This window comes from Rhinoderma darwinii, chromosome 1 (assembly GCF_050947455.1).
Source record: "Rhinoderma darwinii isolate aRhiDar2 chromosome 1, aRhiDar2.hap1, whole genome shotgun sequence".
NCBI classification, from domain to species: domain Eukaryota; kingdom Metazoa; phylum Chordata; class Amphibia; order Anura; family Rhinodermatidae; genus Rhinoderma; species Rhinoderma darwinii.
Genome location: NC_134687.1, coordinates 806231 through 950409, shown reverse-complemented (window position 1 = coordinate 950409; position 144179 = coordinate 806231). Strand labels below are relative to the sequence as shown.

Genomic DNA, 144179 nt, shown 5'->3' with positions numbered 1-144179 from the left:
CCACCTAGGGGATCTCCCGGGACTTGAATGGCAACCACCCGGACGAAGGAACGTGCAGACCACTGCTGCAGCAAGGTAAGAAGACTTAATTCTTACAAACTCTGCTCTGCACCTTCCTGTCTGGTAGGTCACCTTCCCGGTAGTACTCCTGAGGAATAGAGGGGCCACATGAGGGTATTTTTAGTGTAAAAATCTGGTCAAGTCTATATGTAATCCTACCCTCAGGATAAAGTGCCTGATCTCCATGACAGTATTTGTATGAATGTTGTAGAAACCCAGTTTTGTGTCACAAATGCATTTTAGAATAAGGAAATTGTTTTTGGAAAAAACTTCCGATAATCCGGCAAATTACCAGAAACATGTGTACATGCTTCAGGTGACTACGGGGATTATGATAGGCTAAATTTAAGCCCGGAAATCGAAAATTTTGTGCAATCTGATAATCCGGAAAAATGCCGAAAATGTGTGTACAGCATTGAGGTACTTGCGGAGATTATCATGCACTGATTTTCAGCTCAAAATTCCAGAATTTTGTGCAATCTGATAATCCGGCATGTCAAAAGAACAGCTTGATTTTACGTTTGCCTTGTTATTTGGATTAGGAATATTTGTCATGGTGCGGAGGGCACGTACTCGAGTGGTGTCTCAGACGATGAAAGTAAGATAGTTATAAAAGGACTGTGAAAGGGAAAGATTCTCTGGCCAGAGTAAGAGTAAGTACGGAAACTAGAACTGTCTAAAATAGATGAGAAAGAAATTCATCTGTCAGTAGCTAAAATCTGTAACAAAATAAGAAGTATCAAGTGGATAAGTAACTGTCGAAAATAGGCAAGAAAGAAATTTGCCTATCAGGAAACTTACCCCTTGAATTACTTAGGGTGTGCCAAAAAAGGCCACCACTTACAGTCACATGAGGAACTTGGTGTTCCTATTAAGAAGTTTCGAGGGGATAAGTAACTGTCTAAAATAGGTGAGAAAAAATTCACCTATCAGGAAAATTACCCCCTACGTAACTTAGGGTCTGCCCATAGGCGACCACTTATAACTAGTGAACAATGGGGAACTTGGTGTCCCTATTACGAGATGAGCACCCACAAGGACTGACAGCCAAACAGGCAGTAGCAGAAAGAGAAGGTAAAAAGGCAACACAAGGAACGAATCAGTTAATGAAGGCATGTGGAATGGGAAAAGCGGGAAGATTAGATCGGGAAAAATATAGATGATATAATGAGCAGATCCTTTGTGGGATTATTGTTTAGTTGGTTGTAATTTGGCTCTGTTGGATAGTGTATACAGAGTGTATGTAGGAGATACGTAGTGTGGGACTTTCCCTAACAGCCAATAGAGGTATGGCATATGGGTGAGCAAGCACCTGTTAAAATGGTGTAAATTTACTAGGGGATTGTAAATCCAGAACCACACAGAGTCAAATGACAAAGCAGATTGGAGTAGATGGATTGTAGCATCTTTTAGAAAGCAACAAAGAGCCTACAAATGTATGTAATGTTAATACACTGAAGTAAAAGTGCAGGAGGTTGTCAGAGGAAATTCATATTTTATAAAGTAAAGTTTAAAGCAAAGGGAGGTATAGAAGTAGTAGTTGTTTTAATGTTGCAAATGACCTTATAGTAAATTCCCATATGGTATAATTTAGAATCAACTAGTGTGACAAGAGAAGGGGGAGGTGGAGAACAGCTGCTAGTGAGATAAGAAATGTAATCTTGTTCTTGAAATGAATGGACACAACATTAAATGCTGATATAGATATTTTGTATGACTTTGTGTCATATTGTATGTATTAGAGAACAGGACCAGCAGACGCCCGGTAATGGCGTCCGTACCTCATGTTGAGTGTGTCCTCATTGTTGGTGGGAAACCCCCTGCGCACTGTTTCCAATGGGAGAGGCTGCCCCCCCTGCCCCTGATGTGGCCACGCCCGGCCCATCCAAATCAGTATGAAATAATCACCTTGTTAATTTTGTCATTTGTAGTGTTTTTTCTATTTACAGAAGTTCCAGTCTAGTTCACTGATGAAACAACACGTAATTATAAGATAGAGATGGTGGCCGACAGATTGTACGGTTAAACATTAACGTAGATAATTCCTATACAATGGTGTGATGAATGATTGCAGATACGTATGTTGTTTTGCCGGCATTGAAAGTGTTAAGTTGTGAGAAGTTGTGAGAAGTTGTGAGAAGCTTTGAGTGTGTGACCCCCCTCCCTCCCCTCTAAAGTGTGCTGTGTTTGGGAGGAGGAGGAGGGGGGCTGACTGGGTGCAGTCTGCAGGGCTGATGAGACAAAGGGATCTCAATATGCACTGCTGAGATATATATATATCAGTAATGTCTACAAACCGAAATACATTTCTTCTCTTTTGCGCATGCGCTGTTGGTTATAAAAGTTACGATATTTATGTGTTATGATGTGATCAGATTTCATGTGTTTTGATAATTCAGATGTATTAAACTACAGATACTGTGAGACACGGGGGTTTGAAAATGTATGTGCCCCCACCGTTATACTGTTTATTGGTTTGCAGTAATTAATGTTATCAGAGATAATATTTTCTGTTTAATTGAATAACTAACTACAATTGTTTTATTTTTGATTTCACACATGAGTTATGTCATTGTAAAGATCAAATGTTTGTCAGGAAAAAGTCATTTTTGTTTCAGGCTGTTGCACATTACAGGGGGTTAAATTAGTGTTATGTTGAGATGTAGTTTTGAACTCTGCTACATTACTCTCGCAGAGTCCACAAAGGGGGGAAGGGTGAAGGAACTGATCAGGTACAATTTTGGTTTATGTGTAAGAGACCATCCCCCTCCAGCAAAGTTACACAGGAGGCGATGTGACGTCACTCACACGAGTCTTTATGGATTTAGATGAGGGAGAAGGCAAAACAAAACTTGTATATTACTGCTATTCTAACTCAAGTACAACCTAAGCATTTGTCAACTGCAAGACATTTGAGATTAACCTGTGCTCTTCTTCTTCCTGAGCAGGTTACTTTACACCGCTGTACTACATTGAACCCAGCTACCTTACTGCCTTTGGAGCAAGGGGGAGAAGACGTAGGTAAAGTATGGTCACAATTTTTGCCTGAAACTGATGAACATGATTGTATGGCTCTTATGGCCCAGGAAACAGTGGGGTTCGCACATGTAAAAGATACCCCACTCCAAAACCCAGACCTAATACTCTTTGTGGATGGTTCAAGGTATTGTGTAGAAGGATCTTTTCTTACAGGATATGCAGTAACCACCGAAGATGTAGTCCTAGAAGCAGCCTCCTTACCAGCGTCCCGCTCAGCACAAGAAGCGGAGCTTAAGGCCCTGGCAGCAGCATGCCAACATGCAGAAGGAAAGACAGCAAATATATACACTGATTCTCTATATGCTTTTGGGATTGCACACGATTATGGCCCCATATGGAGGCTAGACAGTTTTTGACCTCTGCAGGTACACCTGTAAAGAATGCAGACTTTGTAAAATACTTGATGGAGACCCTGATGTTACCCACAGAAGTAGCAGTAGTAAACATTAAAGCTCACACTAAGGTGAGTTCACCAGAGACAAAAGGGGAAATGCCCGGCAGACGAAGCGGCAAAGCAAGCAGCACAGAAGCTACCCGTGTTAGCAGCCGTATGTCAGATAAACGATCCAGAGGAAACAAGACCAGCTGTAAGCCCGGAACTACTGCAAAAACTTCAAGGACAAGCAACAGAAGAAGAAAAAGACAAGTGGACGGCCCAAGGAGCAACGCTACGAAAAGATGGCCTCTGGCAGTGCCAGAATAAACTGTGCCTGCCTAAGACAATGTTCCCAATGATGGCCCAAATAACACATGGAGCGACTCACCAATCAAAAACGGCAATGATGGACTTGGTAAACAAGGTGTGGTATGCCCCAGGGTTTAGTGTGATGGCCAGCAGTTTTACACAAGGATGCATGATCTGTGCAACACATAATATTGGAAGAACTGTAAAAGTACCACAGAAGCACACACCCAGACCTATATATCCGTTCCAGAGACTACAGATAGACTATATTCAATTACCAAAAGTCGGTACCTATGAGTATGTGCTTGTTTGTATTGATCTCTTTTCAGGATGGCCAGAAGCTTTTCCAGTCACCAAAGCTACAGCCGTAGCCACAGCAAAGAAACTGATCAACGAGGTGGTGTGCAGATATGGAGTTCCAGAGGTGATCAAGAGCGACAGAGGAACTCATTTTACGGGTGAAATCATAAACTATGTGTTGTCAGCTCTAGGCATAAGTCAAGCCCTACATACACCATACCATCCACAAAGTAGTGGGAAGGTTGAGAGACTAAATGGGACTCTCAAATTGAAAATCCAAAAAGTAATGGTAGAAACCGGGAAACCATGGACCGAGTGTCTACCATTAGCCTTGTTCTCAGTAAGATACACGCCCACAAAAAGAACAGGTCTCAGCCCATATGAGATCTTATTTGGGTCGGTTCCCAGATTAGGATGTTATTTTCCACAGGTGCTCCAAATGCAGTATGGTAGACTAACAGATTATGTATAAACGCTGAACAAACAATTGACCAAGGTGCATGCACAAGTATTTGCTTCCATTCCAGGTCCTGATTCAGTTGACGTATAAGCTAGAACCAGGAGATTGGGTCGTTGTCAAAAGACACGTGAGGAAAAGTCTAGACCCAAGATTTGATGGTCCTTTTCAAGTCCTACTCGTTACAAGCACCTCAGTGAAGCTAGAAGGAAAGACAAGCTGGATTCACGCCAGTCATTGTAAAAAGGTTCTTCAGCCAGAAGAATGAAGATCTTTGCGGTTGTTGCGGCGGTTGTTGCGTGTGCTCTTATACAAAAAGGCAGAACTGCTACTCCTGTACACGTAATCAGTACAGAATCACTGGAACAGTTCAGGACAGTGTGGGCGAATGCCACAGTGGATAGAAAGCAGGGTAACTACACCTGTAAGGCCAATGACCCGTGTTATACTACAAATGTGACTACAACCGAAGGGACTTGGATAAAAGGACCACATGGAGGGACTGTGTACCTTCACATAGACAAAACAGCCAACATTAGCATACAAGAAGAGACGGCTGTTGTTTTGTTGTTATGAACCAGATTTACAGTATCTATAGAAATATACAACCAGTAAAAATAGAAATGAAATGATAAATAAGACTTATGAAAGATGCAACAAGGAGAGGCTCAACTCTACGATTGTAATAAAAGAGACTGATGGGATGATATTATGTATGAATAATAGCCAAATAAGAAATAGAATATATTTTGTATTCTTGATAACAATTTTAAGAGATAGTTTTAAGCCACATATAAGAGTACAAAGTCTGGAAAGAATCGCACACACTTGTAAGAGCGCTGTAACCCAACAGCAGAAAGAGAATGTACACTTCAATATTTCCTTCCCTGAATCCCCCAGCTGTCATAGACAAAAAAGAGAATGGTATGACCCGCTATTAGGAGGGGTAGGAACGGGATTAGGAGTATTGAATGGGATACAGTTAGAAACAGTTATGAACAAATTAAACTCAGTGGGAGACGACACATCTACTGCATTAAGGAGAGGTGCCTCATGGTTACCTACTACCTTTCACTTACAGCAAAAAGGGTTAACTATAGATGAACTGTTTCTAAATGTTTTTAATGAAAGTATGCTAACCGAATATAGAACATTACAGAATGTATCAACTTTTGTAAATTGGACAGTATGTACGCTTAAAACGATGTGGCAACAAGAACAGATGAATAATTTTAAGAATAAATTGTTTAGTAGTCATGTTAGGCAATGGACAGACATTCTGCCCATAGGAGAGAGAAATGATACGTGATTATTGTTCCAGCCCAAGTATACTGAGTGTACACCTAAATGGTGTGCAGGAAGACTAATAGCATTTCATGTGAAAAATCCTACTCTATTATGCAAATTTATTGTTATGCCAATGGTAATGATTGATCCGGTGACATTATTAGGACAATATTGGATGCCGGAAATAAAAGGAACACTCATAGATTCTCAAAATAAGACAAGGAATATAGATTTGTGCCAGTTAACAGAGCAAGGATATGTATGTAATGAACAGTCAGGGATATATGAACCCTGTCTAATGCAGCACCAGGATAATGTATGCGCACTCACTATAATCCCAGAAGCTAACCTACAGGTTTATATTGAAGTAGGTCCACAGCATGTATGTTTAATAACTAACGACAAGCAGACCCTTAGCCAGTTTAATCTCATAGGACCATTTTCAGGATGTCTATACAATGTGACGCATTTGACTTGGGGGAACCAAACTATAGTGTTCCTGCCTACTTTAGAAGAAATAATGTCCACTGTATGGGTACCTGAACCTTTGCCCTATGGAAATTTTAGTTTGCCACTGGAAGAGTTAAAACAAGTGTTACAAAAGTCTAAAGACGTAAAGAAATTGATAGCAGCCCATAATGTAACTCTAAGTAAAGTGAAAGTATTGGCTACAATAGCAGCTAAGGAAGTGATACATTTATCGTCAGCAATAAAAGATGCCAGTGCCCATCATTGGTATGACATATTTACAGGATTTTCCCCCACTGCCACTAAGATACTGCATGTGTTATTCCAACCCTTGATATGTTTCATAATATTGTTTATATTGCTTACATGTTTCAATTGTTATACATTTTGCAAAATAAGGGAAGCATTCAATCAGAGGCCTATACATTATGATGAAAGAGTGTTGTGAGATTACCCCACCTACATACCTGTGTGAATCAAGTGAAGAAATGGATCGAAGCCTTGCTATCAGGAGATAGAAGTAGCATTGGAATTTAGGTGTTGGTAAAATCACAAAAGGAGGGATTGTTATGGAATAAATATATGTATAATGTATCTGGGGCCCCAAGGAGTGAAATGTTATAGAGGAGAACATGTGTTACAATAGAATGGGTATTTTAGAAAGGTTAAGAGAGGAAATAGTTTACAGCTGCTTTGATGTCCATTGAAATTGCGAACAGATGGTGGACAATCAATTGACCAACCCCCCCCCCTAAGCATAAAGGAAGCCTAAGGGAATACCTTGAGTTCCACCAATGGGCTTTATGGGAAAAAAAGGATGTAAGGATTGAATATACAGATGACTTCTTTGTTCTTTGTTCTGACGCTATAAAAGCAACCACTACAGTTAAATAAAAGCAGAAGTATTTTTGCCTTGAGAAACGTCTCAGTGTATCTGTTGCTTCTCCGAGCTCGCCCCCCCCCCACCTGATTTGAACCTGCATGGAGATCAAGGCGTAACGTGACTCAAATTGCGATCACAGTACATATATGTAGTATCAGTATATAATATTGCAGTGTACATATATGTGGTATCAGTATATAATATTGGAGTGTACATATATGTAGTATCAGTATATAATATTGCAGTGTACATATATGTAGTATCAGTATATAATATTGCAGTGTACATATATGTGGTATCAGTATATAATATTGGAGTGTACATATATGTAGTATCAGTATATAATATTGCAGTGTACATATATGTAGTATCAATATATAATATTGCAGTGTACATGTATGTAGGATCAGTATATAATATTGGAGTGTACATGTATGTAGTATCAGTATATAATATTGGAGTGTACATATATGTAGTATCAGTATATAATATTGCAGTGTACATATATGTAGTATCAGTATATAATATTGGAGTGTACATATATGTAGTATCAGTATATAATATTGGAGTGTACATATATGTAGTATCAGTATATAATATTGCAGTGTACATATATGTAGTATCAGTATATAATATTGCAGTATACATATATGTAGTATCAGTATATAATATTGCAGTGTACATATATGTGGTATCAGTATATAATATTGCAGTGTACATATATGTAGTATCAGTATATAATATTGCAGTATACATATATGTAGTATCAGTATATAATATTGGAGTGTACATATATGTAGTATCAGTATATAATATTGCAGTGTACATATATGTAGTATCAGTATATAATATTGGAGTGTACATATATGTAGTATCAGTATATAATATTGCAGTGTACATATATGTAGTATCAGTATATAATATTGGAGTGTACATATATGTGGTATCAGTATATAATATTGCAGTGTACATATATGTAGTATCAGTATATAATATTGCAGTGTACATATATGTAGTATCAGTATATAATATTGCAGTGTACATATATGTAGTATCAGTATATAATATTGCAGTGTACATATATGTAGTATCAGTATATAATATTGCAGTATACATATATGTAGTATCGGTATATAATATTGCAGTGTACATATATGTAGTATCAGTATATAATATTGCAGTGTACATATATGTAGTATCAGTATATAATATTGCAGTGTACATATATGTAGTATCAGTATATAATATTGGAGTGTACATATATGTAGTATCAGTATATAATATTGCAGTGTACATATATGTGGTATCAGTATATAATATTGCAGTGTACATATATGTGGTATCAGTATATAATATTGCAGTGTACATATATGTGGTATCAGTATATAATATTGCAGTGTACATATATGTAGTATCAGTATATAATATTGCAGTGTACATATATGTGGTATCAGTATATAATATTGGAGTGTACATATATGTGGTATCAGTATATAATATTGCAGTGTACATATTTGTAGTATCAGTATATAATATTGGAGTGTACATATATGTAGTATCAGTATATAATATTGGAGTGTACATATATGTAGGATCAGTATATAATATTGCAGTGTACATATATGTAGTATCAGTATATAATATTGCAGTGTACATATATGTAGTATCAGTATATAATATTGCAGTGTACATATATGTAGTATCAGTATATAATATTGGAGTGTACATATATGTGGTATCAGTATATAATATTGCAGTGTACATATATGTAGTATCAGTATATAATATTGCAGTGTACATATATGTAGTATCAGTATATAATATTGCAGTGTACATATATGTGGTATCAGTATATAATATTGCAGTGTACATATATGTGGTATCAGTATATAATATTGGAGTGTACATATATGTGGTATCAGTATATAATATTGGAGTGTACATATATGTAGTATCAGTATATAATATTGCAGTGTACATATATGTAGTGTCAGTATATAATATTGGAGTGTACATATATGTAGTGTCAGTATATAATATTGGAGTGTACATATATGTAGTATCAGTATATAATATTGCAGTGTACATATATGTAGTATCAGTATATAATATTGCAGTGTACATATATGTGGTATCAGTATATAAAATTGCAGTGTACATATATGTGGTATCAGTATATAATATTGCAGTGTACATATATGTGGTATCAGTATATAATATTGCAGTGTACATATATGTAGTATCAGTATATAATATTGCAGTGTACATATATGTAGTATCAGTATATAATATTGCAGTGTACATATATGTAGTATCAGTATATAATATTGGAGTGTACATATATGTGGTATCAGTATATAATATTGCAGTGTACATATATGTAGTATCAGTATATAATATTGCAGTGTACATATATGTAGTATCAGTATATAATATTGCAGTGTACATATATGTGGTATCAGTATATAATATTGCAGTGTACATATATGTGGTATCAGTATATAATATTGGAGTGTACATATATGTGGTATCAGTATATAATATTGGAGTGTACATATATGTAGTATCAGTATATAATATTGCAGTGTACATATATGTGGTATCAGTATATAATATTGCAGTGTACATATATGTGGTATCAGTATATAATATTGCAGTGTACATATATGTAGTATCAGTATATAATATTGCAGTGTACATATATGTGGTATCAGTATATAATATTGGAGTGTACATATATGTAGTATCAGTATATAATATTGCAGTGTACATATATGTAGTATCAGTATATAATATTGCAGTGTACATATATGCGGTATCAGTATATAATATTGCAGTGTACATATATGCGGTATCAGTATATAATATTGCAGTGTACATATATGTGGTATCAGTATATAATATTGCAGTGTACATATATGTAGTATCAGTATAAAATATTGCAGTGTACATATATGTAGTATCAGTATAAAATATTGCAGTGTACATATATGTAGTATCAGTATATAATATTGGAGTGTACATATATGTAGTATCAGTATATAATATTGCAGTGTACATATATGTAGTATCAGTATATAATATTGCAGTGTACATATATGTAGTATCAGTATATAATATTGCAGTGTACATATATGTAGTGTCAGTATATAATATTGGAGTGTACATATATGTAGTATCAGTATATAATATTGCAGTGTACATATATGTAGTATCAGTATATAATATTGCAGTGTACATATATGTAGTATCAGTATATAATATTGCAGTGTACATATATGTAGTATCAGTATATAATATTGCAGTGTACATATATGTAGTATCAGTATATAATATTGGAGTGTACATGTATGTAGGATCAGTATATAATATTGGAGTGTACATATATGTAGTATCAGTATATAATATTGGAGTGTACATATATGTAGTATCAGTATATAATATTGGAGTGTACATATATGTAGTATCAGTATATAATATTGGAGTGTACATATATGTAGTATCAGTATATAATATTGGAGTGTACATATATGTAGTATCAGTATATAATATTGGAGTGTACATATATGTAGTATCAGTATATAATATTGCAGTGTACATATATGTAGTATCAGTATATAATATTGCAGTATACATATATGTAGTATCAGTATATAATATTGCAGTGTACATATATGTGGTATCAGTATATAATATTGCAGTGTACATATATGTAGTATCAGTATATAATATTGCAGTATACATATATGTGGTATCAGTATATAATATTGGAGTGTACATATATGTAGTATCAGTATATAATATTGGAGTGTACATATATGTGGTATCAGTATATAATATTGCAGTGTACATATATGTAGTATCAGTATATAATATTGGAGTGTACATATATGTGGTATCAGTATATAATATTGGAGTGTACATATATGTAGTATCAGTATATAATATTGGAGTGTACATATATGTAGTATCAGTATATAATATTGGAGTGTACATATATGTAGTATCAGTATATAATATTGCAGTGTACATATATGTAGTATCAGTATATAATATTGCAGTGTACATATATGTAGTATCAGTATATAATATTGAAGTGTACATATATGTAGTATCAGTATATAATATTGCAGTGTACATATATGTAGTATCGGTATATAATATTGCAGTATACATATATGTAGTATCGGTATATAATATTGCAGTGTACATATATGTAGTGTCAGTATATAATATTGCAGTGTACATATATGTAGTATCAGTATATAATATTGGAGTGTACATATATGTAGGATCAGTATATAATATTGCAGTATACATATATGTGGTATCAGTATATAATATTGGAGTGTACATATATGTAGTATCAGTATATAATATTGCAGTGTACATATATGTGGTATCAGTATATAATATTGGAGTGTACATATATGTGGTATCAGTATATAATATTGCAGTGTACATATATGTGGTATCAGTATATAATATTGCAGTATACATATATGTGGTATCAGTATATAATATTGGAGTGTACATATATGTGGTATCAGTATATAATATTGGAGTGTACATATATGTAGTATCAGTATATAATATTGCAGTGTACATATATGTGGTATCAGTATATAATATTGCAGTGTACATATATGTGGTATCAGTATATAATATTGCAGTGTACATATATGTAGTATCAGTATATAATATTGCAGTGTACATATATGTAGTATCAGTATATAATATTGCAGTGTACATATATGTAGTATCAGTATATAATATTGCAGTGTACATATATGTAGTATCAGTATATAATATTGGAGTGTACATATATGTAGTATCAGTATATAATATTGCAGTGTACATATATGTAGTATCAGTATATAATATTGCAGTGTACATATATGTAGTATCAGTATATAATATTGGAGTGTATATATATGTAGTATCAGTATATAATATTGGAGTGTACATATATGTGTATCAGTATATAATATTGCAGTGTACATATATGTAGTATCGGTATATAATATTGCAGTGTACATATATGTAGTATCAGTATATAATATTGCAGTGTACATATATGTAGTATCAGTATATAATATTGCAGTGTACATATATGTAGTATCAGTATATAATATTGCAGTGTACATATATGTAGTGTCAGTATATAATATTGCAGTGTACATATATGTAGTATCAGTATATAATATTGCAGTGTACATATATGTAGTATCAGTATATAATATTGCAGTGTACATATATGTAGTATCAGTATATAATATTGCAGTGTATATATATGTAGTATCAGTATATAATATTGGAGTGTACATATATGTAGTATCAGTATATAATATTGCAGTGTACATATATGTGGTATCAGTATATAATATTGCAGTGTACATATATGTAGTATCGGTATATAATATTGCAGTGTACATATATGTAGTATCGGTATATAATATTGCAGTGTACATATATGTAGTATCAGTATATAATATTGGAGTGTACATATATGTAGTATCGGTATATAATATTGCAGTGTACATATATGTAGTATCGGTATATAATATTGCAGTGTACATATATGTAGTATCAGTATATAATATTGCAGTGTACATATATGTAGTATCAGTATATAATATTGGAGTGTACATATATGTAGTATCAGTATATAATATTGGAGTGTACATATATGTGGTATCAGTATATAATATTGCAGTGTACATATATGTAGTATCAGTATATAATATTGCAGTGTACATATATGTAGTATCAGTATATAATATTGGAGTGTACATATATGTAGTATCAGTATATAATATTGGAGTGTACATATATGTGGTATCAGTATATAATATTGGAGTGTACATATATGTAGTATCAGTATATAATATTGGAGTGTACATATATGTAGTATCAGTATATAATATTGGAGTGTACATATATGTAGTATCAGTATATAATATTGGAGTGTACATATATGTAGTATCAGTATATAATATTGCAGTGTACATATATGTAGTATCAGTATATAATATTGGAGTGTACATATATGTAGTATCAGTATATAATATTGGAGTGTACATATATGTGGTATCAGTATATAATATTGGAGTGTACATATATGTAGTATCGGTATATAATATTGCAGTGTACATATATGTAGTATCAGTATATAATATTGCAGTGTACATATATGTAGTATCAGTATATAATATTGCAGTGTACATATATGTAGTATCAGTATATAATATTGCAGTGTACATATATGTGGTATCAGTATATAATATTGCAGTGTACATATATGTAGTATCAGTATATAATATTGCAGTGTACATATATGTGGTATCAGTATATAATATTGCAGTGTACATATATGTAGTATCAGTATATAATATTGCAGTGTACATATATGTAGTATCAGTATATAATATTGCAGTGTACATATATGTAGTATCAGTATATAATATTGCAGTGTACATATATGTGGTATCAGTATATAATATTGCAGTGTACATATATGTAGTATCAGTATATAATATTGCAGTGTACATATATGTAGTATCAGTATATAATATTGCAGTGTACATATATGTAGTATCAGTATATAATATTGCAGTCTACATATATGTAGTATCAGTATATAATATTGCAGTGTACATATATGTAGTATCAGTATATAATATTGCAGTGTACATATATGTGGTATCAGTATATAATATTGCAGTGTACATATATGTAGTATCGGTATATAATATTGCAGTGTACATATATGTAGTATCGGTATATAATATTGGAGTGTACATATATGTAGTATCGGTATATAATATTGGAGTGTACATATATGTAGTATCAGTATATAATATTGCAGTGTACATATATGTAGGATCAGTATATAATATTGCAGTGTACATATATGTAGGATCAGTATATAATATTGCAGTGTACATATATGTAGTATCAGTATATAATATTGCAGTGTACATATATGTGGTATCAGTATATAATATTGCAGTGTACATATATGTGGTATCAGTATATAATATTGCAGTGTACATATATGTAGTATCAGTATATAATATTGCAGTGTACATATATGTAGGATCAGTATATAATATTGCAGTGTACATATATGTAGGATCAGTATATAATATTGCAGTGTACATATATGTAGTATCAGTATATAATATTGCAGTGTACATATATGTGGTATCAGTATATAATATTGGAGTGTACATATATGTAGTATCAGTATATAATATTGGAGTGTACATATATGTAGTATCAGTATATAATATTGGAGTGTACATATATGTAGTATCAGTATATAATATTGGAGTGTACATATATGTGGTATCAGTATATAATATTGCAGTGTACATATATGTGGTATCAGTATATAATATTGCAGTGTACATATATGTGGTATCAGTATATAATATTGCAGTGTACATATATGTGGTATCAGTATATAATATTGCAGTGTACATATATGTGGTATCAGTATATAATATTGCAGTGTACATATATGTGGTATCAGTATATAATATTGGAGTGTACATATATGTAGTATCAGTATATAATATTGGAGTGTACATATATGTAGTATCAGTATATAATATTGGAGTGTACATATATGTAGTATCAGTATATAATATTGCAGTGTACATATATGTAGTATCAGTATATAATATTGCAGTGTACATATATGTAGTATCAGTATATAATATTGCAGTGTACATATATGTGGTATCAGTATATAATATTGGAGTGTACATATATGTGGTATCAGTATATAATATTGCAGTGTACATATATGTGGTATCAGTATATAATATTGCAGTGTATATATATGTAGTATCAGTATATAATATTGCAGTGTACATATATGTAGTATCAGTATATAATATTGGAGTGTACATATATGTGGTATCAGTATATAATATTGCAGTGTACATATATGTAGTATCAGTATATAATATTGCAGTGTACATATATGTGGTATCAGTATATAATATTGGAGTGTACATATATGTGGTATCAGTATATAATATTGCAGTGTACATATATGTAGTATCAGTATATAATATTGGAGTGTACATATATGTAGTATCAGTATATAATATTGGAGTGTACATATATGTAGTATCAGTATATAATATTGCAGTGTACATATATGTAGTATAAGTATATAATATTGGAGTGTACATATATGTAGTATCAGTATATAATATTGCAGTGTACATATATGTAGTATCAGTATATAATATTGCAGTGTACATATATGTAGTATCAGTATATAATATTGGAGTGTACATGTATGTGGTATCAGTATATAATATTGGAGTGTACATATATGTGGTATCAGTATATAATATTGGAGTGTACATATATGTGGTATCAGTATATAATATTGCAGTGTACATATATGTGGTATCAGTATATAATATTGGAGTGTACATATATGTAGTATCAGTATATAATATTGGAGTGTACATATATGTAGTATCAGTATATAATATTGGCGTGTACATATATGTGGTATCAGTATATAATATTGGAGTGTACATATATGTAGTATAAGTATATAATATTGCAGTGTACATATATGTAGTATCAGTATATAATATTGGAGTGTACATATATGTAGTATCAGTATATAATATTGGAGTGTACATATATGTAGTATCAGTATATAATATTGGAGTGTACATATATGTAGTATCAGTATATAATATTGCAGTGTACATATATGTAGTATCAGTATATAATATTGCAGTGTACATATATGTAGTATCAGTATATAATATTGCAGTGTACATATATGTAGTATCAGTATATAATATTGGAGTGTACATATATGTAGTATCAGTATATAATATTGGAGTGTACATATATGTAGTATCAGTATATAATATTGGAGTGTACATATATGTAGTATCAGTATATAATATTGCAGTGTACATATATGTAGTATCAGTATATAATATTGCAGTGTACATATATGTGGTATCAGTATATAATATTGCAGTGTATATATATGTAGTATCAGTATATATATATGTAGTATCAGTATATAATATTGCAGTGTACATATATGTAGTATCAGTATATATATATGTAGTATCAGTATATAATATTGCAGTGTACATATATGTAGTATCAGTATATATATATGTAGTATCAGTATATAATATTGCAGTGTACATATATGTAGTATCAGTATATATATATGTAGTATCAGTATATAATATTGCAGTGTACATATATGTAGTATCAGTATATAATATTGCAGTGTACATATATGTAGTATCAGTATATAATATTGGAGTGTACATATATGTAGTATCAGTATATAATATTGGAGTGTACATATATGTAGTATCAGTATATAATATTGGAGTGTACATATATGTAGTATCAGTATATAATATTGGAGTGTACATATATGTAGTATCAGTATATAATATTGGAGTGTACATATATGTAGTATCAGTATATAATATTGCAGTGTACATATATGTAGTATCAGTATATAATATTGCAGTGTACATATATGTGGTATCAGTATATAATATTGCAGTGTATATATATGTAGTATCAGTATATAATATTGGAGTGTACATATATGTAGTATCAGTATATAATATTGGAGTGTACATATATGTGGTATCAGTATATAATATTGGAGTGTACATATATGTAGTATCAGTATATAATATTGGAGTGTACATATATGTGGTATCAGTATATAATATTGGAGTGTACATATATGTAGTATCAGTATATAATATTGGAGTGTACATATATGTGGTATCAGTATATAATATTGGAGTGTACATATATGTGGTATCAGTATATAATATTGGAGTGTACATATATGTAGTATCAGTATATAATATTGCAGTGTACATATATGTAGTATCAGTATATAATATTGCAGTGTACATATATGTAGTATCAGTATATAATATTGCAGTGTACATATATGTAGTATCAGTATATAATATTGGAGTGTACATATATGTAGTATCAGTATATAATATTGCAGTGTACATATATGTAGTATCAGTATATAATATTGGAGTGTACATATATGTAGTATCAGTATATAATATTGCAGTGTACATATATGTAGTATCAGTATATAATATTGCAGTGTACATATATGTAGTATCAGTATATAATATTGCAGTGTACATATATGTGGTATCAGTATATAATATTGCAGTGTACATATATGTAGTATCAGTATATAATATTGCAGTGTACATATATGTGGTATCAGTATATAATATTGCAGTGTACATATATGTAGTATCAGTATATAATATTGCAGTGTACATATATGTAGTATCAGTATATAATATTGGAGTGTACATATATGTAGTATCAGTATATAATATTGCAGTGTACATATATGTAGTATCAGTATATAATATTGCAGTGTACATATATGTAGTATCAGTATATAATATTGGAGTGTACATATATGTAGTATCAGTATATAATATTGCAGTGTACATATATGTAGTATCAGTATATAATATTGCAGTGTACATATATGTGGTATCAGTATATAATATTGCAGTGTACATATATGTGGTATCAGTATATAATATTGCAGTGTACATATATGTAGTATCAGTATATAATATTGCAGTGTACATATATGTAGTATCAGTATATAATATTGGAGTGTACATATATGTAGTATCAGTATATAATATTGCAGTGTACATATATGTGGTATCAGTATATAATATTGCAGTGTACATATATGTAGTATCAGTATATAATATTGCAGTGTACATATATGTAGTATCAGTATATAATATTGGAGTGTACATATATGTAGTATCAGTATATAATATTGCAGTGTACATATATGTGGTATCAGTATATAATATTGGAGTGTACATATATGTAGTATCAGTATATAATATTGCAGTGTACATATATGTAGTATCAGTATATAATATTGCAGTGTACATATATGTAGTATCAGTATATAATATTGGAGTGTACATATATGTAGTATCAGTATATAATATTGCAGTGTACATGTATGTAGTATCAGTATATAATACTGCAGTGTACATATATGTAGTATCAGTATATAATATTGCAGTGTACATATATGTAGTATCAGTATATAATATTGCAGTGTACATATATGTGGTATCAGTATATAATATTGGAGTGTACATATATGTGGTATCAGTATATAATATTGGAGTGTACATATATGTAGTATCAGTATATAATATTGCAGTGTACATATATGTGGTATCAGTATATAATATTGCAGTGTACATATATGTGGTATCGGTATATAATATTGCAGTGTACATATATGTAGTATCGGTATATAATATTGCAGTGTACATATATGTAGTATCAGTATATAATATTGCAGTGTACATATATGTGGTATCAGTATATAATATTGGAGTGTACATATATGTGGTATCAGTATATAATATTGGAGTGTACATATATGTGGTATCAGTATATAATATTGGAGTGTACATATATGTAGTATCAGTATATAATATTGCAGTGTACATATATGTGGTATCAGTATATAATATTGCAGTGTACATATATGTAGTATCAGTATATAATATTGGAGTGTACATATATGTGGTATCAGTATATAATATTGCAGTGTACATATATGTAGTATCAGTATATAATATTGGAGTGTACATATATGTAGTATCAGTATATAATATTGGAGTGTACATATATGTGGTATCGGTATATAATATTGCAGTGTACATATATGTAGTATCAGTATATAATATTGCAGTGTACATATATGTAGTATCAGTATATAATTAGGAGTGTACATATATGTAGTATCGGTATATAATATTGCAGTGTACATATATGTAGTATCAGTATATAATATTGGAGTGTACATATATGTAGTATCAGTATATAATATTGGAGTGTACATATATGTGGTATCAGTATATAATATTGCAGTGTACATATATGTAGTATCAGTATATAATATTGCAGTGTACATATATGTGGTATCAGTATATAATATTGCAGTGTACATATATGTGGTATCAGTATATAATATTGCAGTGTACATATATGTAGTATCAGTATATAATATTGCAGTGTACATATATGTGGTATCAGTATATAATATTGGAGTGTACATATATGTAGTATCAGTATATAATATTGCAGTGTACATATATGTGGTATCAGTATATAATATTGCAGTGTACATATATGTAGTATCAGTATATAATATTGCAGTGTACATATATGTAGTATCAGTATATAATATTGGAGTGTACATATATGTAGTATCAGTATATAATATTGCAGTGTACATATATGTAGTATCAGTATATAATAATGGAGTGTACATATATGTAGTATCAGTATATAATATTGCAGTGTACATATATGTAGTATCAGTATATAATATTGCAGTGTACATATATGTAGTATCAGTATATAATATTGGAGTGTACATATATGTAGTATCAGTATATAATATTGCAGTGTACATATATGTAGTATCAGTATATAATATTGCAGTGTATATATATGTAGTATCAGTATATAATATTGCAGTGTACATATATGTAGTATCAGTATATAATATTGGAGTGTACATATATGTAGTATCAGTATATAATATTGGAGTGTACATATATGTGGTATCAGTATATAATATTGCAGTGTACATATATGTAGTATCAGTATATAATATTGCAGTGTACATATATGTGGTATCAGTATATAATATTGGAGTGTACATATATGTAGTATCAGTATATAATATTGCAGTGTACATATATGTAGTATCAGTATATAATATTGGAGTGTACATATATGTGGTATCAGTATATAATATTGCAGTGTACATATATGTAGTATCAGTATATAATATTGCAGTGTATATATATGTAGTATCAGTATATAATATTGCAGTGTACATATATGTAGTATCAGTATATAATATTGGAGTGTACATATATGTAGTATCAGTATATAATATTGGAGTGTACATATATGTGGTATCAGTATATAATATTGCAGTTTACATATATGTAGTATCAGTATATAATATTGCAGTGTACATATATGTGGTATCAGTATATAATATTGGAGTGTACATATATGTAGTATCAGTATATAATATTGCAGTGTACATATATGTAGTATCAGTATATAATATTGCAGTGTACATATATGTAGTATCAGTATATAATATTGCAGTGTACATATATGTAGTATCAGTATATAATATTGCAGTGTACATATATGTAGGATCAGTATATAATATTGGAGTGTACATATATGTAGTATCAGTATATAATATTGGAGTGTACATATATGTAGTATCAGTATATAATATTGCAGTGTACATATATGTAGTATCAGTATATAATATTGGAGTGTACATATATGTAGTATCGGTATATAATATTGGAGTGTACATATATGTAGTATCAGTATATAATATGGGAGTGTACATATATGTGGTATCAGTATATAATATTGCAGTGTACATATATGTAGTATCAGTATATAATATTGGAGTGTACATATATGTAGTATCAGTATATAATATTGCAGTGTACATATATGTAGTATCAGTATATAATATTGCAGTGTACATATATGTAGTATCAGTATATAATATTGGAGTGTACATATATGTAGTATCAGTATATAATATTGCAGTGTACATATATGTAGTATCAGTATATAATATTGCAGTGTACATATATGTAGTATCAGTATATAATATTGGAGTGTACATATATGTAGTATCAGTATATAATATTGCAGTGTACATATATGTAGTATCAGTATATAATATTGCAGTGTACATATATGTAGTATCAGTATATAATATTGGAGTGTACATATATGTAGTATCAGTATATAATATTGGAGTGTACATATATGTGGTATCAGTATATAATATTGCAGTGTACATATATGTAGTATCAGTATATAATATTGCAGTGTACATATATGTAGTATCAGTATATAATATTGCAGTGTACATATATGTAGTATCAGTATATAATATTGCAGTGTACATATATGTAGTATCAGTATATAATATTGCAGTGTACATATATGTAGTATCAGTATATAATATTGCAGTGTACATATATGTAGTATCAGTATATAATATTGCAGTGTACATATATGTAGTATCAGTATATAATATTGCAGTGTACATATATGTAGTATCAGTATATAATATTGCAGTGTACATATATGTGGTATCAGTATATAATATTGCAGTGTACATATATGTAGTATCAGTATATAATATTGCAGTGTACATATATGTAGTATCAGTATATAATATTGCAGTGTACATATATGTAGTATCAGTATATAATATTGCAGTGTACATATATGTAGTATCAGTATATAATATTGCAGTGTACATATATGTAGTATCAGTATATAATATTGCAGTGTACATATATGTAGTATCAGTATATAATATTGGAGTGTACATATATGTGGTATCAGTATATAATATTGCAGTGTACATATATGTAGTATCAGTATATAATATTGCAGTGTACATATATGTAGTATCAGTATATAATATTGGAGTGTACATATATGTAGTATCAGTATATAATATTGGAGTGTACATATATGTAGTATCAGTATATAATATTGCAGTGTACATATATGTAGTATCGGTATATAATATTGCAGTGTACATATATGTAGTATCAGTATATAATATTGCAGTGTACATATATGTAGTATCAGTATATAATATTGGAGTGTACATATATGTAGTATCAGTATATAATATTGCAGTGTACATATATGTAGTATCAGTATATAATATTGCAGTGTACATATATGTAGTATCAGTATATAATATTGCAGTGTACATATATGTAGTATCAGTATATAATATTGGAGTGTACATATATGTAGTATCAGTATATAATATTGGAGTGTACATATATGTAGTATCAGTATATAATATTGCAGTGTACATATATGTAGTATCGGTATATAATATTGCAGTACATATATGTAGTATCAGTATATAATATTGCAGTGTACATATATGTGGTATCAGTATATAATATTGGAGTGTACATATATGTGGTATCAGTATATAATATTGCAGTGTACATATATGTAGTATCAGTATATAATATTGGAGTGTACATATATGTAGTATCAGTATATAATATTGCAGTGTACATATATGTAGTATCAGTATATAATATTGCAGTGTACATATATGTAGTGTCAGTATATAATATTGCAGTGTACATATATGTGGTATCAGTATATAATATTGGAGTGTACATATATGTAGTATCAGTATATAATATTGCAGTGTACATATATGTAGTATCAGTATATAATATTGCAGTGTACATATATGTAGTATCAGTATATAATATTGCAGTGTACATATATGTGGTATCAGTATATAATATTGCAGTGTACATATATGTGGTATCAGTATATAATATTGGAGTGTACATATATGTGGTATCAGTATATAATATTGCAGTGTACATATATGTAGTATCAGTATATAATATTGGAGTGTACATATATGTGGTATCAGTATATAATATTGCAGTGTACATATATGTAGTGTCAGTATATAATATTGGAGTGTACATATATGTGGTATCAGTATATAATATTGCAGTGTACATATATGTAGTATCAGTATATAATATTGGAGTGTACATATATGTGGTATCAGTATATAATATTGCAGTGTACATATATGTAGTATCAGTATATAATATTGCAGTGTACATATATGTAGTATCAGTATATAATATTGCAGTGTACATATATGTAGTATCAGTATATAATATTGGAGTGTACATATATGTGGTATCAGTATATAATATTGCAGTGTACATATATGTAGTGTCAGTATATAATATTGCAGTGTACATATATGTAGTATCAGTATATAATATTGGAGTGTACATATATGTAGTATCAGTATATAATATTGCAGTGTACATATATGTAGTATCAGTATATAATATTGGAGTGTACATATATGTAGTATCGGTATATAATATTGGAGTGTACATATATGTAGTATCGGTATATAATATTGGAGTGTACATATATGTAGTATCAGTATATAATATTGGAGTGTACATATATGTGGTATCAGTATATAATATTGGAGTGTACATATATGTAGTATCAGTATATAATATTGCAGTGTACATATATGTAGTATCAGTATATAATATTGCAGTGTACATATATGTAGTATCAGTATATAATATTGCAGTGTACATATATGTGGTATCAGTATATAATATTGCAGTGTACATATATGTAGTATCGGTATATAATATTGGAGTGTACATATATGTAGTATCAGTATATAATATTGCAGTGTACATATATGTAGTATCAGTATATAATATTGGAGTGTACATATATGTAGTATCAGTATATAATATTGGAGTGTACATATATGTAGTATCAGTATATAATATTGGAGTGTACATATATGTGGTATCAGTATATAATATTGCAGTGTACATATATGTAGTATCAGTATATAATATTGGAGTGTACATATATGTAGTATCAGTATATAATATTGGAGTGTACATATATGTAGTATCAGTATATAATATTGCAGTGTACATATATGTAGTATCAGTATATAATATTGCAGTGTACATATATGTAGTATCAGTATATAATATTGCAGTGTACATATATGTAGGATCAGTATATAATATTGGAGTGTACATATATGTAGTATCAGTATATAATATTGCAGTGTATATATATGTGGTATCAGTATATAATATTGGAGTGTACATATATGTGGTATCAGTATATAATATTGCAGTGTACATATATGTAGTATCAGTATATAATATTGCAGTGTACATATATGTAGTATCAGTATATAATATTGGAGTGTACATATATGTGGTATCAGTATATAATATTGCAGTGTACATATATGTAGTATCAGTATATAATATTGGAGTGTACATATATGTAGTATCAGTATATAATATTGCAGTGTACATATATGTAGTATCAGTATATAATATTGCAGTGTACATATATGTAGTATCAGTATATAATATTGGAGTGTACATATATGTAGTATCAGTATATAATATTGCAGTGTACATATATGTAGTATCAGTATATAATATTGCAGTGTACATATATGTAGTATCAGTATATAATATTGGAGTGTACATATATGTAGTATCAGTATATAATATTGCAGTGTACATATATGTAGTATCAGTATATAATATTGCAGTGTACATATATGTAGTATCAGTATATAATATTGAAGTGTACATATATGTAGTATCAGTATATAATATTGGAGTGTACATATATGTAGTATCAGTATATAATATTGCAGTGTACATATATGTAGTATCAGTATATAATATTGCAGTGTACATATATGTAGTATCAGTATATAATATTGCAGTGTATATATATGTGGTATCAGTATATAATATTGGAGTGTACATATATGTAGTATCAGTATATAATATTGCAGTGTACATATATGTAGTATCAGTATATAATATTGGAGTGTACATATATGTAGTATTAGTATATAATATTGCAGTGTACATATATGTAGTATCAGTATATAATATTGCAGTGTACATATATGTAGTATCAGTATATAATATTGGAGTGTACATATATGTAGTATCAGTATATAATATTGGAGTGTACATATATGTAGTATCGGTATATAATATTGGAGTGTACATATATGTAGTATCAGTATATAATATTGCAGTGTACATATATGTGGTATCAGTATATAATATTGCAGTGTACATATATGTAGTGTCAGTATATAATATTGCAGTGTACATATATGTAGTATCAGTATATAATATTGCAGTGTACATATATGTGGTATCAGTATATAATATTGCAGTGTACATATATGTAGTGTCAGTATATAATATTGCAGTGTACATATATGTAGTATCAGTATATAATATTGCAGTGTACATATATGTGGTATCAGTATATAATATTGCAGTGTACATATATGTAGTGTCAGTATATAATATTGCAGTGTACATATATGTAGTATCAGTATATAATATTGGAGTGTACATATATGTAGTATCAGTATATAATATTGCAGTGTACATATATGTAGTATCAGTATATAATATTGGAGTGTACATATATGTGGTATCAGTATATAATATTGCAGTGTACATATATGTAGTATCAGTATATAATATTGGAGTGTACATATATGTGGTATCAGTATATAATATTGCAGTGTACATATATGTAGTATCAGTATATAATATTGGAGTGTACATATATGTGGTATCAGTATATAATATTGCAGTGTACATATATGTAGTATCAGTATATAATATTGCAGTGTACATATATGTAGTATCAGTATATAATATTGCAGTGTACATATATGTAGTATCAGTATATAATATTGCAGTGTACATATATGTAGTATCAGTATATAATATTGGAGTGTACATATATGTAGTATCAGTATATAATATTGCAGTGTACATATATGTAGTATCAGTATATAATATTGCAGTGTACATATATGTAGTATCAGTATATAATATTGCAGTGTATATATATGTGGTATCAGTATATAATATTGCAGTGTACATATATGTGGTATCAGTATATAATATTGGAGTGTACATATATGTAGTATCAGTATATAATATTGCAGTGTACATATATGTAGTATCAGTATATAATAATGGAGTGTACATATATGTAGTATCAGTATATAATATTGCAGTGTACATATATGTAGTATCAGTATATAATATTGCAGTGTACATATATGTAGTATCAGTATATAATATTGGAGTGTACATATATGTAGTATCAGTATATAATATTGCAGTGTACATATATGTAGTATCAGTATATAATATTGCAGTGTATATATATGTAGTATCAGTATATAATATTGCAGTGTACATATATGTAGTATCAGTATATAATATTGGAGTGTACATATATGTAGTATCAGTATATAATATTGGAGTGTACATATATGTGGTATCAGTATATAATATTGCAGTGTACATATATGTAGTATCAGTATATAATATTGCAGTGTACATATATGTGGTATCAGTATATAATATTGGAGTGTACATATATGTAGTATCAGTATATAATATTGCAGTGTACATATATGTAGTATCAGTATATAATATTGCAGTGTATATATATGTAGTATCAGTATATAATATTGCAGTGTACATATATGTAGTATCAGTATATAATATTGGAGTGTACATATATGTAGTATCAGTATATAATATTGGAGTGTACATATATGTGGTATCAGTATATAATATTGCAGTTTACATATATGTAGTATCAGTATATAATATTGCAGTGTACATATATGTGGTATCAGTATATAATATTGGAGTGTACATATATGTAGTATCAGTATATAATATTGCAGTGTACATATATGTAGTATCAGTATATAATATTGCAGTGTACATATATGTGGTATCAGTATATAATATTGGAGTGTACATATATGTGGTATCAGTATATAATATTGGAGTGTACATATATGTAGTATCAGTATATAATATTGCAGTGTACATATATGTGGTATCAGTATATAATATTGCAGTGTACATATATGTAGTATCGGTATATAATATTGGAGTGTACATATATGTAGTATCAGTATATAATATTGCAGTGTACATATATGTAGTATCAGTATATAATATTGGAGTGTACATATATGTAGTATCGGTATATAATATTGGAGTGTACATATATGTAGTATCAGTATATAATATTGGAGTGTACATATATGTGGTATCAGTATATAATATTGCAGTGTACATATATGTAGTATCAGTATATAATATTGGAGTGTACATATATGTAGTATCAGTATATAATATTGGAGTGTACATATATGTAGTATCAGTATATAATATTGCAGTGTACATATATGTAGTATCAGTATATAATATTGCAGTGTACATATATGTAGTATCAGTATATAATATTGCAGTGTACATATATGTAGGATCAGTATATAATATTGGAGTGTACATATATGTAGTATCAGTATATAATATTGCAGTGTATATATATGTGGTATCAGTATATAATATTGGAGTGTACATATATGTGGTATCAGTATATAATATTGCAGTGTACATATATGTAGTATCAGTATATAATATTGCAGTGTACATATATGTAGTATCAGTATATAATATTGGAGTGTACATATATGTGGTATCAGTATATAATATTGCAGTGTACATATATGTAGTATCAGTATATAATATTGCAGTGTACATATATGTGGTATCAGTATATAATATTGCAGTGTACATATATGTAGTATCAGTATATAATATTGCAGTGTACATATATGTAGTATCAGTATATAATATTGGAGTGTACATATATGTAGTATCAGTATATAATATTGCAGTGTACATATATGTAGTATCAGTATATAATATTGCAGTGTACATATATGTAGTATCAGTATATAATATTGGAGTGTACATATATGTAGTATCAGTATATAATATTGCAGTGTACATATATGTAGTATCAGTATATAATATTGGAGTGTACATATATGTGGTATCAGTATATAATATTGCAGTGTACATATATGTAGTATCAGTATATAATATTGGAGTGTACATATATGTAGTATCAGTATATAATATTGGAGTGTACATATATGTAGTATCAGTATATAATATTGCAGTGTACATATATGTAGTATCAGTATATAATATTGCAGTGTACATATATGTAGTATCAGTATATAATATTGCAGTGTACATATATGTAGGATCAGTATATAATATTGGAGTGTACATATATGTAGTATCAGTATATAATATTGGAGTGTACATATATGTAGTATCAGTATATAATATTGCAGTGTATATATATGTGGTATCAGTATATAATATTGGAGTGTACATATATGTAGTATCAGTATATAATATTGGAGTGTACATATATGTAGTATCAGTATATAATATTGCAGTGTACATATATGTAGTATCAGTATATAATATTGGAGTGTACATATATGTAGTATCAGTATATAATATTGGAGTGTACATATATGTAGTATCAGTATATAATATTGCAGTGTACATATATGTGGTATCAGTATATAATATTGGAGTGTACATATATGTGGTATCAGTATATAATATTGCAGTGTACATATATGTAGTATCAGTATATAATATTGCAGTGTACATATATGTAGTATCAGTATATAATATTGGAGTGTACATATATGTGGTATCAGTATATAATATTGCAGTGTACATATATGTAGTATCAGTATATAATATTGGAGTGTACATATATGTAGTATCAGTATATAATATTGCAGTGTACATATATGTAGTATCAGTATATAATATTGGAGTGTACATATATGTAGTATCAGTATATAATATTGCAGTGTACATATATGTAGTATCAGTATATAATATTGCAGTGTACATATATGTAGTATCAGTATATAATATTGCAGTGTACATATATGTAGTATCAGTATATAATATTGGAGTGTATATATATGTAGTATCAGTATATAATATTGCAGTGTACATATATGTAGTATCAGTATATAATATTGCAGTGTACATATATGTAGTATCAGTATATAATATTGGAGTGTACATATATGTAGTATCAGTATATAATATTGCAGTGTACATATATGTAGTATCAGTATATAATATTGCAGTGTACATATATGTAGTATCAGTATATAATATTGCAGTGTACATATATGTGGGATCAGTATATAATATTCACAATTAATAAGAGCAATAATACTTTTCTTTTGCCGTGCCCTGTGATAAAGAACTACAACTCTCAGCATGTCCTGGCTGTTATTTTGGGATAACATAGGACATTACAGAAACGAGGTAATAGAGGAGAACTACAACTCCCAGCATGTCCTGGCGTTCAGCTCTTATAAAAGAAACCGAGAAAACTCTGAAACCACAAACTCTGCTCCATGCAAAGCTCCGCCCTCCCGGGTACTGATCACATGATGGTGACGTCACCACAGGTCCTTCATCCACTACTTCTCTGCATTGTAGAGCTCCTCCCCCACAAATACTAATCACATGATGGTGACGTCACGCAGGTCCTTCATCCGCTACTCTCCACAGTTGAGCTCCTCCCTCTCAAGTACTGAGCACATGAAAGTGACGTCACCACAGGTCCTTTATCCACTACTTCTCTGCACTGTTGAGCTCCGCCCTCCCGGGTACTAATCACATGATGGTGACGTCATCACAGGTCCTTCAGATATAGTCATATTACGGATATATAGCAGGTCCTGGTCGGTGGAGGACTGGTCGTCACTTCTGTTGTGTTCTTCTCTCTGTGATCAGTCAGGAGAAGATTTCCCGTGATTCAGAGCGGTGTATACAGAGGATATATATATACACACACTTGTACAGTCTCTCCGGTTTTACATTATTTTCTGGGGATTTGCAGAAAACGCAGCGTGTGACTGCAGTGTAAGGTAAGAGGACATCACGTGGTTGTTGTGCCGCTTTGTATTTTTCTTTGGTGCAGTTTTTGTACTTTCAGACTGCGGGTGACGCGTTACATGTGAGGAGAGAGGCTGCGGGTGACGTGTTATATGTGAGGAGAGAGGTGAGGAGAGAGGCTGCCGGTGACGTGTTATATGTGAGGAGAGAGGTGAGGAGAGAGGCTGCCGGTGACGTGTTATATGTGAGGAGAGAGGCTGCCGGTGACGTGTTATATGTGAGGAGAGAGGTGAGGAGAGAGGCTGCCGGTGACGTGTTACATGTGAGGAGAGAGGCTGCCGGTGACGTGTTATATGTGAGGAGAGAGGCTGCCGGTGACGTGTTATATGTGAGGAGAGAGGCTGCCGGTGACGTGTTATATGTGAGGAGAGAGGCTGCCGGTGACGTGTTATATGTGAGGAGAGAGGCTGCCGGTGACGTGTTATATGTGAGGAGAGAGGCTGCCGGTGACGTGTTATATGTGAGGAGAGAGGCTGCCGGTGACGTGTTATATGTGAGGAGAGAGGCTGCCGGTGACGTGTTATATGTGAGGAGAGAGGCTGCCGGTGACGTGTTATATGTGAGGAGAGAGGCTGCCGGTGACATGACACGTGTTATATGTGAGGAGAGAGGCTGCCGGTGACGTGTTATATGTGAGGAGAGAGGCTGCCGGTGACATGTTATATGTGAGGAGAGCGGCTGCCGGTGACGTGTTATATGTGAGGAGAGCGGCTGCCGGTGACGTGTTATATGTGAGGAGAGAGGTTGCCGGTGACATGTTATATGTGAGGAGAGAGGCTGCCGGTGACGTGTTATATGTGAGGAGAGAGGCTGCCGGTGACGTGTTATATGTGAGGGGAGAGGCTGCCGGTGACGTGTTATATGTGAGGAGAGGCTGCCGGTGACGTGTTATATGTGAGGAGAGAGGCTGCCGGTGACGTGTTATATGTGAGGAGAGAGGCTGCCGGTGACGTGTTACATGTGAGGAGAGAGGCTGCCGGTGACGTGTTATATGTGAGGAGAGAGGCTGCCGGTGACGTGTTATATGTGAGGAGAGAGGCTGCCGGTGACGTGTTATATGTGAGGAGAGAGGCTGCCGGTGACGTGTTATATGTGAGGAGAGAGGCTGCCGGTGACGTGTTATATGTGAGGAGAGAGGCTGCCGGTGACGTGTTATATGTGAGGAGAGAGGCTGCCGGTGACGTGTTATATGTGAGGAGAGAGGCTGCCGGTGACACGTTATATGTCAGGAGAGAGGCTGCCGGTGACATGTTATATGTGAGGAGAGAGGCTGCCGGTGACGTGTTATATGTGAGGAGAGAGGCTGCCGGTGACGTGTGAGGAGAGAGGCTGCCGGTGACGTGTTATATGTGAGGAGAGAGGCTGCCGGTGACGTGTTATATGTGAGGAGAGAGGCTGCCGCTGACGCGTTATATGTGAGGAGAGAGGCTGCCGCTGACGCGTTATATGTGAGGAGAGAGGCTGCCGCTGACGCGTTATATGTGAGGAGAGAGGCTGCCGCTGACGCGTTATATGTGAGGAGAGAGGCTGCCGGTGACGTGTTATATGTGAGGAGAGAGGCTGCCGGTGACGTGTTATATGTGAGGAGAGAGGCTGCCGGTGACGTGTTATATGTGAGGAGAGAGGCTGCCGGTGACACGTGTTATATGTGAGGAGAGAGGCTGCGGGTGACGTGTTATATGTGAGGAGAGAGGCTGCCGCTGACGCGTTATATGTGAGGAGAGAGGCTGCCGGTGACGCGTTATATGTGAGGAGAGAGGCTGCCGGTGACGCGTTATATGTGAGGAGAGAGGCTGCCGGTGACGTGTTATATGTGAGGAGAGAGGCTGCCGGTGACGTGTTATATGTGAGGAGAGAGGCTGCCGGTGACGTGTTATATGTGAGGAGAGAGGCTGCCGGTGACGTGTTATATGTGAGGAGAGAGGCTGCCGGTGACGTGTTATATGTGAGGAGAGAGGCTGCCGGTGACGTGTTATATGTGAGGAGAGAGGCTGCCGGTGACGTGTTATATGTGAGGAGAGAGGCTGCCGGTGACGTGTTATATGTGAGGAGAGAGGCTGCCGGTGACGTGTTATATGTGAGGAGAGAGGCTGCCGGTGACGTGTTATATGTGAGGAGAGAGGCTGCCGGTGACGTGTTATATGTGAGGAGAGAGGCTGCCGGTGACGTGTTATATGTGAGGAGAGAGGCTGCCGGTGACGTGTTATATGTGAGGAGAGAGGCTGCCGGTGACGTGTTATATGTGAGGAGAGAGGCTGCCGGTGACGTGTTATATGTGAGGAGAGAGGCTGCCGGTGACGTGTTATATGTGAGGAGAGAGGCTGCCGGTGACGCGTTATATGTGAGGAGAGAGGCTGCCGGTGACGCGTTATATGTGAGGAGAGAGGCTGCCGGTGACGCGTTATATGTGAGGAGAGAGGCTGCCGGTGACGCGTTATATGTGAGGAGAGAGGCTGCCGGTGACGCGTTATATGTGAGGAGAGAGGCTGCCGGTGACGCGTTATATGTGAGGAGAGAGGCTGCCGGTGACGTGTTATATGTGAGGAGAGAGGCTGCCGGTGACGTGTTACATGTGAGGAGAGAGGCTGCCGGTGACGTGTTACATGTGAGGAGAGAGGCTGCCGGTGACGTGTTACATGTGAGGAGAGAGGCTGCCGGTGACGTGTTACATGTGAGGAGAGAGGCTGCCGGTGACGTGTTACATGTGAGGAGAGAGGCTGCCGGTGACGTGTTACATGTGAGGAGAGAGGCTGCCGGTGACGTGTTACATGTGAGGAGAGAGGCTGCCGGTGACGTGTTACATGTGAGGAGAGAGGCCGCCGGTGACGTGTTATATGTGAGGAGAGAGGCCGCCGGTGACGTGTTATATGTGAGGAGAGAGGCCGCCGGTGACGTGTTATATGTGAGGAGAGAGGCCTCCGGTGACGTGTTATATGTGAGGAGAGAGGCTGCCGGTGACGTGTTATATGTGAGGAGAGAGGCTGCCGGTGACGTGTTATATGTGAGGAGAGAGGCTGCCGGTGACGTGTTATATGTGAGGAGAGAGGCTGCCGGTGTCATGTTACCTATCCAAGCGATTCGGAGACTGTTTTCTCGTGACACTTTGTACTTCGTGTTAGTGAAAAAAATGGTCAACAAATTCAAATTCAGTGTTTGTGGAAAACACCAAAATTGAGAAATGTGCATTTTTGTAAATGTTTCTGCTTGTAAGACGGGCGGTTCTACCACACAGAATAGTCACCGGTTCACCTCCCCACGTGTCCACTTCATGTTTGCATCGTTTTTTGAACATCCTCTTGTTTTTCTCGGACGTTCCCCGGCTCAGAACTTTAGCAGCGATTTCTCACATATTCAAGAAGATTTCAAAATGCTGTTTTTGACAGGGACCAGGTCAGATGTGAAGTGGCCTTGAGGGGCCCAAACAATACAAACCGCCATAAATCACCCCGTTTTAAAAAACTGCTCCCCTCAAAGTATTCAAAACAGCGTTATCAAAGTTTATTAACCCTTTAGACGTTTCACAGGAATTAAATCAAAGATGGGATGAAATTCATATTTAATCCTTTTTTTCTGTAACAGAAAGTTTTACCAGAGAAAAGCGGCTCCATATTTATTGGCCGGATTTTGCAGTTTAGGAAATATCCCACGTGTGGCCCTAGCGTGCGACTGGACTGAAGCACCGGCCGCAGACACAAAGGAGCACCTGGAGGGTTTTGGCCTTTTTATTAGAATATATTTTTGGCACAACGTCCGGTTTGGAGAGGTTTTATGGGGCCAAAACAGTGGAAACCCCTCTATTTGTCTAACTACACCCCTCATTTATACAGGGTTATAGTGAGCATTTTGACCCCACAGGTCTTTTGCAGTATTTATTGTTATTAGGGCGTAAAAATTTATATCAACATTTTTTCCACTAAAAAGGTGAATTTTTTTTTCATTTTCACAAGTGATAAAGGAGAAAAAGCCGCCCCACGTTTGTAAAGAAATTTCTCCCAAGTACGGCAATACCCACATGTGGTCATAGCCTTCTACCTGGACACCCAGCAAAGCTTTAGGCCTTATTCACACTGACTTTTTTGTCGCAGAAACCGCAACAAAAAACTAAAGTTGACTCCCATTGATTTCAATGGGAGGTGGAGGTGGTTGTTTTTTTTACCGCGATCAGGAATAACCCTCGTGGTAAAAAGCGACATGCCCTATCTAAGGCCTCATTCACACGACAGGGTCCGAGTGTCGGCCAGGAAAATCGTCCGTTTCCGGACGATTTTCCAGGCCGGTTTGCATCCGTTCCGATTCCATTCCGGGCCGAGTTGCCGTTTTTACCGGCCGATTTGGACCCGATTTGCATCCGTTTTTTTCCCTGTCAGTTTTAAAATCGGATGAATTTCATTTAAATTTGTTGCCACACACAGCCCTTTGTAGATAATGCCACCCAGCCCCCTGCAGGCGATGCCACCCAGCCCCCTGCAGGCGATGCCACCCAGCCCCCTGCAGGTTGCACCCATACCCCCCCCCCCCCTTCCAGGAGAAGTCACTGACTTCAATGTCCATATATGGACAGTGTAGTCACTCACTTCTCCTGTAGCGGAATCCCCAATCCCCGGCCGGGGATTGGGGATTCCGACTCCTACAGCGAGCAATAAAAGACCCTCCTCCTCCTCCTCACATGCACTCTGCACTGTGAGGAGGAGGAGGAGAGAGAGTGCGCGAGCGACGGTAGACCCGGCCATCACTCGGGACACATTCCGGTGATGGCCGGGTATTACCCGGCCCCATAGACTTCTATGGGGGCCGGGCACCCGGCCGAAAATAGAGCATGTCCTACTTTTTGACGGCCGGTTTTCCCGGCCGTCAAAAAATCGGTCGTGTGAATAGCCCCATTAGGGGTCTATTATTCCTAATGCAGCCGGGTGCCGGTCGATTTATGAACGGCCGACACCCGGCCGGGAAACCCTGTCGTCTGAATCCCTCCTTAAGGCATTTTCCGGCTCAAAAACCTCATTGAAATCAATGGGAGAAGTTTTTTGATGCATTTTTCGGCAAAACCGCTCACGGTTATTCCATCTTTCTGTTGGAGAGATGGCTAAAAAAAAAAGAAAAAAAAACAAAAAAAACACGCCAACAAACACGTGTGGTAAAAAACTGCTTAAAAGAACCGGAGCTGATTTTTCCAGGCAAATTTTCTGCCTGCAAAAAACTGTGTGTGAACATGCCCTTAAAGGGAAGCCGTGCTTTTTGGAATAGAGATTTTACAAAATTAGTTTTCTGACACCATGTTGCATTAAGCTGAGGTACCAGTGTAGTGGAAAGCCCCAAAAAATTACCCCATTTTGGAAACTACATCCATGAAGAAATGTATCTAGAGGTATTGTGAGCGTTTTGACCCCACAAGTGTCTTGCCGAAGTTGGTGCACAGTGGATGTTGCAGATTGGAAATTGCCATTTTTCCACGGATATGCCATTTCAGTGACCAATATGTTGTGCCACTGGATACACACCCCATAAATTGTTAAGCGGGTTCTCCAGAATACAGTAATACTCCATATGTGGTCAAAAAACTGCTGTTTGGGCACACTGTCAGGCTCAGAAGGGAAGGAGCACCATTTGGCTTTTGGAGCGCAGATTTTACATGGTAGTAGTTTTGTTTGGGGTTTTACTGGTATTTCAGCTTCTAATGTTGGGGCATATGTGATCTGTGAGGGGTGTCACGCCGGGGGGACATGTGATCTGTGAGGGGTGTCACGTCGGGGGGGACATGTGATCTGTGAGGGGTGTCACGCCGGGGGGACATGTGATCTGTGAGGGGTGTCACGCCGGGGGGACATGTGATCTGTGAGGGGTGTCACGCCGGGGGGACATGTGATCTGTGATCTGTGAGGGGTGTCACGCCGGGGGGACATGTGATCTGAGAGGGGTGTCACGCCGGGGGGACATGAGAGGGGTGTCACGCCGGGGGGACATGTGAGGGGTGTCACGCCGGGGGGACATGTGAGGGGTGTCACGCCGGGGGGGACATGTGAGGGGTGTCACGCCGGGGGGGACATGTGAGGGGTGTCACGCCGGGGGGACATGTGATCTGAGAGGGGTGTCACGCCGGGGGGACATGAGAGGGGTGTCACGCCGGGGGGACATGAGAGGGGTGTCACGCCGGGGGGACATGTGAGGGGTGTCACGCCGGGGGGACATGTGAGGGGTGTCACGCCGGGGGGACATGTGAGGGGTGTCACGCCGGGGGGACATGTGAGGGGTGTCACGCCGGGGGTGGACATGTGAGGGGTGTCACGCCGGGGGGGGACATGTGAGGGGTGTCACGCCGGGGGGGGACATGTGAGGGGTGTCACGCCGGGGGGGGACATGTGAGGGGTGTCACGCCGGGGGGGGACATGTGAGGGGTGTCACGCCGGGGGGGGACATGTGAGGGGTGTCACGCCGGGGGGGGACATGTGAGGGGTGTCACGCCGGGGGGGGGACATGTGAGGGGTGTCACGCCGGGGGGGGACATGTGAGGGGTGTCACGCCGGGGGGGGGACATGTGAGGGGTGTCACGCCGGGGGGGGACATGTGAGGGGTGTCACGCCGGGGGGGGACATGTGAGGGGTGTCACGCCGGGGGGGGACATGTGAGGGGTGTCACGCCGGGGGGGGACATGTGAGGGGTGTCGCGCCGGGGGGGGGACATGTGAGGGGTGTCGCGCCGGGGGGGGGACATGTGAGGGGTGTCGCGCCGGGGGGGGGACATGTGAGGGGTGTCGCGCCGGGGGGGGGACATGTGAGGGGTGTCGCGCCGGGGGGGGGACATGTGAGGGGTGTCGCGCCGGGGGGGGGACATGTGAGGGGTGTCACGCCGGGGGGGGGACATGTGAGGGGTGTCACGCCGGGGGGGGGACATGTGAGGGGTGTCACGCCGGGGGGGGACATGTGAGGGGTGTCACGCCGGGGGGGGGACATGTGAGGGGTGTCACGCCGGGGGGGGGACATGTGAGGGGTGTCACGCCGGGGGGGGGACATGTGAGGGGTGTCACGCCGGGGGGGGGACATGTGAGGGGTGTCACGCCGGGGGGGGGACATGTGAGGGGTGTCACGCCGGGGGGGGGACATGTGAGGGGTGTCACGCCGGGGGGGGGACATGTGAGGGGTGTCACGCCGGGGGGGGACATGTGAGGGGTGTCACGCCGGGGGGGGGACATGTGAGGGGTGTCACGCCGGGGGGGGACATGTGAGGGGTGTCACGCCGGGGGGGGGGACATGTGAGGGGTGTCACGCCGGGGGGGGACATGTGAGGGGTGTCACGCCGGGGGGGGGACATGTGAGGGGTGTCACGCCGGGGGGGGGACATGTGAGGGGTGTCACGCCGGGGGGGGGACATGTGAGGGGTGTCACGCCGGGGGGGGACATGTGAGGGGTGTCACGCCGGGGGGGGGACATGTGAGGGGTGTCACGCCGGGGGGGGGACATGTGAGGGGTGTCACGCCGGGGGGGGACATGTGAGGGGTGTCACGCCGGGGGGGGGACATGTGAGGGGTGTCACGCCGGGGGGGGGACATGTGAGGGGTGTCACGCCGGGGGGGGGGGAGGACATGTGAGGGGTGTCACGCCGGGGGGGGGGGGGAGGACATGTGAGGGGTGTCACGCCGGGGGGGGGGGAGGACATGTGAGGGGTGTCACGCCGGGGGGGGGGGGGAGGACATGTGAGGGGTGTCACGCCGGGGGGGGGGGGGAGGACATGTGAGGGGTGTCACGCCGGGGGGGGGGGGGGAGGACATGTGAGGGGTGTCACGCCGGGGGGGGGGGGGACATGTGAGGGGTGTCACGCCGGGGGGGGGGGGGGACATGTGAGGGGTGTCACGCCGGGGGGGGGGGGGGACATGTGAGGGGTGTCACGCCGGGGGGGGACGGACATGTGAGGGGTGTCACGCCGGGGGGGGGACGGGACATGTGAGGGGTGTCACGCCGGGGGGGGGACGGGACATGTGAGGGGTGTCACGCCGGGGGGGGGACGGGACATGTGAGGGGTGTCACGCCGGGGGGGGGACGGGACATGATCTGTGAGGGGTGTCACGTCGGGGGGGGGGGGGACGACATGTGATCTGTGAGGGGTGTCACGTCGGGGGGGGTGGGGACGACATGTGATCTGTGAGGGGTGTCACGTAGGGTTCGTAGACCCACAAGGCCGTATGGCAGGTCAGAGTCTATAGTTCATATAGGGTACCTGTGGCAGCTCAGACAGTAGCAAGGCAGGCTTGGCTGGGACTAGGCAGCAGGTAGACGTCAGGCGTGGAGTAGCAGCAGGACAGGCGTGGTATACGGCACAGCAACAGCTCAACACGGCATTAGATCAGGGACCACTGGGAGCAGGAAACACTAGGGGACCATTTGCAAGACAAACTTAGGACATGACAACATCGCTCAGGTGTGGGTGGAAGGGGCTGAGACCTTCTTATAGCCCAGGGTGCTTCTGGGAACAATCAGCTAATTGTCCCACATGTGTGCGCTCTAGTTTCTTGAGTCTGGACTGCGCTCACGAGCGCACCCTGGTGGTCACTGTGGAACAGGACGGCTGTATGTGCAGACATCTCTGGAGAGAAGGGTGTCGACTGGATGGAAGGAGTTTGTGGTCAGCGACCACGGATGTTACAAGGAGCACATCAGGATATATGTGAGGAGTACATCAGGGAATATGTAATATGTGAGGAGTACATCAGGATATATGTAATATGTGAGGAGTACATCAGGATATATGTAATATGTGAGGAGTACATCAGGATATATGTAATATGTGAGGAGTACATCAGGGTATATGTAATATGTGAGGAGTACATCAGGATATATGTAATATGTGAGGAGTACATCAGGATACATGTAATATGTGAGGAGTACATCAGGATATATGTAATCTGTGAGGAGTACATCAGGATATATGTAATATGTGAGGAGTACATCAGGATATATGTAATATGTGAGGAATACATCAGGGTATATGTTATATGTGAGGAGTACATCAGGATATATGTAATATGTAAGGAGTACATCAGGATATATGTAATATGTGAGGAGTACATCAGGATATATGTAATATGTGAGGAGTACATCAGGATACATGTAATATGTGAGGAGTACATCAGGATATATGTAATCTGTGAGGAGTACATCAGGATATATGTAATATGTGAGGAGTACATCAGGATATATGTAATATGTGAGGAATACATCAGGGTATATGTAATGTGTGAGGAGTACATCAGGATATATGTAATATGTAAGGAGTACATCAGGATATATGTGATATGTGAGGAGTACATCAGGGTATATGTAATATGTGAGGAGTACATCAGGATATATGTAATATGTGAGGAGTACATCAGGATATATGTAATATGTGAGGAGTACATCAGGATATATGTAATATGTGAGGAATACATCAGGGTATATGTAATGTGTGAGGAGTACATCAGGATATATGTGATATGTGAGGAGTACATCAGGGTATATGTAATATGTGAGGAGTACATCAGGGTATATGTAATATGTGAGGAGTACATCAGGGTATATGTAATATGTGAGGAGTACATCAGGGTATATGTAATATGTGAGGAGTACATCAGGGTATATGTAATATGTGAGGAGTACATCAGGATATATGTAATATGTGAGGAGTACATCAGGATATATGTAATATGTGAGGAATACATCAGGGTATATGTGAGGAGTACATCAGGATATATGTAATATGTGAGGAGTACATCAGGATATATGTAATATGTGAGGAATACATCAGGGTATATGTAATGTGTGAGGAGTACATCAGGATATATGTAATATGTAAGGAGTACATCAGGATATATGTGATATGTGAGGAGTACATCAGGGTATATGTAATATGTGAGGAGTACATCAGGGTATATGTAATATGTGAGGAGTACATCAGGGTATATGTAATATGTGAGGAGTACATCAGGGTATATGTAATATGTGAGGAGTACATCAGGGTATATGTAATATGTGAGGAGAACATCAGGATATATGTAATATGTGAGGAGTACATCAGGGTATATGTAATATGTGAGGAGTACATCAGGATATATGTAATATGTGAGGAGTACATCAGGGTATATGTAATATGTGAGGAGTACATCAGGATATATGTGAGGAGTACATCAGGGTATATGTAATATGTGAGGAGTACATCAGGGTATATGTAATATGTGAGGAGTACATCAGGATATATGTAATATGTGAGGAGTACATCAGGATATATGTGAGGAGTACATCAGGGTATATGTAATATGTGAGGAGTACATCAGGGTATATGTAATATGTGAGGAGTACATCAGGATATATGTAATATGTGAGTACATCAGGGTATATGTAATATGTGAGGAGTACATCAGGATATATGTAATATGTGAGGAGTACATCAGGATATATGTAATATGTGAGGAGTACATCAGGATATATGTAATATGTGAGGAGCACATCAGGGTATATGTAATATGTGAGGAGTACATCAGGGTATATGTAATATGTGAGGAGTACATCAGGATATATGTAATATGTGAGGAGTACATCAGGATATATGTAATATGTGAGGAGTACATCAGGGTATATGTAATATGTGAGGAGTACATCAGGATATATGTAATATGTGAGTACATCAGGGTATATGTAATATGTGAGGAGTACATCAGGGTATATGTAATATGTGAGGAGTACATCAGGGTATATGTAATATGTGAGGAGTACATCAGGATATATGTAATATGTGAGGAGTACATCAGGGTATATGTAATATGTGAGGAGTACATCAGGGTATATGTAATATGTGAGGAGTACATCAGGGTATATGTAATATGTGAGGAGTACATCAGGGTATATGTAATATATGAGGAGTACATCAGGATATATGTAATATGTGAGGAGTACATCAGGGTATATGTAATATGTGAGGAGTACATCAGGATATATGTAATATGTGAGGAGTACATCAGGATATATGTAATATGTGAGGAGTACATCAGGGTATATGTAATATGTGAGGAGTACATCAGGGTATATGTAATATGTGAGGAGTACATCAGGGTATATGTAATATGTGAGGAGTACATCAGGATATATGTGAGGAGTACATCAGGGTATATGTAATATGTGAGGAGTACATCAGGATATATGTAATATGTGAGGAGTACATCAGGATATATGTAATATGTGAGGAGTACATCAGGATATATGTAATATGTGAGGAGTACATCAGGATATATGTAATATGTGAGGAGTACATCAGGGTATATGTAATATGTGAGGAGTACATCAGGATATATGTAATATGTAAGGAGTACATCAGGATATATGTAATATGTGAGGAGTACATCAGGATATATGTAATATGTGAGGAGTACATCAGGATATATGTAATATGTGAGGAGTACATCAGGGTGTATGTAATATGTGAGGAGTACATCAGGGTGTATGTAATATGTGAGGAGTACATCAGGATATATGTAATATGTGAGGAGCACATCAGGGTATATGTAATATGTGAGGAGTACATCAGGATATATGTAATATGTGAGGAGTACATCAGGATATATGTAATATGTGAGGAGTACATCAGGATATATGTAATATGTGAGGAGTACATCAGGATATATGTAATATGTGAGGAGTACATCAGGATATATGTAATATGTGAGGAGTACATCAGGATATATGTAATATGTGAGGAGTAAATCAGGGTATATGTAATATGTGAGGAGTACATCAGGGTGTATGTAATATGTGAGGAGTACATCAGGATATATGTAATATGTGAGGAGTACATCAGGATATCTGTAATATGTGAGGAGTACATCAGGGTATATGTAATATGTGAGGAGTACATCAGGGTATATGTAATATGTGAGGAGTACATCAGGGTATATGTGAGGAGTACATCAGGGTATATGTAATATGTGAGGAGTACATCAGGGTATATGTAATATGTGAGGAGAACATCAGGGTATATGTAATATGTGAGGAGAACATCAGGGTATATGTAATATGTGAGGAGTACATCAGGATATATGTAATATGTGAGGAGTACATCAGGATACATGTAATATGTGAGGAGTACATCAGGGTATATGTAATATGTGAGGAGTACATCAGGGTATATGTAATGTGTGAGGAGTACATCAGGGTATATGTAATGTGTGAGGAGTACATCAGGGTATATGTAATGTGTGAGGAGTACATCAGGATATATGTAATGTGTGAGGAGCACATCAGGATATATGTAATATGTGAGGAGTACATCAGGGTATATGTAATATGTGAGGAGTACATCAGGGTATATGTAATATGTGAGGAGTACATCAGGGTATATGTGAGGAGTACATCAGGGTATATGTAATATGTGAGGAGTACATCAGGGTATATGTAATATGTGTGGAGTACATCAGGGTATATGTAATATGTGAGGAGTACATCAGGGTATATGTAATATGTGAGGAGTACATCAGGGTATATGTAATCTGTGAGGAGTACATCAGGGTATATGTAATCTGTGAGGAGTACATCAGGGTATATGTAATCTGTGAGGAGTACATCAGGACATATGTAATATGTGAGGAGTACATCAGGGTATATGTAATATGTGAGGAGTACATCAGGGTATATGTAATATGTGAGGAGTACATCAGGATATATGTAATATGTGAGGAGTACATCAGGATATATGTAATATGTGAGGAGTACATCAGGGTATATGTAATATGTGAGGAGTACATCAGGGTATATGTAATATGTGAGGAGTACATCAGGGTATATGTAATATGTGAGGAGTACATCAGGGTATATGTAATATGTGAGGAGTACATCAGGGTATATGTAATATGTGAGGAGTACATCAGGGTATATGTAATATGTGAGGAGTACATCAGGGTATATGTAATATGTGAGGAGTACATCAGGGTATATGTAATATGTGAGGAGTACATCAGGGTATATGTAATATGTGAGGAGTACATCAGGGTATATGTAATATGTGAGGAGTACATCAGGATATATGTAATATGTGAGGAGTACATCAGGATATATGTAATATGTGAGGAGTACATCAGGATATATGTAATATGTGAGGAGTACATCAGGATATATGTAATATGTGAGGAGTACATCAGGATATATGTAATATGTGAGGAGTACATCAGGGCAGTGATCCCCAACCAACGGGCAGCGGATCATTTGGTATCGGGCCGCGGTATCTGGTATCCGCCCCAGTGGCTTCAGGGAATTTCGGGCAAAAAACTGCACCAAACTGTGTGTCTGCTGTGGATAACTGCTGAGCATTAGCCACCGGCCTCCTAGGATGACATTTCACATGGGCTGAAACGTCATCCCAAGAGGCCGGCCCTCTAACGTCACCCAGGCCGGCCTCCTGGGATGATGGTTTATCCCATGTGACCGCTGCTGGTCCCAGTTCCAACTGCATCTGCATCCTTCGGATGCAGATACAGTTGAATTTAATGCTTTAGCAAGGAGTGATGGCTCCTTCCTCCAGCATTCAATCTGCCGTAAGCATTGTCTGCCGTAAGTAGCTCGTCGCAGGCAGGCGTGATGTGGTGACGTTATCGCGCCAATCTGCGCGGAGTCACTCCTAGCACAGACCGGAGGAGAAGAATCCTCCACCCGTCGTGGGAACTGGGATAGGCAAGTAATTATGTTGTTGTTGTTTTTTATTAGGCATTATACTGGGTATGGGGGAGGGCTGATATGGTGGCAGCTATGGGAGCATTTTCCCGTATGGGGGCAGCTAAGGGACGCTTATACTGTATGGGGGCATTATACTATGGGGGAAGCTATGGGGAGCATTATATAGTATGGGGAGCATTATACTGTGTGGTGGAATTATACCGTGAAGGCAGCTATGGGGGCATTCTACTGTGGGGGCATCCATGCAGTGGCGTAACTACCACTGTAGCAGCCGTAGCGGCTGCTACAGGGCCCGCGGCTTGAGGAGGCCCGTGCCAACTTCCCTCTTTTCCCTCACTCACCCCTTTACGCTGCAGGAATTATCCACTGTAATCTCTTCTTACCTGGTGGCAAGAATCCATGGCTTCCCCATTTCTACCGAAGTTTTTTATTGTATGTAATGATCTCCTGAGTGGTTCTGGTTTACCACCACAGGCTCTAGAAGCACATACCTCCGTATTACCCAAAGATGGTAAAGACGGTACCTAATGTGGAAGTGATCGACCCATCTCTCTTCTCAAGACTGATCTTAAATGGAGGGCAAAAATTTTAGCCAATAGACTTAACCCTCTCCAGTCGCTCTGCCTGCGATTTATGTCGGGAGAGGGTTTTTAAATATGGTGCCTGTTCAGAAGCAGAGCGGGTGCCATAGTCGCCGGGTCTCTACTGTGTTACATGGCAGGGACCCAGCGGCAATGCTTTAGATCAGAAACCTCTCTGATCGCAAGCATTTAACCCCTCCGATGCCGGTGTCCGATGGGACCACCGGCATCTGAGGGGATTTTTACTTTCAGTTTTAGCTGGTCACCGGCTCCCGCGCGGCGAGATCACGGGAGACTTATTCTTATGGCAGCTGGGAGCCTTGTGAACACTCCCAGCCCTGCTATCGGAAGTTCGCTATTGAGACCTGCCTGTGGTAGGTCTCAATAACAATACATTGATTTTGCCATAGACTGCAATACTGTGATATTGCAGTCCATGACATAAGGAATCTAATGATCGCAGGTTCAAGCCCCCTAGGGGGGACTAAAAAATAGTAGTAAAAATTTAAAAAAAGTTTTAAGGAATATAAAAATTCGAATCAGCCCCCATTCCCTAGATCACATAAAAAGAAACAAACCAATTCGGTATCCCTGCGTCCGAAAATGCCCGAACTATAGAAATATTTATCCAGTACGGCGAACGCAGTAGTGGGAAAAAAGGTCAAAATGTCCGAATCACTGTTTTTTGCCACTTCACCCCGCCAAAAAAAATTGGTTGGTTTTGTCCATTTCATAGAAGGCAGACATAACACCACCAGACACAGAAATTTAATTCACTACGTCATGCGAAAGGAGATCCCGCTGGTGTTAATGGGAACTGATGCCGAGAAGGCTCTTGATAGTCAGATGGTCTTCTATGCATGCCACTCTTCAAAAGTGGGGATTCCCTGATATGTTTTTATCCGCTATCCTCTCACAATATGACGCACCAAGTGCCAGACTTCAAATCAATGGCAAACTTTCACCTCCCTTTTTATTATTAACCCCTTCCCGCCCAATCACGTAACGTTACGTACTAGGTGTTTGTGTCTTAGCGCTTTCCAACGTAACTGTACGTGATTGAGATGGAGCAGGCTCAGAAACTGAGCCAGCGCCATCACCAGCCACCCTGCTGTAAGGCCAGGACCGGAGGTAGTCTCTGATCCGTCCGATTAACCCCTTAGATGCAGTGATCAAAAGCGATCGCTGCACCTAGGTGGTTTCTGGCCTATCGCAATTGCCCCCTGGTCTGCCAAGTATGGAAGCCTTTTAGACCCCTAACAATGGCCTCCTGGTCTGCCAAGTACAAAAGCCTATTAGGCCCTGACCCAAACAGCCGTTTAGGGCCACATATGGGGTAGTGCCATACTCGGGAGAAATTGAGTAACAAATTGTGTGGTGTTTTTTCAACTTTTACCTCTTGTGAAAATTAAAAATTGGGAGCTAAAACATATATATATATTTTTTTCATTTTCACTGCCTAATTCTAATAAAATCTATGAAACACCTGTGGGGTCAAAATGCTCACTACACCCCTAGATGAATACCCTGAGAAGTGTAGTTTCCAAAATGGAGTCACTTTTAAGAGGTTTCCCCTTAAAATCATTGTCGTGGCCTGTAACAATTTAACGATTCTGAGAAATTCCAGAATCGTGCTAACTTGAAATGGCGAATTAATCTACTTTCCCCTGTGCTGGTATGTCAGGGGCTCTACAAATGCAACATGGGGCCCAAAAACCAATCAAGCAAAGTCTACATGCCAGTAGCGCTCCTGCCATTCTGAGCCCTACCATCTGTCCAAACAGCAGTTTATGGCCACACATGGGTATTGCCATACTCGGGAGAAATTGCTTTACAAATGTTGGGGTGCTTTCTCCTTTTTTCTTCCTTGTGAAAATGAAAAAAAATTCAACGTTTTATTGGAAAAAATGTTGATTTTCATATTCACGCCTAATTCTAAGCAATTCAGCAAAAAACCTTTTGGGGTCAAAATGCTCAATATACACCTAGATCAGGGCCGATTCTAACTTTTCTGCTGCCTGAGGCAAAAATGTAAATGGCGCCCCCCAGATTTTGATATCCACCTGGCTGTTCTACATCACTACCAGTCTCCTCAAACTTGCGGATTCGCCGTTGCCTTGTACTTCCCTGGAATGCGCGGTGCAGTGATGAAACCGGCCATAGTACACCTCGATGAACGTGCGTGCCCATGGAATACAAGGCAATGGCGCATCCGAGAAAGTTGTATCAGCCACGGGGATGTCAATCAAACATGGAAAGGTGGGTTTGGAGGCAGGACTACCCTTCAGGACCGCGGCACCGCCCCATGACCCATTAATGAGTCATTCGCATATAGTGTGCGCCGTTTTAAAAGTTGATTTTATAGATTTTGCTGCATCTGGAAAAAAAAATACAGGGAAATATTGTCAGCTCATGTATTACCGCATGGTGGCAGTTCAAGGGGTTAAAACTACCAGACAGGTTCCCATGAAATATACAAAGAGTTGAAAACAATTCCATCTGCCCTGCAATTCTGTTGTTATAGATATATCCTATATAATTACATCTCCAGAACCAAACTCTGACATATATAGGGCCCGAGAGCCAAGCTCAATACATATATACACAGCACTAGAACCAAGCTCAGTACCTATATACAGCACCAGAACCAAGCTCAGTACATATATACCGCCCTAGAACCAAGCTCAGTACATAAATACAGCACCAGAACCAAGCTCATACATATATACAGCACCAGAACAAAGCTCAATACATATGTACAATACCAGAACAAAGCTCCATACATATATACAACCCCAGAACAAAGCTCAGTACATATATACAGCCCTAGAACCAAGCTCAAAATATATATACTGCACTGGAACCAAGCTCCGTACATAAATACAGCACTAGAACCAAGCTCCGTAAATAAATAAATACAGCACCAGAACAAAGCTCAGTACATATATACAGCGCTAGAACCAAGCTCAGTACTTATTTACAGCCCCAGAACCCAGCTCCGTACATAAATCCAGCACCAGAACCCAGCTCCGTACATAAATACAGCACCAGAACCCAGATCCGTACATAAATACAGCACCAGAACGCAGCTCCGTACATAAATACAGCACCAGAACGCAGCTCCGTACATAAATACAGCACCAGAACGCAGCTCCGTACATAAATACAGCACCAGAACCCAGCTCCGTACATAAATACAGCACCAGAACCCAGCTCCGTACATAAATACAGCACCAGAACCCAGCTCCGTACATAAATACAGCACCAGAACCCAGCTCCGTACATAAATACAGCACCAGAACCCAGCTCCGTACATAAATACAGCACCAGAACCCAGCTCCGTACATAAATACAGCACCAGAACCCAGCTCCGTACATAAATACAGCACCAGAACCCAGCTCCGTACATAAATACAGCACCAGAACCCAGCTCCGTACATAAATACAGCACCAGAACCCAGCTCTGTACATAAATACAGCACCAGAACCCAGCTCTGTACATAAATACAGCACCAGAACCCAGCTCTGTACATAAATACAGCACCAGAACCCAGCTCTGTACATAAATACAGCACCAGAACCCAGCTCTGTACATAAATACAGCACCAGAACCCAGCTCTGTACATAAATACAGCACCAGAACCCAGCTCTGTACATAAATACAGCACCAGAACCCAGCTCTGTACATAAATACAGCACCAGAACCCAGCTCCGTACATAAATACAGCACCAGAACCCAGCTCTGTACATATATACAGCACCAGAACAAAGCTCAGTACATATATACAGTGCCAAATACTACAGCTCCCAGCATGGCCTGAACAATGGTAAGGATATGTTGGGAGATTCAGTTTCACAAAAACTACCAGACAGGTTCCCATTAAATATACAATGAATTAAAAACCATTCCATCTGCCCTGCAATTCTGTTATTATAAATATATTCTATATAATTACAGCTCCAGAGCCAAGCCCATACATATATACGGCCCAAGAGCCAATCTCAATACATATATACAGCACTAGAACCAACCTCAGTACATATATACAGCACCAGAACCAAGCTCAATAATAATCGTTATTTATATAGTGCCAACATATTACGCAGCACTTTACAATTTAGAGGGAACATGAAACAAACAATATCAAACATTACATGGTGACAAAGTTCATCTACAATTCAAACCAGAGGAGGGAGGACCCGGCTTGCAAGAGCTTACAATCTATGAGGAAATAAGGGAGACACAAAGTGTAACATTGTTTGTACTGTACAATAGTCCAGCCATTTTTATACACATGCGGTGGTAACATAAAGCTGCATGAGCCGGTTACCAGCCAGTATACGTGTATGACGGACATGAAGAGAAGGAGTGTGAGGGAATCTTATTCTGATGACTAATTGTCACGAAGCGGGTTAGTGGACCCACTAGGCCGTACCGCCATAGCGGAAACTCCAGAAATACAATGTCCCGCACAAGGGTACCTGAATAGTCCAGATAGTGGCCGCAGCTCTGGCACAGATGAGATGGGTACAGCGGATGGCGCCAAACGTGGCGGATGACACAGGAGCCGCAAGTTGCGCCAGACGTGGCGGATTCCTCCGGACGTGGCGGATGACACAGGACGTGGCGGATGACACAGGACGTGGCGGATGACACAGGACGTGGCACGACTTGATACTAAGGCAAAGCACGGAAACAGGAACAGTGAACAAGGCACGGGTAACAACAGGAACGGGAAACACTAAGGGACCATTTGCAAGACAGACTGGGAAAACTAACAACGCTCAGGCAAGGATTGGAAGGCCAGGGGCCTTCTTATATACCAGGAAATCGTGGCAGTTGATGGTGATGACTATTTTGCTCACCCTACGGGACACAGCCGAACGGAGCGGAAGTGAGCGCTGGCGTCTCCTAGGAGGGAGACTGGGACCAGCGCTCACAGATCCATGGGCGTCGAGAGGTAAGTGAACCCGATGGCCCGCGGCCATGGATGCTACAGTATACCCCCTCTTACGCCCCCTCTTCTTGGGGCCAGAGTGAGAGAGGAACTTTTTAATAAGAGCAGGGGCGCTGAGGTTCTCTTCTGGCTCCCAGGACCTCTCCTCAGGACCAAACCCTCTCCAGTCCACCAAATAGAAAGTCCTTCCTCCTACCCTTTTGCAGTCCAGGATCTCCTTTACCTCGAATATATCAGAGGGACCACAGGAAGCAACTGTGGAACTAGGAGTATTGCTGTAGCGGTTTCAGGACCACTGGTTTCAGGAGGGACACATGGAAGGAGTTAGGGATTCTGAGGGTAGGAGGCAGCCGCAGCTTATAGGAGACAGGGTTGATTTGTTGCAGGATCTCGAAAGGACCAAGGAACCTGGGAGCGAACTTGTATGAAGGCACCCTTAAGCGAATGTTCCGAGAGGACAGCCAGACTTTAGTCCCAGGAAGATACTGAGGCGGCACTCTTCTCCTAGTATCCGTCTTACGCTTCATGCGATCTACCGCCAGCAAAATAGAGGACCGGGTCTGTTGCCAGATTTGCAGGAAGTCCCCATATGCAGAGTCAGCAGCGGGTACCTGAGATGAAGTTGATACAGGAAGAGGGACTCTGGGATGTTGACTGTACACGATGTGAAACGGAGTGGAAGTGGTGGACTCGCTTGTGTGGCTGTTGTAAGAAAACTCGGCCCATGGAAGAAGCTGTAGCCAGTTATCGTGCTGTGAAGAGATGAAGTGGCGGAGATAATTTTCCATGATCTGGTTGATCCTCTCCACTTGCCCATTGGACTGGGGGGGGGGGGGGGATAGGCAGAGGAAAAGTCCAAACTCACATCCAGGAGTTTACAGAGGGCTCTCCAGAACTTAGAGGTAAACTGAACACCCCGATCAGACACGATGTGAAGAGGTAAGCCATGCAAGCGGAAGATGTGCTGAATGAAGAGACTCGCCAGACGAGGAGCAGAAGGTAGGCCGGTCAGTGGGATAAAATGAGCCATCTTAGAGAATCGGTCCACCACCACCCAGACAGTGTTACATCCTCCTGAGGGGGGAAGGTCTGTGACGAAGTCCATCGCAATGTGCTGCCAGGGGGCACTGGGTGCAGGCAGAGGTTGAAGCAGGCCGGCAGGCTTGCTGTGAGTCACTTTGTTAGAGGCACACACCGTGCAAGCAGAGACAAAGTCCAGAACATCCTTAGGTAGAAGTGACGAGCAATCAGGTCTTGGGTTTTACGGACACCGGCGTGCCCAGCCAGTTTAGAACTGTGTCCCCAGCAGAGAATTCTTTTTCTGTCTGCCAACCGAACAAAAGTCCTCCCAGGTGGGATGTCTCTAACCTGCAGAGGATTAGCAGTGACAATGCAGGACGGGTCTATGATGGTCTGAAGGGACTCCACCGAGTCTTCCGTCTCAAACGATCTGGACAGGGCATCGGCCCTCACATTCTTGTCCGCGGGACGGTATTGGAGCAGAAACTGAAAACGGGTGAAGAACAGCGACCACCTGGCTTGACGAGGATTCAGTCTTTGAGCGGACTGAAGGTAAGTTTGCTTCTTGTGGTTGGTGAAGATCAGGATGGGGTGAGCAGCGCCTTCCAGAAGATGTCTCCACTCCTCCAGAGCCAACTTGACGGCCAGCAGCTCCCGATCTCCAATGGAGTAATTGCGCTCAGCAGAGGAAAACAGTCTTGAGTAGAAGCCACATACTACTGCCTTTCCTTTGGAGCTCCTCTGGAACAGAAGTGCACCTGCACCAACAGAGGAAGCGTCCACTTCCAGTGAGAACCTCAGATACGTCAGGATGATGGAGGATCGAGGCTGAAGTGAAGGATTTCTTGAGGCTAATAAATGCGGACTCTGCCTCTGGAGTCCACACCTTTGGCGTCCACACCCTTCTTGGTAAGGGTCGAGATGGGAGCCGTCCGAGAAGAGAAGTTAGGAATAAACTGCCGGTAGAAATTGGCGAATCCCAGGAACCGCTGTATGGCCCTTAAGCCTTGGGGACGTGGCCACTCCAGGACAGCCTTCACTTTCTCAGGATCCATTTTGAGGCCTTGATCCGAGATGATGTAGCATAGGAAGGGCAGAGAACTCTTCTCAAAGACGCACTTCTCCAGCTTGGCGTATAAATGATTCTCCCTCAATCGTAGTAGAACCTGACGGACATGCCTCCGATGAGTCGTCGGATCTGGGGAGAAAATAAAAATATCATCGAGATAAACAACAACACAGAGTAGATCCTGGAAGATATCGTTAACGAACTCCTGAAACACTGCGGGAGCGTTACACAGTCCGAAGGGCATCACCAGGTATTCGTAGTGCCCGTCCCGGGTGTTAAATGCCGTCTTCCATTCATCACCCCGGCGAATCTGGACTAGATTGTAAGCCCCACACAGGTCTAGCTTAGAAAAAAATGTTGGCCCCTCGTATGTGATCAAACAGCTCAGAGATGAGAGGCAGCGGGTATTTGTTTTTGACTGTGATCATGTTGAGGCCCCTGTAGTCAATGCAGGGACGAAGGGATCCATCCTTCTTTTTAACGAAGAAGAATCCAGCCCCGGCCGGGGAGGAAGATTTTCGTATAAAACCCCTCTCCAGATTCTCCTTGATATAGGCCGACATGGATAGAGACTCAGGCAAGGAGAGAGGATATACCCGTCCACGGGGGAGAGAGGCATTAGGAACCAGTTCAATGGGGCAGTCATGGGTCCGATGTGGAGGCAGCGTCTCAGCCTCCCTTTTGCTGAAAACATTGCATACTGAGCAAATTGGGAAGGCAATCCCGCCAACGACTGAGGCAGAGGGGGCTTGACGGGATGGATTTGCAACAGACAACGACCATGGCACTTGGGGCCCCATTGGAGAACCTCTCCAGAATTCCAGTCCAGGACTGGGGCATGTAGTTGAAGCCAAGGCAGGCCCAGCAGAACAGGATTGATGGCCTTGGGCAAAACAAGGAAAGAAATATATTCAGAATGCAGGACTCCAACCTGGAGCTTCAGCGGCTTGGTTTTAGAGATAATGGGATCAGGCAGAGGCAGTCCATTAACTGAGGCAACAGCCAGAGATGTCTCCAGGGGAACTGTGGGCATCTGAAGATGATCCACCAGCTCTTTCTGGATGAAGTTAGCAGCAGAGCCAGAGTCAAGATAGGCAGAAACTTGATGTGTCCTCTCGCCGGATACCAGGGTCACAGGAATAGTCAATTTGGAAGCGAATGCTCTGTTAGGCTCCGTTCCAGCTAGGGTCGTCTCTCCAACCAATCCTAGGCAAGGGGGTCTCTCTGGCTTCTGGGGACACAGACGCACAATATGGCCTCCATGGCCGAAATACAGACAAAGTCCAGAAGTGCGTCTGCGTTGTTTCTCCTGGGTGGACAATTTGACATAATTGCCCTGCATCGGATCCACTGGTGGGATGACTGAGGGGGATTGCGGGACAGCAAAATCCAGCCTGGGGAGTTCTCTCCCCCGGAGAACCTCTTGGGAACGTTCCTGGATCCTCATGTCAACACGGGAGGCGAGTAGGATGAGATCGTCCAGAGTAGATGGCAGATCACGAGCAGCCAGCTCGTCCTTGATCCCTGAAGACAGTCCCTGCCAGAATGTAGCCACCAAAGCCTCGTTGTTCCAGGACAATTCAGCAGCCAGGATACAGAACTGGATGGCATACTCGCCCACGGAGAGGTCTACCTGGTGTAGGGTTAGCAGGGATGCAGCAGCCGAAGAAACTCTTCCAGGTTCCTCAAAGATCGAGCGGAAGGTCCGTAAGAAGCACTGCAAGTCCCGGGTCTCTGGTCCCTGATGTTCCCACAGAGGATTGGCCCATGCCAGGGCTTTGCCAGTAAGGAGAGAGATGATGAAGGTGATCCTGATGTCATCCGAACAGAAGGGCCTTGGATGAAGTCTGAAATGGATCAGGCACTGATTCAAAAATCCCCTGCAGGACCTCGGATCTCCGTCATAGCGTGGAGGTAGCGGCAAAAAACACAGGGGGTTGGTACCGGTACAGACAGGAAGGGTAGCAGGCGGAACCGCAGGAACGTGTGCGGTGACTACTGTGGTTGGAGCGAGCAACCGATGGGCTATGGCGTTCACCGACAGGAGGAGCTGGTCTTGTCGTGACTGGAGATCCTCCATCTCAGCCAGCATGGCTTGTGTCGTCAATGTCTCAGGTTGGCCAGCGGGGTCCATGGCCTGAGCGTACTGTCATGAAGCGTGTTAGTGGACTCACTAGGCCGTACCGCCGTAGCGGGAAGGCAGCTGGACAAACCGCAGGAAACCCCAGAAATACAATGTCCCGCACAAGGGTACCTGAACAGTCCAGATGGTGGCCGCAGCTCTGGTACAGATGAGATAGGTGCAGCGGATGGCACCAAACGCGGCGGATTCCGCAGGACGCGGCGGATTCCGCAGGACGCGGCGGATTCCGCAGGACGCGGCAGATGACGCAGGACGCGGCAGATGACGCAGGACGTGGCAGATGACGCAGGACGTGGCACGACTTGATACTAAGGCAAAGCACGGAAACAGGAACGGGGAACAAGGCACGGGTAACAACAGGAACGGGAAACACTAAGGGACCTTATGCAAGACAGACTGGGAAAACTAACAACGCTCAGGCAAGTATTAGAAGGCCAGGGGCCTTCCTATAGACCAGGAAATCGTGGCAGTTGATGGTGATGACTATTTCCTTATTGCGCGCATTGGCCCTTTAAGGCCGGGCGAGAGCGTGCGCGCGCACCCTACGGGACACAGCCGAACGGAGCGGAAGTGATCTCTGGCGTCTCCTAGGAGGGAGACGGGGACCAGCGCTCACAGATCCATGGCCGCGGGCGTCGGGAGGTGAGTGAACCCTACGGCCCGCGGCCATGGACGCTACACTAATCTAAAAGGAAGTGCCATGGAAAGGAGTCCGATCAGGGAATGTTATCAGCCTGTCTAAAAAGATGTGTTTTCAGGTCACGTTTAAACTGTGGATATTGGGCATTAATCTGATTGTCTGGGGTAGCGCATTACAGAGGACTGGTGCAGCACGAGAAAAATCTTGGAGACGGGAGTAGGAGATTCGGACTAGGGAGGATTTTAATCTAAGCTCGTTAGCAGAACGTAGAGCCCGAGTAGGGTGGTAGACAGAGACGAGGGAGGAGATGTAAGGAGGTGCAGCACCGTGGAGAGCTTTGTGGGTGAGAGTAATGTTTGCATTTTATTCTGAAGGGGATGGGCAACCAGTGCAGTGACTGGCACAGGGTAGAGGCGTTGGTGTAGTGACTGCCAAAGATTAGAGGCGTTGGTGTAGCGGTTTGTCATAAATATGAGCCTGGCTGCTGCATTGAGGATAGATTTGAGAGGGGAGAGTTTTGTGAGGGGAAGACCGACTAGTAATGAGTTACAGGAGTCAAGACGAGAGTGAATCAGAGCGACAATGAGAGTTTTGGCGGTTTCCTCCGTAAGAAAAGGGTGGATTCTGGAGATGTTTTTTTAGGTGAAAATGACAGGAGCGTGAAAGTGATTGTATGTGAGGAGTAAAGGAAAGATCTGAGTCAAAAATAACCCAGAGACAGCGGGCGTGCTGCTTAGGAGTTATGATAGAGCCACACACAGAGATAGAGACATCAGGTTTAGGGAGGTTAGTAGATGGTGGGAACACAAGGAACTCAGTTTTAGAAAGATTCAGTTTCAGATAGAGAGGACATGATGATAGAGACAGCAGACAGACAATCACTGGTGTTTTGTATTAGAGCAGGGGTGATGTCACGGGAAGAGACATATAATTGGGTGTCATCAGCGTAGAGATGTTACTGGAAGCCAAATCTGCTGATGGTTTGCGCCCCACTTCTGACCAAAAGTCAGTCAGCCTCGGGCATTCCCAAAAGGCATGGAGAATCGTTCCCACCTGGTCAACACATCTCCAGCACAGCGTGGAGACCGCTGGGATCATGGCAGGTAATCTGGAAGGCATCCTATACCATCGTGATAAAATTTTTAATCCCGCTTCTTGATACCTGCTGGCCATGGACGATTTATGTGTCATCATGTATACCCTGTCTTGTTGTTCAGTCGAGAGTGAAATTCCCTAATCCCTTCCCACCGTAGCAAATATGTGGGTGTGGATAGGGTAGATGGGGAGATCAGTAAGGAGTACAGACTGGATAGAGTGCTGCATCGAGCCCGTGCCTGCGCAGAGGAGTTCATACGGAGTTTTGGCCCGTGCATATTCCGCAGAGTTAGGTAAGGACACCAGGAAGTGTCTCAGCTGAGTGACCTGCCAGGGAGTGAGGGGGAGAGGGTCTGTCAAAGACGTCAGTTGCGGGCCAGTCATCCATGACTCCCCTTGCAGGTAATGGCAGGCAGGGCACCTACCTGCCTGCAACCAGCTCCGAAAAGGACCCCCCTCCCGCCCTGGAGGAAACGCCGGGTTACCTAAGACCGGGAACATGGGGGACGGAGATGGGGAGATCTCTTTCCGGGGAAAGACCTTTAACGCCACTGTCAGTGAGGGCCCTATCGTCGGATGTGTCTTTGCTGTCAGAGGGGTATCCCTGCCCAGCCATGGCAGAGCCTGTAGGGGGACAGCCATAGAAGACTGTTCCATCGATATCCATTGTTTGACCTCCGTGTGGCGGAACCAGTCCAGGATGCGCGTCAAGTGCGAGGCCTGGTGGTAGGAAATAAAGTCAGGGAGCCCCACGCCCCCTTCACTCATAGAGCGAAAAAGTGTGGAGCGGGCTATACGGGCCTGTTTCCCCATCCAAATGAAGCGGTGGAGCAAGGACATCAGAGTTCGGAAGAAAGTGTGGGGAATGTGGATCGGTAGGGCTTGGAAGAAGTACAATATCCGTGGGAGAATATTCATTTTGAAGATTGCACATCTGCCGAACCATGTGAAGGTGCCCTTCGTCCAGGAATCCAGATCGCTCTTTACCCGTTGCAGGAGTGGAGGATAGTTAACTGCGTAAAGGCGAGAGAGATCCCTGGAGAGCTGGACCCCCAAGTATTGAAGCGAATCTCTAGCCCACTTGAAGGAGAAGGACCCCGATAAGTCCTCAACTAGGGACTGTGGCAATGATATGTTTAGAGCCTTAGATTTCTGGTAATTAATTTTAAAATTTGACAGCTTCGAGTATCTACTCATCTCTGCCATGAGGTTGGGCAGAGAGATCCTGGGTGCAGTGAGGAAGAACAGAAGGTCATCCGCATACGCCGCCACTTTATGCGATCCTCCCCCCACTAAGGCTGGGTTCACACGACCACTTTAAAGTCCGTAATCGACGGACGTATTTCGGGCGGAAGTCCCGGACCGAACCCAGTGCAGGGAGCCGGGCTCCTAGCATCATAGTTATGTACGATGCTAAGAGTCCCTGCCTCTCTGCAGGACAACTGTCCCGTACTGTAATCATGTTTTCAGTACGGGACAGTAGTTCCACGGAGAGGCAGGGACTCCTAGCATCGTACATAACTATGATGCTAGGAGCCCAGCTCCCTGCACTGAGTTCGGTCCGGGACTTCCGCCCGAAATACGTCCGTCGATTACGGACGTTAAAGTGGTCGTGTGAACCCAGCCTAATACCCCCCCCCCCTATATCTGGATTGGAACGAACCCGACAGAGGAAGGGTTCCAGGCACAAAATAAAGATCAAGGGAGACAGGGGGCAACCCTGCCGCGTGCTATTGGAGATAGAGAGTGGTGAAGATAAGGTACCATTCACCTTAACCCTGGCAGATGGAGATGAGTAGAGGCTCGAGATCCATTGCATCATGTGGGAACAAAGTGGCCGACATGAAGCCCCAGTCTACTCTGTCAAATGCTTTCTCCGCGTCCGTGGACAGCAGCAGCGTGGGCAGAGACGAGACAGTTGCGTGATAAATCAGGTTAATTGCCCTAGTGGTATTATCCCTAGCTTCCCTCTGGGGCATGAAGCCCACCTGATCATAATGGATCACACTGTGGTGAAGGGGGGGGGGGGGGGTAAGTCTATGGGCCAGGATTTTTGCAAACAACTTGAGATCTACATTTAGCAGGGAGATGGGGCGGTAATTTTGGCAGCTGGTGGGGTCCTTCCCTTCCTTGGGTATGACAGTAATGTATGCCCGCAAGGCATCCTGGGGGGAGAGGACACCCGTCTGTGAGGGAGTTATAGGCCTGCAGGAAATGGGGCCCGGGAAGGTCTGAGCAAACCTTGTAGTACTGAATGGGAAGACCATCCGGACCCGGCGCCTTCCCCACCGGGGAATCCTTTAGGGCCCAGGACCACTCCTCTAGAGAAATCGGCTCTTCCAAGGCCGCTAGAGCTCCCTGTGGGATACTTTTCATCCCCGAAGAGCGGAGGTATGCCTCCATCTGCTCCTGTCTAGTTCCCCCCTCTGCGTAAGTGGAGGTCCGCGGGAGATTGTAAAGTGAGTGGCAGTACGCCTGGAAGGCTTCCAAGATGTCCGGAGGGCGATGTACACTCCTGGCTCCGGGTGTCTGCACTTGGGGGACATAGGTTCGTGACCTGGTTTTCCGCAGTGCCCATGCCAGAGTCCTGCCTGGTTTGTTACTGAATTCATAAAAGTGTCGCCCTACACTTTACTAGGGAGACCCTAGCCTTAGCAAGACAAAGAGATTGTACCTGAACACGCAACTGCCCCAGCTCCGCCCCACCACCTGGTCCAGGGAAGCCTTGTGGGTCTGCTCGAGGAGGTGTATACGGGATAACAGGTCGCCCAGGTGAGCCGTCCGTTCCCTTTTGAGTTTAGATCCGATCCGAATAAATGAACCTCGGATCACACACTTATGTGCCTCCCAGACACTAAGCAGACTTACATCTGGAGTTACATTCGTAGCAAAGTACTCCCGTAGGTCCCTGTGTATTTCTGAGATTACCGTCGGGTCCTGCAGAAGCGAGTCATTTAACTGCCACTGCCAGGAGCGAGGGTGGGCTGCAGGGAGACAGAGAGAGAGAGAGTGTAATGAGGGCGTGATCCGAGAAGGTTATGTTGTCTATAGCGACTGAGGAGAGAGTGGAGAGATGGGAGTGGCGCAGAAAGAAGTAGTCTAGTCTGGTGTATGTGTTGTGGGGGGCCGAGAAGAAGGTGTAGTCTTTAGTCGTCGGGTGCATAAGCCTCCACGCGTCTATCAGTTGGTGGTCATGTAGCAGCCGCCGCACCCGGCGATGTGCCGATCTGGGTAGCGACGAATGTCCACGTGAGGAGTCTATAGTCGGGTCCAGTGTAAGGTTCAGGTCCCCACCTAGTATGAGAGTGCCTTCCGAGAAACCATCCAACTCAAGACCCCTTCAAAGAAGGCGATCTGACCAGTGTTAGGGAGATGGCATGTGGCCAGTGTGAACAGTGTGTTAGCCAACCTACCCTTCACGAAGATATACCGTCCCGCTCCATCTGTACGAGTCTCCACGTGCTCCCAAGGTAGAGAGCGGGAAATCAGGATAGAGACCCCCTTGGTCTTAGAGTCTGGTGAGGTACTGTGATACCCCTCCGTGTAGCGAGAGTCCGTCAACCGTGGAACACTGTCCGCCCGGAAGTGAGTTTCCTGGAGGAACGCCACATGCGCTTTCTTTTTCCATAGGAGATGGAGGATCTCTTCTCTGGAACGTTCAGGCCCTGTGCATTCAGGGAAACAACCGTAATGTTAGACATATGGAGCCACAGAAGGGAAACGGAAAGGGGACAGAAAGGCGGGAAAAGAAATGGAGACCCCCGTATAGAAGAATGAGGGCCGAGAAGAGGGACACTAGTGTCCCACTAACAGCGGGGTACAGAACCCCTAATTAATACTTTGCGTGTAGTGCCGGACCAGAGAGAAAATACCCCCTAAGCACGACACTACAGCTTGGAACCTAATGGGGAACGTAGAAGGACAGCAGCGTGAAGAGGTGATCTCCCTGAGACTCACCACCAGAAGAGCCTGAGGTAGTAAGTGCCAAAAAGAGAGCTGCCCGTAGCCCCGGACTCATGCGCCCAACTGCAGCGGGTACATGAAGGTTCCCGGCCTCCCACCACGACGCAGTATGAGGGGGGGAACTGGTCCCTTAGACAATTCCCTGAACCACACTGACTAGACCCCCCTGGCCCATCTAAATTCCCCTTCGGCCTACCAACAATCCCTCCCGCCAAAACCTGAGAAGAAACCGGAGGAGAAAAAGAAGGGGGGTTAGACACTCATATCAAACAAAACAGACCACCACGGACTCCCTTATAGATACAATGGTCCATTAGCCTTCTGGTCGCATGTGGATCAGTTTCTTCGTGTCGACCGCCGTCCAGATGCCCGTTGCTCCCGAGGACCGTCTCTGGGATGTGGCAGAGGAGGGCGCGGAGTATCCGAATACAGACCCCCCTGGGGAAGAGCGACGGTGGCGGCTCCGTCCAGTCTGGAAGGCGTACAGGAGAGATGTCTAAGAAGCGGAAGGCTTCTTCCAAATCATCCGGTGAGCGGACGGCGAAGGATTGCCCCTGTCGGCGGAGACTGACGTGGAAGGGATGACCCCATCTATAGGAGGCGCCCGCTTCTTTGGTAGCCTCCAGCAAAGGGCGTATCACCCTGCGCATATGTAGGGTCAGCCGAGAAACATCTGTCAAGATGGACACCCGCTTCCAGGCTCGCCGTGCAATGTCCTCTTTTTGCTTAAAGAAGTGCACCCTGCAAATGGCGTCTCGCGGGTGGTTGCTGTCCCTGTTCCGTGGGCCCGCTAAGCGATGCACCCTGTCCATTTCAATGGCCGAGTCACAAGGTCTGTCCATAAGCTTATTAAAAATATGGGTGACAACTTCGTATAGATTCTCGGGCGGTACAGATTCTGAGATGCCCCTCAACTTTAGGTTGTTCCGCCTCCCCCTGTTCTCCACGTCGTCCAGGTGCAGGGAGAAGTCTCTCATTTGGCTAGCATGGGTGTCCATTGACTGAGAGAGAACCGAGATATCCGTGATGTGATCAGAATTCTGGAGCTCCAGGGCGTCTAACCGTGCAGTTAATGATCGTAAATCCTGGGACACCTCCCCTATGGCCCGGTCATGTTTCTCTTCCATACGGACGAGACAAGCGTCCAAATCTGATTTTGTGGGCAATGCCCTCACCATCTCCCATAACTCTGCCAGTGTCCGTTCCATGGAAGAAGGGAGGCCGGTAGAAGAAATTGGGTGGGGGTCCCCGCGGTCCGCGGAGGTGGTGAGCAGGGCCCCTTAATATGGCTGGTGTGCCCTGGCTCAGGGGTGTTGTAAAGGATCTGCCAGACACAGCTTCTGTGACGCCCGTGGGTAATCAGTCTGCACCTGCTCCTAAGTCTGAGAGAGTGACACGATCTTCTACCAGTCAGGCTGGGAGGCTGAGGAGTGGGAGAGCCTATCACAGCCTGGCCAGACAGAGCTAGCTCCCGCCCTCTGTCTATTTATACCTGCATTTCCTGCTCCTCCTTTGCCTGTGATTCTTTTCTGTTTCCTGGCTCTGCTGCTCCTGCTATGATTATTGGCCTTGCTTCATTTTTGACCCTGGCTTTACTGACTACGCTCCTGCTCTGCGATTTGTACCTCGTGCACTCCTGGTTTGACTCGGCTCGTTCACTACTCTTGTTGCTCACTGTGTTGCCGTGGGCAACTGCCCCATTTCCCTTAGCTTCTGTGTACCCTTGTCTGTTTGTCTGTCGTGCACTTATTGAGCGTAGGGACCGTCGCCCAGTTGTACGCCGTCACCTAGGACGGGCCGTTGCAAGTAGGCATTGACTGAGTGGTGGGTAGATTAGGGCTCACCTGTCTGTCTCCCTACCCAGTCATTACAGGTGTCATATCTTCCACGTGGGGTTGCGGGAGGGCGGCGGAGGAAAGTGGCGCCTTCTCAAACGCACCTTTTAGTGCCCGGCGGCCTTGTTCCTGTCTGGGCTCAGGAGGATTCTGCTGGGGGAGGGGAGCGGCAACTCTCCCCGGAGGCACCGACCCTGCCACGGTCCCTGTATCTGGACCTACTTCCGGGGATGAAGCAATGAAGGCACCATCCTGTTGACCCTTGGAGGATCCGGCGGGAGCTGCGGTGCCGGCGGGCGGAGAGTCCCCACGCGACGCCGGGGATCGGCTGCGGCCTACAGTTAGAATGGAGGAGGGTCGGGGTGAGGACCCGTCACGGCCGGACCGGAGGTAACGGTCCATCGAGGAGGGACCCGGAGTGATCGACTGGGATTTGCGCTGTCTCCCCTTGGTCATCGCATCAGCGAGGCAGGTGAGTGAGACCCGGGATACTGTGTGGTTAGTGGTGCGGGTCCGGAGCTCCGAGCTCACGCGTCCTCACTCCGCCATCGCCAAGCCACGCCCCCGCTCCTTCATTTCTGAGGCCTGTGTTTCAATGCATTAGGCCGCACGTGAGATATTTCTAAAAACTGCAGAATCTGGGCAATAAATATTGAAAACCTAATGAGGAACTTCACGACCTTGTGGCAGAGAGATTAAATATAAACTTTATTACAGAACATGATAAAAATACAACGAAGTACAGGAAAGTAAAAGGGAGCGTACAACCTTCAAAAAAAGGTAGAAAGAAAAAGCTTGGTGGGTAAAAAAGGCGATACAGACTTTATACCCATTTTTACCCACTGTGCTTTTTCTTTCTACCTTTTTTGTGAAGGTTGTACGCTACCTTTTACTTTCCTGTACTTTGTTGTATTTTTATTATGTTTTGTAATAAAGTTTATTTTTAATCTCTATGCCACAAGGTCGTGTAGTTCCTCATTCGATTTTCTTAGCTTTGTTTAGAAGATATAGCAATAAATATTGAGTTGCGTTTCTCTGTTAAAATCTGTGTTACAGAAAAAAATTAATTCAAAACATTTTGACAAAAAAAAATTACATTTGTCAATTTCACCTCCACTTTGCATTAATTCCTGTGAAACGCCTAAAGAGTTTTAAAAAAAATACTTTATAAATGCTGTTTTTAAATACTTTGAGGGGTTTAGTTTTTAATATGGGGCAATTTTATGGGGGGTTTGTATTTTCTAAGGCCCTCAAAGCAACTTCAGAACTGAACTGGTCCTTAAAAAAAAATTTGCAAAATGTGATAAATTGCTGCTAAAATTATATCAGCCTTGTAATGTCCGAGGGAAATAAAAGTACTTTAAAAAAAAACAATGCAAACATAAAGTAGACATATGGACAATGTGAACTAGGAAACTTTTTTGTGTGGTATCACTATCTTGTCTTAGGCCTTATTTACACGAGCGTGTAAAACGTCCGTGTGACGGCCGTTGAAACATCGCCCGTCCCACGGACCTTTTGTAATTCAATGTGACCGTTCACACATCCGTTGTTTCAACGGACCGTGTAAGGGGTCCGTGGGGAAATAGGACATGTCCTCTCTTTTCACGCATCACGCATCCCTCCATAGACTCTCTATGGGGGATGCGAGACATCGTGTCCTGCAGCGCTGAGCACGGATGCCCCTCGGATGTGAAAATCTGCTGTTTTTCACATCCAAGATGCGCCACGCTCGTGTAAATAAGGCCTTACAAGCAAATACATAAAAATTTAGAAAAATGATATATATATTTTTTAAAATTTTCTCAATTTTGTTTTTCATAGATAAATACTGAATGTATCGATCAAATTTTACCTCTGACATAAAGTACAATGTGTCACAAGAAAACAATCTTAGAATTGCTTGAATACATGAAAGCATTCCAGAGTTTTTACCGCATAAAGTGACGCATGTCCGATTTGAAAAAATTGGTCTTGTCCGTAAGGCCAAAACAGGCTGCGTCTTTGAGGGAATAAAAATGGCACAATGCAGGGATGCCCGCTCTCCTCATTCCCCTTAATCTTTACTTTAGAAACTCTCAATCAAATACTTATAAACATACAAACAGTTGACATTTAAAGGTTTGCAACTTGGGGCACACACTCCTAAAACCGCTGCCTTTGCAGATGACCTTTTACTATTCATCTCTAGACCGGCATCCCCCTGATCTTGAAGACCTTCACTTCCTTCGGATCTGCATCCAATTTTAAGGTTAAATACTCTAAGTTTGTAGTCCTTAGCATCTCAGCACCTTTGAAAGACTTCTTTGCATATTCCATATTTGTCTTGGGAAGGTATAAATAAAACGATTTGAAAACCTCCTTCCTTCAACAAATGTTGTATGTTCTCCAAACTATCACAATTTACTTCCCTACCACGTTTTTCAATTCTATTAAGAAAATTTTCTCTGGAACTCCAGAATGCCCAGTTCCACCTTTTTAGTGCTCATCTCATCCTCCTTTGGGCTCCATCACGTATTTTACGCCCCAAGTCCAATGACTTGATCACTCACATAATTACAGTAGCTAAATTGCTGATCTCGCTTGACTGGAGGTCTGAAGAACCCCCCACTCTATTCAAACTTGGCTGGATAGGATGATTCCATTTGTAGGATGGAGGAGCTACTGAGCTGGGAACGGAGAAATTCTGATAAATATTTGGATGTCTGGAAACCTTGGCCAGCTCTCCGCGCCACCTCTTCCATCCCCTAACAAACTCTCTTCCCTTGCTAGATTTGTCTACAAATCTTAAATCCCCCTCCCCACAGCCACTATTGAATATCTATGCTGGAAACTTATAGGGGTATTCCCATCTTGGACATTTATGTCATATCCACACGATATGCCATAAATGTTAGATAGATGCAGGGTCCACTTCAGAGACCCGCACCTATCTGTAGATCGGAGTCCTCTAAACCCCGTTTTACCTTTCTCAGCATTCACCGGCCACTTGCTGATTATATGGCCGGAAGTTAAGAAAGCAGCTTATCTCCCTATGCTACGCGGTTTGTGGAACTCCCATAGAAGTGAATGGCAGTTACGGAAGCCGTGTAGCACGAGTTACGCTGTTTTCGTAACTCCTGACCCTTTAATCAGGAAGTGGCCGGGAGGCGAGAAATGTAGAACGGAGTTTAGGGGGCCCGTATCTATCCTGTGGATATGCTGTAAATGTCCAAGATGGGCAAACCCCTTTAAAGGCAATGTGTCGCTAGAAAAATATAGATAGTCAGAAAATATTATAAATTAGATTCTAATTTATAACATTTCCATGTGCTGGGCACTAGAGGGAGAAGTTCCCAAAATTGCAGCATTGGCATGTGGTAAAGCAACCTCATTGCTTTATGCTGCAAAATTGGAGAAGACACACTCGCTCTAGTGTCCTCACACAATCCCCCCTCCCTTATCCTGGCTAGTGCCAGGAGAAAGGAGGGGGTTGAATGCTCAAACCTCCTACACCGTGTGCTGCCATTTTTTGAGTGAATGCACAGTGTAGGAGGATTAGATACAGTGGTAATCACACAGTATGAGGCTGGGTTCACACAACCTATTTTCAGGCGTAAACGAGGCGTATTATGCCTCGATTTACGCCTGAAAAGACGGCTCCAACACGTCGGCAAACATCTGCCCATTCATTTGAATGGGTTTGCCAACGTACTGTGCCGACAACCTGTAATTTACGCGTCGTCGTTTGACAGCTGTCAAAAGACGACGCATAAAATTACAGTCTCATCAAAAGAAGTGCAGGACACTTCTTGGGACGTTTTTGGAGCCGTTTTCTCATAGTCTCTATTGAAAACGGCTCCAAAAACGGCGCGAAAAACGTGAGTTGCTCAAAAACGTCTGAAAATCAGGTGCTGTTTTCCCTTGAAAACAGCTCCGTATTTTCAGACGTTTTTGGCTCAGCGTGAACATACACAAACATAACTTACCTGCTCCTGTTGCCTCCGCTCCATCCGCTCCTAGTCCTTGCTTCTGAACATATGGACGGAAGCCACGACCGGAAGTAGTCATCTTACTGTCCGGGCGCGGCTTCTGGTCCACATGAAAATGGCGCCGGATGTTGCTCGGCCGAAGACCTTCCTTTTGGACTGTGTGGTAGCGGTGCATGCGTCGTTCCCACACAGACGGCGTACACTATAGTGAATGGAACGGCTACCGTTCGCATTCACTATGGGGATGTATGTGCCGTATTCCATCTCCGTATGTGTCGTTAATCGACACATACAGAGATGAAAAAAAAAATGGCAGCCCCAAAGAGAAGTAAAAGAAATAAAAAATAAAAAAGTAAAACACAAAAACACAAATAAATACAATTTATTTTAATAACATACTAAAAGCAGTAACTTATAAAAACATTTTTTTTGGTGACACCTTCCCTTTAAGTTGTTATGTGTATTGGGATACACTGATATTATACTGTGATTATGTTCTGTGTTTGGTGTATTTGATCTAAGTGTGATTACGGTTTGTATTAATAAATATGACCTTTATTTACTTACAATCGTTTTTCCTTACTGAGTAGCAAAGCAAATAGACTAACGTTCATACAGGAAAAAGGTAGGGGAGCTAGGCATAACCCTGGTGGCACGAGCCAGGAAACCCCACTATTACTCCACACCCTTTTATAAACCCCCACAATTAAGATAATTACGCAGGTGTGTAACCCTCGCCCAATTAAGATATATACCGAGTGTGACGATCGCCGATCTCCGGTCACGTCACAGGGGTGAACTACAATACTGAGCTTATTAATTTACCGCATAAATCCCCGCCCACCCACTCTAGATGACAGGATTATGCTAAATTACTCACATAGGTTCCCAACAATCCCAATAATTGATACCACAGTATGCTACCACCACCTATACTTGTCTAGGCAATAGGGGCCGACGTCTCTATGTTCCCTTACACCAGTTACAATAACAGGAAATTCACTGTTCTCGGCTTCGATAGTTCTCACTGGATTTTTTTTATCATCACAAACTCTTTTATTGTTCAATGTTGTCATTTCATTTTGACGTTTTTGTGCATCCGCTGCTCCTGGCCGGCCTGCTGCATATTTCCCTTTTTGATCTCGCAAGATATATGTGGATCATTATTTGCTTCTTTTTCTTTCAATAAAAATAGATTTGATTAAAACAAATAATGATCAGTTACCTCCAATCCTGTCCTTTGCAACACAGTGTCCGGTGGCATGGGCACGGTTCTTCAGCTTGCACCATCCTCGTGCCGTACATTTACTTTGCAGAAACAAGATCCTGCCAGTGCCATAAAGATACAGTACGGGAAGGGGTTAAATGAGCAAAATGAAAATTAATCTTTTCACACACAATAATATCTCAATCCGCTCAGCTCCTCCGCTCTATAACATGCTGCTAACAGATCGGACTGCATGTTCCCTTTACATATACTGCAAAGCTAGGCTGCTGGAGAACCTCTTAAAGGGCAATGTTTACATCAAACACTGATTACATAATATGCACCATGTCTTCTGATATGCAATGGTGCCCCCCCCCCCCCCAATACCTCCCTAGTATCAGCTATGTCTCTGGTTGTCATTGTGATAGAGGTGTGACCCGCATGTATCAGACATTTCTGGCATGTCCTGTGGATAAATGTCGGTGTTGTTATTGCTCCTTTATTCCATGTGGTGGAGGCTCGGAGAACCGGTTTCTCTCAATAAGTGATGTTCTGTATTTCTCACATGACGTCGTCCCCTGTATGATTCTCTCCTCTTCCCATAAAGGCGCCTGCTGTACTACAACCACCAGTGGATCCAGTTTTCTCATGTTCTCATCCAGAACGTTCCTTCTCCTAAATGACCCACCAACGATGGACAAGGACAGCAATGAGGTGACCACAAGAATATTAAACTTCACCCTGGAGATCATCTACCTGCTGAGCGGAGAGGTAACCGTTTCTATATTTCTATGTGCCTTATTGTATTATGTAAAAAGTCACCCATAAGAGGAAGAAGCCAGAGTCCTGTATACCATTTACGAGACCTTCCAAGTGATCGGAAGAAGTGAAGACCAGCCAGCAATATGGTCAGTTATGTGTCATGGTAATAGTAATGTAGAGTAATGAGAATAGTAAGTAGTCACGTTGTAACCAGGGGGAGAAGGACCAGAGGAACCAGGAGAATCACACGGCTGGAGTCTGTCCTGGAGACGAGGATTTCTACCACTAGTCTGACATCTATATAGTAACATAGAAGATGACGACAGGAGGAGAATCACATGGCCGGAGTCTGTCCTGGAGGTGAGGATTTCTACCACTAGTCTGACATCTATATTGGAACATAGAAGATGGCGGCAGGAGGAGAATCACATGGCCGGAGTCTGTCCTGGAGATGAGGATTTCTACCACTAGTCTGACATCTATATTGGAACATAGAAGATGACGGCAGGAGGAGAATCACATGGCCGGAGTCTGTCCTGGAGACGAGGATTTCTACCACTAGTCTGACATCTATATTGGAACATAGAAGATGGCGGCAGGAGGAGAATCGCATGGCTGGAGATGAGGATTTCTACCACTAGTCTGACATCTATATTGGAACATAGAAGATGGCGGCAGGAGGAGAATCACATGGCCGGAGTCTGTCCTGGAGATGAGGATTTCTACCACTAGTCTGACATCTATGTAGAAACCTAGAAGATGACGGCAGGAGGAGAATCGCATGGCTGGAGATGAGGATTTCTACCACTAGTCTGACCTCTATGTAGAAACCTAGAAGATGACGGCAGGAGGAGAATCACATGGCTGGAGTCTGTTCTGGAGATGAGGATTTCTACCACTAGTCTGACATCTATATTGGAACATAGAAGATGACGGCAGGAGGAGAATCACATGGCCGGAGTCTGTCCTGGAGATGAGGATTTCTACCACTAGTCTGACATCTATATTGGAACATAGAAGATGACGGCAGGAGGAGAATCACATGGCCGGAGTCTGTCCTGGAGGCGAGGATTTCTACCACTAGTCTGACCTCTATATGGAAACATAGAAGATGACGGCAGGAGGAGAATCACATGGTCCGTCTGCTTGGCCCTTATATTATTTCCTTTTTATTTTTTTTCTTCGGATTGATAAAGGATTACACCAGGCAGGTTTACATTCACTTACTGCTGATTGTTCCAATCTGCTGGAAGGTGGTTCCAAGTATCTACTACTCTTTCAGTGCAATAATATTTTCTGTTTTTCCCCTACACTAATGTCGGATTGTGCCTTCGTGTTCTTGTGTTCCATTTCTTTCCTCCTGTAACATCTATAAAGGTTTCCATCATCTCCAACCTTTCCTCCTTGCTGTAAAAATGACATTGTTTAATTGTCTCTCTCCATACACAGGATTACACAATAGTGAAGAAGACATCGGGGGACTGTGTGGCCCCCAGCAGTCATGAGTCAGGAGGATGGAGCCGGAGCCCCATCACAGAGCCCCCTCCTCACTCCCGGATACATGAGAGGAACAATAAGCAAAAGATCCTAGAACTTCTCCACAAGATGACTGATCTGCTGACTGGAGAGGTGACACTGCTGGGAATGCTGGGAAATTATACAGTATCAGCACTGGAGGAGTCTGGGTAATGACTGTATCATTGTGTGTGTCAGGTTCCTATAAGGTGTCAGGACGTCGCTGTCTATTTCTCCATGGAGGAGTGGGAGTATGTAGAAGAACACAAGGATCTGTACAAGGAGGTCATGATGGAGGACCACCGGCCGCGCACATCGCAAGGTAAGAAGAGCTATCTATCTATCTTATATATTTCAAGTATTTGGTGTGACCACCCTTTGTCTTCAGAGCGGCATCAAAAACTGTGTTTAAGTTTACCTAGAAGAATTGAAGGTACTTGGCAGGGAGGTTGTTCCAAACATCTAGGAGAACTAATGTCTGATCTTCTGTGGATGTTGCTTCCTCAAATCCTTCTGTCTCTTCATGTGATCCCAGACAGACTCTATAATGTTGGGATCAGGTCTCTGTGGGTCTATATAACCAGGGCTCCTTATTCTTCTTTACGCTGAAGAAATTTCTTAGTGACATTGGCTGTATGTTTGTGGTCGTTGTCCTTCTACAGAATAAATCACATGCCTCCCTGATGGTATTACATGATGGATAAGTATCTGCCTGTTTTTCTCAGCATTGAGGACGCCATCTTCACTGCTGCTTGTAGCCCCTTGATATGGTCCCGCTCTCCAGGACCCTCCATCGTGCTTCACTGTGGTCTGCAGACCCTCATTATTGTACAGTACTCCAGGAACCTCCACCATGCTTCACTGCTGCCTGCAGACCCTCATTATTGTCCCACTCTCCAGGACCCTCCACCATTCTTCAATGTGGTCTGCAGACCCTCATTATTGTACCACTCTCTAGGACCCTCCACCATTCTTCAATGTGGTCTGCAGACACTCGTTATTGTCCCGCTCTCCAGGAGCCTCCATCGTGCATCACTGCTGCCTGTAGATCCTCATTATTGTCCCACTCTCCAGGACCCTTCGCCATTCTTCACTGCTGCCTGCAGACCCTCATTATTGTCCCACTCTCCATGACCCTCCACCATGCTTTACTGCTGCCTGCAGACCCTCATTATTGTACCACTCTCCAGGACCCTCCACCATTCTTCATTGTGGTCTGCAGACACTCGTTATTGTCCCGCTCTCCAGGAGCCTCCATCGTGCTTCACTGCTGCCTGCAGACCCTCATTATTGTCCCACTCTCCAGCACCCCCCACCATTCTTCACTGCTGCCTGCAGACCCTCATTATCGTACAGTACTTCAGGAACCTCCACCATGCTTCACTGCTGCCTGCAGACCCTCATTATTGTCCCACTCTCCAGGACCCTCCACCATTCTTCACTGCTGCCTGCAGACCCTCATTATTGTCTCGCTCTCCAGGAGCCTCCATCGTGCTTCACGGCTGCCTTCAGACCCTCATTATTGTACCACTCTCCAGGAACCTCCACCATTCTTCAATGTGATCTTCAGACCCTCATAATTGTACCACTCTCCAGGACCCTCCACCATTCTTCAATGTGGTCTGCAGACACTCGTTATTGTCCCGCTCTCCAGGAGCCTCCATCGTGCTTCACTGCTGCCTGCAGACACTCATTATTGTGCAGCTCCCCAGGACCCTCCACCATGCTTCACTGCTACCTGCAGACCCTCATTATTGTACCACTCTCCAGGACCCTTCACCATTCTTCAATGTGGTCTGCAGACACTCGTTGTTGTCCCGCTCTCCAGGAGCCTCCATCGTGCTTCACTGCTGCCTGCAGACACTCATTATTGTGCCGCTCTCCAGGAGCCTCCATCGTGCTTCACTGCTGCCTGCAGACCCTCATTATTGTCCCGCTCTCCAGCACCACCAACCATCTTCATTGCAGCCTGCAGACCCTCATTATTGTCCCGCCCTCCAGAACCCTCCACCATTTATAACTGCTGCCTGCAGACCCTCATTATTTGTACCATCCTCCAGCCCTTTTGCGAAACAACTGCCTTCTGTTCCAGCCAAATATTTCACATCGGTCCAGAGCACCTGCTGCCATTTTTATGTTCCTATGTTTTTGTGCGTAGTTGAATCACTTGGACTTATTTCCATGTCGAAAGTATGGATTTTTGCCCGCAATTCATCCATGAAGACCACTACTGGCCAGACTTCTCCAAACAGTAGATGGGTGTATACGAGTCACACTGGTTTCTGCCAGTTCCGAGCTGATGGCACTGCTGGGCATCTTCCAGTTTTGAAGGGAATTAAGGATGGCGTGTCTTATATGCTGCTTGAAGTTTCCTTGGCCGACCACTGCGACTACGACCCTCACTGTTGCCGGTTTCTTTGCACTTCAGTAGAGCTTGAGCAGCACAGCTTGAGACCTCGGTCTGCTGTGAAATCTTTGCTGGGAGAGACCTCGCTGATGTAGTATAACCACCTTGTGCCTTTTTGCTGTGCTCAGTCTTGCCATGGTGAACCTGTAACATGAAACGGTCTCTTTCACAACCTCACCTTTTCATTTTGAATATGGCCCCACAGTCCAAACCCAGTTTAACCCCTTCGCGCTCAGCGACGTAATAATCCGTTGCGCTAACTGTATCGTTAGCGCTCAGCGACGGATTATTACGTCCCGGGAATAACGGCCATTTCGGTCGTCCTCCCGACACATACAGGAGCTGTGACAGCTGCTGTCTCGTACAGCAGCTGCCGCAGCTCCTACAGCGGGGACCGATCGCGGTGTCCCCGCTGATTAACCCCTTAAAAGTCGTGTTCAATAGTGATCACGGCTTTTTAGGGGTTAAGCTACAATCGCCAGCCTGCTACGCGATAGCGGCTGGCGATGGTGTCTATGGCAACCGGATACCAAACAATGGCGTCCGGCTCTGCCATAGACGGAAGCCTAGTGGGTCCTGACCATGTCAAGACCCACTATGCTTGCTGTGAGTGAGTAGCTGACAGTTCTAATACACTGCACTACGCATGTAGTGCAGTGTATTAGAATAGCGATCAGGGCCTCCTGCCCTCATGTCCCCTAGTGGGACAAAGTAATAAAGTAAAAAAAAAGTTAAAAAAAGATGTGTAAAAATAAAAGTTTTAATAGTAAAAATCCCCCTTTTTCCCTTATCAGTCCTTTATTATTAATAAAAATATATAAACAAACAAACAAACTATACATAATTGGTATCGCCGCATCCGTAACGGCCTGAACTACAAAATTATTTCGTTATTTATCCCGCGCGGTGAACGCCATAAAATAATAATAAACCGTCCCAGAATCACAATTCTTTGGTCACTTCACCTCCCAAAAAATGGAATAAAAAGAGATCAAAAAGTCGCATGTACCTAAAAATGGTACTGATGGAAACTACAGTTCGTTACGCAAAAAATAAGTCCTCGCACGGCTTTATTGATGGAAAAATAAAAACGTTCTGGCTCTTAGAATAAAGTAACACAAAAAGTGAATGATTGTTTACAAAACGTATTTTATTGTGCAAACGCCATAAGACATAAAAAAACTATAAACATCTGGTGTCACCGTAATCGTATTGCCCCGCAGAATAACGTGAATATGTCATTTATAGCGCACGGTGAACGCTGCAAAAACTATAAACATCTGGTATCGCCGTAATCGTATCCCCTGCAGAATAACGTGACTGTCATTTATAGCGCACGGTGAACGCTGTAATAACTATAAACATCTGGTATCGCCGTAATCGTATCGCCCCGCAGAATAAAGTGAATGTGTCATTTATAGCGCACGGTGAACGCTGTAAAAAAAATAGAATAAAAAAAACAATAGTAGAATTTCTGTTTTTTAGTCACCGCGCCACCTAAAAATAGAATAAAAGCTGATCAAAAAGCCGCATGCACCCCAAGAAAACTACAATGAATTCCTCAAGGGGTCTAGTTTCCAAATTGGGGTCACTTTTGGGGGCTTTCCACTGTTTTGGCACCACAAGACCTCTTCAAACCGGACATGGTGCCTAATAAAAAGGAGGTCTCATAATCCTCCAGGTGCTCCTTTGCTTCGGAGGCCGGTGCTTCAGTCCATTACCGCCCGAGGGCCACATGTGGGATATTTCTCTAAACTGCAGAATCCGGCCAATAAGTATTAAGTTGCGTTTCTCTGGTAAAACCTTTTGTGTTATAAAAAAAATGGTATAAAGAGGATTTTCTGACCCAAAAATTTTTTTTATTTCACCTCTACTTTGCTCAAAATTCCTGTGAAACACCTAAAGGGTTCATAAACTTTTCTAAATGCTGTTGTGAATACTTTGAGGGGTCCAGTTTCTAAAATGGGGTGTTTGATAGGGGTTTCTAATATATAGGTCCATCAAAGCAACTTCAGAACTGAACTGGAACCTAAAAAAAGAAATAAATGAGGCAATACTTCGCTTCTTACATTATACTGATAATGAGCCGTGCCCACCCCGAGATGACCCCAGTTTTGACCGTTTGTATAAACGGAGACCCCTATTAGACCGTTTCAGAGCCCGGTTTTCCCAGCATTCACCCCTGAGAAGTGTATTTCTATTGATGAGTCCTTGATGGATTTTAAAGGGAGGGTTCAATTCCGCCAGTACCTGCTGAGTAAGAGGGCAAGGTATGGCGTGATGATGTATAAGCTGCGAGAGGGCATCAGGGTATACCTACAGGTTTAGGATATATGAAGGGAAGGACACCAGTATTCAGCCCCCAGAATGCCCCCCCCCCCCTTACTGGGAGTTAATGCAAAAATTGTGTGGGATTTGGTGCACCCACTGCCGGACCAGGGTTACCACCTCTACCTGGATAATTTTTATACCGGCGTCCCACTCTTCAACTGCCTCGCTTCCAGTCCTGTGGCATGCGGCACTGCTAGAAGAAACCTGAGAGGCCTCCCTAAGACTCTGCAGGGCAAACAAGAAGGGGTGAGCTCAGGGCACATTCTAGCAGCAACATATTGTGTGTCAAGTACAAGGACAAGAGAGATGTCACACCAGTACCCATGTACCTGTACGAGGTAGCAGTACAGAGACCCCTAAACCAGACTGCAGGGGGGTGGACTTGTCAGATCAAGTCCTGAAGCCCTATAGCGCCATGCGGTGTGGTATAAGAAGCCGGCCGGGCACCTCATACAGATGGCATTGTACAACGCGTACGTGCTACATCGATGTACAGGCCAGAGGGGAACATTCCTGGAATTTCAGGAGGTGGTTATCAAGAACCTAATCTTTAGGGACCAGGAAGGGGGGGGGGGCACGCAGTACTTCTGGAAGCGGGGCCACACGCATCGTACCAGGGCAACACTTTCCAGGAGAAGTTCCCCAAACTGGCAAGAAGGGAAAAAGTCAAAAGAGGTGCAAAGTCTGCTATAAGAAGGGGATAAGGGAGGACACAATATATCAATGTGACGCGTGTCCCGAAAAACCAGAGCTCTGTATGAAAGAGTGTTTTAAAATTTATCATACATCCCTTGATTTATAATTTACCCCAATTCTACTTACCCTGATGTACTCCGCACAGCTTATCCCCCTTATCTTTCCCTTCTGAGCCCTGCTGTGTGCCCAGGCAGCTGATATCAGCCACATTGAGGGTATTGCCATACCCGGGAGAACCCACATTACAGTTTATGGGGTGTAGGTCTCCGGTAAAAATGCTCACTACAACTCTAGATGAATGCCTTAAGGGTGTAGTTTTTAAAACGGGGTCACTTCTTGCGGGTTTCAACTGTACTGGTACCTCAGGGGCTTCTGCATACATGACTTCACACCAGAAAATCCCCAGTAGGCCAAATGGTGGTCCTTTCCTTCTGAGCCCTCCCATGGGCCCTCAACGGCAGTTTATCACCACAAATGGGGTATTGCGCCACTCAGGACAAATTGCGCACAAGAATGGGGTATTTTATTTCTTGTGAAAATAAGAAATTTTCAGCCAAAACTACATATTATTGGAAAAAATTAATTTTGTTTTAATTCCCAGCCCAATTCAAATAAGTTCTGTGAAAAAACTATGGGGTCAAAATGGTCACAACACCCATAAATGAATTCCTTGAGGGGTGTAGTTTCCAAAATGGGGTCATTTGTGGTTGGTTTCTATTGCTTTGATACCTCTGGGGCTCTGCAAATGCGACATGGCACCCAAAAACCGATCCAGCAAAATCTGGACTCCAAAGAACAAATAGCGCTCTTTTCCTTCTGAGCCCTCCCATGAGCCCAAACGGCAGTTTATCATCACAAATGGGGTATTGCTGCACTCGGGACAAATTGGGCAACAAAATGTAGTATTTTATTTCTTGTGAAAATAAGAATTTTTGAGCTAAAACGACATATTGGAAAAAATATAATTTTTTTTTAATTCCCAGCCCAATTCAAATAAGTTCTGTGAAGAAACTATGGTGTCTAAATGTTCACATTACCCATAAATGAATTCCTTGAGGGGTGTAGTTTCCAAAATGGGGTCACTTCTGGTGGGTTTCCATTGCTTTGATACCTCTGGGGCTCTGCAAATGCGACATGGCACCCGAAAACCAAACCAGCAAAATCTGCACTGCAAAGCACACAGCGCTCCTTCACTTCTGAGGCCTACCATGGGCCCAAACAGCAGTTTCTCGCCACAAATGGGGTATTGCTGCACTCAGGAGAAATTGGGCAACAAAATGGGGTATTTTGTTCCCTGTGAAAATAAGAAATTTTGATAAAAAATGACATCTTATTGGAAAAAATGTAATTTTTTTCATTTCACAGCCCAATTCAAATAGGTGCTGTGAAAAAACTGTGCGGTCAAAATGGTAACAACAACCATAAATGAATTCCTTGAGGGGTGTAATTTCCAAAATGGGGTCACTATTCGGGGATTCCTACTGTTTTGGCACCTCAACACCTTTCCAAACCTGGCATGCTGCCTAAAATATATTCTAATAAAAAAGAGGCCTCAAAATGCACTAGGTGCTTCTTTGCTTCTGGGGCTTGTGTTTTAGTCCACGAGCGCAGTAGGGCCACATGTGGGACATTTCTAAAAACTGCAGACAATACATATTTAGTAGTATTTCTCTGGTATAACCTTCAGTGTTACAGAAAAAAAATGAATAAAATTGAAATTCAGCAAGAAAAATGAAATTTGCAAATTTCACCTCCACTTTGCTTTAATTCTTGTGAAATGCCTGAAGGGTTAAAAAACTTTCTAAATGCTGTTTTGAATACTTTGAGGGGTCTAGTTTTTAAAATGGGGTGTTTTATCAGGGTTTCTAATACATAGGCCCCTCAAAGCCTCTTCAGAACTGAAGAAGTACCTTAAAAAAAAGGCTTTTGAAATTTTCTTAAAAATAGGAGAAATTGCTGTTTAGGTTCTAAGCCTCGTAACGTCCAAGAAAAATAAAATAATGTTCAAAAAACGCTGCCAATCTAAAGTAGACATATGGGAAATGTGAACTAGTAACTATTTTGGGTGGTATAACCGTCTGTTTTACAAGCAGATGCATTTAAATTCTGAAAAATGCTATTTTTTCCAAACTTTCTCTAAATTTTGCAATTTTTCACCAATAAACACTGAATATATCGACCAAATTTTACCACGAACATGAAGCCCCATTTCCTGCTCCTCCTTTGCCTGTGATTCTTTTCTGTTTCCTGGCTCTGCTGCTCCTGCTATGATTATTGGCCTTGCTTCATTTTTGACCCTGGCTTTACTGACTACGCTCCTGCTCTGCGATTTGTACCTCGCACACTCCTGGTTTGACTCGGCTTGTTCACTACTCTTGTTGCTCACTGTGTTGCCGTGGGCAACTGCCCCATTTCCCTTAGCTTCTGTGTACCCTTGTCTGTTTGTCTGTCGTGCACTTATTGAGCGTAGGGACCGTCGCCCAGTTGTACGCCGTCACCTAGGACGGGCCGTTGCAAGTAGGCATTGACTGAGTGGTGGGTAGATTAGGGCTCACCTGTCTGTCTCCCTACCCCGTCATTACAGGTGTCATATCTTCCACGTGGGGTTGCGGGAGGGCGGCGGAGGAAAGTGGCGCCTTCTCAAACGCACCTTTTAGTGCCCGGCGGCCTTGTTCCTGTCTGGGCTCAGGAGGATTCTGCTGGGGGAGGGGAGCGGCAACTCTCCCCGGAGGCACCGACCCTGCCACGGTCCCTGTATCTGGACCTACCTCCGGGGATGAAGCAACGAAGGCACCATCCTGTTGACCCCTGGAGGATCCGGCGGGAGCTGCGGTGCCGGCGGGCGGAGAGTCCCCACGCGACGCCGGGGATCGGCTGCGGCCTACAGTTGGAATGGAGGAGGGCCGCGGTGAGGACCCGTCACGGCCGGACCGGAGGTAACGGTCCATCGAGGAGGGACCCGGAGTGATCGACTGGGATTTGCGCTGTCTCCCCTTGGTCATCGCATCAGCGAGGCAGGTGAGTGAGATCTGGGATACTGTGTGGTTAGTGGTGCGGGTCCGGAGCTCCGAGCTCACGCGTCCTCACTCCGCCATCGCCAAGCCACGCCCCCGCTCCTTCATTTCTGAGGCCTGTGTTTCAATGCATTAGGCCGCACGTGAGATATTTCTAAAAACTGCAGAATCTGGGCAATAAATATTGAAAACCTAATGAGGAACTACACGACCTTGTGGCAGAGAGATTAAATATAAACTTTATTACAAAACATGATAAAAATACAACAAAGTACAGGAAAGTAAAAGGGAGCGTACAACCTTCAAAAAAAGAAAGAAAAAGCTTGGTGGGTAAAAAAGGCGATACAGACTTTATACCCATTTTTACCCACTGTGCTTTTTCTTTCTACCTTTTTTGTGAAGGTTGTACGCTACCTTTTACTTTCCTGTACTTTGTTGTATTTTTATTATGTTTTGTAATAAAGTTTATTTTTAATCTCTATGCCACAAGGTCGTGTAGTTCCTCATTCGATTTTCTTAGCTTTGTTTAGAAGATATAGCAATAAATATTGAGTTGCGTTTCTCTGTTAAAATCTGTGTTACAGAAAAAAATTAATTCAAAACATTTTGACAAAAAAAAATTACATTTGTCAATTTCACCTCCACTTTGCATTAATTCCTGTGAAACGCCTAAAGAGTTTTAAAAAAAATACTTTATAAATGCTGTTTTTAAATACTTTGAGGGGTTTAGTTTTTAATATGGGGCAATTTTATGGGGGGGTTTGTATTTTCTAAGGCCCTCAAAGCAACTTCAGAACTGAACTGGTCCTTAAAAAAAAATTTGGAAAATGTGATAAATTGCTGCTAAAATTATATCAGCCTTGTAATGTCCGAGGGAAATAAAAGTACTTTAAAAAAAAACAAAAAAAACAATGCAAACATAAAGTAGACATATGGACAATGTGAACTAGGAAACTTTTTTGTGTGGTATCACTATCTTGTCTTAAGCCTTATTTACACGAGCGTGTAAAACGTCCGTGTGACGGCCGTTGAAACATCGCCCGTCCCACGGACCTTTGTAATTCAATGTGACCGTTCACACATCCGTTGTTTCAACGGACCGTGTAAGGGGTCCGTGGGGAAATAGGACATGTCCTCTCTTTTCACGCATCACGCATCCCTCCATAGACTCTCTATGGGGGATGCGAGACATCGCGTCCTGCAGCGCTGAGCACGGATGCCCCTCGGATGTGAAAATCTGCTGTTTTTCACATCCAAGATGTGCCACGCTCGTGTAAATAAGGCCTTACAAGCAAATACATAAAAATTTAGAAAAATGATATATATTTTTTTACATTTTCTCAAAATTTTGTTTTTCCTAAATAAATACTGAATGTATCGATCAAATTTTACCTCTGACATAAAGTACAATGTGTCACAAGAAAACAATCTTAAAATTGCTTGAATACATGAAAGCATTCCAGAGTTTTTACCGCATAAAGTGACGCATGTCCGATTTGAAAAAATTGGTCTGGTCCGTAAGGCCAAAACAGGCTGCGTCTTTGAGGGAATAAAAATGGCACAATGCAGGGATGCCCGCTCTCCTCATTCCCCTTAATCTTTACTTTAGAAACTCTCAATCAAATACTTATAAACATACAAACAGTTGACATTTAAAGGTTTGCAACTTGGGGCACACACTCCTAAAACCGCTGCCTTTGCAGATGACCTTTTACTATTCATCTCTAGACCGGCATCCCCCTGATCTTGAAGACCTTCACTTCCTTCGGATCTGCATCCAATTTTAAGGTTAAATACTCTAAGTTTGTAGTCCTTAGCATCTCAGCACCTTTGAAAGACTTCTTTGCATATTCCATATTTGTCTTGGGAAGGTATAAATAAAACGATTTGAAAACCTCCTTCCTTCAACAAATCTTGTATGTTCTCCAAACTACCACAATTTACTTCCCTACCACGTTTTTCAATTCTATTAAGAAAATTTTCTCTGGAACTCCAGAATGCCCAGTTCCACCTTTTTAGTGCTCATCTCATCCTCCTTTGGGCTCCATCACGTATTTTACGCCCCAAGTCCAATGACTTGATCACTCACATAATTACAGTAGCTAAATTGCTGATCTCGCTTGACTGGAGGTCTGAAGAACCCCCCACTCTATTCAAACTTGGCTGGATAGGATGATTCCATTTGTAGGATGGAGGAGCTACTGAGCTGGGAACGGAGAAATTCTGATAAATATTTGGATGTCTGGAAACCTTGGCCAGCTCTCCGCGCCACCTCTTCCATCCCCTAACAAACTCTCTTCCCTTGCTAGATTTGTCTACAAATCTTAAATCCCCCTCCCCACAGCCACTATTGAATATCTATGCTGGAAACTTATAGGGGTATTCCCATCTTGGACATTTATGTCATATCCACACGATATGCCATAAATGTTAGATAGATGCAGGGTCCACTTCAGAGACCCGCACCTATCTGTAGATCGGAGCCCTCTAAACCCCGTTTTACCTTTCTCAGCATTCACCGGCCACTTCCTGATTATATGGCCGGAAGTTAAGAAAGCAGCTTATCTCCCTATGCTACGCAGTTTGTGGAACTCCCATAGAAGTGAATGGCAGTTACGGAAGCCGTGTAGCACGAGTTACGCTGTTTTCGTAACTCCTGACCCTTTAATCAGGAAGTGGCCGGGAGGCGAGAAATGTAGAACGGAGTTTAGGGGGCCCGTATCTATCCTGTGGATATGCTGTAAATGTCCAAGATGGGCAAACCCCTTTAAAGGCAATGTGTCGCTAGAAAAATATAGATAGTCAGAAAATATTATAAATTAGATTCTAATTTATAACATTTCCATGTGCTGGGCACTAGAGGGAGAAGTTCCCAAAATTGCAGCATTGGCATGTGGTAAAGCAACCTCATTGCTTTATGCTGCAAAATTGGAGAAGACACACTCGCTCTAGTGTCCTCACACAATCCCCCCTCCCTTATCCTGGCTAGTGCCAGGAGAAAGGAGGGGGTTGAATGCTCAAACCTCCTACACCGTGTGCTGCCATTTTTTGAGTGAATGCACAGTGTAGGAGGATTAGATACAGTGGTAATCACACAGTATGAGGCTGGGTTCACACAACCTATTTTCAGGCGTAAACGAGGCGTATTATGCCTCGATTTACGCCTGAAAAGACGGCTCCAATACGTCGGCAAACATCTGCCCATTCATTTGAATGGGTTTGCCAACGTACTGTGCCGACAACCTGTAATTTACGCGTCGTCGTTTGACAGCTGTCAAAAGACGACGCGTAAAATTACAGTCTCATCAAAAGAAGTGCAGGACACTACTTGGGACGTTTTTGGAGCCGTTTTCTCATAGACTCTATTGAAAACGGCTCCAAAAACGGCGCGAAAAACGTGAGTTGCTCAAAAAAGTCTCAAAATCAGGTACTGTTTTCCCTTGAAAACAGCTCCGTATTTTCAGCCGTTTTTGGCTCAGCGTGAACATACACAAACATAACTTACCTGCTCCTGTTGCCTCCGCTCCATCCGCTCCTAGTCCTTGCTTCTGAACATATGGACGGAAGCCACGACCGGAAGTAGTCATCTTACTGTCCGGGCGCGGCTTCTGGTCCACATGAAAATGGCGCCGGATGTTGCTCGGCCGAAGACCTTCCTTTTGGACTGTGTGGTAGCGGTGCATGCGTCGTTCCCACACAGACGGCGTACACTATAGTGAATGGAACGGCTACCGTTCGCATTCACTATGGGGATGTATGTGCCGTATTCCATCTCCGTATGTGTCGTTAATCGACACATACAGAGATGAAAAAAAAAATGGCAGCCCCAAAGAGAAGTAAAAGAAATAAAAAATAAAAAAGTAAAACACAAAAACACAAATAAATACAATTTATTTTAATAACCTACTAAAAGCAGTAACTTATAAAAACATTTTTTTTTGGTGACACCTTCCCTTTAAGTTGTTATGTGTATTGGGATACACTGATATTATACTGTGATTATGTTCTGTGTTTGGTGTATTTGATCTAAGTGTGATTACGGTTTGTATTAATAAATATGACCTTTATTTACTTACAATCGTTTTTCCTTACTGAGTAGCAAAGCAAATAGACTAACGTTCATACAGGAAAAAGGTAGGGGAGCTAGGCATAACCCTGGTGGCACGAGCCAGGAAACCCCACTATTACTCCACACCCTTTTATAAACCCCCACAATTAAGATAATTACGCAGGTGTGTAACCCTCGCCCAATTAAGATATATACCGAGTGTGACGATCGCCGATCTCCGGTCACGTCACAGGAGTGAACTACAATACTGAGCTTATTAATTTACCGCATAAATCCCCGCCCACCCACTCTAGATGACAGGATTATGCTAAATTACTCACATAGGTTCCCAACAATCCCAATAATTGATACCACAGTATGCTACCACCACCTATACTTGTCTAGGCAATAGGGGCCGACGTCTCTATGTTCCCTTACACCAGTTACAATAACAGGAAATTCACTTTTCTCGGCTTCGATAGTTCTCACTGGATTTTTTTTTATCATCACAAACTCTTTTATTGTTCAATGTTGTCGTTTCATTTTGACGTTTTTGTGCATCCGCTGCTCCTGGCCGGCCTGCTGCATATTTCCCTTTTTGATCTCGCAAGATATATGTGGATGATTATTTGTTTCTTTTTCTTTCAATAAAAATAGATTTGATTAAAACAAATAATGATCAGTTACCTCCAATCCTGTCCTTTGCAACACAGTGTCCGGTGGCATGGGCACGGTTCTTCAGCTTGCACCATCCTCGTGCCGTACATTTACTTTGCAGAAACAAGATCCTGCCAGTGCCATAAAGATACAGTACGGGAAGGGGTTAAATGAGCAAAATGAAAATTAATCTTTTCACACACAATAATATCTCAATCCGCTCAGCTCCTCCGCTCTATAACATGCTGCTAACAGATCGGACTGCATGTTCCCTTTATATATACTGCAAAGCTAGGCTGCTGGAGAACCTCTTAAAGGGCAATGTTTACATCAAACACTGATTACATAATATGCACCATGTCTTCTGAGATGCAATGGTGCCCCCCCCCCCCAATACCTCCCTAGTATCCGCTATGTCTCTGGGTGTCATTGTGATAGAGGTGTGACCCGCATGTATCAGACATTTCTGGCATGTCCTGTGGATAAATGTCGGTGTTGTTATTGCTCCTTTATTCCATGTGGTGGAGGCTCGGAGAACCGGTTTCTCTCAATAAGTGATGTTCTGTATTTCTCACATGACGTCGTCCCCTGTATGATTCTCTCCTCTTCCCATAAAGGCGCCTGCTGTACTACAACCACCAGTGGATCCAGTTTTCTCATGTTCTCATCCAGAACGTTCCTTCTCCTGAATGACCCACCAACGATGGACAAGGACAGCAATGAGATGACCACAAGAATATTAAACTTCACCCTGCAGATCATCTACCTGCTGAGCGGAGAGGTAACCGTTTCTATATTTCTATGTGCCTTATTGTATTATGTAAAAAGTCACCCATAAGAGGAAGAAGCCAGAGTCCTGTATACCATTTACGAGACCTTCCAAGTGATGGGAAGAAGTGAAGACCAGCCAGCAATATGGTCAGTTATGTGTCATGGTAATAGTAATGTAGAGTAATGAGAATAGTAAGTAGTCACGTTATAACCAGGGGGAGAAGGAACACAGGGACCAGGAGAATCACACGGCTGGAGTCTGTCCTGGAGACGAGGGTTTCTACCACTAGTCTGACATCTATATAGTAACATAGAAGATGACGACAGGAGGAGAATCACATGGCCGGAGTCTGTCCTGGAGGTGAGGATTTCTACCACTAGTCTGACCTCTATATAGAAACATAGAAGATGGCGGCAGCAGGAGAATCACATGGCCGGAGTCTGTCCTGGAGATGAGGATTTCTACCACTAGTCTGACCTCTATATAGAAACATAGAAGATGGCAGCAGGAGGAGAATCACATGGCTGGAGACGAGGATTTCTACCACTAGTCTGACCTCTATATAGTAACATAGAAGATGACGACAGGAGGAGAATCACATGGCCGGAGGTTGTCCTGGAGATGTGGATTTCTACCACTAGTCTGACCTCTATATAGAAACATAGAAGATGACGACAGGAGGAGAATCACATGGCCGGAGTCTGTCCTGGAGATGAGGATTTCTACCACTAGTCTGACCTCTATATAGAAACAGAAGATGACGGCAGGAGGAGAATCACATGGCTGGAGACATGGATTTCTACCACTAGTCTGACCTCTATATAGAAACATAGAAGATGACGGCAGGACGGGAATCACATGGCCGGAGTCTGTCCTGGAGATGAGGATTTCTACCACTAGTCTGATATCTATATAGAAACATAGAAGATGACGGCAGGAGGGGAATCACATGGCCGGAGTCTGTCCTGGAGATGAGGATTTCTACCACTAGTCTGACATCTATATAGACACATAGAAGATGACGGCAGGAGGAGAATCACATGGCTGGAGACGAGGATTTCTACCACTAGTCTGACATCTATATAGGCACATAGAAGAGAACGGCAGGAGGAGAATCACATGGCCGGAGTCTGTCCTGGAGATGAGGATTTCTACCACTATTCTGACATCTATATAGACACATAGAAGATGACGGCAGGAACCAGGAGAATCACATGGTCGGAGTCTTTCCTGGAGGTGAGGATTTCTACCACTATTCTGACATCTATATAGACACATAGAAGATGACGGCAGGAACCAGGAGAATCACATGGCTGGAGATGAGGATTTCTACCACTAGTCTGACATCTATATAGAAACATAGAAGATGATGGCAGGAGGAGAATCACATGGCTGGAGTCTGTCCTAGAGATGTGGATTTCTATCACTAGTCTGATATCTATATTGAAACATAGAAGATGACGGCAGGAGAATCACATGGTCGGAGTCTGTCCTGGAGATGAGGATTTCTACCACTAGTCTGTCCTCTATATAGAAACATAGAAGATGCCGGCAGGAGAATCACATGGCCGGAGTCTGTCCTGGAGGCGAGGATTTCTACCACTAGTCCGACATCTATATAGAAACATAGAAGATGACGGCAGGAGGAGAATCACATGGCCGGAGTCTGTCCTGGAGGTGAGGATTTTTACCACTAGTCTGACCTCTATATAGAAACATAGAAGATGACGGCAGTTGGAGAATCCCATGGCTGGAGTCTGTCCTGGAGATGAGGATTTCTACCACTAGTCGGACATCTATATAGTAACATAGAAGATGACGGCAGGCAGAAAATCACATGGCCGGAGTCTGTCCTGGAGATGTGGATTTCTACCACTAGTCTGACATCTATATAGAAACATAGATGATGGTTGCAGGAGGAGAATCACATGGCCGGAGTCTGTCCTGGAGATGAGGATTTCTACCACTAGTCTGACCTCTATATAGAAACAGAAGATGACGGCAGGAGAATCACATGGCCGGAGTATGTCCTGGAGACGAGGATTTCTACCACTAGTCTGATATCTATATACAAACATAGAAGATGACGGCAGGAGGGGAATCACATGGCCGGAGTCTGTCCTGGAGGTGAGGATTTCTACCACTAGTCTGACATCTACATAGACACATAGAAGATGACGGCAGGAGGAGAATCACATGTCCGGAGTCTGTCCTGGAGATGAGGATTTCTACCACTAGTCTGACATCTATATAGAAACATAGAAGATGACGGCAGGAGGAGAATCACATGGCTGGAGTCTGTCCTGGAGACGAGGATTTCTACCACTAGTCTGACCTCTATATAGAAACATAGAAGATGACGGCAGGAGGAGAATCACATGGCTGGAGTCTGTCCTGGAGACGAGGATTTCTACCACTAGTCTGACATCTATATAGACACATAGAAGATGACGGCAGGAACCAGGAGAATCACATGGCCGGAGTCTGTCCTGGAGGTGAGGATTTCTACCACTAGTCTGACATCTATATAGAAACATAGAAGATGGCGGCAGCAGGAGAATTACATGGCCGGAGTCTGTCCTGGAGGCGAGGATTTCTACCACTAGTCTGACATCTATATAGAAACATAGAAGATGACGGCAGGAACCAGGAGAATCACATGGCTGGAGTCTGTCCTGGAGATGAGGATTTCTACCACTAGTCTGACATCTATATAGAAACATAGAAGATGGCGGCAGCAGGAGAATTACATGGCCGGAGTCTGTCCTGGAGACGAGGATTTCTACCACTAGTCTGACATCTATATAGACACATAGAAGATGACGGCAGGAACCAGGAGAATCACATGGCTGGAGTCTGTCCTGGAGATGAGGATTTCTACCACTAGTCTGACATCTATATAGAAACATAGAAGATGGCGGCAGCAGGAGAATTACATGGCCGGAGTCTGTCCTGGAGGCGAGGATTTCTACCACTAGTCTGACATCTATATTGGAACATAGAAGATGGCGGCAGGAGGAGAATCACATGGTCCATCTGCTTGGCCCTTATATTATTTCCTTTTTATTTTTTTTCTTCAGATTGATAAAGGATTACACCAGGCAGGTTTACATTCACTTACTGCTGATTGTTCCAATCTGCTGGAAGGTGGTTCCAAGTATCTACTACTCTTTCAGTGCAATAATATTTTCTGTTTTTCCCCTACACTAATGTCTGATTGTGCCTTCGTGTTCTTGTGTTCCATTTCTTTCCTCCTGTAAAATCTATAAAGGTTTCCATCATCTCCAACCTTTCCTCCTTGCTGTAAAAATGACATTGTTTAATTGTCTCTCTCCATACACAGGATTACACAATAGTGAAGAAGACATTGGGTGACTGTGTGGCCCCCAGCAGTCATGAGTCAGGAGGATGGAGCCGGAGCCCCATCACAGAGCCCCCTCCTCACTCCCGGATACATGAAAAGAACAATAAGCAAAAGATCCTAGAACTTCTCCACAAGATGACTGATCTGCTGACTGGAGAGGTGACACTGCTGGGAATGCTGGGAAATTATACAGTATCCGCACTGGAGTAGTCTGGGTAATGACTGTATCATTGTGTGTGTCAGGTTCCTATAAGGTGTCAGGACGTCGCTGTCTATTTCTCCATGGAGGAGTGGGAGTATGTAGAAGAACACAAGGATCTGTACGAGGAGGTCATGATGGAGGACCACCGGCACCTCACATCACCGGGAAAGAGGGATCTGTACAAGGAGGTCATGATGGAGGACCACCGGCCGCGCACATCGCAAGGTAAGAAGAGCTATCTATCTATCTTATATATTTCAAGTATTTGGTGTGACCACCCTTTGTCTTCAGAGCGGCATCAAAAACTGTGTTTGTTTACCTAGAAAAATTGAAGGTACTTGGCAGGGAGGTTGTTCCAAACATCTAGGAGAACTAATGTCTGATCTTCTGTGGATGTTGCTTCCTCAAATCCTTCTGTCTCTTCATGTGATCCCAGACAGACTCTATAATGTTGGGATCAGGTCTCTGTGGGTCTATATAACCAGGGCTCCTTATTCTTCTTTACGCTGAAGAAATTTCTTAGTGACATTGGCTGTATGTTTGTGGTCGTTGTCCTTCTACAGAATAAATCACATGCCTCCCTGATGGTATTACATGATGGATAAGTATCTGCCTGTTTTTCTCAGCATTGAGGATGCCATCTTCACTGCTGCCTGTAGCCCCTTGATATGGTCCCGCTCTCCAGGACCCTCCATCGTGCTTCACTGTGGTCTGCAGACCCTCATTATTTTACAGTACTCCAGGAACCTCCACCATGCTTCACTGCTGCCTGCAGACCCTCATTATTGTCCCACTCTCCAGGACCCTCCACCATTCTTCAATGTGGTCTGCAGACCCTCATTATTGTACCACTCTCTAGGACCCTCCACCATTCTTCAATGTGGTCTGCAGACACTCGTTATTGTCCCGCTCTCCAGGAGCCTCCATCGTGCTTCACTGCTGCCTATAGACCCTCATTATTGTCCCACTCTCCAGGACCCCCCACCATTCTTCACTGCTGCCTGCAGACCCTCATTATTGTACAGTACTCTAGGAACCTCCACCATGCATCACTGCTGCCTGCAGACCCTCATTATTGTCTCGCTCTCCAGGAGCCTCCATCGTGCTTCATGGCTGCCTTCAGACCCTCATTATTGTACCACTCTCCAGGAACCTCCACCATTCTTCAATGTGGTCTGCAGACCCTCATTATTGTACCACTCTCTAGGACCCTCCACCATTCTTCAATGTGGTCTGCAGACCCTCATTATTGTCCCGCTCTCCAGCACCACCAACCATCTTCATTGCAGCCTGCAGACCCTCATTATTGTCCCGCCCTCCAGAACCCTCCACCATTTATCACTGCTGCCTGCAGACCCTCATTATTTGTACCATCCTCCAGCCCTTTTGCGAAACAACTGCCTTCTGTTCCAGCCAAATATTTCACATCGGTCCAGAGCACCTGCTGCCATTTTTATGTTCCTATGTTTTTGTGCGTAGTTGAATCACTTGGACTTGTTTCCATGTCGAAAGTATGGATTTTTGCCCGCAATTCATCCATGAAGACCACTACTGGCCAGACTTCTCCAAACAGTAGATGGGTGTATACGAGTCACACTGGTTTCTGCCAGTTCCGAGCTGATGGCACTGCTGGGCATCTTCCAGTTTTGAAGGGAATTAAGGATGGCGTGTCTTATATGCTGCTTGAAGTTTCCTTGGCCGACCACTGCGACTACGACCCTCACTGTTGCCGGTTTCTTTGCACTTCAGTAGAGCTTGAGCAGCACAGCTTGAGACCTCGGTCTGCTGTGAAATCTTTGCTGGGAGAGACCTCGCTGATGTAGTATAACCACCTTGTGCCTTTTTGCTGTGCTCAGTCTTGCCATGGTGAACCTGTAACATGAAACGGTCTCTTCCACAACCTCACCTTTTCATTTTGAATATGGCCCCACAGTCCAAACCCAGTTTAATACTCTTGCCAAGATTTGGTCCATGGCAGTCATGTGAGCAGACTCAATCGCTTGTAATAGAGGATTGAATTTCAGAAATGGCAAATAGCACAACATTTATAGTCTGTAGTAAACGAAGGCTGAGGGTATCGCTTTTTCTGTCTGGCGCTAACTCCGCATTGTAGGCATTTAGCATTAAAGGCCATCCGAGAAAAAGGAGTGAAATAATTTGGGGGGTAGAATCATTATTTCTTTTTAACAGACTTTTAAAGAGGCTTGTGGTCTGTGCTAATACTGAACGTAGTGGATAAAGCTTCCTAATATATTTCTGCGTGGTTTCCCTGTAGTATTCATAGTTTTTGAATGGTAAGAAATTGGGGCTCTACTAATTGACTGAAAACTGCCCCTCTGTCATAAGGGGGTTCCTGGCAGGTATAGCGCTTCATGTACTAAGACACTCTCTCCCATGAAAATCGTGTCTTGCAATCATTGACACCCTTGTCATGAATTTGTCTTCCACTTCCGGGCTGCTTCGTGTCTAACAATCCGTGAAGAGGTTCAGCGAGCGTCACTCTCTTCTGTAGGAAGGAATAATAAAAGTTTGAGACACAAGAATGCTTTATTTCTTGGAACTGGAACTCCATGAATTGCTTTGAGTGTTTCATCAGTTGAATAAATCTGGAGGGATTTCAACACTGGGCAATAAAAAAAGAAAACATTTTTCTGTCTTAATCCAAGATCTCTGAATTTCTGCTGTTCTGTCCATAGCCGGTTAGCTAATACCTGCAGAGTCTTCTCCAACAAGGACATCATCAAACTGGGAGTCCAGCAAGCAAATCATCCATGAAACATTGAAAAAGTCCTGGAGCAAATCAACCTCCAAGCGGCGGCCGCCGGTGCTCCTTGGTGGGTAATAACGGCAGCTGCAGGGGCGTGGCTAGGCGCGCAGCGGGAGCAGTCGCGTGGTTCGATAGCTCTTCACTGAACCCATGTCCTAATCATCCTGCAGATATTATACCTGGGCTAAACTTACCTCATAGCGGCACTGAAGTACCTGGCGATACGAGGAGGACGGTATGGGACCTACGCGTGGGCAATCGGCGGCTGAAAAGCTCCAGGAAAATGCTAGGGGAGAGGGTCAAGATGGCGGCCGCTCCCCTCTGCCTCCGCGTGCTTGTGGATCTGATGGTGCGGCTAAGTCTGCAGCTGCAGGCGCTTAAACAGCGGGAGAGGCTGCACCCACCCTACAGGAAGTCTCTGAGACGTTGCTCCAAGCCATCTCGTCCTGCAAAACTTTGTTGACAGGCAAGCTGGAAGAGGTCAGAACTGATATAGGCCTGCTTAGTCAGGATATGCATAATTTGCGTGAGAGATTGACACATGCTGAGGAACGTATATCGGGTTTGGAAGATAGAGTGTACCGGAGGCTATTGCGGCATTAGAGACTGCGGCTTAACTCTGGAAGCAAAAATCAGACGATTTAGAAAAGCGGCTGCGCCGGAATAACCTCAGAATCCTAGGCTTACCTGAGAAGGTGGAGGGTCAGAACCCGATAGAATTCATCTTATAATGGCTGCGTGATTTATTTCCGGATGCGTTTTTTTCTGCTGCGTTTGCTGTGGAGCGGGCGCACAGAGTTCCGGCGAGACCGTTACCACCGGGTGCGCCTCCCAGGCCCATGCTGACGCGTCTATTAAACAGCAATGACCGGGACTTGATCCTGAGATTGGCTAGCAAGTTGCCGGAAATCCGCTTCAATGGCTCAGCGGTCTCCATTTTTCCAGATTTTAGTGTGGATCTACAGAAACGGAGGGCTACCTTTATGTCATTTAAACGACGACTGCGGGATCTGAACATCTCGTATTCCATGGCATACACGGCCAGGCTTCGGGTTGTGGATGGAGATCGCTCTATATTCTTCACGACGCCAAAGGATTCTGATGACTGTGTGAACCGCCAACGTCGATCAACCACACCGCTAAGTCGCTTCCCCCAGACTTTCTGGAATATTCTGTGTCAAGGAAGCCGAAAATTGCTATTGTATGATTATCTGCTAGCAAGAATTGTATTGTCATTGCTTTTCAATTTTTGCCTTTCCATATCCTTTTATCTTATTGGGTAGATGTGATATTGCCGCTACTTTAGTATACTTTTCTCTGTACTTCTATGCTTTACTGCAGGTATTAATTAACATAGAGACACATGGGTTCTCCCCCCGTACATGCCCGACCACAGTGATGAGAGGGATGTATTGACATTTTTGATGTCACGTCATGTTGACGATATAGCTTATGCTGTATTCTACTGTTCCTTCCCTGCTATACTACAGGTTGGACCTATGAGACGTCTGTTAGTTATGTATTTTACCATGCACACGTTTTACGCCTATATTCTGTCTACTAAGGCTTGTACTGATGTTGAGACCCATATCCCCAATACTTTTCATTCTCTCCTGAATGGCTAGGATTACTGTTATGTCCGGGGATGGGCTCCGCAAAGAAAAGAGCTATGATTTTTTCACAAATAAGCAAATATACTCCGCAAATTCTTTGTCTACAAGAGACCCACTTAACACCCTGCACATCACGGGTATTGAATAGACCATGGGTTCAGTGGTCACGCCACTCATGTTGCTCCTCCTATTCCAGAGGGGTTTCTATCCTTATACATAGGTCACTATTATGGGAGGTAGACACTGTTAAGGTGGATGCTGAGGGGCGTTATGTTTTTATTCACGCTTTTATTAATAATAGTCCCTATGTGATTATAGGATTATACATTCCGCCGCCGGCATCATTAACTGTAATTTACAAGGCGGCAACTTTTGCGGCCTCCTACCCTAATGCTACATTTCTCTGTATGGGGGACCTAAATATGGTAATGGATGTAGTGCTTGATAGATTTCGAGCTTCCCAGATTTCCGGTTCCAGGTCGTCGATTAGTTCATTTCTCAAAATATTGATGGCGGAGCTGGGCTGGATAGACTTATATCGGTTTGCACACCCTCCACAAAGATATACTCATGCTCTTCGTTAGATCATAACTCCCTATCCCGCATTTATTAGGTCTTTGGCAATGCCTTATTAATGTCCCTAATGCCACAGGTTGTATATAAGCCCAGGGGTGTATCGGATCACTCACCTGTCTTGACGTATCTTCACGTGCCTACTCCACCTAGACCTAGGGGTTGGAAAATTCACCCTTTTTGATTAAAGGCTATTGGCCTGCAAGATCGGATCCCTGATCAACTGTCAATGTTCCTACAGGATCATAGTCTGTTTGAACATATTGGTATTAAGTGGGACACCCCTAAGCCATATCTGAGAGGGTGCCTTAAATCTACTATTTCATACTTAAAACGTAATGCCACAAAAATGGAGGAAGATCTGGCTGCGCAATGAACAGAGCTTGAAAGAGTGTACGTAGCAGATCCATCTGACCTTAATAGGCAGAACTGGCTTAAAGTTGGTCGACAATATTTGATGTATTTACAGGACCGAGCGAACAGGAATTTTTTTTTCATGAAACAGACCCACTTTGAATTAGGAAATCAGTCTAGTAAATTGTTGGCGCATATTGTAAAACAGAATACTCAATCCCCCTCTATTCTTAAAATACGTTCTGTAGATGGGAATGCTCTGATAGATACCTTTGATATTGCTGACAGATTTGCACAGTATTACAGAGATTTATATTCCTCATGGGCTAACTATACTTCTCCCGACCTGCACTCCTTCTTGAATAATATTGTATTTCCCACTCTGTCTGACTCGGATAGAACGCTCATGGATGCTGATATTACTTTGGAGGAGGTTTCGAGAGCCATCCATGATCTTGCAAAGGGTAAATCGCCGGGACCCAATGGTAATCCTATAGAAGTACATTGTAAATACGCAGAGCATGTTGTCCCTGGTATGCATTCAATGTTCACACATTCGCTGGAGATGGCATCGTTACCTGAATCCCTGAATGATGCGACTATTGTTGTATTATTAAAATCGGATAAGGATCCGTTAGACTGTGGGTCATATAGACCTATATCGCTTTTAAACAGTGACTATAAGGTTCTCACCAAGATATTGGCAACTAGGCTGAACTCAGTCATACATACTATTATTCATCCGGACCAGACGGGCTTTATGCCCGGGAAATCTACATCAGATAACATTAGGAGAATACAGGTGGTGACACAAGTGGGTATAGCTCTGAACAAGGATTGGGCGGTGGCCTCACTGAACGCTGCCAAAGCGTTCGATTCAATTGAATGGCCATATTTGTTAGAGGTATTACGCCGATTTGGTTTTGGGCCTCAGTTTATAAAGTGGGTTTCCATATTGTATAAATCCCCTAGGGCCCAAATTTTGATTAATGGTGTCTTATCCCCGTATTTTTCACTTGCTAGAGGCACACGGCAGGGCTGCCCGTTATCCCCATTACTCTTCAATATGTCCATAGAACCATTGGCCTTACTTATACGTCAGGACGCCTCGTACCAAGAGGTTCAATTTGGGGGGAAAATAGACAAAATAGGCCTTTATGCTGATGACATGATCCTCTTTATGCAGCAACCTAAGGAATCTTTACCCATAGCGATCACTTTAATTGACGAATTTGGTGGATATTCTGGCCTACGGATAAATTGGGACAAATCGTACTTTATGCCATTGCAGGGCCAGGGCTGGGAGCCTACAGTGTGTGGGCTTAGGGTGACTGATGGCTTTAAATATCTTGGGATCATGATTTGCAGACACCATGGCTCAGATTTAGATAATAATATACGACCCCTGCTGGATTATATCAAGGCTAAATTTAAACTGTGGAGCTCATTGCCCCTGGCTGTCTCTGGTCGTATTAATCTCATAAAAATGATTATACTCCCTAAATGTTTGTACATGCTGGAACATGCTGCACTGCCTGTACCAATGTCTATTTTTAAAAGTGTTCATGCTCTGTTTCCGTCCTTTATATGGGGAACCAGTAGATCAAAGCTTAAACTCCGTACACTACAGAGACCCAAGTCTATGGGTGGAGCTTCTCTCCCTGATATTTATTTGTATTATCTGTCGGGACAGCTTCGCTATCTTACTTCTTGGACTGAGCTGGGAGTCCTCCCTAATCGCGATCACTATCTAGCATCTTATTTGGCTGTTCCACATCTGTGGCCTGTGTTGGAGGGTTCAACGTCAATGTTCAGGAGCTTACTTCCCCTACGTAGAGTGGCGGCGCAGGTGTGGTTGGCTGCCAAGAAATTGCTTAATTTTGTGGATATTATAGCTGAAACTCCCTTGTGGCACAATCCGTCTTTGCCTCATGTCTCAGATGCCCTGGACCCTCAGTTTTGGACGCTGCGGGGGGTTGAGCGGGTTGGGGATTTGTATGTGGATGGAAATATGAAGTTTTTTGTGCAGCTGCAGTCCGATTTTGATATACCTAGAGAGTCCTTTTTCAAATTCCGTCAGCTTTGCCACGCTTTGCAGACTCAATACCCGCCTGGAACTAGGAATATCTCAGATTTTCCTCTCATTGGAATCTTTAGGTCCCAGGGACCTAGGGGCCTGATCTCGGTGATCTACTCTTTCCTCATTCAGGCTAGGTTAAGAGCGACTGCTGGTTGTAGAGACGAGATGGAGGGATTTAATTCCTGAGATATCCTCCGAAATATGGATTGACATGTTAAACTCACATACACTGGTTTCACCAGCCGCCAATAATAAGATGACACCACTATTCATTACTCATCAGAGCTATCTGACTCCTGTACGACTACACAAGATGGGTAGATGTCCGACTGCTGAGTGCCATAGGTGTAGCGTCTCCAGAGCAGACTTTTGGCATATGACCTGGACATGCCCTTGGAGTTCTTCTTTTTGGGCGGACGTGATAGCATTGATATCTGACGTACTGCAGTTGCCGGTACCCTTTTACGCCCTTGGTTTGTTTATTTGGAATTGTATCTGAAGAGCATTGGACACATCACACTAGAATATTTTTGAGCGAGGTATTATTCCTAGCACGTAAAGCAATAGCTCTTAGATGGATGGGCCCGAGACCACCTTCCATTTCACAATGGAAAGCTCTGTAAACTCCATGTTACCATATGCCAAAATCGTGTACAAAAATAGAGGGTGTGAAAATAAGTTCTCTAAGGTTTTGGGGTCCCTGGTGTGACTCCCCACATACACTATATGATTCACAACGGTTTATAGACATTAGAAATATAATGTTAACGCATGATGCTGTTTAAATTGTATTGGATTTAATTGAATGTTTGTATGGTTAGCATTGTATGCTGCATGTGATATGTAACCCAAGTCTTTTGATATATATCCTCTTGTACATTTGTATTTGAACTGTGCATGGTTTGTATATTGTTCAATAAAACGAGTTTAAAAAAATAAATACCGGCGGCTGCCTCATTGACGGCTTAGATAAAGGCTTTGACCGCTTCCAGTCTGATCTGGACGTTCTTGTAGGGCTTTGTTAATTGTGGATTTATAATCCCGACTTCAGCATTTGGTTTTAAAGCAGAAATAATAGTTGTGGCCCAAGTAAGGAGCGTGACTGCAACCAATGAGCCTTGTCCTAATAAACCATCAATTTCTGCAGGGGGAGTAAATGCAGCGGGTCGTGGTTTCATGCGGTTGGTGCTACTTTGGCATCTGATATAAAATATATTGCTGGTCCCTTGAATTTTCCAAGACTTTCTTCATGCTGCATATAATCTGGCTTTACATGGTGTATTCCCGTTACCTGAACACCCAGAGGATCAAACCCTCCTGCACCGGGGCCCTTCGTGATGATACGGCACAATTTGTATAATTTCACCATACCCGCACCGATTACCTCCTGAGTGTTCTCATCTACACGTCTATGGTACTATGGCTGGACTCTTTATTGGATCAGGGAATATTCCCACCTGGAATCCAGCTCCGTTTGACTGCACTCCGTGTTTCTTCAGTATGCTGCTCCGTTTGACTCCACTTCGTGTTTCTTCAGTATGCTGCTCCGTTTTATTCCACTCCGTGATTCTTCAGTATGCTGCTCCGTTTGACTCCACTCCGTGTTTCTTCAGTATGCTGCTCCGTTTGACTCCACTTCGTGTTTCTTCAGTATGCTGCTCCGTTTTATTCCACTCCGTGATTCTTCAGTATGCTGCTCCGTTTGACTCCACTCCGTGTTTCTTCAGTATGCTGCTCCGTTTGACTCCACTCCGTGTTACTTCAGTATGCTGCTCCGTTTGATTCCACTCCGTGATTCTTCAGTATGCTGCTCCGTTTGATTCCACTCCGTGATTCTTCAGTATGCTGCTCCGTTTGATTCCACTCCGTGATTCTTCAGTATGCTGCTTCGTTTTATTCCACTCCGTGTTTCTTCAGTATGCTGCTCCGTTTGACTACACTCCGTGTTTCTTCAGTATGCTGCTCCGTTTGACTACACTCCGTGTTTCTTCAGTATGCTGCTCCGTTTGATTCCACTCCGTGTTTCTTCAGTATGCTGCTCCGTTTGACTCCACTCCGTGTCTCTTCAGTATGCTGCTCCGTTTGACTACACTCCGTGTTTCTTCAGTATGCTGCTCCGTTTTATTCCACTCCGTGTTTCTTCGGTATGCTGCTCCGTTTGATTCCACTCCGTGTTTCTTCAGTATGCTGCTCCGTTTGACTCCACTCCGTGTTTCTTCAGTATGCTGCTCCGTTTTATTCCACTCCGTGTTTCTTCAGTATGCTGCTCCGTTTTATTCCACTCCGTGTTTCTTCAGTATGCTGCTCCGTTTGACTCCACTCCGTGTTTCTTCAGTATGCTGCTCCGTTTTATTCCACTCCGTTTTTCTTCAGTATGCTGCTCCGTTTTATTCCACTCCGTGTTTCTTCAGTATGCTGCTCCGTTTTATTCCACTCCGTGTTTCTTCAGTATGCTGCTCCGTTTGATTCCACTCCGTGTTTCTTCAGTATGCTGCTCCGTTTGACTCCACTCCGTGTTTCTTCAGTATGCTGCTCCGTTTTATTCCACTCCGTGTTTCTTCAGTATGCTGCTCCGTTTTATTCCACTCCGTGTTTCTTCAGTATGCTGCTCCGTTTGACTCCACTCCGTGTTTCTTCAGTATGCTGCTCCGTTTTATTCCACTCCGTTTTTCTTCAGTATGCTGCTCCGTTTTATTCCACTCCGTGTTTCTTCGGTATGCTGCTCCGTTTGACTCCACTCCGTGTTTCTTCGGTATGCTGCTCCGTTTGACTCCACTCCGTGTTTCTTCAGTATGCTGCTCCGTTTGATTCCACTCCGTGTTTCTTCAGTATGCTGCTCCGTTTTATTCCACTCCGTGTTTCTTCGGTATGCTGCTCCGTTTTATTCCACTCCGTGTTACTTTGGTATGCTGCTCCGTTTGACTCCACTCCGTGTTTCTTCAGTATGCTGCTCCGTTTGACTCCACTCCGTGTTTCTTCGGTATGCTGCTCCGTTTTATTCCACTCCGTGTTTCTTCAGTATGCTGCTCCGTCTGATTCCACTCCGTGTTTCTTCAGTATGCTGCTCCGTTTTATTCCACTCCGTGTTTCTTCGGTATGCTGCTCCGTTTTATTCCACTCCGTGTTTCTTCAGTATGCTGCTCCGTTTGACTCCACTCCGTGTTTCTTCAGTATGCTGCTCCGTTTGATTCCACTCCGTGTTTCTTCAGTATGCTGCTCCGTTTGACTACACTCCGTGTTTCTTCAGTATGCTGCTCCGTTTGATTCCACTCCGTGTTTCTTCAGTATGCTGCTCCGTTTTATTCCACTCCGTGTTTCTTCGGTATGCTGCTCCGTTTTATTCCACTCCGTGTTTCTTCAGTATGCTGCTCCGTTTTATTCCACTCCGTGTTTCTTCAGTATGCTGCTCCGTTTTATTCCACTCCGTGTTTCTTCAGTATGCTGCTCCGTTTTATTCCACTCCGTGTTTCTTCAGTATGCTGATGCTGCTTCTTTTGGCTTCTCATGCGTTTCTACGATGGTTACACATTCTGAGGCAGAAATAGTTCCATCTACCGTACTTTTCGGACTATGACGCACCTGACTGTAAGACGCACCCAGGTTTTAGACAACAGAAAATAGGAAATAATTTCATGTTTTACAACTTTTACAAAGAAAAAAACTATTTGTTAAAAAAAAAAATCGTCCCTTTTCACCACATTCTGAGAGTCATAACTTCTTTATTTTTTACCAATTTCAGCGGTCTGGGGGCTTATTTTTTGCAGGACGAGCTGTAGTTTTTTTGGCAACATTTTTTGGTACATACGATTTTTTTTTATCACTTTTTTTATTTAATTTTTGTTAACGCTAAGAAGACCAAAAAATGATTGGTGTTTATTTTAATTTTTTACGGCGTTCACCGTGCGAGTTAAATGGTATATTGTAATAGTTCGGATTTTTACGGACGCAGCAATACCAATTTTTTTTTTTATTTATTTATTTTTACATTGTGCTTGGGGAAAAATGAGAAACTTTTTTTTTTTTTTTTGGGCTAGTTTTTTTTTAACTTATAATGTTGTTTCTGTGTTTTTTTTACACTCCTGAAAATGTATTTAACTTTTTTTACACGTTTTATAAGTACGGTTGCTTTCCAAATGTCTGAGGTAATAGTTGATCCTAATGGCAGATATATTTTTTTGCTGTGTTCTATTAACAATGTCCAATATACCATAGTTACATTATATGCCCCCAACCGACATCAATTGACGTTCCTACGCAAGATGATACGCTTAGTCTCCAAGCACAAACAGGGTAAATTCATCTTGTGTGGGGACTTTAATTCAATAGATGCAGAGTTGGATTCGACGTCGCGATCCCGTCATTCACACTCTGTTATTGGTGACTTATTCTGGAGGGAAGAAATCCATGATATCTGGCGCATGCAGCAAAGCTCAGGAAGGGATTTCACTCATCATTCTCATGTACATAACAGCTATGCCAGACTGGATGGGATTCTCTCTTCCTAGTTGAGTCCACGATTATAGGGGATGTCTGCTGGTCGGACCATGCGCCTATCACACGGACTCTTATGGAAACTTATAACGCCCCTCCTACATACTTGTGGAGATCCAGCCCCTTTCTCCTCTCCCATCCCACACATAGATTTACCTTAGGAACAGATATTGCGGACTACTGCACAAATAATGACACACCAGATGTCAGAATTACATCCCTATGGAACGCTCATGAAGCCTGTATCAGAGGTACCTTTATCAGACTAGGTCATATGGTTAAAAAACAGAGGTTGGCGGAAGTTTCGTCTCTGATGGATGCAATTCGCCGTCTAGATAATAAGAACAAATCTACTCCTACAGAATCCCAGGCCTCACAGCTGCTGCTTCTCAGACAACTTCTTAGGATGTGCCTTCTTTCAGACTATGAAAAATCTCTTAGGAAAACTAAGGAAAAGTTTTACTCCCAAAATAATAAAGCAGGAAAGCTATTGGCTGCACACCTCAAGCTCCAACATCAAAGGTCTAGAATACCAGATCTACTAAATCCTCATTCTCCAAATAAGATTTTAGATCCTAGAGACATAGCTGAACAGTTCCGTAAATATTACTCCTCCTTGTATAATATTAAAGATGACCCTTTTGTAGAGCGACCAATTCCCTCTGACATACATGACTTCCTCCAGTCTGCCTCATTACCCAGCCTCTCCCCAGAACAACTACAGACACTGAACACCCCGATCACAGAACCGGAAATTTTGAAAATTATACAATCCCTTCCGCAGGGAAAGGCTCTTTGTTCCGACGGACTTATAACTTATATTATAAAACCTTTGCTTCCCAACTGGTTCCTTATTTGAGTAGATTTTTTCAACAAGCCATGTCCCTTGGCTCTTTCCCTAGGGAGAATCAATCGGCATTGATTGTTACGATACCCAAACCGGGGAAATCCACTGACGCCCCTCAAAATTTTCGGCCCATTTCGCTGCTTAACTCCGATCTCAAACTCTACGCTAAGTTGATAGTTGTAACGTCTATGGCCACGGCCCATCGTTCGATTGTTAACCCCGACGGCCGTGACCATGGACAGCTTACCTCCCTGCAGCGTCGTCCCCCAGGCAGGCGCCGTCACTCACGTCCGGATTCTGTGTGTCTCCGGCGGGGGCGCGCACCCGCGCGTGCACGGTCTTAAAGGGCCAGTGCGCGCGTTTTTGCAGAAAACCTGCAATCTGGCCCAGGATGCCCTGGGCTATAAAAAGGGCTCTGCCCTCTTGCCCTTTGCCAGAGCGTTGTTAGTTTTCCCATTGTTCGTCTTGCTTATGGTCTCCCAGTGTCTTCCAGCCTCCCAGTGTACCTTGCTCCTGTATCCGGTATTCCGTATCCTGCTTCCATGCTTCCTAGTGCTATTGCCGTGCTGTGCTACTTGCCGTGCTGTGCTACAGCCTACGCTGCCCTGCTACGCCTCACCGGATGACTTCCCGCCGCCTGGTCCTGAACGTGCCCGTCTCGCCACTGCCTACGATTGCCTCAGGTACTCTCGCTGAACTATCGAACTGTGTACTTACCGGTTTGGCCAGCTGCCATCCCGCTACGCGGTACGGCCCAGTGGGTTCACACCTCGTACCGTGACAATAGTCAATAGACTTACTCCTATATTAGCTTTAATAAGCAGTGATCAAGTAGGTTTCATTAAGGGCCGACAAGTGTCTGACAATACCCGCCGTGTCTTGAATTTACTACACGATATCGAAACATCTAAAGGGCCAGCGACACTGTTAGCACTAGACGCAGAAAAAGCGTTTGACCGCATTAATTGGTCGTATGCTTTTTCGACCCTCCAAAAAATGGGGTTTGATGGTAACATCCTAACCGCCATTCAGGCTCTTTACTCTGCCCCCTTCAGCTAGAGTGTACACCAATGGTGTCCTCTCTCAGGACTTTATATCCAATAGTACTCGTCAGGGCTGTCCCTTGTCCCCAATAATATTTATCCTTTCTATGGAACCCCTGGCCCAACATATCAAACTGCATAGCTTAATTCATGGCATAAAAATTGGACACAGAACACCTACCATCTCATTGTACGCGGATGATATTATTCTTTCCCTCTCCCAGCCAGTCATTTCGCTTGCCTCACTTTTGGATGTTATTAACTCCTTTGGTAAACTCTCTTATTACAAGCTGAACACTCAGAAATCCCAGATGTTACCTCTACATTTAGACTCTGATACATTATATTTCCTAAAAACAAAATACCCCTTTGACTGGAGATTGGATGGTATTCAATACTTAGGCATCACCATTACATCTTCCTTCCGTGACCTATACAAAGTTAATTATGAACCTGTTCTTCAATCCATTCATGCCGAATCTTCTTTTACCAAGGCTATTGTACTTATTTCATACCCTCCCAATTAGATTGCCCTCCAAATTTTTCGTGGTGGCCCAAAAAAACCTTTCCCGCTTTATTTGCTCTGAATGCAAGCCCAGTATCTCCCGACACATACTGTCTCGTGACAAAAAGTTGGGTGGATTGAGTGTCCCAAACATTCATAGTTACTATACTGCCACCCTTGTGGCGCAAATTACAGATTGGTGGCATGATGATCAAAATATCCACTGGCTTCAAATAGAATCCTCATACATGTCTCCGATAAGCCTAAAAACCGCCTTGTTTTTGACCTTTTGGGACCTTCCGTCTCTCCACTCATTATCCCCGTTAACTCAGGCGACTCTGCAGTGTTGGTCTTTCTTGCAACGCACGTCTACTGAACATCGCCCACTATTAAAGTTCTACATTCCCATTGATATTTTTTCGATGATTGTCCCCAATTTATCGTTATCGTTGTGGTCTCTGAAAGGCATTGCTAATGCCTCACATTTTTTTAAGGATAATCGCTTAGTGAGTTTTGAACATCTCACATCTCAATACTCTGTTTCAGATTTCTTCAAATATCTCCAGATCAGAGACCGTGTTACGACTTACAATAACTTTGATGCTGTATGTCTTTTTAAAGTGTTTGGATATCTCTCTAAATGTAGCAGGGGCTGGAGACTCGTGTATAATATGCTACATTCACACTCCCTTTTTTCTAAATCACATCCCCTCCGGTCCTGGGAGAGAGACTTGGGGCGCTCCTTTTCAGAGGAGGCGTGGGTGGATGCATTTAAATTAATTTATATAGCCTCACCTTGTGTTCAACATATAGAAGCTGCTGTGAAAACTTCTCTGCGTTGGTACTACACTCCAGATAGACTTCATAAAATGTTCCCTGAGTCGTCCCCATTATGTTGGAGGAGCTGTGGCCATACTGGCGCTCTCTATCATAAGTTATGGGCATGTTCCAAACTTATCACATACTGGTCTCAGGTTTTTGACCTCGTGTCCACAGTCTCCAAATGTCATATCTCCCAGTCCCCTCAATTGGCCCTGCTGTTTCTAGATATGCGTTCATTTCCTGTAACACTACGGTGTTTAATTTGTAAAATTCTGGTCATTGCTAAACTGGTGGTGACTCGCCACTGGAAGGAGATCGCTGCTCCGTTATTGGGAGAACTGATTACACTAATTAACACGACCTATGTATATGAAAAAATCATATCTTTGAGCAACTCCTCATTTCACAAATTCTCACTAGTATGGAATCCATGGTCCCGTAGTGTGTATTATGCTACGTGACGCGCTTGCTCACTACGGTCTTGATGTCACTATTACTCCCCGGTATGGGGAATGACAGTCTGCTATGATGATATGGATGATAAAGATGTTTTCTTTTTGTTTATTCCTTTTCTTTGTTGTGATACCGTGACGTCTCTTCAACCGCGACTGCCTTAACACTTACTCTTTGTGTAGAGATGGTTTTACTGTTCTGATGACATTGCAATGTCTGGATGCAATACTGTTCTTTTGTTTTCTTACAAATACCAATAAAAACGATTGAAACGAGAACTAGTCTTCTAATTGATACTACAAAACGAAAAGTTTCCACAGCACTGGACTGCAGGTGGGTGCACGCCCCAATTGGACCTGGTCCACGGTCCTTGGTGTCAAGCAGACATGAAATGGACAGAGGCAGCACTTCCAAAAAAGCATCAGCTGTTTATTCACCGGTGCAACGTTTCAGTTCAACAGGACCTTTTTCAAGCATAAAAACACACATCAGGTCATAGGTATATGAAGGCTTGCAAAGCCCAATTGAAATCAAGCAGTGATTGAGACATAATACAATATAAAATGGATTGCACAAAGACAAAGTGCACTGTTAAAATACAGACATCATCACATGGATACATCATTGACCCTACACGAAGTGTTCCCGGCTGGTAAATGCCCCTGGATAAAAAAAAACCTTTTTTGGACTATTTCTCCTATTGGATCTTGTTCCTGTAAGATAGATTCTCTTCCAGGTAGTAAAATGGCCTCTACATAGTGGAATACACACTGCGCATGCGTGAAATTAAGATAGTAATTTTTTGCCAAGATGGCCGCCGCACTATATGTGATCTAGTACGCATGCGCGGGAATAGCTGCTTGTGATCTCGTGGGATTTTGCAGTTCTATTACACATGTGGGTTATACGTTGTATACACACATGGACAGCTGAGACCAAGAGGAAGGAGCCCTTCCGGTTTCTGCTATTGACATTTTTAAATGATTTTCATTATACACAACTGGGTGAGTTATCCTCTCATTAACACTCTATTGAATCTAGGACTGTCTTTTTTCTGTACCAGTCCCTTAACCCCTTAACCCCTTAACGCCGAAGGACGGATATATCCGTCCTCTGCATCTGCTAGTTCGCACAGGGGGACGGATATATCCGTCCTGTGATGGCGCGGGTACGGTCACTGTACCCACGTGATCAGCCGCAGGAGCACGGCTGTTATACACAGCCTGGCTCCTGCTGCAACTGCCGGAATCGAAGAGCGCTCTGATTCCGGCAGTTTAACCCATTAAATGCTGCTGTCAATAGTGACAGCGACATCTAATGTGTTTGCCAAAGGGAGGGAGCTCCCTCTGTCACCCGATCGGCGCCCCCGCAAAGAAATCGCGAGTCGCCGTCGGGTTTCCATGGCAGCTGGGGGCCTAACAAAGACCCCCAGGTCTGTCTTCAGCATCTGCCTGTTAGGCGATGCCATGAGTTTTACACTGACAGGCAATACTAAGTATACCAAAGCATTATATATGCGATCAGCAGATCGCATAGTGAAGTCCCCTGGTGGGACTAAAAAAAAAATGTAAATCCATTAAATAAAGTTTGAAAAAAAATAATTTACAGTCAAAATCAAATAAAACAAATCACACATACACATATATGGTATCCCCGCGATCGTAACAACTTGACCAATAAAATGAACACATTAATTAAACCACCGGATGAACAGCGTCCAAAAAAACCGCGAAAAACAACGGCAAAATTATCTCTTTCCTCCCATTCTCCCCATAAAAAATAAAATAAAAGTTAATCTATAAGTCCTATGCACCCCAAAATAGTACTAATGAAAACTACACATTGGTCTGCAAAAATCAAGCCCACATACGGTCACATCGACGGAAAAATAAAAAATCTACGTCTCTTGGAATGCGGCGATGCAAAAACAAGAATTTTTTTTCTAAAAGGCTTTTTATTGTGCAAACGTAGGAAAACATATAAAACCTTTACATATTTGGTATCCCCGTAATCGTGCCGACCCATAGAATAAAGGTAACATCTTATTTACGCTGCATAGTAAACGGCGTAAATTTATAACGTGAAAATTAATGCTGGAATAGCTGCTTATTTTCAATTCTCTCCTAAAATAGTTAATAAAAGTTAATCAATATGTTATAAGCATCTAAAAATGGTACAATTACAAAATACATCTCGTCCCGCAAAAAACAAGCCCTTATACGGCTATGTCGACAGAATAAAAAAAAAGTTACGACTCTTGGAATGCGACCGTGAAAAAACAAAAAATATAATCCTTGGTCATTAACGTGCAAAATGGCCCGGTCATTAAGGGGTTAAACACCATTATGTATATTTACATGTGCGCTGGCATTCATGTCTGTATTTTAACAGTGCACTTTGTCTTTGTGCAATCCATTTTATATTGTATTATGTCTCAATCACTGCTTGATTTCAATTGGGCTTTGCAAGCCTTCATATACCTATGACCTGATGTGTGTTTTTATGCTTGAAAAAGGTCCTGTTGGACTGAAACGTCGCACGGGTGAATAAACAGCTGAAGCTTTCTAATTAATACTGACTGAAAAGGAGAGTCCGGACAGCCCCCTCCCATATAGCTCATACACAATCCATTTAAAATGTAAGGGCCTATTCATATCAGTGTTGGCTTTCCGTTCCGGGGTTCCGTCGGAGGTTTCTGTTGGGTGAACTCCCGTAACGGAAAGTCAAACTGAAACCACAGCTTCCGTTTCTGTCACTATTGGTATCAATGGTGACGGAAGCATTGCTAATGGTTTCCGTTCGTCACCCTTCCGGCAGGTTTCCGTTTTTCCGACAGAGTGAATAGCGCAGTCGACTCCTTGTGATCGAAGTGTCGCTCCCTCCTCGTGATCACAGCGTCACTGGCATCTTAGCCAATGATATTGCGGCTGTATAATTGCACAGTTATCAATTCCTTTCCCAGGCCATTGTATATTTTCCCCCATCTTTCTTGTACTCTATCACATTAACCTTTTGGGCTGAATCGGGTGATGAGTTCACATTTACTTAATGAAGAAAAAATAGGAGGAATCCTCCAGCTCACCTTGGTGCAGACCTATGCTGTTTGCAGCGCTCGGATCCTCGTGTCGGCACACGGTATGAATGCAGAGAGAAAAACAGAAGTTGGATCCAGCGCTGATGGGTATAAAAAGGAAACTTTTTCCAAGTTTTATTGAAAGTTGTAAAAGTAGAAAACAGCAGGGTATTTTCCTCCATACAAGGGGGTGATCAGAAAATCATGCCAAAATCATGCCTACGCGTTTCAGACGCTTCCTGCGTCCTTACTCATGGCTGGTAATGAAGATCTGACATGTGTGGCTGGAGCTTTATATGCGGATAAGCATGAAGTGTTGATTGCGTTCCAGAAGGGTAATCCCCTGGAGCGCACAACAAAACACTGTATTACGATGTTACATGTTGTTGAAAATCACCGTGGTCCGCAAGTGAGTATCAGATTATGTATAACATTCCTTGGTTAGATGTATTATCCTAAATAATTTCGTTTGTGCTTGGCTGACTTAGTACACCACACTGACGTGATGAATCATCATAGTCAGTCCGCTGCGTTCCAGGGAAACATCCCTGTGGAGCGCAAGGTGAAACTGGACGTGCGGACCTTTGTGTCTCGTTGCAGCTTATCATAGCTGCTGGGGCACAAAAGGGATAAAGGTGGGTGACCTTGAAAGAGTTATTATGTAGTACGTAAATACAAATAGACACTTTAGCTTAATTATATATTGGTACGAATATGTTACCACGAGTTTAACACTTCAGACACGTATTGTGATAATGTTGTAATAAATTGGCCGCATTTTAACCACTCCAGCCGTCAGTACTTCAGAACCACAATGTAAATAAAACAATTAAAAACATACATAGAAGGGTATATATGTGGAGAGAACAAGTGCTTGTTGATAAAAGGATCCTAATGTATCTAGCCCTGATTGGACAGTTTTCATGCATGTTTTATGTTGGTATTAACATCAATATTGGAATTAGCATCTAGTTTACTGTTTTATTAAAGAAACTTTTTATCACATTTTATTTGAATGCAGAGGAGAGAAGAGGAGGAACAAGGGCACGACAAGTAGAGGATACCTGGAGATGGTTATAATCTGTCGTTTTTTTGTGTGACTGATAGGGAATTAATTTGAGTGACTAATAACAGCTATTTGTCTTGTATTAGGGCCCCATATATATCCCAAAGATTATCGGAATGAATTTTGTTGATAAAATACCAATGCTTTACGTTGAGCGTTAATAGTGAAACATCATTTCTTTTTTAAAATTTAGACCCTTTGGGGCTCTTGTTTTGAGGAGATTCACTGAAGTGATATATAAGTAAAATGTAACTTTAACTCTCTAAAAACAGGGGTACAATCACCACTGTGAAAAAGCCCCACCGTGTGTATTAAAAACGTATTAAACAATAAATACCGAGTACTGATTCAATTTGTGAACCCTCTATAACTCGGTATTTTATACAGATATCAATCCGGAATCAGCATTTGTACATGGGCATAACAATAGTTTTGACCCTAAACCACACTAGAGTCCGTGATAACCGCACCGGAAACTCCTAATGCTAAAGTATACAACAATGCTATTGTTCCCTATGCTAAAATTCCTCCTAACAACCGACCCTACGCGTTTCAATACTTATCCTCAGGGGTCTGTAACTTGGTCACTCTGGCCAGGATGCCAGCGATATTATTTCAGCAGCAGATATTCTGCTGTACACCACGGAAGCATGCTCGCATAGATGTCAGCGGCATGCTTCATTTCGGGACTATGAGTTAATATAAGCACCTAACTCCTCCCCCTGTTCTCGGCAGCGCTAATCGAACCAGCCAATCAAACTCACCACCCGAATTCGTGACGCCTGTCCATGTGACTCCCGGCCATCAGCTGACAACCCGGAACCAACATCGACCGCATCAAAAACGAACGCGCAGGCGCAGTAGAGGCCACAGACGCATCGCCCATGCTGCCAGAAACTATTCATTATTAGGAAGGAGTATGACGATATTAGGAATTGGATAGATATTGCGGATCAGCTCCAACCCGCAACTGGACTGCCATTGATAAAACAACTTCCATGTAAGTACATATTGTGTGGATGAATGCAATGTCTACCACACTACGAAATATTGTTGAAACACCTGCTGGAAAAGACTTTGCACGTTAGCCCAATCAATACATGCAAATAGCTGGAAAAACACCTGTCATACCAGCCATATGTATATCTGGCTGCATTGAAAGGATAATAGACAATAAAAATGCATGTTTAAATAAAACACGCATAATTTGTCTGCTCGTTTAAACCATCTGGTTGTACGCACGCCAATCTATAAATCCACTGGGCTTCTTTGCGCAGAATGAGGTTATCCCAGTCACCTCCTCGTTTGGGAGGCCTAATAAGTTCAATTGCCTGAAATTTTAAGCATTCTGTACGACCCTGATGTTTCGCATGTACGTGTTTGGATATAGGAGTATCTCTAGAATGAACAATATCTCCAACATGCTCTCTGATCCGGCGCCGAAACTGCCGCACCGTTTTGCCCACATAATTCAGTGGACATGGACATGTAATCAGGTAGACCACCCCTGCTGTTTTGCAATTAACAAAATCACGACTGTCGTATTCCACTTTCGTAGCGACACTCTTGAATTTGTTTCCTATTTGGATGAACTCACAGGTAAAGAAAGAAGGGGAAAGAAGACTGCCAAGCGAAGGTGCCTTCCGGGCCACTACTCTGCATCCGTCCTTCAGGATGTCCCTTAGACGGTCATCCTTCATTAGAATGGGTAAGTGGTTGGTTACAATTTTTTTGATTTCAGAGAATTGACTGCTCTGTTGAAGAACCAGAGTTGGTTTATTGGGGTTTAATTTTAAAAAAGAAATGATGTTTCACTATTAACGCTCAACGTAAAGCATTGGTATCTTATCAACAAAATTCATTCCGATAATCTTTGGGATATATATGGGGCCCTAATACAAGACAAATAGCTGTTATTAGTCACTCAAATTAATTCCCTATCAGTCACACGAAAAAAACTACAGATTATAACCATCTCCAGGTATCCTCTACTTGTCGTGCCCTTGTTCCTCCTCTTCTCTCCTCTGCATTCAAATAAAATGTGATAAAAAGTTCTTTAATAAAACAGTAAACTAGATGCTAATTCCAATATTGATGTTAATACCAACATAAGCCATGCATGAAAACTGTCCAATCAGGGCTAGATACATTAGGATCCTTTTATCAACAAGCACTTGTTCTCTCCACATATATACCCTTCTATGTATGTTTTTAATTGTTTTATTTACATTGTGGTTCTGAAGTACTGACGGCTGGAGTGGTTAAAATGCGGCCAATTTATTACAACATTATCACAATACGTGTCTGAAGTGTTAAACAAACTCGTGGTAACATATTCGTACCAATATATAATTAAGCTAAAGTGTCTATTTGTATTTACGTACTACATAATAACTCTTTCAAGGTCACCCACCTTTATCCCTTTTGTGCCCCAGCAGCTATGATAAGCTGCAACGAGACACAAAGGTCCGCACGTCCAGTTTCACCTTGCGCTCCACAGGGATGTTTCCCTGGAACGCAGCGGACTGACTATGATGATTCATCACGTCAGTGTGGTGTACTAAGTCAGCCAAGCACAAACGAAATTATTTAGGATAATACATCTAACCAAGGAATGTTATACATAATCTGATACTCACTTGCGGACCACGGTGATTTTCAACAACATGTAACATCGTAATACAGTGTTTTGTTGTGCGCTCCAGGGGATTACCCTTCTGGAACGCAATCAACACTTCATGCTTATCCGCATATAAAGCTCCAGCCACACATGTCAGATCTTCATTACCAGCCATGAGTAAGGACGCAGGAAGCGTCTGAAACGCGTAGGCATGATTTTGGCATGATTTTCTGATCACCCCCTTGTATGGAGGAAAATACCCTGCTGTTTTCTACTTTTACAACTTTCAATAAAACTTGGAAAATGTTTCCTTTTTATACCCATCAGCGCTGGATCCAAGTTCTGTTTTTCACATTTACTTGTTTGAGTCTTCTCGGTTTGTGTCCGTGGCGTTTACATTGGCGGCAGATCTGATTGCGTTTTTGCTTTGGCTGGACTTTAATGTAACATTGGACTCTTTCATTTGCTGCAGATTCATGTTTGGAGTCTGTACACTGCTAGAAGTAGGGCTGGGGAAATGGCCTAAAAACCATCTAAATATTTATCAAACACATTTTGGGCCATTTATAGTCTATTCTCCTTCTTCTTTTTTTTTTTTTAATCTTTTTGTTTTTTGCTAAAAGAAACTAAAAACGACATTGGAGTCGGATCTTGTTACCGTAAGTAACAGTAGGGCAGCATTTCATAGGTGACGTGTCAGACCTGCTTTTAGGAACAGCTGCATTTATGTAATACGATAAAGTAATATACACATGAATCACGAGTGTATTACTTTATTAAAGGGAAACTAAAGTTTTGATTGGTGGGGGTCCGAACACTGAGACCCCCACATATTTATAAAACAAAGCTACAGAAGCGTTCTGGTGAGTTCTGTGCTGCTTCATTTCTCATCGACTTTCCTCGGATTCCGAGCAGGCGGTGAACGGACTCATAGACTTTCTGCTCTAAGGAAAGGCAAACGGAAACAAAGCGGCACATCAATCCCCAGCGCGCTACTGACACTTTGCCTCAGTGATTGGTGGGGGTCCCAGTGCTTGATTCTCCCCCCCCCCCTTTAAGTTAAACCCCATTATTTTATATAAAGAGTGGCACGCACCACAATTACTAAAAGAAAATCTCTCGCCAATCAATGGTGCCCTGCTTATATTGTGGCCGCATCGGATGCCGTTGCTCCCTGGTGTCTGCACAGTCCAGTAAGCGGTCACTGGGAGAAGTTTTCTATATCAACACATGATTCCTCCTCCCGCCGCGTGGCTATGACGGTCTGTAGTGAAGAAAGGAGGAATTACATTTACCTGATAGGGCTGCATCAGATGGATAGAGCACGCACATTTATGGACTTATTTCCCCTATAGAAACTGATGGTTCTCCAATCTATTCTGATCTCTATTGACAAAGTAAAATAGTAAGTTCCCCCATTTTACTTTAGAGGTCAGCCCATAAACCAGCACTATCTGTTTCTATAGGGGCTAGTCTGTGCAGAAAAAATGTGTTGCCCAAAGAGTCCCATAAATCACTAAATAGCCCCTATATAAGTGGATAGCGATGAACGCTGGGACAGGAGTTGGCCACTTTATATTCAATTATGCTGAAATCCCATACAGTTGGAAACCGCAAATGGCATAGTGACTTGCACAAACAGCCATATGCTTCGTCAGTAGAACGCACAATCTGAGATACAGGAGAGTGAGGCAGGGTCGGCTCAGGGACTCCGGCGCTTCTTCTCCCAACCACTCATGCCCATCAGATGACCAAAGTGATGTGGCCATGGAGGATGGGAAAAAATAGAGAATAGGAGTAAACTTGCAGCGCGGATGCCGGGCTCAGAGAGGCTAAAATAACTGCGGCCTCCTATGGTGAAACAGCACGCCCGGGCCACTGGCGTAAACATGTAAGAGGCGCTGGGGCTTTTCTTTTGGAGATAAAAATTCATTCAATGATTCTGCATGAAAACAAAATGGTGAAGTATTTGATTAATGGTTCAGATGTAAGTAGAAGATGGCAGCCTCTTGTTGCCTCCTCCTTGTTGCCTCCTCCTTGTTGCCTCCTCCTTGTTGCCCCCTCTGGTTGCCTCCTCCTTGTTGCCTCCTCGTGTTGCCTCCTCAGTGTTGCCTCCTCAGTGTTGCCTCCTCCGTGTTGCCTCCTCCGTGTTGCCTCCCCTTGTTGCCTCCCCCTTGTTGCCTCCCCCTTGTTGCCTCCTCGTGTTGCCTCCTCGTGTTGCCTCCTCCGTGTTGCCTCCTCCTTGTTGCCCCCTCTTGTTGCCTCCCCCGTGTTGCCTCCTCGTGTTGCCTCCTCCGTGTTGCCTCCTCGTGTTGCCTCCTCCTGACGTATAGCAGAGTTTACATTTTGTTCAGCTGACGACTTTCTCCAAAGTTCCTCATCTCTGACATCACACACGAGTCGGTCTTTTAATAGTGACTCTAAACTGTTGAGAAAATTGCAGTTTCCTGATAATCTGCGCACTTCAGTGTGCAAATCATCAGGTCTTTTGTGGTGGTTTTGTACTGCGCGCATTTTTTGACACGTTCTATTGACACTTTCTTTGACGCTTTTTTTTTTTATATATATTTTAAAGATGGCGGTCTAGAGGTTGTACTACCCACTGTACTACTATGGAAACTCCAACCGTCCTTTTCCTAGGTGCAATTTTATGCACAGTACTAGAGAGTAGTTTGTAGGAGTAGCCTCTAGAGAATCTAGTAAAAAGCAAAATGGATATAAATCCTCCACAGGACAAATCTGGGACCCCACAAGAGGATTAAGGTGGGAAATGCGCCTGCTCGTGAAGGTTGATGTCAATGCGGTCCATCGGCGTAGGTTTCATGAGGTAAGTTTTGACCAACACTTTTTATACCCTCTATTATTAGCCATATATTGTAAATTCAATAATTTCTTTAATGTTTAACACTTCTCGTTCACAGGAGGAAGAGTCACGTCGATAAAGCCGCCGCTACTGGGCCACTCTATAAACCCATTGCAGCCACAGAGGGGACACCCTGGAAAGCTCTACACAGATCTACGATGGGTGGAGAGTCGTTTTTTTCTGGCTCCAAGTTTTCCACGCTGCAACCGTACAAAATGGTGATGTGTTTTTTTAATTTAGCGCTCAACAAATGCAGGAATAGCGCGCTCCTGGCTATAGAAGCTAATGTCAATAATGTCCGCACGCTCCTGGCTATAGAAGCTAATGTCCGTAATGTCCGCACGCTCCAGGCTATAGAAGCCAATGTCAATAATGTCCGCACGCTCCTGGCTATAGAAGCTAATGTCAATAATGTCCGCACGCTCCAGGCTATAGAAGCTAATGTCAATAATGTCCGCACGCTCCTGGCTATAGAAGCTAATGTCAATAATGTCTGCACGCTCCTGGCTATAGAAGCTAATGTCAATAATGTCCGCACGCTCCAGGCTATAGAAGCCAATGTCAATAATGTCCGCACGCTCCTGGCTATAGAAGCTAATGTCAATAATGTCCGCACGCTCCTGGCTATAGAAGCTAATGTCAATAATGTCTGCACGCTCCTGGCTATAGAAGCTAATGTCAATAATGTCCGCACGCTCCTGGCTATAGAAGCTAATGTCCGTAATGTCCGCACGCTCCAGGCTATAGAAGCCAATGTCAATAATGTCCGCACGCTCCTGGCTATAGAAGCTAATGTCAATAATGTCCGCACGCTCCTGGCTATAGAAGCTAATGTCAATAATGTCTGCACGCTCCTGGCTATAGAAGCTAATGTCAATAATGTCCGCACGCTCCTGGCTATAGAAGCTAATGTCCGTAATGTCCGCACACTCCTGGCTATAGAAGCTAATGTCAATAATGTCTGCACGCTCCTGGCTATAGAAGCTAATGTCAATAATGTCTGCACGCTCCTGGCTATAGAAGCTAATGTCAATAATGTCCGCACGCTCCTGGCTATAGAAGCTAATGTCCATAATGTCCGCACGCTCCAGGCTATAGAAGCTAATGTCCATAATGTCCGCACGCTCCTGGCTATAGAAGCTAATGCCCATAATGTCCGCACGCTCCTGGCTATAGAAGCTAATGTCAATAATGTCCGCACGCTCCTGACTAGAATCTAATGTCCATAATGTCCGCACGCTCCTGGCTATAGAAGCTGATGTCCATAATATCCGCACGCTCCAGGCTATAGAAGCTAATGTCAATAATGTCCGCACGCTCCTGGCTATAGAAGCTAATGTCCATAATGTCCGCACGCTCCTGGCTATAGAAGCTGATGTCCATAATGTCCGCACGCTCCTGGCTATAGAAGCTAATGTCCATAATGTCCGCACGCTCCTGGCTATAGAAGCTAATGTCCATAATGTCCGCACGCTCCAGGCTATAGAAGCTAATGTCCGTAATGTCCGCACGCTCCTGGCTATAGAAGCTAATGTCAATAATGTCCGCACGCTCCAGGCTATAGAAGCTAATGTCCATAATGTCCGCACGCTCCAGGCTATAGAAGCTAATGTCCATAATGTCCGCACGCTCCAGGCTATAGAAGCTAATGTCCGTAATGTCCGCACGCTCCTGGCTATAGAAGCTAATGTCAATAATGTCCGCACGCTCCTGGCTATAGAAGCTAATGTCAATAATGTCCGCACGCTCCAGGCTATAGAAGCTAATGTCCATAATGTCCGCACGCTCCAGGCTATAGAAGCTAATGTCCGTAATGTCCGCACGCTCCTGGCTATAGAAGCTAATGTCCATAATGTCTGCACGCTCCAGGCTATAGAAGCTAATGTCCGTAATGTCCGCACGCTCCTGGCTATAGAAGCTAATGTCCGTAATGTCCGCACGCTCCTGGCTATAGAAGCTAATGTCAATAATGTCAGCACGCTCCTGGCTATAGAAGCTAATGTCAATAATGTCCGCACGCTCCTGGCTATAGAAGCTAATGTCAATAATGTCCGCACGCTCCTGTCTATAGAAGATAATGTCAATAATGTCCGCACGCTCCTGGCTATAGAAGCTAATGTCAATAATGTCCGCACGCTCCTGACTAGAATCTAATGTCCATAATGTCCGCACGCTCCTGGCTATAGAAGCCAATAAAGAGCCCCCCCCCCCCCCCTATTGGCACCTCACAGGCTACATTGTGGTTGCCAAAGGCTTGAAATATCAGCCGTCCTGATCTGAATAAAAATGACTTGTCCCAGCAAAAATGTCATTATTTTTTTAGCATTATTTTGGTGACTAAACCCTTGACGCACCATGACACAGCTGTATGGGTGCAGTTGTGAAACTATTGCGGATGTCCGCTGTGTAATATGTCTGACACTTCGCACGAACGGCCAGGAACAGAGAGAGCTCTTATCCTGGAGGGTTAACCACTTAGATGGCGCCATCAATCGCGACGGCGGCATCTAAACCGTTAGAAAGAGGGGGCGACCCTCCTCTGACCGCTCATGCCTCCACCCACTCACCTGCAATGCAATCGTGGGGTGCCAATGGTTGTCCTGGCATCCTGGGGGCCCAATGGAGGCATCCTGGGGGCCCAAAGGAGGCCCCCAGGTCTGCCTTTTTCTGCTCCTGTTTAACCCGTGCCTCTCAGAATTTGCTGATGCAAAACAATTTTTTTTTAACAAATAGTTATTTATTTGTTTTTGTAGAAGTAGTAAAACACAAAAAAACTAAATAAATTTGATATCGCCGTAATCGTATCGAGAATCAGAATGCAATTAAGGTGACGTTTTGACTGCATGGTGAAAGACGTTTTCCAACTAAACACCACACATATTTTTTTTTCCGTTTGCCGGTACATTATATGGTACTTTAAATGGTGCCAATGAAAACTACAAATCCTCTTACCAAAAATAAAAAATCCTTTACACCACTACGACAGAAAAATAAAAAACTAAAACACAAAAAATGGCTTGGGCTTTAAAGGGGTTAATTCATTTTTATGTTTCTTTACAGCTATTGACTTTTGCATATTGACTACCCATGCATTGATAGGTTGGATGGGATCCTGGCAGAAAATCTCATTCATCAGGACGCCACCATGAGGAGGTCCATCAGTCCTCCGGAGAGGCTGCTACTCACATTGCGGTGAGATTTTTTTGTAATTTATTATTATTTTTATTTGTTTTTTGCCATCTTTACTAATTTTTATTCTAAATATTGGTGGGTATAGTCAAGATAGGCATGTATATATATGTTATTACTCATTGTACTAATTGGTTTTTGTTTTCTCTCTCAGATTTTTGGCAACTGGGGGAGTTACGCATCTCTGCACCCTCAATTCCAGTTTGGTAAATCTACCATCTCTGGATATGTGAGGAGTACATGCCAAATGACCTGGCAGCACTCGCCCGCCATTGCGATGCCCAGTCTGACCCAGGAGACCTGGTTGCAGCGGCAGGAGGCTTTGTCTGCATAGGCGCCGTCAACGAGAAGCACATCCGTGTGCCGCAGCCACCGCACTCAGGATCGCATTACTTCAATTACAAGAAGTACTTTTCTGTGGTCCTGATGGCAGTGGCTGATGCTTCGTAATAGTTTGTTCATAGTCGGCACCTATGGCAGTACTGGGGCCCCGTGCACTGATGTGCTAGTCATTTGGACGGTGAGTGCTGTTAGATCTGGTAACTCTGCCCCACCCAAGACCACGTATCCACTGCCTTTCGTCATGGTAAGGGAGGAGGCCTATCGCTGATGACTAATCCGATGCGCCCATGCCCACGGAGGGGACTGGATGCCTGGAGAAGAGTCTTCAACATGAGGCTGAGCCGGACATGACTCTTCGTGGAGTGCACCTTCGGGTTCATGAGTAGTAAGTGGAGGGTGTGTGCAATGTAGTTGGATGAGGACACAGTTGACATGGTCCCTAAAGCTGCCTGTATGCTCCACAACTATGTTCGCGACAATGACAGTTCGGACATGGAAGCGGAGCCACAGGCAACTTTTAGTGACCTACCAGTAAACTGTTTCTTTGGTAGTGCATCCAACCATGCTGTACAGGTGAGAGATGCCTTTGCGGACTACTTCATGAGTCCTGAAGGTGCCGGGACCCGGTAATTTTCATGCCTCTGTGATGTGCAGCCTGAGCAGGACTGATGGTTCTCATGGGTCACTTTGCAAATCTGACTATGTCCCACCAGTGAATCGCATCTTCTGCCATTTTGTTTACATTTTTATTTTATTATGTTTATTATTGGCCTTTTATTTTCGTTTTCAAGGTCTTAACTTGAATTCCCCCATTCAACCATAAAAATAGATTTTACTCTAAATATGTATCGTGTATTTTTTTGGAAATTTATGTGAACGTGTAAAAAGAAGATTGTGCTTCCAGCGTCGCTTCGTCAGTTGGAATCTAGTGACCAAAAATTATGTGATGTACTTGATTTAAATCCGCTGGAGTGTCCTTGTTTTATTTTTTTTTAAGAAAAACGCACATTGACGTTTTTTTTTTCTAAAGAAATTTTCATTTTTGGCTCCGTTATAAAGTCACGCTGCGTCTTTCTTAAAAAGTGTCTTATTTTACAATAGAAAAAAACGAACTTGTGACATGTCAGTAGTTTTGATTGCTGGGTGTCCGGATGCCGAGACCTCCTCTGATATTGTTAAACAAACAGGCAAAAGCGCTCACCCGAGCATTTTTACTATTTGGCTCTGATTCACAATACTAGTATGCATGGAGAGGGGTTCACATAGAAAGTCTATATGAGTGCGTCTCCATGATGAAGACGTGTTTTTAAATGTGCGAGGCTGTTTTCAAAAATACTATGTTTGCCGATTACAACCAAAAAGGCAAAGTGCTCGGATGAGCACTTCTACCCATTAGTTTCAAACATCTCGGCAAACGGACACCCACAAATCCAAACTTGGGTTAAAAAACACTTGGAAAACGATCACTCCTTGATGAAGGCGCTCCTGCGCTCACGTTTGGAGTCGGTCAATGTCCCCAGTAATGGAGAACGCCTCTTGGTCAGTGAAGTATAAAAAAATACTTTATTTCATAAAAAAACACTTGTATGGGTCAACAGCATATGTGTCTATATATGGTCCAGGAAGCTACGCGTCTCGACCACTAACCACTTCTGGGTCAAATGTGCAGGTGATAGTTCACAGTGGGAGTGGTGGACTCCTGTTCCTCTGCCGGTGCACATACACTATAAAACCAGGCTAAAATGATATTAAAACTGTACTAAAATGATTAAAAACCATTATTACAAATAAGACATCCGAACCAGATCGTTGGTGTTCTTTTCTGTATACTCCTATTTAATAGCTGGCACTTTTACTGATATGGATCTGTATTTCCTATCCAAACATTGTAAAGGATCTGCCAGACACAGCTTCTGTGTCGCCGCCCGTGGGTAATCAGGCTGCACCTGCTCCTATGTCTGTGAGACTGACTCCATCTTCCACCACTCAGGATGGCAGGCTTAGGAGTGGGAGAGCCTATCACAGCCTGGCCAGACGGAGCTAGCTCCCGCCCACTTTCTATTTATACCTGCCTTTCCTGTTCCTCCTTTGCCTGTGAATCTGCTCTGCTTGTTTCCTGGCTCTGCTGCTGCTTGAACTACTCATCCTCTGCTTGTTGTTGACCTTGGCTTTACTGACCACTCTTCTGCTCTGCTTGTTTCCTGGCTCTGCTGCTGCTTGAACTACTGATCCTCTGCTTGTTATTGACCTTGGCTTTACTGACCACTCTTCTGCTCTGCGTTTTGTACCCCGTACACTCCTGGTTTGACTCAGCTCGTTCACTACTCTCGTTGCTCTTGGTGTCTCCGTGGGCAACTGCCCCATTTCCCTAGCTTCTGTGTACCCTTGTCTGTTGTGCACTTACTGAGCGTAGGGACCGTTGCCCAGTTGTACCCCGTCGCCTAGGACGGGTCGTTGCAAGTAGGCAGGGACTGAGTGGCGGGTAGATTAGGGCTCACCTGTCTGTATCCCTACCCCGTCATTACAAACATAACTGGACTTTTAAGTTTCTCAAAAACCTACAGTATAGAGCTGTAGAATGTGTGGTACGTAATCTATAAAATGAGCGTCTGTGTTGTCATAGTGACGCCGCTCTAAAGTGCTGGACAGCTCTGTCCGCTATGAACCGGCATGTACGGAGGGACCGACGCTGCGAGTTGCTGAAATGCTGGACAGCTCCCTGCTTGGCCGGTCAAAGAAACTCCACAAGGGGGTGCTGTTGGCTCAATATTATTGATCGAATGTTTTCTATTCTGGTTAGGGTAACGTCCTAGACCCAAACTACCACTATTGGTGGGATAACAACGCTATATTTGTATTCTTATCTGGGAAGAAAGATCGATCTAGTTCTCAATTGTTATTAGCAGGGCATGAAATGAAATAATTATTATTTTTGTGTTTTATTGTCATTGTTGGGGGATTAGGATGTTGAATGTCCATAAGGCGGGCTAACACTCGTTTAGAGCAGTGACCCTTAGGGCGATGGACAGCTTAATAAATATTCCCTAACACAGAGAAGTTGGTTTTCCTCTCTGTTGTTTTCTGGATTGAATAGTGGTTTCTATATTGTATTTTACTCCATAGGGCAATAAGTTATGTATTGTGCGGCTTTCCGAAGAAAGCGGATCTGTAATGAAGCGGCACAACCCTCACCCAAGCGCTTTAGCTGCTTCATTTTAATTATCGATCGATGGATGAGTCAAGTGTTCACTCACCTGCAACATTTCTGATTGGGAAACCGCGTAGCTCAGCGAGTTACACTGTTAACATAACACCCGACCATATAATCAGGAAATGGCCGGGAGCACAAAAAGCTAGAAGGGGGATTAGGGGGCCCTGTTCTAGAGAGAGGTTGGGGTGCTCCGAGGTGGGACTTGCATCTATCTGACATTTATGACATATTATGTGGATATGTCATAAATGTCCCTCATGGGAAAACCCCTTTTAAATAAAATCTAAAAAAAAAACTGGAACAAAAACAATTACGTTAAAAAAAACCTTTCTTGAGACCTATTCACCAGTTAGTTTTCCTCCGCATTTGAAAAGCAACTCCAGGCCGGTTACACTACCTCGCACCCTGCTAACCACGAATCCTCACGTAGGTTCCGGTCACTGTACCTGGCCACACCTTTATCCCATAGATGGACCTGTAAAGGATGAAAATAGAAAGGTCTGTTTATTACTTCACCCAACATTGTTTTATTTAACACAGATATTCGGCCTGTGCCATGCATCATATGCTTAAAAAAAATTTGGGTTAGCAATGATCCTAATAATTCACACGCAATTATGATCCGCCCCACTAACAAAAATAAACCTAGGTTGTGCATGTGCCTAATGGACTCATTTGACTAAAATCATGAGTAAGGCTATATTCACACCAAACTACCACCAAGCAAAATCCATGCTCCAAAAGCCAACTATTGCTCCCTCCCATCTGAGCCCTACACTGTGCCCAAGCAGGATTTTTTGGGGGCTGTCTTAAGTGGCACAAGCTGGGCACAACATATTTGGCACTGAAATGGCATATCTGTGGGAAAATGGCAATTTTCACTTTGCACCATCCGCAGTGCATTTATTTCTGAAAAACACCTGTGGGGTCTAAATGTTCACTACATCCTTTGATAAATGCCTTGAGGGGTGTGGTTTCCAAAATGGGGTCACTTCTGGGGGGTACCACTGGACTGGTACCTTAGGGGCATTGCAAATGTGACATTGTGCCTAGAAAACAATCCAGCAAAATCTGCACTCCAAAAGCCAAATGGCGCTCTTTACTTTCTGAGCCCCGCCGTGTGCCCAAACAGCAGTTTATTACCACACATGTGGTATTTCTCTACTCTGTTTACAAATGTTGGGGTGCTTTCTCTCCTTTTATTCCTTGTGAAAATGAAAAAGCTTAAACGACGTATTATTGGAGAAATTCTTTTTTTCTTCCCACTGTCCGATTCTAATAATTTCACCCCTAGTGGGGTGTAGTTTCCCAAATGGAGTCACTTCTCCAGAATTCCCCCTGTATCGGTACCTCAGGGGCTTTGCAAATATGACATAGCACCCAGAAACCAATCCAGCATAATCTGCACTCCAAAAGCCAAATGGCCTGGGTTTCCGGCAAGGAGAGAGGATAAACCTGTCCGTGAGGGGTAGAGGCTTCGGGAAGCAGCAGAATAGGACAGTCATAATGGCGATGAGGAGGAAGAACCTCTGCCTTTTCTTTTGCTGAAAACATCTGCGTAACTAGCATATTGTGGAGGCAGTCCAGAGAGAGAGGCAGAGGAGAAATAACAGGTCGAACCCGAGGCAGACAGTGGTGAATACATCGGGGTCCCCATTGGAGGACCTCTCCAGAATTCCAACCAAGGACTGAAGCGTGCTGGCAAAGCCATGGCAATCCCAGCAGGAGGGGGTTTATAGCTTTTGATAGGACATAGAATGTGTTAGATTCAGAATGAAGGACTCCTATCTGTAATCTCAGAGGTTTGTTGATAGACAGGATAGGAGTTAGCAGAGGTTTTCCATCAACAGAAGCGACCGCCAGAGGTACAGTGGCCAAATGGAGACGATCTACTAAATCCTGGTGGATGAAGTTGGCAGCTGCTCCAGAATCCAAGTAAGCAGGAACAGTGTGAGATCCTTAATATAAATAGAACGTTTTGGAGAGAATTTAGTGGTCGAGGCAGATTCACCTAGGATTGTTTCTTCAATCAAGCCTAGGTGCTGGAGTTTCCCCGCTTTTATTGGCATTGGCGCACGAAATATCCCTTGTGGCCACAGTACTAACCTAGTCTATCGCCTGCATTGCCGTTACTGGTCGGACAGTCGGAGTCTGTCTATCTGCATAGGTTCCTCCATAGGTGCAGCAGAACAGGGCAGTAGAGGCCTTTGAAATGTTGGTGCCAGTCGACACGGCTTTTTCTCCCGACGAACTTCCAGAGTGCGCTCCTGGATCCTCATATCGATTCAGGTTTCCAGATGTATTAGGGCATCCATGATAGCCGGAAGCTCTCGAGCTGCCAGTTCATCCTTAATATGAGAGGCAAGACCCTGCCAGAAAGTTGCCACTAAAGCCTCATTATTACAAGCCAGCTCCTCTGCCAGTGTATGGAAGGAGATGGCGTATCTCCTACAGTGCAGAAGATGTTCGACCCGTTTCCTCGAACGCTGTACGAAAAGTCTCTAGAAATAGTGGCAGATCATAGAGTTCTGGGCCCTCTCATTCCAAGATAGGGTTCGCCCATGCGAGGGCTTTGCCAGAGAGGAGAGAAATAATAAAAGCGACCTTGGCCTCATCTGAGGGGAAGAGAGGGGCACGTAACTTGAAGTGGATCGTACAATGGTTGATGAAGCCTCTATAGGTCTTAGAATCCCCGTCATAGCGAGGAGGTAGAGGCAACGAATTTGCAGACCCAGGACAGGCAGGAGGGATAGCCGGTGATGGAGCAGCGGAATCAGTCAGAAGAAAGATCCAAATGGGTAATTATGGAGCTTACAGTGTGCAGGAGCTGATCCTTGTGTGCCCGGAGGTCACGCATGTCCGCTTGCATCGTCTGGACCACGCTTTTAGGTTGACCAGCGGGATCCATGGCCTGAGTGTACTGTCACGGCTGTGGTGTATGTGGACCCACTAGGCCGCTCCACTGTAGCGGAGTAGCAGCTAGTCATACAAAATTATAGTCTTTAGAACAAGTGTTCCTGGATAGAAGGTTTGCCAGAGACTCGGCACAGATGATACTCCACTCCAACACTAGACTTTGCACTAGAACAAACACAATTACTGGATACAGGATACGGGAGCACGGGATACAGGATACAACTAAGGGACCATTTGTAATAACGAACATTGACAGACACAACAACGCTCAGGCAAGGAATAAGATCGCAGAGTCCTTTTATATTGTCCAGGGTGCATAGGGATTGGTAGGAAACTTTTTTTCATTGGTGCTACAGGAAGGAGTCTGGAGCTGCAGCTGCGTGTGCTGGAGTCTCCGGGAAGAGAGACGCCGGCAAGAAGAGAGTCCTGTGGTCTCGGCTGCCAGTGGTAAGTAGGACATGCAGGCGTTCAGCAACCGCGGACACATTCTCATCAATATCAAATCAGTGGGGATCCAACTCCCAGCACCCTGCTGATCAGCTGATCTGAAGTGGCTGTGGCACTCCAACAAGCATTGTGTCCGTCCCCTGCATTGTTTACCTTTAACAGGTCTGCACATTCTGTAGTGGCTTTGCCCGGTATTGCAGCTCTGTCCTATTCACTGTAGTAAACATTCCTTCTTCCTTCCCCAGCCAAAAGAACCGTAAGTGACGGAGAAAGAAGACTCATTGAGAGTTTCCAAGGTGGTCACCCTCAGGCATTTTATGTCTGCTTTTGGAGTCATGACCTCATGTATCCAAGTAGTGCGGCGAGCTCAGTTGCACTCGAGCCCTCCAGGCAGAGATCCTAAGAACTTGGGAAGAAGCACTTTTTCTTTTTAGACCTTTCTCGATCCCTGTCCTTTTTGGTTGTAGCTTCTCTGGGTTGGTGGACAGATTCTCTCAACTTGTCATTACCACAGATTTAAACCTGTCAGGGTGGGAAGCGTTTTATCCGCCCATTGATTCAATTTCAACAGACAAGCAGGAGATCAGCTTCTGAGGCTAGCAGAGATTCACATCTTATACCTATCTCCTGTCCATTTGTAGGGTTCAGACAATGTAAATACAGATTATCTAAGCCAATATATGATAAATTAGGAGGAAAGGTCTCTTAACCAAGAGGTCTTAAACCAGATGTCTCACTTTTGACAAGGGTTTGAATATATCAGCCAGCGAACAGTCCATTTTTGAAGTTGATTTTGGAAGCAGGAAAATGGAGAAGTGTAAGGATCTAAGTGACTTTGATGAGTACCATATTATGATGCTAGAAAACTGGGTCCGAGCATCTCCAAAACAGCCGGTATTGTGGGGTGCTCCTGCTATGCAATGGTTAGTACCTACCAAAAGTGCTCGAAGGAAGGAGAACCGATGACAGGGCCATAGGCGCCCAAAGCTCATTGATGTGTGGGGAGCAAAGTCTAGCCCATCTGGTCTGATCCCAACGAAGAGCTACTGCAGCACAAATTAATGAAAAAGTTACTGCTGTCTATGACATAAAGGAGTCTTAACACAGAGTATCACAACTTTGAGAGCAAAATTACCACTAAATTTTATATATATTTCTTTTGGTTTTTTTTCATTATTCACCTTAGGAGAGAAAACTTGCCTTCCGAGGGAAAGGAAACTCGAGGTTATATAAATGTAGAGCATTCTCCAACGCCTCGGTGGTCTCCCATCCCTGGTGGAGAGGAAACTTTGAGTAGTTCTCCTTACTGCAAGTACTTCATTGTACTGATAAAAGATGAGGGTCTTCATCGTGGGTTCCCTCTCTTGACATGTAGAATTCCCTAACACGGTATTTGACAATAGATACAACCCATGTAAATACCTAAATGAGTGAAAGCAGAGTCTTTGTATAGAACAGCAGCTCCCTCCTGGTATTTCACTGTGGGTCTGACATATTAACTGGGTGTTTTAGCAGAAAGTTTGTGAGGAACACAACATTGTAATTTAGGCCCTAATAAATAAACCTAGAATTGATGAGCGAAGCATATGATATGTAGACAGATATACAGTAGTAATGTATTCTGTCGCTGTGTGTTTCCTACAGATGGATCCAGTAGGAGAAATCCAGCAGAAAGATGTCCCAGTCCTCCGTATTCCCAGGACTGTCCAGAGGAAAATCACAATGTCCCCGAGAATCATCAGGTAGATGGCGCTGAAGTCCTATACCAAATCTATATAGGGGTTTTCTTTTCTGGTCCTGGGGTCATAGATGTTGTCATGGATTTTGGATGGTTTCTTGATGAGTGAAATGTTTGCGACTTTCTGCTGTATTGTACTGAATTGTTACATATGACCAATCAGGGTGAAGATCTGACTAAAAATGAAGCAGAAGAAGAGCGGAGGAGGGGTGATCCACCATGTATGAGTGAAGTGAAGGAGGAAATTCCAGGAGATGTTTCCACAGGTGAGTAATAATAGTGACATAGTGTGATAGACTGCGTTATACATAGTGCAGGACCGGAGGGAGTTGTGAACGCACGTAGAAATTCTCTCCCAGGTGGTCTATGAATCCTGTCATGCACTTGGCTTAACACTAGGATTAGCATCAGTTTTTTAGACACGCTGGCGGCTATTTAACGGCTGCACAGGTTCTGAGAAAACGTATTATTGCTTATGAACGGCTCCTGTGACACATGTTTTCCATCCTTGACACTGTAAATACCAGGCTGAGGGTTTTATACTGGCACCCCAAGTAATCCCTGTTATACCTTATGTATGCTTGTAAAATGCATATGACATTACTTTTAAACTAAAAATGTCCTTTACTGCCGCAAAATAAGTGGTAAAAATTAACATTTAATCTCTTAATGACCACCGATACGCCTCTTCACGGCGGTCATTAGTGGGCTTCATTCTACAGCTTCGCCTCTTCACGGCTTTAGGACGAGATTGCGCTGCAAGCAGAGCGGATATCTCCATACCCCAGCTGTTTGGTTACAGCTGGGGGCTTGGGGACAATGTTAGGGGACCCTCTGATAGGGTGTTCACAGCAATCACCTCCTCCTATCACAGCGATCGCCACCCACTGAATGTAAACAGTGGGCTCTCCCTGCCTCTTCTCTCCGCCTCTCTCCGCTCTCCTCTCAGTTGTGGTTTTGTGAGATGAGAGACAGAGACCTGTGGAGAGAATAGTTACAAACTGGAAAACACATAGAATACATTATATTACATTACATTGTAGTAACCCCCCCCCCCCCTTTTTTTAGTTAGTGGTTATTTCCATTTTTCTAATAAAATCTCATTTAAAAAAATTAATAAAACAAAAAATGTTTATAAAAACCGTTTTTTAGAGGATACATATTAGAAGGGCGCACAAATTTTACAGCGCAGAGCAAGCTTATGCTATTTTGTGCCCTGATTCAGGCAGTGACACCGCTTCAGAAGCGGAAGTATTTTATGATGACGCTACCAGTATTGCTTCTGACGCTTCCGCAACAACTCCCCTATGGAAGATGCCGCTGTTCCCGAGCCACAGGTGCACATGTGGGAACTCGAAATCCTATAGTACCGCCAATTTTGTTGGGATCCTGCAGAAAACGTTATCCCTCAGGTGCCCCAATTTATGTAAACTACGGGCGTAAGCATTTGCCCCACGAATTTTGCCCCACATAATTTTTTTCATATTTTTTTTACAGAGGGGCTCTTGCAATTAATTGTGGACCAGACGAATCTCTATGTGAGGCAGTTTTTTATGGAAAAGCCTGCATGTGGTTATGCGAGGGTCTGGGTTCCTACCAATGTCCACGTGATAAAAAAATAATTTAGGACTCATTCTGAATATGGGCATTGTAAAAAAAAAAAGTCCACCCGTTCTTACTGGGCAGCAAGTCCTATTCATGTTTTTTCGTCAATAATGTCCTGGAGCAGGTATGAGGTATTAATCCATTTTAGTAATAATTTAGAAGCCTGCCAAGAAGTGATCCCCGACACGATCGCCTTCACAAGCTGAGGCCCTTTATTACTGCGCTAAATGATTCATTTCTAAAATCCTACACTCCTGACATGAACTGAAGTGTAGATGAATCCCTTGTAAATTTTAAGGGCGAATGTGTTTTGGGCAGTACATACCTTCAAAGAGAGTGAGCTATGGCATAAAGCTATATAAAATATGTGAGAGTAAGACCGGTTACACATGCGGCTTCAATATATATGAGGGCAGAGACCGTGAAATCCCCCAGGATGCCCACAAAACCTTGTGCCAGTGGAAGAATCATCTATGACCTTATGCAGCCGTTCCTTCAAAAAGGCTAGAGTGTACACTGACAATTTTTAATCTAGCGCGCCACTTTTCAAAAGTCTTCACACTGACAAAACAGGGGCCTGTGGGACGGGTCGCAGAAACCGCAAAGGAGTGTCACCAGGACTTCTCTCAATGCGCCTGGCAAGGGGAATCGTTTGCTTTCGCAAGTGATGAACTTCTTGCACTTAAGTGCAAATATCAGAGAGGTTTTTATGCTGAGCACTAGACACGCTGACACCAAGGTCACTGTCAGAGAGAGAGGCGCTACTGCGGACAGTCAGAGACCGCTCTGTATTACAGAGTACAACAGGTTCATGGGTGGCGTCAACCTTTCAGACCAGGCTCTCCAACCTTATTTGATCGAAAGGAAAACTAGAGCCTGGTACAAGAAGGTGGCAATATATCTGATGCAGGTTTCTACTTTTAATTCCTATATAATATACAAATAGACCCAGGGAACCTTGACATATCTGGAATTCCAAGAAAAAATTACGTCTTTTATTTGAAGGGGGTGAAGTAGGATGCCATGAGTTAGAAGATGTCAAGCGGCTCACGGAGCGTCACTTTTTACATCGTGTTCCTGCCACTGAGACGCAAAGGTATCCGCAGAAAAGATGCAGAGTTTGTAGAAAAAATGGCCGAAGAAGCGATTCACGTTTTTTTTGCCCCTTTTGCCCTTCAAAACCAGGACTGTGTAATTACCCATGCTTTGAGACCTACCATACAGTAGAAAATTACTTAAGCCAGAAGTCTGTGTTTCTTCGTCCAGGCCGGCCTCCTGAGATGACGCGTGACGGCTGAAGCCAATCACAGGCTGCAGCGATCACATGGGATGAAACGTCATCCCAAGGCTGCAGGGCGTCAGAGGGACGCATCGCCATAGTAAGCATCCTTTTTTTTTTTTTCTGTTCAGTTTTCACACAGCGGACATTTCGTACGGAAAACTGCACCACAATTTGGTGTTTTTTTTCACCCAGAATTCCCTGCGGCACACAGGGCGTGTACGCGGTTTGCCTTTACGCAGCGTATCCACCCTGTGTGAACATACCCTAAATATACACATTTTTGCATAGTGTTGAAAATGTTGTTAAACTTCCTTTTACATTTTTGTTTTAGCCCCACTTGGGGACTTGAACATGTGGTAGTTCGATCAGTTGAATTGTCACTGCAATACAGTCTACTATTAAACCTTTAATAGGAGGACTATCATGGCAGACCTAAATTCCCTCAGTAGGCCCTTTGCTGCCATGACAATGCATCGGCACCCCGCAATCATGTCACAGAGAGTTGATTGGATGACATAGGAGGGCCCGCCCACTCTGTCTAACTGCTTAGAAAATTTACAGAGTACACATCATAAATGAATCTCTAAATTTGTTGTGCAGGTTATTACGGTCGTGACCATACCGAATATGTGTATATTTTATGTATTGAGACTTCTATTTTAATGTTAATTGTAAAAAATGGGTATGTGTATTTTATTTTTATTTTTTTTTCAATTTAACTTTACTTTACTTTAATTTTTTACTTTTCTATTTTTAAATTCTTTAATGTAATGGCATATATCTATATACTTCTAGTACACAGGCAGTTGTTACCTAAGTACCCCTAACAACAGGAAATGTGGTCAGACAGTCCTGGGGTCCTCCAATGGACCCTGGACCGTCTGCCCATATATGGTATGGGAAGAAAAAACGGGATACACGGCGCTGCTTGATGTAATTGATGTAATGGCGATAAATGCTACGCGTTTCGATACCGGACCGGCATCTTCATCAGGCATATCAAGAGGATAGTACAAAAACACACATATATATACACAAAAGTAAAAAATGAAAAGCAAGTTCATTGGGCCAGTTCAGACCAGCCTCCTGGCCAAAAAACTGCCAAAACCAGCAGGTCAAAGTTCAGCAATGTCAAAAAATTCAAAACACAGTAAACAGTAAAAATGGGGTGAATAAAAGTCACAAATAGGTTGCTAACAGATAATAATTGATATAAAAGGCCACATTTAGTACAGTAACTAAATGAACATAATCATCCGTTCAGTCAAGGGACAACAGGAAAATGCTGCACTCAATACAAACGATATGTTGTTCATAACAGTGTTTTATAGGTAGTATGTGGAAGGGATAGATAATCTGGAGTTGTCAGGGGGAGGGTGAGATGGTACGATGTCAAAAACACTGTACGAGATCTTTAATACAGCGCATAGTGGCGCGTTGTCATGGCAACCGTAAACAAAGGCATACCGGAAGAGAAGGGAAACTGTGTTGGAACACATAGTGAAGCGCAAAAACACGCGGGGGGGAAGTTTTTACTCAAAAGCAAATAAGCCAATCTTCGTTTTTAATCAGTCATAGATGAAAAATTAGAAGTAGCAGGATATATATTTATTATAAGTTTAACAGAAATACTGTGAGGACTATGCCAGAAAGTGGGGTATTGTAAATAATGTGGTCATGACAGATACTAACAGCTACGGTGGCCGGACTGGTTCAATGCAAGGAACAATACCATGAGTCAAAGAAGCAAATAGCTGGAGCATATCGCATAGTTATATCATAATTACAGCTATAAAACAAAAATGCAAACGTGTATGCTGTATATATTTATAAAAAGTGAAAAATATATAATAAAATGACGCTTAATTATGAGGATATATGTGTACCCTCAACATCGGATAGCTCTGGAAATATTAGTACATAAATATATCTCGATGTAGATAGTAAAATGCAATATATCAATGAAATTGGAAGTAATGCATAAAAATTAATAGGATTAGATTAGTATAGACATTAAGAAGCAACGTATCAATAAAATTAATAAATTACAATCAAAGAAATAAGATTGACATTAGTCCAACGCGGACTCTGTAATATCATTAAGGCCATTAGGATATAAGGTCACCAATTTGTATATCCAAAAATTTTCTCTTTGCTTTAATCTAATAAATCTATTAGATATATCAAGGGGTATTTTTTCAATGGGAGTCACAGTGATAGAGTCAAAATTACACTTATGTTCAGTAGCACAGTGGCGGGACACGCTATGTTTTTCAAACCCAGTCCTAACATTGAATCTATGTTTATTAACCCTACATCTAAGGGTTTGGGTGGTACGACCCACATATTGTCGATCGCACGTGCATTGTAACAAGTAGATGACATAGTCACTACCACAGTTGAAAAAACTTTTTATCGGAAAACTTTCATTCGTGATTATGGAAGTGAAGTGCGTTTTTTTATTTGCAATGTTTAGACAACCAAGGCATCTAGATTTGCCACAACAATACGACCCATTAACCCCTTCAGGACCAAGCTCATTTTGGCCTTCAGGACCAGACCCATTTTTTAAAATCGGACATATTTCACTTTATGTGGTAATAACTCCGGAATGCTTTTACCTATCAAAGCGATTCTGAGATTGTTTTCTCGTGAGACATTGGACTTTATGATAGTGGAAAAATTTGGTCGATAAATTCAATATTTATCAGTGAAAAACACCAAAATTTTGTGAAAAATTGCAAAAATTAGCATTTTTCTAAATTTAAATGTATCTGCTTGTAAGACAGGCAGTTATACCACACAAAATTGTTGCTAATTAACATCCCCCATATGTTTACTTTATATTTGCATCGTTTTTTTGAACGTCCTTTTATTTTTCTAGGACGTTACAAGGCTTAGAACTTTAGCAGCAATTTCTCACATTTTCAAGAAAATTTCAAAAGGCTATTTTTACAGGGGCCAGTTCAGTTGTGAAGCGGCTTTTAGGGCCTTATATATTAGAAACCGCCAAAAAGTCACCCCATTTTAAAATCTTCACCCCTCAAAGTATTCAAAACAGCATTTAGAAAGTTTCTTAACCCTTTAAATGTTTCACAGAAATTAAATCAACGTGAAGGTGAAATTTTCAAATTTCATTTTTTTTTTTTGCAGAAATTCATTTTTAATCTATTTTTTTTGTAACACAGAAGTTTTTACCAGAAAAACGCAACTCAATATTTATTGCCCAGATTCTGCAGTTTTTAGAAATACCCCACATGTGGCCCTAGTGTGGTAATGGACTGAAGCACCGACCTCCGAAGCAAAGGAGCACCTAGTGGATTTTGGGCCTCCTTTTTATTAGAAAATATTTTAGGCACCATGTCAGGTTTGAAGGGCTCTTTCGGTGCTAAAACAGTGGAAATCCACCAAAAGTGACCCCATTTGGGAAACTACACCCCTTGAGGAAATTATCTAGGGGTCTAGTGAGCATTTTGACCCCGCAGGTTTTTTGCAGAAATTATTGGAAGTAGGCCATGAAAATTAAAATCTACATTCTTTCAAAGAAAATGTAGGTTTAGCTAACTTTTTCTAATTTCCACAAGGACTGAAGGAGAAAAAGCACCGCAAAATTTGTAAAGCAATTTCTCCCGAGTAAAACAATACCCCACATGTGGTCATAAATGGCTGTTTGGACCCACGGCAAGGCTTAGAAGGGAAAGAGCGCCATTTGGAGCTCAAATTTAGTAGGAATGGTTTGCGGAGGCCATGTCGCATTTGCAAAGCCCCTAAGGGACCAAAACCGTGAAAACGCCCAAAAAATGACTCCATTGAGAAAACTACACCCCTTAAGGAATCCACCTAGGGGTGTAGTGAGCATTTTGACCCCACAGGTGTTTCATAGATTTTATTAGAATTGGGCAGTGAAAATAAAAAAAATCCTTTTTCTTAAATAAGACGTAGCTTTAGCTCAAAATTTTTAATTTTCTCAACAAATAAAGGAAAAAAAGAACCCCAACATTTGTAAAGCAACTTCTCTGGAGTACGGCAATACCCCACGTGTGGTCATAAACTGCTGTTTAGACACATGGCAGGGCTCAGAAGGGAAGGAGCGCCATTTGCTTTTGGTGTACAGATTTTGCTGCATTTGGTTTCTGGTTGCTATGTTGCATTTGCAAAGTCCCTGTGGAACCAAAACAGTCCCCCCCAGAAGTGACCCCATTTTGGAAACAAAACCCTCAAGGTATTCACCTAGGGGTGTAGTGAGCATGTTAACCCCACAGGTGTTTTGCAGAAATTCGTGTGCACACTATGTGGGAGAATGAAAATGGGAATTTTTCCTTAGATACGCCAATATGTGGTGCCCGGCTTGTGCCACCATAACAAGACAGCTATCAATTTTTATGCGGTGTTTCCCGGTTTTAGAAGCACCCTACGTGTGGCCCTAATCTTTTTCCTGGACATTCGACAGGGCTCAGGAGTGAAAGAGTACCATGTAAAATTGAGGCCTAATTTGGCGACATATAAAGTATAGGTTCACAATTGCAGAGGCTCAGATGTGAAATAAAAGAAACCCCTGAGAAGTGACCCCATTTTGGAAACTACACACCTCAAGGCATTTATTAAGGGGTGTAGTGAGCATTTTCACCCCACGTGTCTTTTCTATAAATGATTGCGCTGCCGAAGGTACAAATTAAAATTTTGCCCTAGATATGCCAATTCATTGTCAAATATGTCGTGCCCAGCTTGGGCCACTGGGGACACACACCTCAAAAATTGTTAAAAGGGTTCTCCCGGGTATGGCAATGCCATATATGTGGACATAAACAGCTGTTTGGGCATGCTGTAGGGCTCAGATCGGTGGGAGCGCCATTTGGCTTTTGGAGCGTGGAATTTGCTTGGTAATAGTTTTGTTTGGAGTATCACTGTTGTTTCCGTTTATAATGTGGAGCATATGTGAGCTGGGCAGAGTAGATCAGGGGCATAGTCAGGTGGTATAATAATAAGGTAAAAAATATAATAAAATGATCCATAGACGAGTGTTACGCTGTGACACAATTCTTTCTGCACAGGCCGGTGTCGCACTGATAACTGGCGTCCTTCCTTATTCCCCTTTGTTACACACTCTGCACCTTTGCAGTTTGGGGAATTTTGCTGGGAAGGGTTGTCCTGGTATAATACGGGCACCCTCGCTTCCAGCAGATATGTTTGGGCCCTCCCCTTCCTGGTTCCCTAATTTTAGTGCCTTGATACATCGCCTTTTGAAACAGAAGAAATGTTCCCCTCGGGCCGGCACAACTGGATATTTTTCTTTCCTGAATTATTGGAGCCTTAACTTATTTTATTTTTTCATAGACGTAGTGGTATGAGGGGTGTTTTTTACGGGACGAGCTGTAGATTTTATTGGTACCATATTGGGGTACATGCGACTTTTTGATCACTTGTTTTCCTTTTTTTTGGGAGGCAAGGTGACAAAAAAACAGCAATTCTGCCATAGCTTGTTTTTTTTATATACAGCGTTCACCGTACGTTATAAACTACATGTTACCTTTATTCTGCGTGTCAGTACGATTCCGGCGATACCTAATTTATAGAACTTTTTTATAACTTTTTGCACAATAAAATTACTTTTGGAAAGAGAATGTATTTCTTCTGTCGCGATGTTGTGAGAGCCATAACTTTTACATTTTTTCGTCGATGGAGCGGTGTGAGGGTTTGTTTTTTGCGAGACGAGGTATAGATTTTATAGGTACCGTTTTTGGATACATGCGACTTTTTGATCACTTTTTATTTCAATTTTTGGAAGACGGTGACCAAAAAAACAGTAATTATGGCAGTGTTTTTGAGGTTTTTTTTTACGGCGTTCACTGCGCTGGATAAATAACATAATATTTTTATAGTTCAGGTCAATACGGTCGCAGCGATACCAAATATGTATGGCTTTATTATTTTTTTCAAGAATAAATGACTTGATAAGGGAAAAAGGGCGATTGTGTTTTATTTTATTACTTGAAACTTTTATTGTATGTTTTACAACTTTTATTTTTCCTTTTTTTACACTTTTTTTTAGTCCCACTAGGGGACTTGAATGTCCAAATGTTTGTTTGATGTTCTAATACATTGCACTACCTATGTAGTGCAATGTATTGGAACTGTCAGTTGTTCACTGACAGCAAGCCGATCAGGCTCCGCCTCTGGGCGGGGCCTAATCAGCTTACATAATGGCAGACAGGAGTCCATTGTTAGGGCTCCTGTTGCCATAGTAGCAGTCGCCAGCCTTGCCATCGCGTGGCAAGGCTTCCGATTTGCTACAAACCTCTAGGATGCAGCGATCACAATGGATCGCTGCATCGAAGGGGTTAATGCCAGCTCCGGTTCCTGGCGATAGATCGGGGTGTCCGCTGTAACATACAGCGGACACCCACTGCTGATGACGCCGGCTCAGCTTCTGAGCCGGAAGCTGAGCCGGCGCCATCTTGCCGATGGTACCGGAAGCCTCCTGGGCCCCGCCGACGACGGGACATAGGAGGATTCCGTTACAGGCTGATCGGGAGGTAAGTATTAGCCCTCCGATCGCCTTTGCAGCCACCGGCAACCCAGCGATCACGTTGCTGGGGTGCCAGTGGCTATAAACTCCTCACATGCTGCGATCTCTATTGAACGCAGCATGTGAGGGTTTAATCGGCCGGATCGGATGCTAGTTCCGGTCCTGGCCGATACCTCAGGGTGACAGCTGTATGTTACAGCTGTCACCCGGCGGTGATGTCGCTGGCTCAGCTCCTGAGCCAGCTTCATCTCAATGACGTACAGTTACGTGAAAAGGCGGTAAGCCACCGGCTTTAATCACGTAAATGTACGTGATTGGGCGGGAAGGGGTTAATAATTAATGATTTTTTTGGTGGGTCTTGGGTAATTCTATGCAGTTTGCTCGGCGCTATCATATTTCTTAACGTTTTAGCCCTTCTATATGTAATCATGGGCCTGATGGGAAGGATACTTTTTGTCTAAACATTGCAAATAAAAAAACGCACTTCACTTCCATAATCACGAATGAAAGTTTTCCGATAAAAAGTTTTCTCAACTGTGGTAGTGACTATCTACTTGTTACAATGCACGTGCGATCGACAATATGTGGGTCGTACCACCCAAACCCTTAGATGTAGGGTTAATAAACATAGATTCAATGTTAGGACTGGGTTTGAAAAACATAGCGTGTCCCGCCACTGTGCTACTGAACATAAGTGTAATTTTGACTCTATCACTGTGACTCCCATTGAAAAAATACCCCTTGATATATCTAATAGATTTATTAGATTAAAGCAAAGAGAAAATTTTTGGATATACAAATTGGTGACCTTATATCCTAATGGCCTTAATGATATTACAGAGTCCGCGTTGGACTAATGTCAATCTTATTTCTTTGATTGTAATTTATTAATTTTATTGATAGTTCACTAATTTTATTGATAGTTTACTAATTTTATTGATACGTTGCTTCTTAATGTCTATACTAATCTAATCCTATTAATTTTTATGCATTACTTCCAATTTCATTGATATATTGCATTTTACTATCTACATCGAGATATATTTATGTACTAATATTTCCAGAGCTATCCGATGTTGAGGGTACACATATATCCTCATAATTAAGCGTCATTTTATTATATATTTTTCACTTTTTATAAATATATACAGCCATACACGTTTGCATTTTTGTTTTATAGCTGTAATTATGATATAACTATGCGATATGATCCAGCTATTTGCTTCTTTGACTCATGGTATTGTTCCTTGCATTGAACCAGTCCGGCCACCGTAGCTGTTAGTATCTGTCATGACCACATTATTTACAATACCCCACTTTCTGGCATAGTCCTCACAGTATTTCTGTTAAACTTATAATAAATATATATCCTGCTACTTCTAATTTTTCATCTATGACTGATTAAAAACGAAGATTGGCTTATTTGCTTTTGAGTAAAAACTTCCCCCCTGCGCGTTTTTGCGCTTCACTATGTGTTCCAACACAGTTTCCCTTCTCTTCCGGTATGCCTTTGTTTACGGTTGCCATGACAACGCGCCACTATGCGCTGTATTAAAGATCTCGTACAGTGTTTTTGACATCGTACCATCTCACCCTCCCCCTGACAACTCCAGATTATCTATCCCTTCCACATACTACATATAAAACACTGTTATGAACAGCATATCGTTTGTATTGAGTGCAGCATTTTCCTGTTGTCCCTTGACTGAACGGATCATTATGTTCATTTAGTTACTGTACTAAATGTGGCCTTTTATATCAATTATTATCTGTTAGCAACCTATTTGTGACTTTTATTCACCCCATTTTTACTGTTTACTGTGTTTTGAATTTTTTGACATTGCTGAACTTTGACCTGCTGGTTTTGGCAGTTTTTTGGCCAGGAGGCTGGTCTGAACTGGCCCAATGAACTTGCTTTTCATTTTTTACTTTTGTGTATATATATGTGTGTTTTTGTACTATCCTCTTGATATGCCTGATGAAGATGCCGGTCCGGTATCGAAACGCGTAGCATTTATCGCCATTAAATCAATTACATCAAGCAGCGCCGTGTATCCCGTTTTTTCTTCCTGTATTTCTACTACCTTGGCAACCCCTTGGGAGTTTGCGTTGGGATTGGCAGCAGCTTTTCTACTACGAATTACATGCCGGTAATTTACAACCTTGGAGGTGAGCATATATGTGCGTTATCTCCGCTCATTATTTATTGATACCGCAAGTTTGGCGCCATGTGCTTTTTGTTTCACTTTTAGCATATATGGTATGTTCCTCTTTAAAGGGGTATTTTCCCCTTAAATGCTACGGTCAGCTTTGATCTCGGCATTTAGGGAAATAGCGGCGGAGATCAGAGGTTTCTCTGATCTGCGCCGGTAGAACGGGGCTGCGGCTGTGTAATACAGCCATTGCCATGCTCCTGACCACACGTGCACTGTGGTGCTGCCGGCGCTGCACTGAATTCAGAACATGGGGGTGTTTCGCAATGCCCGCAATATTCTCTGTCTTCGGGGATGGCACTGCCGCTCATTAGTGCAGCGCCGGCCGCATCACATCTTGCTACTGACTAAATTCATGTATTACAATACTAATCCGCATCACATCATGCTAGTGACTACAAACACTGCGGCCGCACAGCTCAGTATATGAATACATGAATTAATGGTATTGAATCGTTTGAGGGTGCACAGCATCGAAATAGTATTGAGATTTCTATGCATCGTGCCACCCTAGTCTGCTGTAATATACAGCTGACACGCCCAGCGTATGTAGCGAGATCTGCTTGTGAGCCTGCTTCAAACTAATCCCTACTAATCGTACATTTGTCATTGTGTGGGAAGGGGTTAAATAGATATGTAGTCTCAAAAATAAAAATAGGTTTTAGCTGGCAGAATTCAGAGGCATAAAAATAAAATCCCCTTAGTCTGTAAGCAACACATTTGTGAAGAGTTAAATATAGTATAAAGAAGTCTATGATGAGCAATTCCCTAATATATATTCTATGAAAACTTTTCTTACCGCTCATCAATGTTTCTGTAGCGCCATCTATAAAATGCCCGTTCTGTCGTAGTGACCTTCCGAACAATGGAGGGGAATTTGATTACCTTGAGGCTGCGGCTCTTTTATTGGCGATGTCCCTATCACAAGTATTTTATTGAGCAGTGTTTCAGACTCTCAGCTGAGCGCTGTCTCTGATCGGATTGTTCTCCGGCCGTTACTGCAGGACTGAGTCCATCACATCCTCACACCCACTGGTCATCGCACAAGCCTAGCTGTTGTGTCTGTGCGTTTATGATGAAGTACGTGTATAGCATTGTGCAGGAACTATGTATAAACAATGACCTACATGTGCGTCATTTGAAACCAAAAATATGCCACATACAAATGTAGATTAGGGACTTACACTCGCAGTCCAGTATAGCACCAATAAAGACGATTTTAGAGTATTTCCCCATATAAAACATTGCTTTATTATACAATTATTAAAACAAACATCAAATATTCATTAATGCAATAACACGGAACAGACCGGTGTCCGCTTAACACCCCTATCACCACTGATGAGGAAAAATTCATCAACTAAACTTTTTGTATCAATATCGAGAATGGTGACGTCTCTTTTAGCAATTAACACTTTGTGAATTCTAACAGACAGGAAGTTACAAGAAGTCCATCTATTCAACTGACCATTGTGTATATGATAAATGAACCTTAGGGTATGTGCACACACACTAATTACGTCCGTAATTTACGGACGTATTTCGGCCGCAAGTACCGGACCGAACACAGTGCAGGGAGCCGGGCTCCAAGCATCATACTTCTGTACGATGCTAGGAGTCCCTGCCTCGCTGCAGGACAACTGTCACGTACTGAAAACATGATTATAGTACGGGACAGTTGTCCGGCAGCGAGGCAGGGACTCCTAGCGTCGTACATAACTATGATGCTAGGAGCCCGGCTCCCTGCACTGAGTTTGGTCCGGAACTTGCGGCCGAAATACGTCCGTAAATTACGGACGTAATTAGTGTGTGTGCACATACCCTAAGATTTACCACATTTTGTTATGTAGACGTACTGTTTATGATCATTAACTTAACTTGGCCACATTGTGGCCAACAAATACCACATTAGTTATGTCTACATAAAATGTGGTAAATCTAAGGTTAATTTGTCATATACACCATGGTCAAGGAAACCAAGAGAATTAGTATACAATAGTATATGTTTACATTACACAATGTGGTTGAGATAAGGTTCATTTATGATATACAATGAGGTTAGTTGAACGGATGGAATTCCTGTCACTTCCGGTTTGTTAACTGACACAATAGAATCAATAAAGTGTTAGTTTCTGTTTTCCTAAAAGATACGTTACCATTCCCGATATTGATACATTAGCAAAAAGTTCAATTGCTTAATTTTCCCTATAAATGCATAGTCTGGAACTGCTTATCCAATGGCACATAGTATCCAACTATAATAACCCAAGAAGTAACAATACACTTACACTATGGATGCACAAAGAAGAATATATAATGGGTCTAAGCGTCAATGAAAAAAGCGATCAGGTTCTTTACCTATCTTAGTGGAATGTGTCTGTTACGCTACCCCAACGCAAGTTTCGAGTGCTTTGCCAGGAGACATGATTAGTTTTGGGAGAAGGCTGTTTATTTAACCCCTTAGTGACCAACTTATTTTAGGCCTTAAAGGCTATATAAACTTTTGCAGGGCATTTTTTTTATAAACCGGTCAGTCAGTGTGTTTTGTGTAACTTTATAAATAGTTTTTATTAAAAATGTACTATTTTATATACAGCTGCTCTGTATTCTGCATATAAATCATTCTCCCGTCAGGTCCGCAGGACTGACGGGTTTAGTGACAGCAGGTCCTACGTGTCTCTGACAAGCAGGATCCTCCCGTAATCTATCACGTGTAAATTCATAACTTAGATGTGATAGATTACAGGTGGATCCTGTGTGTCAGAGACACGTAGGACCCGCTGACACTGAACCCATCAGATCCACGGGACTGACGGATTCAGGTGATAGCGAACGATTCAGCTACTCTGTAAAGAGAATACAGAGCAGCTGTATCTAAAAAAGTAAAACAAATTTTTTAATAAAAACTTAATAAAGTTACACCAAATACACTGACTGACCTGTTTATTAAATAAAATAAAAAAAATGCCCTGAAAATGTTTACATAGCCTTTACATTAGCCTTTAATGACCGAGCAATTTTTTTAGTTTTTCAATCGTCTCATTCAAAGAGCTATAACTTTTTGTATTTTTCCCTCGACATAGCTGTATTAGGCCTTGTTTTTTGTGGAATTAGTTGTATTTTTTAATGGTACCATTTTGGGTACATATAATTGATTAACTTTTATGAACTTTTTTGAGGGGGGAATAGAAAAAAAACAGTAATAACGCCAATTTTCTATGCGTTTTAGATTTACGCCATTCACCGTAATACGTAAATAACCTGTTACCTTTATTCTATTGGTCGGTACGATTACGACGATACCATATATGCCGACGTTTTTTATGTTTTACTCATTTTTCACAATAAAAACCCTTTTGAACTAAAATAATTTGTTTATGTGTTGTCACTTTCCAAGAGCCCTAATTTATTATTTTTAAAAACTTTTGGGTACATGGGTCTTATTGGTTAACTTTCATTATTAATTTTTGGGGTGCAATTGGAAAAAATAGCAATTCCGCCATTGTTTTTTGCACGTTTTTTTTTTTGTGGCCTTCACCTTGCGGTTTAAATGACATGTTAACTTTATTGTTCGGGTCATTACGATCGCGGCGATACCATACCAATTAAAACCACTTTTTATGGGAAAAAAATTGGGTTGTTTTTTTTTCTTGTTTTTTCTGTGCACCTTTTATTAATAATTTTTATTTCACATTATTTCATTATTTTTTTTAGTCCCACTAGGAGACTTCACTATGCGATCTTCTGATCGCTTAAATAGGGCTTTGGTATACTTAATAGATACCAAATATACCAAAGCATTGTTTCCTGTCAGTGTAAAACTGACAGGCAATCTATTAGGCAATGCCTCTGGCACAGCATAATAGGCATAGAGCCAGGGCAGGCTGGGGGCCTTTCTTAGGCCCATGGCAGCCCAATGGAGGCCCACAATTAAATTTGCAGCCACCAATGTGTGGCAGCCCCATCCCTCTGTAAACCACTTAAATGCCACAGTCGCAATTGATCGCAGCATTTAAAGGGTTAATCGATCGCGATCGGAGGAAACATTGATTTCTACCGTGAAAGCAGGAGCCCGGCTGTAGTCAGACACCTGCTTCAGCCTGCATGGGACACCCGTACAGGACTTGGACTAGGCTGCCGTGAAAAGGTATTGAAAAGACGTATTGGTGGTCACTAAAGGGTTAAGAGACTGGGGAGGGCAATTGGAGTGCTAAAACAGACTCACTTGATAGACATAAATGAGCAGTTCTCCTATTGATGGCGCATGCGCACCTGACCTTAATATGGCTCCTCTGGCCCTCCGCTTCGATCTGCGCATGTCCAAGGCCATTACCATGTACGTCATTTTGCAGAAAAGAGTTGGGCTAGTGCAGTTTTTTTTCTGTTAACTAAAAACGGAAACATATCCCAGACCACACCTCTGGTATAATAAATTCCTAATATTGAAGTATAGCGTTTTGCAAATGCCAAAAAGAAAAAAACACAAACATATGCACTGACCCTGGTTGAGTCAAGGAACCCACCACATGGAGATGGTGTAGTGCAGGACACACTATTTTCTTTTAAGCATTTGTAGATGCAAAATAATAATTTTGTATAAATAAATAGGTTGCAAATATACAATAATGCAATATCAAATCAAAAAGTGTTCTATGAAAGTCACAATGTCTATAAGAAACAACTATGCTTATACAGTCAATAGAACTATCACTTATAAGAGGGAGGCCAAAGCGCATTGCCATAGAGACTTCTGCATGAGAGGTTTGAAATGAAAAAAAATACTCACATACATTTTGGTGATTTCTTTTGTACTGTAATTTAATTGGTTTAGTCAATACAAACACCCTAATAATAACAGCAAAGAACAAAGATCCTTATTTTAGTCCTATATTTAATATGAGGATTGGGACAAGACGAAGGAGCTATTTGAAAACACCCAAGATTTCCATGACCACTCTGCACACAAGTCACAAGGGAATGTGTTGTCTTCAGGATATTTCCGTACTACAACCTTGGGATGCAATATGAAGCAGTTTGATCTTCACTATAATGTAGTGTACACGAAATAGCTATTGGAACATGCCTTCAGGTAGGTCTTGTTAAGGGTGGCTTTAAAGATGTGGGTTTTTTGTTGGGGTAATCCAGTCTTCCTGATCAATTAATATTAATTAAGCATCTATTTCACCTAATAGGAATTTGTCTACTCTGTGGTTTAAAAAAAAACAATCACAAAATCCATTTTCTCATTCTAACAGAAAATCCCCGTAAGAACTCTGAGGGAAACTTCCTGTTATTGCTAAATTATAAAGTAGAAGATGAAGATCTTATGCAGCATTCTTCTGGAGAAAACCGCATTACCCTTAATGTAAATACAGGACTTCACAGTACAGATCTATCACATAATCCCCCTAATCATGAGGAACCTTCTCCTGACCAATCACAGATTGTTACCACATGTACTGGTCAGAAAGGGGGTACAAAGTTTCAATGTGATGAATGTGGAAAACTGTTTACAAAAAGCTCAAGTCTTTTTATACACAAAAGAATTCACACAGGTGAGAAGCCATATTCATGCTCAGAATGTGGGAAATGTTTTACATATAAATCATATCTTGTTAGGCATGAGAGAAGTCACACAGGAGAGAAACCATATTCATGTTCAGAATGTGGCAAAGGTTTCACAAATAAATCAGATCTTGTTAAACATGAGAGACGACACACAGGAGAGAAACCATATTCATGTTCAGAATGTGGAAAAGGTTTTACAAATAAAACCGATCTTGTTAAACATCAGAGAATTCACACAGGGGAGAAGCCGTATTCATGTTCACTCTGTGGGAAATGTTTTAATTGTAAATCAAATCTTGTTACACATGAGAAAACTCACACAGGGGAGAAGCCGTATTCATGTTCAGAATGTGGGAGATGTTTTACAGTTAAATCATGGCTTGTTACACATGAGAAAACTCACACAGGAGAGAAGCCGTATTCATGTTCAGAATGTGGAAAATGTTTTATTACTAAAGGGAAACTGCGGTATCATCAGAGAAGTCACACAGGAGAGAAACCGTATTCATGTTCAGAATGTGGGAAATGTTTTAGTACTAAAGGGAAACTTAGGGATCATCAGAGAACACACACCGAGGAGAAGCCATATTCATGTTCACTATGTGGAAAGTGTTTTACAAATAGATCAAGTTATGTTATACATGAGCGAATTCACAGAGGGGAGAAGCCATACTCATGTTCAGAATGTGGGAAATGTTTTACAGATAAATCAAGTCTTGTTATACATGAGAGAAGTCATACAGGGGAGAAGCCATATTCATGTTCACTATGTGGAAAACATTTTACAACAAAATCACATCTTGTTACACATAAGAAAGGTCATACAGGGGAGAAACCATTTACATGTTCAGAATGTGGAAAATGTTTTATACATAAACGAAACCTTGATAGACATGAGAGACGTCACACAGGAGAGAAACCGTATTCATGTTCAGAATGTGGAAAATGTTATACAGAAAAATCAAGTCTTGTTATACATGAAAGACTTCACACAGGAGAGAAACCATATTCATGTTCAGAATGTGGCAAAGGTTTCACAAATAAATCAGAGCTTGTTAAACACGAGAGACGACACACAGGAGAGAAACCATATTCATGTTCAGAATGTGGAAAAGGTTTCACAAATAAAACCGATCTTGTTAAACATCAGAGAATTCACACAGGGGAGAAGCCGTATTCATGTTCACTCTGTGGGAAATGTTTTAATTGTAAATCAAATCTTGTTGCACATGAGAAAACTCACACAAGGGAGAAGCCGTATTCATGTTCAGAATGTGGGAGATGTTTTACAGTTAAATCATGGCTTGTTACACATGAGAAAACTCACACAGGAGACAAGCCATATTCATGTTCAGAATGTGGGAAATGTTTTATTACTAAAGGGAAACTGCGGTATCATCAGAGAAGTCACACAGGAGACAAGCCGTATTCATGTTCAGAATGTGGGAAATGTTTTATTACTAAAGGGAAACTTAGGGATCATCAGAGAACACACACCGGGGAGAAGCCATATTCATGTTCACTATGTGGAAAGTGTTTTACAAATAGATCAAGTTATGTTATACATGAGCGAATTCACAGAGGGGAGAAGCCATACTCATGTTCAGAATGTGGAAAGTGTTTTACAAATAGATCAAGTTATGTTATACATGAGCGAATTCACAGAGGGGAGAAGCCATACTCATGTTCAGAATGTGGGAAATGTTTTACAGATAAATCAAGTCTTGTTATACATCAGAGAAGTCATACAGGGGAGAAGCCATATTCATGTTCACTATGTGGAAAACATTTTACAACAAAATCACATCTTGTTACACATAAGAAAGGTCATACAGGGGAGAAACCATTTACATGTTCAGACTGTGGAAAATGTTTTATACATAAACTAAACCTTGATAGACATGAGAGACGTCACACAGGAGAGAAACCGTATTCATGTTCAGAATGTGGAAAATGTTATACAGAAAAATCAAGTCTTGTTAGACATGAAAGACTTCACACAGGGGAGAAGCCATATTCATGTTCTGAATGTGAAAAATGTTTTATTACTAAAGCCAAACTTAGGGATCATAAGAAAAGTCACACAGGGGAGAAGCCTTTTTGATGTTCTATATAAAGAAAATGGACAAGGAAATCAACTTTTGAAACTCATCAAAGAATTCACATCGAGAAGAAACCAAATTTTTGTTTGGAAAGTGGGGAATGCTATAAGGGAAAACATTTTTTATAACCAATCAGGTTATTCACAGACCTTAAACAGCCAATAATTGTTTGGGTGGAATTAGTCTAGTCAGCCAATCACCCAAATTAAATTTACTTGAGGTCAACTGTGACTGGGATCCATAGAGGAAAAGTATTGTGGATATCCGTAAGTAAACAAGAACCTTGTTACTTCCAAAGCAATAAAGCAGAATTGTCACAATGACCCTTGCGTCTTAATACTGTATTGATGAATTCACCCACACTGCAGTATAATCCAGAGTGACTTAGTCAGAAAAGTACAAAGGTAAAAACACAACTCATGTAAGCCTTTTTAATTTTTTAACTAATGTGTACATAGCAATATTTTATCTTCATTCATACAGTATATAAAGATAAAGGTGATAGAATTGAACAAAAAATAAATTGTAATTCACAATCTTATATATATTTTTTAAAGTTTGTTTGAAGCCTGATTTTTCATTGGTTTTGTAAAGGATCTGCCAGGCACAACTTCTGTGTATACTCCCATAGGTAATCAGTCTGCACCTGAGTCTGTGTCTCTGAGACTGACTCCATCTTCCACCACTCAGGATGGCAGGCTTAGGAGTGGGAGAGCCTATCGCAGCCTGGACAGACGGAACTAGCTCCCGCCCTCTGTCTATTTATACCTGCCTTTCCTGTTCCTCCTTTGCTTGTGATTCTTCTCGTGTGGTTTCCTGGCCCAGCTACAGCTTCTGACTATTTGATGCTGCTCCATACTGACCCTGGCTTGCTGACTACTCTCCTGCTCTGCGTTTGGTACCTCGTGCACTCCTGGTTTTGACTCGGCTCGTTCACCTTTCTTCTTGCTCACGGTGTTGCCGTGGGCAACTGCCCCTTTCCCTTTGCTTGTGTTTCCTTGTCTGTTTGTCTCGTGCACTTACTGAGCGTAGGGACCGCCGCCAAGTTGTACCCCGTCGCCTAGGACGGGTCATTGCAAGTAGGCAGGGACAGAGTGGCGGGTAGATTAGGGCTCACTTGTCCGTTTCCCTACCCCCGTCATTACAGGTTTAAAATGGATCACATCATCAAGGCCATGCCCGTAATCACGGGTCCATAGACTTCTATTGGCCACGGGTACCTTCCCGTTTGCTTACGGGAAGGTGCCCGTGCCATTGAAAAATATGGAACATGTCTTATTTCAGGCCGTAATCACGGCATGGGCAGGCCCATAGAAGTCTATGGGGGTCCCATAATTACGGGTGGCTTCGTGTGTGCACCCGTAATTATGGGAGCTTTGCTTGGCGACGTCGGGATAGTCACTGTCCAGGGTGCTGAAAGAGTTAATTGATCGGCAGTAACTCTTTCAGCACCCAGGAAAGTGACTACCGCTGGAGTTAAAAGTATTAAAAGTTAACTTACCTGCTTCTTCCTCCAGTCCGGCCTCCCGGGATGACGTTTCATCCCATGTTACCGCTGCAGCCAATCAGAGGCTGCAGCGGTCACATGGACTGCCGTGTCATCCAAAGAGGTCGGACTGGATGTCAAAAGAGGGACGCGTCACCAAGACAACGGCCGTGGTACGTATGAACTTCTTTTACTTTACTTATTTTACTTTCATTTGCTGTGGAATTTCTGCCCAAAATGGCTGCCCCCTCTCTCTATTCAGAACTGATAGAGAGAAGGGGCTGCCAATTAGTGCAGAGAAAACGAGTCCGTAAATACGGGTGAAATACTGCTGACACCGGACCCGTATTTACGGGCACAGGTCCGTAAATACTGGTTGGAATACGGGTCGAATACGTGTGACCAAGGACCCGTATTTACGCCAGTATTTAAGGGAGGAAAAAAATAAGTTCGTGTGCATGAGGCCGAAGTTGTCTTTATTCCGCTCATTCCCCTCGCTCCAAATGATGTTCCTTTCGAGTTCAAGCGGCAACAGTTCCCAGTACGCCTAGCCTTAGCAATTAAATTCATATCGGGAGGTAGCAATTAAATTCATACTGAGAGGTATTTAAATAGTGAGCTTTTACTCTATCT

General features: G+C 42.1%; 1 protein-coding gene and 1 long non-coding RNA gene across 2 annotated transcripts; both read left to right on the top strand.

Moving 5' to 3' along the window:
* The first annotated feature begins 29574 nt into the window (after positions 1-29574).
* Positions 29575-142513, top strand: LOC142665212 (uncharacterized). The gene is made up of 19 exons (XM_075844827.1): positions 29575-29788; positions 66591-66754; positions 68195-68374; positions 68459-68582; positions 70419-70758; positions 81852-82194; positions 85529-85708; positions 85793-85976; positions 87231-87570; positions 89381-89719; positions 89802-89859; positions 91267-91962; positions 114864-115078; positions 120936-121026; positions 121774-121949; positions 122213-122376; positions 122605-122768; positions 122928-123030; positions 139646-142513. Exons 2-19 carry the CDS (start codon positions 66632-66634, stop codon positions 142060-142062), a joined length of 6237 nt encoding a protein of 2078 aa, XP_075700942.1. The 5' UTR covers positions 29575-29788; positions 66591-66631; the 3' UTR covers positions 142063-142513.
* On the top strand, positions 110806-114418 carry LOC142748083 (uncharacterized). Its single transcript, XR_012882131.1, has 3 exons — positions 110806-110885; positions 110980-111139; positions 113982-114418. It is a non-coding gene; the product is annotated as an uncharacterized LOC142748083 (long non-coding RNA).
* Positions 142514-144179: the final 1666 nt, after the last annotated feature.

Bases quoted from the DNA above. Each gene is read 5' to 3' on its own strand.
- LOC142665212 (XM_075844827.1), top strand. From the start codon at position 66,632: ATGTTCTCATCCAGAACGTTCCTTCTCCTAAATGACCCACCAACGATG. The intron at 82,195-85,528 runs GTAACCGTTTCT...CTCCATACACAG, and splicing joins TCTACCTGCTGAGCGGAGAG to GATTACACAATAGTGAAGAA. The intron at 122,377-122,604 runs GTGGGTTCCCTC...AGAATTGATGAG, and splicing joins AAAAGATGAGGGTCTTCATC to CGAAGCATATGATATGTAGA.